The sequence below is a fragment of the Aedes aegypti genome, chromosome 2 (assembly GCF_002204515.2).
Source record: "Aedes aegypti strain LVP_AGWG chromosome 2, AaegL5.0 Primary Assembly, whole genome shotgun sequence".
NCBI lineage: Eukaryota > Metazoa > Arthropoda > Insecta > Diptera > Culicidae > Aedes > Aedes aegypti.
Genome location: NC_035108.1, coordinates 392846172 through 392990350, shown reverse-complemented (window position 1 = coordinate 392990350; position 144179 = coordinate 392846172).

Here is a 144179-nt window from a genome sequence, read left to right as displayed (position 1 = left end):
GAGTACAACTGTCCAGTAAATATATTTCGGACCTTTATAGTAGTACAATAAAAAATGGGCACCCCTATCATCCGAAACTAGTCAAAGCAGTTGCGACTCAGCGAAAAGCGAACCGAAGTGCTCGTTACAAGTCATTTTATTTATTTATGAAAGGGATTTTCTTCGCGTGGATGAGCATATTTTTGCTGTTCATAATTTCACTTCTTATGCTGGTGCTGCTGGGTCTCGCCGGATGGTAAAAGTAAGCAACGTCCGGCCGTTTTCGTACATGCACATGTATGTATGTTCAACATCTGGTACGTTACTAAGCTAAGGGAAACTGTGGCACTGTTCCACAATACAACCATTGAATTGTTGCTGTCCGGTTTGTTGCGCTGGTCCGGTTCCATCGGCAAGCACCCAGAACACACCGTTTAGTAGAGCCCTAATAAAAGTTGCACTTGTCGTACATCTACGTGGTCCCTCACACACCCACAGGGAGAAAAAAGGCGGACCTCAGAATGCACCAGAGTAGAATGGACACATTGTTCTAACAGTGAGCAAAACAGGCACCAGCTACCCCACTTCGGCACGGTGGACACTTTATCCTGTCCTTTCATAGGAAGAGAATGTCGCGCCGGCATATGAGCTACTAGGGGTCTTTTGAATTGTGCAAAATGGGACCAACATATTTTCTCTGGTTTCTGCTTCATTTGCTCGTTGAATCCTTGTGTCCACTCTCTATGTCTTTACACATGTAAGTTCCTTCATCATTCGGCGTTGGGGAGGAAAAAATGGAAATCTGACTAGAATTATTACTACCAACTCATCTACATTTTGTGGAACAATCCTTTTCGCCGCTATATGACCTCCTGAGCCACTCGTGCTGTTTGGTAACAAAATAAATCAAACTTCCGTAAAGTATTAAATTAAGCCGACATGATGTAGAAGTAAATATTTCTCTTTTTGCTGCTCCTTGAGTATGTTATGTGGAATTGCCACACATTTGGTTGGCTTCTTTTTTTTAACACACCGAGGACGAAGCCTCAAAATCAGTTGGAACGCTAAATTCAACCCACTAGGGAAAGTGTACCAGTTATGGCCATAGTGGTTCCCTATTTGGCCATATGTGGAATTTCGATGACTTTCACATTTATAATCTTTTTGAATGTTTTACCATTAAGATATATCCTATATCTTACTAATAAAACACACAAAACTTTTCAAAATGTGGAGACATTCAAGTTATCACGTATGGCGAAATAGAGAACCACTATGGCCATAACTGCTACACCTACCCTATATCTCAGCTGTCCTAAGTCCGATTTGTAAAATTTTGGCACCTACAGAAATGTATGGGCTTCTAGATTCATGTCAGATTTTTGAAATATTTGTGGGAACTACTGTTTAATTTGTAGTACTTAAAACACCGGAGCAAGTCCTAAAAAAATTTCTAACCGGCAGTAATTTGTAAATAACTTAGAATTTATCGCGATAACCTATAGATTTTTTTATTGTATGTTGATTGTAGTGTAACCGAACAATTGGCATTGGATTTTTTATTGTTAGCCGTTTTAAGAACCACAATATATTCACAAAACTGCGTAGAATACAGAAAAAATACATTTTCAACTATAACTTGAATTTTATCGCGATGACCCAAACATTTTATGACCTTAAAATATACTCATATTTAAGGCCATCAAATTTGCAGAACACTGATAATAAATTTCTGTTGGAAAAACTACAATATTTTCACAAAATACTGAAAAATAGTAGGTCCTGGTACACCTGGTCAATCCACCTAGCTCGTTGCGCCCCACGTCTTCTTTTTCCGACCGAATTCGTAGCGAACACCATCTTTACAGGGTTGCTGTCCGGCGTTCCTGCAACATGCCCTGCCCAGCGTATCCTTCCAGCTTTAGCTACCTTCACGATACTGGGTTCGCTGTAGAGTTGAGCGAGCTCGTGGTTCATCCTCCGCCGCCACACGCCGTTCTCCTGCACGCCGCCAAAGACCGTCCTTAGCACTCGGCGCTCGAAAACCCCAAGAGCTTGAAGGTCCTTCTCGAGCATTTTTGAACATATTTTTTCCTGAAGTTTTTATTGGGTTCCTGATAATATTTCCCGGGGAATCTTTATCCAATTGCTTAAAAAATCTCTTGAAAAATTCCGTCAGAGAACGCTACCGAAATTCTTTTAAACAGTTTTAAACATTTCTCCATGAATATCCATTTCGTACTTATTACCCATAAATTCAAATTGTTAGTAAGAATTTGTTCAGGATTTTCTTGAATTACTGAGGATTTCTCCAAAAAAAAGAGTGAGAAATGGTAGGAGTCTCACCAAAATTATCTTCATGTTCTAACCAAGCAGTGATTATTTTGACAATTTTTTGAACTTCGTCTTTCAGATTCTTTCTATGGTTTATCTTCAGATTACTTCACCAAATCTTTCAGAAAAGGACTGTTTCTAAAAGTTACAGCCAAAATGCTCCAGGGCTTGCTTTACAAACAAGTTAAATTATTTTTCCGGGGTACTCTATGGATTCCTCATATTATTCCGCAAGATTTTTATTAACGATTAAACAGGATTTAATTGGAAAAATGTCCTTAGCAATTTTTTAGAAACGTTATCCACAGATCTATCTGTATATTTTTTGGCAAAAAAATCTTTAAGTGTTTTTTTGAATGTATATAAAAATCTATTTGATATTGCTTCCCATATATCTTCAAAATTCTCTCTCGAAAATAATATGATATATAATTTCTTCAAAAATTGCCTTTTTAAGAAATTTTTAAAAGAAATCCGACATTTTTATGAAGTTTCTAGCGGAATTGGTTAGAAGGTTTACTGAAAGATTATACATTTTATTCTAGAACTTCTAATAAAAACTCCAGAAATTCCATCAGGTACCTATTTATTTTCTAAAATTACCTCCATACTTTTTCCGAATACTAATCTAGAAATTTTTTGACAACATCTAGAAATCTGTTCACTCTCCATGTTTTGTTTTAAAACTACTCCAGGAATACCTTAATATTTTGTTTGAGTTTTCTTTTTAAATAATTCTACGAATCACTCCATATCTATATCCAATTTGTATTGTCATGTACATAAAAAAGAACCGTAAAACTAAAAAAAGTGGATAATTTTAGCATAAATTTAATACGGAAAATATAATGAATTCTCATCAAAAACAAACATTTACCGTAGAATTTCTGAAACTTTTTAAAGAAACTCTCGATGACGTACCTCATAGAAAAGCTAAGGTGGTTTTTGTTGGATTTACTACGTAAATTCTTGTTAATTTTTCTTTGTCTTTTATTATGGAGAATGATTGATGCTAAAATAGGATAAAATTTCACTGAAGGTTTTTGAATCTAAAATCTAAGAAAACGTTTGAGAGTTGTGTTTGATCCTTCGACCTTGACGCTTGCTCCTGCGGGAGCCGGCGATGAGGGCAGGATCAAACATGTCGCGCATCGGTCGAGTAAAGTAAAAAAGTGCCGCTTCGATTAGTTCTTTTTGATCTTTCGACGTTGACGCTTGCTTCTGGGCAGTGCGTCAAGAAAGCCCGAGCAATCGCCAGTTATTTTCCCTCTCGGGTCGCGAGCCTATTTTCTTTGAGTGCTTTTATATAGCCGAGCAAACAAGTGAAGCTGAAAGTGGATTGTTGCTGCTCAAGGATGACGGATCAGTTGGTGAGCTCGTTTCATGCTCCTATTTCTAATCTATAAAATATGTATGACTGCACCTTTAATCGTTACAACGCACAGTGCTGCGTCCCTTGGACAAATATAAAAAAAATCAACTATTTTCTTTTAGCAAATCAAGTTGGCCATGCCTTTCATAAGTGTTTATAATGTGTTGCTTGGGTATAAGCAACATCATAATCTCAACTGTAAGACCAAACCAGCCATAGTTGTTAGATAGTTTGATGGTTGTGCCTGTTTTCTAAAATTCCAAGTAATAAATATTCATCTCTCCAAGTGATTAGTGTTTATCCGTGATAATTTTTGGAGTGAATTCAATATGGAAAGCAGTATCCTTAAAATAGTGAAGGTGATTCCAGCTGCTCCCGTCTGCTCTTTCACTTGCAGTTTCCATTTTTCCAGATGGTGGTCTTATGGTAAATAACAAGGAATTTTTTGAGCAATGGTATTCCGCAGATCCGTTAGAGCGAAACGATCATCTACATAGCTTTCTGTTCAGTCTGTACGATGATGATATATCGGAAGGATTTGAGACCAAATTGTGAAAATTTGGCAATTTATTTTGTTTGAAAATAGATCAAAAGTGGTTAAATGCTGTAGATTCTACACGAATTTTTGAAACAAAATGCTAGCTGGTTATCTAAACCAGTACAGCTTCCGTGCATTACAGAGCGAAAAAGTGAAGATATGTCTGAATCATCATCACAATCTACCAAAGGAAGACCACAAAAGCCATTTCTTAATGCTCGAAGAAAACTAAGAAACGCTGCGTAGCAGATCTGATTACCAACAAAAAACCCGAAGAGCTTGCATTTGCAGCTAATTTATCGAATTGTTCAACTTCAAATCAAGACAGAACCATGACGGCGGCGGAAGCACTTGCCCTTTACGTTGATCTTGACTTATCCGAAAGAAAAAATGATTTGCTTCGGTCTACTCTGAATGAATTCCATCAAAATTTACTTCCTAGTCTTTACGCATTGAGAAATGAAAAGGAGAAATTAATACCGAAGAAAGTTGAAGCTTCTGAAACGTCAGCTGAAGTTGATTTTCAAGAACTTATGAATTGTACATCAGCGAGCATTATAAAAGAACTGTCAATAGAGACATCGATTCCAGCTAAACTAGTGTGTAAATGGGGTTTTGATGGCAGTTCAGGACACAGCAATTACAAGCGAAAGTTTTCGACAGAACAGAGTTCAGATGACAGCTTACTAGTTGTGGCACTAGTTCCACTGCAGCTAATCGATACGAAGAACAACAATACTCTCTGGTCAAATCAACGAGCTAGTTCTACGTTTTTCTGTAGACCAATAAAGTTCGTATTCACCAAAGAAGATACCCAAACTATCTTGGATATTAAAACGGAAATAGAGGAAAAAATCACAAATCTGCAGACCTTCTCAGTCATCAATGGTACCGTACAAATCGATGTGAATTTTGAATTCCTTCTAACCATGATCGACGGAAAAGTATGCAACGTGCTTTCGGAGAATAAAGCTTCTGCCAAATGTTTCATTTGTGGAGCTTTACCGAAAGAAATGAACACGACCAAAGTTTTCGATAAAGTTCCGAATACGGAAAACTACAAATTCGAAGTCTCACCACTCCATTGTTGGATCCGATGCTTTGATTGTTTAATTCACATCTCTTACAGGTTGGTGTAAGTTAGGAGAATTCGGGGTAAAACCGACACCCTAAGCTTATTGATAAAATTAGTGCACTTCCGCTTGTTAAACGAACCTTAAATTGTTGTAGAATCACAAATTGGTTATAAATCTATCAATCCTTGCGATCGCTTGATGATATATTAAGGTTATATAGTGATTTAAATCAAATTGAAATTTCATCATTTTTAGGTGAGCCAATTGAGAGTGCGGGTAAGATCGACACCCTGTTGGGGTAAAACCGACACATCTACTTTGAGTAGAATTTATACGTTGTGAACATCACCATCACATTGCATATTTAAAAGAATGCTTTAAACATGACTTTCGACATTGATGAACCCTTCTTTAAAAGGATTATTAACATATTTCGAAAATTATTGAGGAGAGGCCAAAGTTCCACTAAATATATGTGCAAATGCCCCATGCTAAGATTATATAGTTGGAGTGAATACACATGGATATTTTTAATTTGTGTTCATGGAATGCTTATGAAGATGAAGTTGTAGCGAATGATTGTGAAAATAAACACTGTTTTATTTTAACAAAACAGAAAAGGGTAATTATTTTCAGATTATAAAAACTGTCTAACTCCATGGTTTGTAAATAAACAATAAGATTAATTTATGTGAAAATATTTCAAATTCTATATGAAAATAATTCAGATTCTTCATTTTTAAATGAGAAAAAATTCTTCAAGCTTCATCAAATAAGTTCAAACATGATAACATGGAAATATATTTTTTTAAATACTTAATGATAGCTTGTGGCAAGTTATATAGTGTCATATTTTACATGTTAACAAGTTCGCCATCCGTGAACTTCACTGGAATTCGAAAATTAAGACTCACATAAACTGCAGAGATAGTATTCCGATTAGAAAGATTCCCTGAATTTAGATTATAAAGCAAAGAAAGGTGTCGATTTTACCCCAAATGAAAGTGTCGATCTTACCCCGAGTAAACATTTATTTTTCAATAGCGTTTTCAGCTGTCGAAAAACCAAAAATTAATTTCTCCTCCATGTTGTATCAACGTAATAATAGTAAATGATGATTTAGACGCAGAACAAATAATGATATTTTAAAAATTTCACATGCGAAATTGTTAAAGAATAACAGCGAAATATTGCAACTGCTGTTGCTTCTATGTAATCCAATATATTTTTTTTTGTTTATATTGGCAGTTTGTTGGTAGCGTTAGGTGTAATATCATTTGAAACACAACATTTCACAAGTTAAAATATAGCGTAGTGGAAACTGCATGAAAATCTGCTCAAAACATGAAAAATCAAAGGGTGTCGAGCTTACCCACAGTGTCGGTTTTACTCTGATTTCCCCTACATTATTTTTGTAAAATGGAAATAATCATTTGATTTCAATTTATGCCAGGTTGATGTTCAAAAAGTGGATGGTGAAAACTGCTGAAAATAAACGTGAGTTCGAGGAAAGGAAACGAGATATTCAGCAGCAGTTTAAAAGTAAGATGGGACTGATCGTCGATAGGCCGAAACCAGGCTACGGTTCGAGTGAAGATGGTAACACAGCAAGAGCGTTTTTTGCGGATCCAACAACTAGTTCGGAAATTACGGGAGTAAATATCGAACTAATCAAGAAGTTCGCTACGATTCTTCGTGTAATATCAGCTGGAAGACAAATCAACATTAACATTTAAGTACCAACAACCAGTATCTCATACAAAATCGCTCTACCTTGAACTTTACCATTGGTATTACATGCCTGTAGTTGTGCATAAGATATTATTGTGTCAGTGAATCATCGATTTGTTTTCGGCGAGAAGAAACGTACAAATAAATTGCCAGATTGTCCGGACGTTTCGGTCGTTTTACTAGCCTACGACCATCTTCTGCGGCCAGTAAAACGACCGAAACGTCCGGACAATCTGGCAATTTATTTGTACGTTACTTATCGCCGAAAACAAATCGATGATTCACTGACACATCAAGTCGCGGCGATTGAACCATTGATATCATAAGATATTATTGCACAGTGCAGACATCCTGGACGCTTTTGATTTGCCTATTGGCCAACTATCCGAGGAAGCTTTGGAAGCCACTCACAAGTTGATGAGAGGAAATCGATTGAAGCATAGAAAGTCTTCGAGAATTAACAGTAGTTCGGACTTGATGAAATACATGCTATTCTCTTCCGACCCTGCAATTTCAGGGAGACGCAAAATTGTTGCGAACAATCATCGGATGCAAAGTCAAGATGATATTTCTTCGTTCTTTGCTGACGGAATAGAAGAGATGGAATCTTTTAATCTATTTACTAGTGATGAATGGTCAATAAAATGAAATAATATAAATTTACAAATTTTATGTTGTGTTTCATTTTATTATTGTTTCAAATTATAGTAATTTGGTATTCAAACTACGGTAGTTTGGCGTTTACGCCACTTATGGGATCAATTTGTTATCGGTAATTTTGTCGAGTGTTGGATATTGGTGTCTCCAACTGCATTCCTAAAGTGTATGATAGTGCATTATGAAATACCATGAAATATATAAATTGGTGCTTAGGTCATTTATGCGATTAGCTATATAACATAGCTCATTTATGCGAATTAAAGTCCTAATGATTTCTGACAACATTTTCATAGACACCATTGAACAAAAACCACTAAAACGACAAGCTATGACTTTTGTCCCGACATCCTATACATTCGAAGCACTGTGCAACGGTGAGACGTTAATATGTTTTTTCAACAAACTATGAAAGGTTCCCCACTGTGAGTGTCGACATAAACTCTGATTCATAAATTATTTATGTCTAATTATTTTTTTTTTCAAAACACCTTTTTCCTTTTACTTTTATTTTTGTAATTAAAAATACTTTGAATGGTTCGACACTACGAGTGTAGGCTTGCGAAAGGTTCACTTTATTCAACAAACTTTGAAAGGTTCGTCACATCAAGTGTCAGCATAATTTTTCACTACATAGATAGTGTTCATATCAAATGAAAATATTATATTTACATATAAGCATGTTTATATCTCACCAATAATTATTTACCATTGTCTAATCGCTTATCAAAGTGTATCCTGTGACCCAACGATCCTCCCCATTAACAAACATCCCACCCACTAACCTTTGTGGAGATGCAGAGGCAAACACGGCATAGTGGTTTAAAACCCAAAAATTCGATCATCAGCTTTTTCAGTATCAAATAGTGAAAATATTGCCATACTATATTCGGCAAAGTTACTGCATATGTTAAGTAGCAACTTTTGACATTCTCAAAATTTTGATTAATTTACTCATAAATGATATAATTTTTGTATTTTCTCTGTTCGTCGTTAAAAGCAATTGGTGTCTTCGATAAAGTTGTAGGAATTGTTAAATGAAGAAAAGTTGTCGAAGAAACTTTAACTCTATCTATTAAAATAAAGGATTTATAGCGATTTTCATATAAAAACCACTTCAAAAGTACAAATTCTCACTTAACTTTTTTCGCAGTGATTTTAATGGCTTACAATGTTCTAGGTCTATGTATATATCTTCAAAATACAAAACTTTGCTGAATATATCAAGACAATATCTTCATTTTTTCTATGAGTTATAAGCATTTTATTGTGGAAAATTCACCTTTTTTACACTAAAATATCTCGAAAAGTTGTAAAAAATTGCAAACAAAATTACATGCATTCGAAAGACCAACATCTCTACTATGTTTTCCAGATGGACTCATCCGTGTCTTCGTGTGTCTGTGCCACTTTTCTGCTAGTTGAAAAATTAAATATTTTTACTTATAAGTATTGATTATGCGCATCTGGGCACTATTTATAACTATTTATAACTACGCATAATTGAGATAACTATCATTGAAAGCTTTAAGTTTGAAGTTTTCTAACAAAAAGTTATTATTTTGTTCATCTTAGGGCCGATATCTTCACCTTCGCTTAAGCCATAAACAACGATTATCCATACGATTAAAATAAGTTTAGAGCCTAAGCGGTGGTGAAGAAACCGCTTATTAGTAGTTTATTTGTACACTGGACAAAATCTTTGGTAAATATTACAATTATAGCTTACTATGCCCATTGCTTAAACTACCATGGTATTTCAGAACAATTTACTACGTTAAAAGTGAACTGGTATATCTGAAAGAAATAAATTTCATCAATCTGATTTCGACTACAGACATGGTAAAATCAAGCGCATTTCTGGTCTGATGAAAATTGCTGGTGCGAGCGCTCAAGTGATCTCCCTAAAATAGTAGTTCTTACCGTACATTTTTTTTACGTGTACATATATGTGTACTATACAATGGGCGAAACAAATTCATTTTAATCAATTAATTATTCTTATATCAAGTATACTAAACAGAAACATCCAAATTTAATTCACTCAGTTCCATCCTCACTTGAATAATCAAGTTTCTGCATGTACGCTTTTTTCGATACTAATAGCTGATAAAGCTTAAATGTTACTTCTCATAAGCTCGTCACCACTAGATCCGACGACTCTAGCATGCGATTAAGAAGATAAACTCTTGCATTTCAGAGAAGTTTCAGACAGATAATTTTATGTGGAGGATTTTACTATTGAAATCTTTTAAATTTTGACCGTCTGATTGATGTCTTATATGAGCATTGAAGGACAGTTCAAGAGCCCTGACATACGTCATTTTGTAATATTAAAAACCTGATGTGTCGTTTTAAAGCTTGCTGCTATATAAATTGTAACCTTTTATAAGCGGACTTGTTAATTGAAAAAGCATGTTAGCGGAACTACTCCATAGAAACTAACCGTTTGAGATGGTTCCACATCGTAACAAAATACTAATAGATAGTAGATAACTTTTTTTTTTTAATTTTTGGTATTTCAGTATTGACTAAATTATATATAGTTGGAAATAGTTATGAATAGTGCCAAGATGCGCATAATCAATACTAATAAGTAAAAATATTCAATTTTTCAACTGGCAGAAAACTGGCAAAGACACGCGAAGACACGGATGAGTCCATCTGGAAAACATAGTAGAGATGTTGGTCTTTCTAATGCATGTAATTTTGTTTGCAACTTTTTGCAACTTTTCGAGATATTTTAGTGTAAAATAGGTGAATTTATCACAAAAAATGCCTATAACTCATAGAAAAAATGAAGATATTGCCTTGGTATGTTCAGCAAAGTTTTGTATTTTGAAAATATATACATTAGAGTGGTTCAAAAAATCGTTTTTGTTCCACACCGCCCATTCGATTCTAGATCAAATTCTGAGTGTCCTCTCAAAGTTTGAGCTCATTTGGATGAAAACTGAGACTGCACAAGCTCTTCAAAGTTTATATGGGAATTAGTATGAGAAAAGCAACAAATTCATTCAATCGGTCATAGTGTTTGCCCATGTGCTCTTGTGGATTAGAACTACGTTTGTACTGTGAGATACATTTATCAGCTACAACTTTGCCGAAGACCGTTTTCAAATCGGACGCCTCAGTAAATAGTTATACATAGTCCTAGAACGTTGTAAGCCATTAAAATCACTGCGAAAAAAGTTAAGTGAGAATTTGTACTTTTGAAGTGGTTTTTATATGAAAACCGCTATAAATCCTTTATTTTAATAGATAGAGTTAAAGTTTCTTCGACAACTTTTCTTCATTTAACAATTCCTACAACTTTGTCGAAGGCTTCAATTGCTTTTAACGGCAAACAGAGAAAATAAAATTTTTATATCATTTATGAGTAAATTAATCAAAAATGTGTGAATGTCAAAAGTTGATACTTAACATATGCAGTAACTTTGCCGAATATAGTATGGCAATATTTTCACTCTTTAATACTGAAAAAGCTGATGATCGTGTTTTTTGGGTTTTAAACCACTGTGCACGGTCTCCAAATAGCAAAGGTTACACACTAACATTCCTTCCCCCAATCCCACCTGACTGCAAGGACGTGGCCGGCGCTGATTTTGACCATGTATAAATAGAGGCACTGAATTAAGTACACTGAAGAAGATTATGGCCAATCCCAGCCGATCTTCTAGTTGATACTTTGTGCATTTTCACTGACTTCGGTCAATCGCGGAATAGCAATCATTGATATGTGTAGTCAGTCTAAGCTAAGCTATGCTAAGCTAAAATCTAAGAAAACGTTTGACATGACCTCTGAAGTTCATTTCTCACTTGCACAAATTAAGAACCAAACTTTTTTGGAGAGACTGTTTTAAACTTTTGTGGCAAAACCTTAGAAGTTTAACATGGCAAAATTGACAGTATTTTTAAGAACATTGTTGCTGCCAGCACTGCCCCGCAGTGTTGATGCGGCTGAACGATGATGATGAGCAGCAATATCATCCATGCAAAGATATGCGGTATAGCAAGTCGTGACAAAGAGGAAGACACGGTGTCTTTGTGGAGCAACTTTATTACAAAAAAATAGGTAAGTCTGAAATTTCAAACTGAAAACAATTAGACTTTGCTCTTTCATTTGCGACCAAAATCAAAAATATCGGTCGGGGGGTTCAGAACATTTTTTTTTTATTTTGTGTAAAGTTTCAATGGATAGGTGTTGTTATACCGACGCACATTGCGTTGAACGTGGATATACGGGACAAACTGCAAGATCAAACCATTGGAATACCTTGGCATGGAAATTAAAGTTGTTCTTGGTCAAAAGAGCTGTAATAAGCATAAATGACATGCAATATACGCATAATCGCAAAACTCTCTCAAGCGTCATTTTAATTATTTTACACGAAAATCCTTGAAAATCGCACTTAAATTGGTCATAATGATGTACGAAGTTAGTAGGAAATATTTCTCGCAAAACTTATGATCTCGTCCTAAGGTAAAGGTGCATCGATGTCAAACTTCGAATTTTCAAGAGCACAAATCTAGAGAACCTGACAACCTTTTGCGTTGAACATTTTATTGATTGGTCGCCACCAGCGAGTGTCCAGTGAGTTACCGGTTTTCTACTGTTCTAGACTTGTGCTTTTGAAAATTCGAGGTTTGGCTTGTAGCTCGTTGTTATTAAGCAGATAAACGGACCAAAATAAAAACTATCACCGCTGGGAGACAGAGGAGGATCTTCTCTTCATCGTAGCATTGTGAAATAAAATGTAAATCCATTCGTTTGCTCAGTAATAACAAGCTACATACTTAGTTACCTATCTACGGCTTTTATGACGAGATCATAAACTATGCGAGATTTTTCTTTTTGCTCGTAGATACAAAAGTGGCTAATCCGCTTTTCAAACAGCACAATTTCAATTATTTGAATTGACTTTTATCAGCTTTGCATGTGATAAACCTTGTTATAAGGCATATAACATACTTGCCCCATGGTGCTGAAAATTACGCTATTTTAAATGGTATTTGAGAAGCTTCAAATCTCATAATTTTTATGTTATTTTCCTTATGGCACAGTACTTATGAAATGATTAGAAACTAACATCATGAGACCAAAATGGGTTTGGGATTTTTGTACATGTTTGCAAGGCTATAATTCCATATTGAGCTACATAATAGCAAACCAACTCATGAATATCTCTTCTGCTATCCGTCGAATTGAATTTCTCTCTTCAGCAAATTTCTTTATTATGGTTTGAAGAATGAGTTTTTACAATGGGTTAACAAGTTTGTACTTGCATTACAGTACAAGCGTGTTTGGAACATATCTCAAAATTTCTCCATAGTAATTTCCATATAAACCTCTTTGGGCCACCTTTAAATCACCACCTAGAAAGCTAAAAACTTCACAGAACACTATTTTTATAGTAAGGATGGTAAGGAACATGTGGGAGATAGATAAACACATAGATACGCAAATACAAACATATGTGCAAGTCTCTCAAAATCAAACAATATAAAAAAATTTATCTATTTACTCTAGACCCCCCGACCGTTTTTTTTTTTGGTTTTTGCAGCAAATGAACGCGTCTCTCGCGTAGACTTTATTGTGGCGAAGTTTCAGACTTACCTATTTTTTTTTGTAACAAAGTTGTTCTACGAAACACACCGTGCCAGTTTAGTGCCTTTGAAAACGCGAGTAGGGTCGCAAGTCGGTCATTATGACGACCATCTATGGATTCCGAGATGTTTCACCTTAAGAGATATGTCTTAAGGTGAGCAAGATTCGTAGAGATGTAGCCAAAAATTGACTTGCTTTACAACTCACAACGCATTCCAACTGAATACATTCACAATATTAGTCAGTTACACTCCAAATAAGCGCCCATGTTTCGCAACGCTCAACAAAAGGTTTCCAGCGAGCTGCATTTCTTCCACCTATTCTAAAAGAATGTGTCAGGAAAAAAAAGCTTCTGAGCTGTAAAACTAAATTATGCTATTCGAAATTAATTTTTGCCTCTGACGAGAGTCTGGTACCACTCAGAAAACCAGAAATAACCAACTCTACAGGCAGCTCAGTGGAAACTGATGTTCTCCTTTTTATTTCAGTATAATTGAATCAATGTAGCAGAAAAATGGCACTTAAACTAAAGTGATGTGGTGCTACTGCCTTTGCCCCTCCCACCCCAAGGGCGGTGGCCCTAGGTTGAATTGAATAGAACCTTCCTGTCGCCACTTCCTCAAACTCTGCGACACACATATGCGCACTGCTCTGCTCTCTCTGTGGCTCCATTGTAAGTGAAAGCGTAATTTTCTATTTTCTGCATAATAATGCAGTTAGTTCTACGAATAAATGACTGACTATGTGTGGCAAACGAACGAATGTGAACATATGGAACAGCAGCATCCAGCGTCCGACCCGACTGACTAGGGGTATTCAGGATGTCATGCGCGTAATTTTAAAATATTCTGAAAAACTGCTTCTGGGCTGATTTCTTCTTCTTTTTTCAAAGTATAATATGATATATAAAGAAGATTCGGAATACGGACCATCTCTGTGTGTTGTGAAATTGTGGGGTGTGTATGTTTAATATCTTGATGTGGCCGTCAGTGTTCCAATCGCCTCAAGCCAGTCAGTGTTAGATCTCCGGTGAAGTAAGTCGCATTCCGGGTGATTCTTCCACAGTGTTATAAGATGGCTGTCAGTCTCCCAATTTGGGATTGTCGAGTATTTACAATATTCTTATCAGCATCTGAAGGCACATGATGTTAAAATCTCGATTATTATCGAATTTTCATATACCTCTCTTATTTTTACGAAAGCTTTCAGCATTTGGGGTAAGAATTCGTAATTGAAAGGGTAAAAAATATTTTATCGGCATAATTTTTCACATACATTTTGTATGGTACAGTTCTAGAAGCAAAATTAGCTTTACTTGAATTTTCCATTTTTTCTCATTTCAGAGAGCGAATAATAGCGCTTAAGCTTAGGCTATGATAAAAGCCAGAAACTGGGAGAAAATTCCAGTGTTCCATCCCTGGATCAATGGACAACTATGGAGCGAAAATAACCTTTCTCTGCTGAATCACTCCTAACGATTATAATCCGGTCGTATCACTCGCTTATAGTGAATCCTAGACCACTATCTTCCTACGCACCCCAATCCTTGATATCTATGGGGGCGTCGGTAAATCGCTGACCTAATGCTAAATAGATATCATATCATCATCACCCTTTCCTATTCCTGTTACGGAGAAGATGGGCGTAGCCGGCAATAAAAACTCTTATAGGCATCTGCACTGTTTCGATTTTGTATGGGATTTTGACGTTTACTGGTCTTGTTGTTTACTAATTTCAGGGGAGACCAAAAGAGAGAGGCTGACTTTTATGCTGAGGCCCATGTCTTTTCAAGTTTGAACTCCAATCGGATGGCTATTCATTCCCAAATAGTCCTCCATAAGCAATTGGAATAAGATTGAAAAAGCAAAAACATGACAGCTCTCAGTACTCTGTTGCCACGCAACGCAAAATTGCCTTTTCTTTAATTTAGTATGGAAAATAAGGATTACAGTTGAAGAAGTCCAAACAGAATATTTTCAAACTTCACGACAAAAGTTTCAAATGATTATGACAAATTGGTTTTCCTATCGAGTTAAATAAAACTTTAGCTCTGTTTTGTTCCATTTCATTATTATCAGTGTTAGAAATTCCTTGTATCCTTTCGTTTCGCATCGGCATGAAAAATAAAATGCATACCGCATACCCTCACCACCGACATCAGATGGTGCCCGATTTTGGTTCCACACAGTGGCCATCCTTTCCACTGTGCATTTTCGAGCGTATTCCTACTTCCAGGACGACGACGACGACGACGACGACCATCGACGACCACCACGCAGTGAGTCCATAAAGGCCAGTAGTGATCATTTTGTTCTGTTGAATGCACACATCATACTCCGATGGAACTAACCAACTGCAGTAGCCTGGAAAAGAACCTACCGTGAATGCGAAACAGGGATCAAGTTTGGGGATGAGCTTAGGAAATGTAATGTTTACAACAAAAAAATCACAATATAATTGAAAAATATTGTTTTACAATTTAAGGTGTCAACCAATTGAAAACATTTAAGACTCAAGAGTTCCCTTTCTAGAGGACTTTGCATCGATGTTGCTAAAATATTCAGGGTCTTAAAAACCTAAAGTTGATTGATACAAAAGTCAATTTGGACATGTTAAGATGCAAAATTATGAAAAGTATTAAATGTCACTTTTGTTGCATTTGTTTGATAGACTACTAACATAACTTATATTTGACTGAAAGTAAACATATTTAGTTTATACAGAACATGATTGAAAATAATATGTATTATAACGTCGTCCGATAGATTTTGCTCACGGTTTTGCGCGTGTTTTCGTCGCCGGAGAATTTTTTTCCCTGTTTTGGAGCGTCTTGCTGGGTAGGTATTTGGACCTTCCCAAGCAAGACGGTTTATTTTCGGGACGCCAAGAAGTTTTGCTGTCAGTGTCAGTTTAGTGTTCAGTCGAGAATAGATTACCAACTTATGATAACACATTTTTTCTTGAAATCGTAACTTTTATGTAATATTTAAACAAACTTTGTATGGTTCGTCACTATAAGTGTCGACATTATGCTTTTTTCCTATACAATTTCAATATACATATATTTTTCTCTTTTTGACATTATTAAAAATTATCTTTTGAATTGTTCGACATTGTGAATGTTGACGCATTTTCTAAAACTTCTACCATATCGAGACAAAATGCACAGTAAAACTCATATGTCATTTTCAAACAAACTATGTATGGTTCGTCACTACAAGTGTCGGCATTATTCCTGTTTCATATAATTTAAAATATATACATGTAATTTTGAGTTTTCGTCATTAATAAAAACGTCTTTTGAATTGTTCGACATTATAGATGTTGACGTATTTTTTGAAGCTTCTACCAAAAACTTCTCGAGACAAAAATACAAAACTAGCTTTAAATATAAGTCGTATATTTCCCCCTTGTCCATGGATCGCATCATCGACCAGAGGCGACTCCTAGATCTTTTCCCCCCTCTCTAATAAACACCCTTTCCGTGGTGATTGTGGAGATGCAGAGGTATTCTCGGTCTCTAGAAGCAACAATCATTACACCCTAACATTCCTTCCCCATCCCAACTGACTGTAAGGACTTGGCCGGCGCCGTTATTGATCAATAATATTAGATCTGCTAAAATTGCACTTCGAGAGTAAGCGGAAACTCCCATCCCTTATTCATTTGGATCGTAGTGCAATTCTTACCAGTTCCGATCATTCACGGAATAGCAACCATTGACATGTACAGTCAGGCTATGCTATGCTATGCTATGCTAACATGATTGAAAATAATATGTATTATAAAACACATGTGACAGGAATATCACAAATCGAGAATGTTTGTAGGGATTTGAATTCTAAACTTGTAACCAACTCAGTTATTGGGTCACCAAGTGGCTCGGTAGCTTAGTTGGTAAAGCGCTCGTCTAGCATACAAGAGTCCTGGGTTCAAATCCCAGCCGAGCACGTGGATTTTTTTCATAATTTCACCCATAATTTGTCCATCTTTACCACGCGTAATGAGTTAATTAATTTAATAACCATGCGGATTGGATTACCGAACAGCTCAATATAAGTGTCAGTTCAATTATTGTTAGTTTTGAAAACAACTTTACTTATTCAATTTGGGCCTCCTAAATCCAAATATGCTTGCCGAATTCTTAACAAAGCAAAATGTATGGAAATAATCAGGCGTTGCAGAATTCGCTCTCATTTGAGAATGAAGCACGATCAAAGCAAGCAAAGAAAAACATCCCATCTGTTGCGGTCCACGATCGTCATCGTATCGCAAGGTGTAACAAGTCTGATAAATGGAAGCAGCGAACGAGAGCCCCAACGAGAGAGCGATGATAAAATCCATTTTTCTCGCTTGTTTACCGTTGGGGATAGGTGTTTTTCTTTACTGGCACGATAAACAATCCACGAACTTCCAATAACAACAGTGTCCCCCAGGCTTGGAGCATGTTTAGAGGGGTTTTATCATGCACTACTATCCCACCAATCTGATCAAACTTGTAGCAGTATACGATAAACAGTCTCTCATAATGTGCAGCATGTTATGATAGTTACAGAGAGCGATACGTCAGAGATTCTCTCAATTTTCTCAGGATTCAATCCCTGGAAATAATAAACAATTAATTTTCAACAATACCGCAGAAAACGCCTAAATGTAGGCAATTTCCGAATGAATCTTCTGATATCTATAAAAAAAATCAATTATTACAACAAAATGAACGAATGGTACAAATGTTGATGATAAAATTCGTTTTGGGATATATTTCAAGCATCTTTACAAATTTTCAGGTTGACACCATGTCCAAATCCTTGTTTAAAACTATAAGTTTATTGATGTCTACCAATACCACACAGAACACGATTATGGAATTTTCTATTATTTTCATAGAAATAAACATTCCTTAACACAAGAAGTAAGCAAAATTCGAGCGCGATTATCAATCGTTTCGAGTTCTAGGAATCGACGAAAGCGTCAACCTTAGCGATCTGTGGGAGTCAGTCCACGGAGCGGTAAGCACAGTAGCGCGAGAAGTGGGAGGCACTGCTCAACGAAGACCAAGGAACGGTTGGTTCGACGAGGAATGCCAGAGAATGACGAACGAGAAGAACTTGGCTAGAAACCGGATGCTGGTGTCTGGTACCCGTCAGAGCAGAGAGCGGTACAAGGAAGCAAGGAAAGCCGAAAAACGGATCCATCGCAGAAAGAAAAAGGACCATGAGAAGGCAGTAATTGCTCAGGCGCTATGGAACAGAACGACATGCGACGGTTCTACGAATCCGTCAACGGTGTGCGGAGAAAAACAGCGCCGTCTCCCGCCATGTGCAACGACCGTAAAGGAAACTTGCTGGCGGATAAAACAATGGTGGCCGCCAGGTGGAAAGAGTACTTCGAGTCATTGTTAAACGGAGATTACGGAAGTGGATCTGGTAGAAAAATCCATAACGATGCCGATGGACAGGCTGTGGAACCTCCAACGCTAGATGAGGTAAAGAAAGCTATCAATGGGCTGAAGAACAACCAGCCTGCTGGGAAGGACGAGCTCCCGGCCGGGCTTCTCAAACACGGAAGTGAGCAGCTGCACGAACTCCTTCACCGTATTATTTCGAGGATATGGGAGGAAGAACATTAGCCCTTTGTACAGAAAAGGGCATCGACTGGAGTGCGCCAATTACCGAGGGATAACACTCCTTAATTCGGCGTACAAAATCATGTCTGGAATTCGATCAACAGATTGAGACCGAATGAGGAGTCCCTTGTCGGCGAATACCAAGCCGATTTTAGAGAGGGCTGATCAACGACGGATCAAATGTTTATCCTGCGTCAAATCCTTGATAAATTCCTGGAGTACAACTTGTAAACTCATTATTTGTTTGTAGATTTCAAAACAGCGTACGATTCAATGAAGAGAAACGAGTTGTGGCAAATTATGTCCGAACATGGCTTTCCGGCGAAGCTGATTAGATTGATTGATGGATCGAAATTATGCGAGCGGGTAGTTGACGAGATTTTGTCATTGTTCGTAACCTTAGATTGTATTAAAACAGGGTGACGCTCTTTCTAACCTGCTGTTTGTTGTATCAGGTGTTCCGGTGTGCAGAGAAGCAGTACCGTTATCACACGTTCTCAATTCTCATATGCTCCTTGGCTTAGCTGACGATATCGATATCATTGGGACTGACTTAATGCGTTTCAAAAGGGAGATAGCGAGGATTGGACTCACGATTAATACCTCAGAAACGAAGTACGTGATAGCTGATGGCTAACGTGGGTCTGGACGTGTTAGTGCTAGCGAAATGGATCTAGGTGGTGAAGAGTTTGAAATGGTGGAAGAATTCATGTATGTTGGAACACTAGTGATGTGCGATAATGATGTTACCTACGAGGTGAAAAGAAGTATTGCAGCTGCGAGTCGGGCTTTTTACGGATTCTGTAACTAGCTGAAGTCCCGTAGTCTACAAACGAAAACGAAACTCGCGTTATACGATAAGCGAAGATAATATTCAATACAGTCTCATGCATTTAAAAAAGCATAGCATAGCCTGACTGTACATGTCAATGGTTGCTACTCCGTGAATGATCGGAACTGGTAAGAATTGCACTACGATCCAAATGAATAAGGGATGGGAGTCTCTGCTTCCTATCGAAGTGCAATTTTAGCAGATCTAATATTATTGATCAATAACGGCGCCGGCGAAGTCCTTACAGTCAGTTGGGATGGGAAAGGAATGTTAGGGTGTAATGATTGTTGCTTCTAGAGACCGAGAATACCTCTGCATCTCTACAATCACCACGGGAAGGGTGTTTATTAGTGAGGGAGGAAAAGATCAGGAAGTCACCTCTGGTCGATGATGCGATGCATGAACAAGGGGGAAATATACGACTTATATTTAAAGTTAATTTTGTATTTTTGTCTCGAGAAGTTTTTGGTAGAAGCTTTAAAAAATACGTCAATATCTATAATGTCGAACAATTCAAAAGATGTTTTTATCAATGACGAAAACTGAAAATTACATGTATATATTTTAAATTATATGAAACAGGAATAATGCCGACACTTGTAGTGACGTACTATACATAGTTTGTTTGAAAATTACATATGAGTATTACTGTGCATTTTGTCTCGATATGGTAGAAGTTTAAAAAAAACGTCAACATTCACAATGTCGAACAATTCAAAAGATAATTTTTAATAATGTCAAAAAGAGAAAAATATATGTATATTGAAATGGTATAGGAAAAAAGCATAATGCCGACACTTATAGTGACGAATAGACTGGCCCTTAAACAAAAAAGTTGTAAAACTCAACAGGGCACCCCCTAGATATGTGCCTGAGGGTAAGAAAAAAGGTCTCTCAAAATTTCAACGCAATTGGTTGCGCCACCAGCTGGCGCATTCACTTCAAAGTTCGTATGGGATTTCCGTTTCGAATATATTGAAAATTGATCCTTGGTCACTGTTTCGTTCTGTGTACTAATTGATCGAGTTCAATTGGGCCCAGAATGACAAATACACTAGCTGATACCCTAATGAACATAATTGCAGAAAGTTGTATCTGGATTTAAGCTCGTTTTCATTAACATTTCAGTTGTTGAAAGTAAGGCTTAGATCAGAACTCCCGTACAGTCATATATATGCATGGGTCTTGCGCAGCAGCTCGTCCAGCGTCATAGGTGGCTATGATGCGCCTAGTGGTAACCATCATGCTATATTGAAGGAATGCAGAGCTTTATTGTAGATCTACTTCAGATAGTTAAAACACCAACTTTATCATTTTTAATCATGATACAACCTTCTACAATATTGTTCGCTATGGTATTAAGTAGTGTTTTGACGTAGGACTACGTCTTTGTTTTCTATATTGGGGTGCACTTTAAAAGTACGGAAAATGAGACATGTAACGAAATTAGGGGAGATTTTGAACGTTAATAACTCAGTTGTTTATGAACCAATTATTACGATATTAGTATCATTCGATCAGAAATGTATCTACGCATCGTTAGTAATATACCCGATAAGTGAATTTTGTTGTTAAACTATTGAAAATTTGATAAATGTTGACCCCTTTCTTATCCAACCAATCACGTTCGAGCACTTTTCGACGGTGTCGCTTCCCACTATAAAAGCAAACGGGTCCCTGCTTCTTCCCTCAGTCTTCTTTTTGCGGTCGGACTGTGAACACGGTCGGGCGAGTCATTCTCGCTTTGCTTTTGCACCCGCGTCACAGTCCAATTTGTGTCGTCGAAAGAGGAAGACGCAAGATTGATTTGCGGCGGCGATGACGATGGCTTGGGCGCTTCTCCGAGCGGCAAACTACTGCTGCTCGGAGAAGCGTCCAAGCCATCGTCGTCGCCGCCGCAAATTTTTTCGCGCTCCCAGATTTCGACCCGTGATAAATTCAGCATCGATGGTCAAGAAGCAAGCCCGATAGGAACTAGATACCAGAAGCCCCCAGAGTTGCTGATCCGAGGAGCTGCTGCTAATCTAGCGTCGGAATCGCTCGAGATTCCAAGAATGAGCATCGTTTCCAGATTTCGCCTTGTGCCCGGTAATCCACTACCCGTTGCTGTTGTGCGCCTTCCAAGGACCATGGCAATCAACTGATCAATCCCGGAGTGCTATTTATCTGTGACCGTATCGATGCTAAGAAAGCCACCGGCCCTTGTCAGGGCCATTAAATTTGTGGAAAAGAGTTGAAAGAATAATATTCCCGACCTTATTACATCTTATATTCCTCAATCAATCTCACAGTTTCGTACACAATTTAATTTGTCATGAATAATTGATGGCACGACAATTTGAGACTATTCTTGGACGCCTTGCTGTGCCGTCGAGGTGAGTGCTCAACATTTCACAACGAATGTAAACTAGAGTGGCATTTCCAACAGTATCTTTGATTTGCCAAATTTTATGGGAGCATTTCGATTATGAAAATTATCACATGCAACAAAATTGTGTCATATTTAGAATGGTTTTGAAGAGAAATTCTGATAGAACAATTTTCATCATTTTGGCACGCATTAATCAGAAATTCACCTTCATGCTAAGGAAAACTAATGATTATCAATAGCTATCTATAGAATATTTAGTAAATGTCAACCCTTCCAACTATTCATGTTCGATCAATTTCTCACACATTATCATTTTCCGCAATTTTCAAGTAATTCTTAGCCCAACACATTATTGGCACATGCCCATTTTCCAGATTGGTCGACTAGAAAAAGAAGAGCACGAATGGGAGGAGCATAATCTGCTAATCTAAGGGTATATAGCATGCTTCCTTCGTTGGATTTGGTTTCATTCCGTTTCGACTTCCGAGCTGGCAAGAGCTCCTCCGATCCTGTGCAGCGTCGTCCTTCAAGCTAGCGATCCAGCGTCTGGTGATCGGTGGTCAAGAATCAAGTCCGTTAGGAGCTAAATTCCAGAAGCTGATCCGAAGAGAAAAGAGCAGCGAATCAAGCGTCGGACTTATGAAAACGCTCAAGATTTCAAGAGTGAGAATCGTTTCCAGATTTCGCCTTGTGCCCGGTAATCCACTACCCGTTGCTGTTGTGCGCCTTCCAAGGACCATGGCAATCAACTGATCAATCCCGGAGTGCTATTTATCTGTGACCGTATCGATGCTAAGAAAGCCATCGGCCCTTGTCAGGGCCATTAAATTTGTGGAAAAGAATTGAAAGAATAATATTCCCGACCTTATTACATCTTATATTCCTCAATCAATCTCACAGTTTCGTACACAATTTAATTTGTCATGAATAATTGATGGCACGACAATTTGAGACTATTCTTGGACGCCTTGCTGTGCCGTCGAGGTGAGTGCTCAACATTTCACAACGAATGTAAACTAGAGTGGCATTTCCAACAGTATCTTTGATTTGCCAAATTTTATGGGAGCATTTCGATTATAAAAATTATCACATGTAACAAAATTGCGTCATATTTAGAATGGTTTTGAAGAGAAATTCTGATAGAACAATTTTCATCATTTTGGCACGCATTAATCAGAAATTCACCTTCATGCTAAGGAAAACTATTGATTATCAATAGCTATCTATAGAATATTTAGTAATTATCATTTTCCGCAATTTTCAAGTAATTCTTAGCCCAACACATTATTGGCACATGCCCATTTTCCAGATTGGTCGACTAGAAAGAGAAGAGCACGAATGGGAGGAGCATAATCTGCTAATCTAAGGGTATATAGCATGCTTCCTTCGTTGGATTTGGTTTCATTCCGTTTCGACTTCGAGCTGGTAAGAGCTCCTCAGCATCTAGTTTATGATATTTCGGCTCGTGATAAACTCATATGTGGTGCAGTCAAGAATCAAGCCCGTTAGGCAAGTCGCTCAAGATTTCAAACTTAAGCTACGTTTTCAGATTTCGACTTCAGCCGTGTGATCTAATACCTGTTGCTGATGTGTGCCATCCACACCACGAAACATTCAACTGGTTCGTCTTATAAGCAGAGAACTTATACAAATCTCTACACTTGCGTTGGGGATTCTTCGTTTAACCATGGCAATCAACTGATAACATCCTGTAGTGCGATTCATCTATGACAGCATCCGAGCCTTTGGCTCTTTTCAGTGCCACCAAATGTGTGTAAGAGAGTTAACAGACTTCCGACTTTATTTATCACATTGCCAAGCAATGAATAATATTTCTCTCAAACCATAAGATCAACAAAGCGATGACTGAAGCTTTCATTATAATCCTCGAATAACTTCTTTCCAATGCTATCATATATTTCATAGGAGGTTACCAATATAATTTCAAAATGATCATACAACCTGAAGTGAAATTTCACATTTTCATAGATAAATATGACGAATTTATCGGATAAAGATAATGTATATTTGGGACATGATTAAACGTACACTTGGCTGCAAATCGTTATATGCATAAATATTCACGAAAGTTTCGAGCACTGAAAACAATATGAAGTCAAAACGAGCAACAAGAACGACATCAAATTCAGTTAAATTAACCATCGTGGTCCTACGTCATCAGTTCGTACAACCCCATAGGGATGTACCCTTATAGTTTTTGGCATTGTGGGTTCAATTGAACGCGATCAACAGTTTTCCTGAATTAAACAGTAGATGATGTACTGTTTCCCATATGTTTGAGCTAGGAATCCTATATTAAATTCAATTCAAATGCGCCAGCTCATGGAACGACCAAATGAGCTGAAATTTTCAGGAAGTCTTCCTCTAACCCTAAGGAATAATTCTGGGGGGTGCCCCGTGGAATTATACAACTTTATTTTTCTTCCATACTGAGATGGGCCAGTCTAGTGACGAACCATACAAAGTTTGTTTTAATATTACTTAAAAGTTACGCTTTCAAGAAAAAATGTGTTATCACAAGCATGAAACGAACTCACCAGTTGGTAATCCATCCTCGACTGAACACAAAACTGACACTGACAGAAAAACTTCTTGGCGTCCCGAAAACAAACCGTCTTGCTTGTGCCTTCCCAAATACCTACCCAGCAAGACGCTCCGAAACAGGAAAAAAAATCTCCGGCGACGAAAACACGCGCGAAACCTTGAACAAAATCTATCGGACGACGCAAAATATGGGCTTCACGAAGCACTACCCAGCAAGACGCTCCAAAACTGGAAAGAAAAAAAAAACATCTCCGGTGACGAAAACACGCGCGAAACTGTGAGCATAATCTATCGGACGACGTAAAACCGAACTGTCCTGCTTGGGCTTCACGAAGCACTCGTCTCATGCATTTAAATCCAGCCAGGCTTAAGTATGAGTGCTTTCTATACGAAATTTCGATTGAAGTGGATTTAGATCAATTTTCTTAGGTTGTATTATTTTTTTGTTACCGTTGAAATTTATATCCATGCTACAGGATGTCTACTAGATTTTGCAAGACTTTTTGTTTTGAACTCACCAGACGTTTTTCAAAATGTACTGGTAACCCTGCTCTTGAGCCAACTGTGGCTTGTTGAGATCATCAGTACGCACTTTAAGGATCGCTGTTGCGATGATCACTGATCAATTTTTATACAATTAACAATTCAGTCGTCGCGCTGTTGTATTTTGTACAACACTGCTGAAAAAACCTCGCCTTTCGTTCACAACTGCAGCGCGACGACTGGAAGGTTAAGTTTGTTATGTACATTTGTAAGGTACCAATTTGTGCGTAGCTTCAAATTTACGTTTGGTGAACGCTGTTTTTCACCCAGGATAATAAAAAAATAGTATCAAAATGCTTCTCTATTTATATTTTTAAGTGTTTACCTGGAAAATATCGTAAAAAAAACTCGGAAAAACGTTTTTCGCTGTTTTCATTGCAATTTTGTATTATTTTCTAGGTCATTATTCAGGTCGATTTCACCGAGTTTCACCGAGAATCGCCTTGTGCAGTCCCATAGTTTGCGAAGAAATTGTTGAATTTATTCTTAAGAAGTCTAGAATGATTCGCGAATCAGGCGAAACTGACAAAATGTACACAATTGAAGAAAATATAATGTTGAAATTGTAGCTCGATTGTCTATTCACTGCACTTGAACTTTTCCGCTATTGATAATTTAACTATTCAAAAAACGCAAATTTGTAGAAGACGAAACTTCACTTCATGCCAAACCACACACTTTATTGATTACGCCTGTGTTTTTGTTTATCAAAGTGATGGGCGCATCTGAAATCTAAATCAAAACACGGCGAGAGTAAACGGCGACACTGCAAACAAAAAATAAACAAGGCGTACATGGCGGTTTTAATTGAACACGGCGCAAAAGTAATAGGCGACACTGAAAATAATATCGATTACAGGCTCATAACATTGGGCGATACTGGCATCCTTGAGTGCGTTTAAGGCGAAACTTTATAATATATTTTTTAGTACGAAATAGCTAGGGAAATTGTAGGAGATGTGTGTGGTATTGATGAGGATTTTAAAACTAGGTTTATGGAATGTGTATTAAAGTGGAAAGGTTAAAGTTTGACTATATTTTCTCCAATTGGGATTAAAAATTGCACATGAGAATTTCATTGGTTATTTTCTCATTGTTATTGATTTGTCAGATAGGCCCTTATCGCGAATCCCTCTCGAAGTGTATTGAAGGACCTAAACTTTGATCAACTCGTTCGCAAAACGGCTACAGTCCCCCCAAAGTTATGGATCAGCTAAGGGTAATTTTTTAGAATAAAATATGATTACAAATCATGGTGACCTTGTACTAAACAAAATTACCCGCCTGGCTATGCCGAATATAGTTGTTTTCGAGAAAACACATAAAAAATCTCAATTATTTACGAGAAAGTATCGATTTCGATAGAAATTTCAAACGTTGTCCATCCCACAGATGTGGATCAGTGAAACAGGATGGTCCTTATTATGGATCAAATCGACTCATATTATGGATCAGAACACTATAAAAGCAATTTATCTTTGAAGTAAACGAATGGTGTGTTAGTGAAAGTATACGTTCCGGCGTTTCTTTCGGAAACGTCTTATCTTTGATTCATAACTGTGGTACGGGTTTCAATGCCCCACAGTTATGAATCAACGATTCTATGAACACGGATAACATTTTATTTCATACGAACGAATAAAATATGCTAGAAGATGTTATGATTGATTGCAATGCTGTACAGATTTATGGTTCACGTAGATAAAATGTGCTCTGCGTAATTGCAGCTCTATTGGATGAGACATTCTCCGTTTAAGCCAATTTTGATCCATATCTATGTGCTATCCATAACTGTGGGGTGACTGTACTCCTATTTCATAACACCAAAACAGCCATTTGAATTCAAATCCCAGCAAGCGTAATGGTACGCTCTAGTAATGTGCCAATTTGAACCTTACAATTGCACATTTTTCGAACCAGCATGTATACTACAGTTACCACACAGTTATGGATCAACTAAGGGTCATTTTTCAGAACAAAATATGCTCATAAATCATGGTGACGCTGTACAAAACCAAATTACCTCCCTGGTACTGCAGAATTTAGTTGTCCTTGGGAATACATCTTAAAATGCACGATTATTTACAAAAAAAGTGTCGATTTCGATCGAAATTCCAAACGTTCTCCATCCCACAGATGTGGATCAGAGGAAGAGGAGGCTCCTTATTATGGATCAAATCGACTCATATTATGGATCAGAACATTATAACAGCAATTTATCTGCGAGATAAACGAATGGCGTGTTAGTGAAAGCATACTTTTTGGCGTTTCTTTCGGAATCGTCTTATCGTTGATTCATAACTGTGGTATGGTTTTCAATACCCCACAGTTATGAATCATTGCTTCTAGGAACATGGTTGACATTTTATATTTCTAAGAACGGAAAAAATATGTTAAAGCATATTATAATTGATTGCGATGCTATATAGATATATGTTTCACATATGTGAAATGTATTTTGCGTGATTGCAACTCTATTTGATGAGATATTCACCATTTAATCCAACTTTGATCCATATTTGTGTGCTATCCATAACTGTGGGGTGACTGTACAATTGAACAATAACATCTGGTCAAACACCCTCATGTATGCAACGTACAGTGACCCCACGCAGTTGAATCACCCACAATTTATGAATCAGCTGTTTTCAAAAGACAAAATTATTATCAAACTTGTCACAAAACATCACAGAATTATTTGTACACATATCTTATCAGTAAAAATAATTCTGTGATGTTTTGTGACAAGTTTGATAATAATTTTGTCTTTTGAAGTCAGCTGATTCATAAATTGTGGGTGATTCAACTGCGTGGGGTCACTGTATATGCAAGCATGACTGTGCATGCGTATACGCGTATAGCTAACGCCATGCTCAGGTGGCGCGTTTTGCATCGCAAAAAAAAAAATGCAGATAAGCAAGCGTTTGTCTATCATGCTTGAAAAAGAGCTTATACTCCACTGCACTGTGACGTCACGCATCAATTTTGACAGGTACTGGTCCTGTTGTTTACAGTTTGGACTTAGTACTTTTTTCGAATCATTCTTAATTTCGTGAAAGTTTGCTGCGAGGAGAGGTCAAATCCACTGCAGATACCCACGGATCGTATTATTCTATCTTCCTACCGTGGAAAATCGTCACCATCAGCATGCTGGTGATAGAAATGCGAAGATGAAAAAATGATGGAAGAAACGACTAAGTCCGAAACGCAAACAACAGGACTAGCAGCTGTCAAATAAGTGAGGTTAGGCTCGTCATATGCAGCGCTCTATTATAATGTACTTCATAGCTAAAAACGCTTCCTTCCTTAGACGGCGCGTTATGCCCCCAGTTACCTCACACCTTTTACAGAATGAATTGAAGCAGATAAGAAATCCTGGGTTTCATTTTTTGTCACAAATAGCGGGACAAGAAAAATTTCCGGTAACTGGACGAAAAATCTATTCCCCACATATCCTCAAATAAAAAATCTGAAATTTTGTTTTTCTTTTAAAAAGTTAAACAAAAACAATTTCTATAACAAAAAAATCAGCCTAGTCCGAGAAAATCGGTGCAGCATGCAGCTTTTGCAAACCAGTTCTTGATGTAACTCTCGATAAGACCCTGTCTTCCACACTGCCAGAGCATTTTTTTTTGCAACTGCATGAAGGAAAGCCTTCTTTGCTAAAAGTGGACATGCTGCTCATACGTTCGAGGAGTGAATATGGCTAGCCACTATCCTCCATACTACGAAAAAAATTCTTTCGGAAAATATCAACCAAGCTGTAAAATGCTTCCAAATGGCCTTCTCTCTTCACTGAAGCATCCGAAGCGTCCATCAGTTTGGACAGTATAGCAACCGACACTTCCACTGCAGGCCAAACCTTGAGTAGGTATGGTGTTTTTTGCCTCATTCAACGAGTTGTAAGGAAAAAAAGAAAGATCTAACGGCAGCAATGAAGTGGTAGTCCCATTTGGCGAATAATAATAACCGAGTTTACTGAGCTGTAAGATTTAAATTTGAAGCCATAAGAAAATGATTGCCACCATCAAACCCTCGCGCTGCTTAATGATGTCATCATCCAGTGCAGCATTTACACCGTTGACAGTTGTGCTGAATGCTCTGTGATGGTGACCTTCTCGTCCGGTGTGACATCATTGGTGTTGAATGGTCAATCGTTTGACTCGGAGGAGGGCGACACAAGTTGACAGACTCGGCCACGAGGTGACGGCTGCATCATGGATGAGTTCAGTGTTTGGCCATTGACGAAGGCTTGCAGGAGAAGAGAAATGTTTTTTTTTCTTTCTTTATTATTCAATTAAATTTTATTACTACTCGGAACTTTTTGCGAATTATTTTTGGCTCATCGTTACTGCCCCTGCATAAGTGAGTTAAGGTTCTGATAAGGTCGAAAATTATGACTGGATGGAAATGATCAGATTCTAAGACCTTTTTATATTCTGTGTCAGCAAACAAAGATTTCTGACAATCCTGAGGTTACTCAGGCAAGTCAGATGTGAAAACACCAAGGAACGCCAACTCTTACAGGAAGCCTTTCAGGCTTGGAGTTCTGATAATTATCCTAAAGTATACGATTTGACATATAACTTTAGATTATTCTAACGATGTATGTTGGATTTTTTTTATTTTACAAGTAAAACTTTATGCCAAACACTGTCGATTTTTTTTTCTATGTCAAGAAGAGCAAGACCGGTAGAATAGTCTTCAGATTTGTTGGAACGAATCAAATTTGTTACACGTAAAAGTTGATAAGTGGTCGTATGTCCATGTCGGAATCCGAACTGTTCATTGGTTCGAAAACATTCTATTGATTGAGAATGCTTTAGAAATCCTGAGTAACTTGATTTTTATTTGGATTAGTGAGTCCTAAATTCAAATTGTGCGCACTTCCAAACTGCATAGCAAGTTTTTGAGCTTTTGCGCAATAAGTTAGTACCTATTTTTTTTGCTCTTTCATTGCCGGAATGGGGCGATATTCAAAACTGAAAAGGCAATAAAGCACTGCATATGACGAGCCTAACCTCACTTATTTGACAGCTGCTGGTTCTGTTGTTTACGTTTCGGACTTAGTCGTTTCTTCCATCATTTTTTCATCTTCGCATTTCTATCACCAGCTGATGGTGACGATTTTCCACGGTAGGAAGATAGAATAATACGATCCGTGGGTATCTGCAGTGGATTTGACCTCTCCTCGCAGCAAACTTTCACGAAATTAACCCACCGTCGGTCGCCCTAGTGTACTGAGTACACGCACTTTTCGAAAAGTAGAATAACACGATGAAAATCCCCTCAAATTGATCCGGGTGTTGGTCCTATTCCAAGATCTACTCTTCTTCTTGCTTGTAGAGAAGAAATTTTTCGAAAAAATCAACGAAAAGTATTCGAAAACATCGTGTTTTTAACCTAAGTTTTTAGGCGTGTACTCAGTACACCAGTGCGACCGCTCGTGTAACTTTTTTTTACCGGGCCCGTCACACGAGCGGTCGCATCGTGTACTGAGTACACGCGGAGTAATTTTGATTGTACATCCAAAGCTAGGCAAGATAGAATATGGATGTATTCGACAAATTTCTTCAGTCCAACGGTACCAATTGGTCAGTGGACAGAAAACACTTTGGAAACATTCTTATATTCCTGTGGCCATCGGATTGTGCCCCGGGGGAACCGACGTAGTGGACATTTCGCAATGCAACATCTCGTACACAAATATCTCAGAATCTAGATTTTTTAGCAAGATGGTGTCTTCGGCAAAGTTGTTTAGTAGGTCAAGGGCTAACATGTGATAGACTGCTAGTTTCGAAATTCTGTCACCAGATGGTGCTAGTGAGCATTTAAATTTTCAAACACCGATATCTCAAGATCCTGATTACCTAGAAAGATGATGTCTTCGACAAAGTTGTTTAGTAGGTCAAGGACTAACATATGATAAGCTACCTAACAAGAAAAACTGCCACAAGATGGCGCTAGTGAGCATGCAATATTTTAATCACGGATATCTCAGGATCCCGATTTTTTAGAGAGATGGTGTTTTCGGCAAAGTTGTTCCGTAGTTCAAGGGCTACCATGTGATGATCTTCTTGATTCGGAATTCTTTCAATAGATGGCGCTAGTGAGCATGATATTTTGCGAACACAGATATCTCAGGATCCATGTTACCTATAAAGTTAACGTATTCGACAACAGTGTTGAATAGGTCAAGGTCTAGCATGTAATAAGCCACCCAACTTGAAATTTTACCAACAGATGGCGTATTTTGATCGCGAATATCTCAGGATAACGATATTTTAGCAAGATGGTGTTTTCGGCAAAGATGTTTAGTAGATTAAGGACTAAACATGTGATGTGCCGTTTGATTCGGATTTCTTCCTCAAAACGACGCTGAAGATGCAATTTTTCGAACGCAGATATATTTGGATCCTGATCGCTTAGAAAAATGATCCTGAGATATTTTCATTACTAAGAAATATTACCCCTTCGGCAAGGTTGTTCTAAGATGAAGGCCTAAATGCAAGGAACCTCAAGTTTTCAAATTCTTTCAACTGGTGGCGCTATTCAGCATGCATATTTTGATTGCTAATATCTGAGGATCCCGATTACATCCAAATATAAACTTCTCGGCTCAAAAGTTCAGTAAGTCAAGTACAAACTTGTGATGGGCCACACTTGTTTGGGCCACTAGATGGTGCCACTGAGTATGTTAAACTTTCAACCCAAATATCTAGGATCGTGATTGCTTAATCATGAAAATGACGTCTTCAACTAAGTTGTTTATTCTGTCCAAGACTGAAGCATGTTTAACATGTAATAAACCGTTTGATTTGAAAACGGTGCTCTTCAGCATGAAAATCCCATCAGAATATACTTCAGAATTTCAAGGACAGTCAAATTTCCAGTCGATACTCAGAAGATCATCGACTCATGGAACAGATATTCTTTAGAAAGCTGATACAAGGGAGCATTATAGTAATTATGATTTTTTTGTTTTAAGTATGGTTTCATGAGTCGATATTGAACTATGGAACATCGACTAATAAGGTTTGACTATAGTCAAAAATATGACGATCAATATCATAGCAGCCTGCAGTTGGTCTCATATATATGAATCGGTCGTTAAAAAAATGATCGATGGACACCTATGAGAGTGTGACTCCTTTTTGTCTGTGCTGAAATCAAAGAACTGTCAATGGTGGTTACACCCGTCTGCTATGACGTCATGTTCTTGAAGCCAAGATGTTAAACGGATGCAAATGCCGAACGTGTCGGTGGTTATAAAAGGTAAACAATAATATAAAATAACGATCAAATAATTATGAAGGCGTAATCGGTTTTTTTGAAAACATCTATTCTGTGAATTCAACTGAATTTTCTGATAAAATTGTCAATAGCATACTGCAGTAGCACGTAGTATTTTTCTGCTATCAAACAGTATATTTCAAGCACATTGATTGGTTTAAATAATGCGAATAATAGCCTTAAAATTGCTGCTAGACTTAGTACACGCGGCTATTCATTTTAACTTCCATTTGAAAAAAAATGATAAGGCCTATAAAATATCTAATAAGCCTATGCATGCTATAAAACGTTTTACTTTTTCTGTGCGCGCTGTTTTCGAGTTGCCCGTGAGAGAGAGCGAGACAGCTCCAACATACGGCGCACAGTAAAAGTTAAAAGAACAAAAGAATTTATGGCACGTACAGAGGCTCATGGGTGGCAGAAAGCTGTTACACAAAAACAAAGATGGATGTGGGTTAGTGCCAACCCCCCCGCGAAGTGACAGATAACGCAATTTTCACGTACCTACTTGCTACGTAAACAATGGGGCCATCCACCACTGCCGGCACGATTTTTCACTATGGCAGATCGGAATTTTGTTTCGTTGTTAACGGATGCAAAACAACGAATGGAATGAAATGAAATAAGGGCGAGTCTGATATTTTCGTTTTCCAATGAAAATAAATTTAATAAAATCACCAAGTTTAAGCACCAAATGAACTTCAGAGCGCTTTGTTTTGCGGGAAAGTAATCCATTAGAAATTACTCACAATACAGGCTAACTGATTTTGTGGATCGCTTTTATGCCCTCAAGAGAAATATTGTGGGCCTCGCGGCCGGGCGGTTAGTGTCGTCAGGCATTTAAGCGCATCATGTCATGGGGTGTGGGTTCGATTCCCGCTTCAGCCATTGAAACTTTTCGTCAGGAATGTTTCTCGGCTGTGCCACTGGAGCATGCTTGTCCGTTGTCTAGTGCTAAACTACAGTCTGTGCAGCTAAATGGCTGAAGACGGAGTCCTTGTCTTTTTATTTGAACGGGTTTCAGTGGGATCAAATCAAGTCAAAAAGTGATATTTTTTTCATTTTTTTTTCTATGTGGAAAAGTGTTCAATTTTTCTCATACTCACCACTAGAGGTCTAAGTTTCAATCAAATTAGCCTATGAACGAATATACGATGACGCCATGCTTTAACTTCCAGCGAGAAGAAAACTTTTACTGCATACAGAAAAATGTATAAAAATGTATGAATACAGAAAAATAAACGAAACGCACATTTATTCACGCATCGTTCATCCGGTGAACATTCGTGTTGGTGCGGATGTCATTTTATGTAATATTTAGATTGAGATTGGAAAAAAATCAGCAAGAAAAGAAGACTGTGGAAAAGTCCATTGGATGAACTACCCAGCTGTTCAAAAACGGTAATGGCCGCCAAAAGTTAGCTTACTTTCTGGTAGGGGTCCAACATATTGAAGTTTGGCTTGGGTCCGGTCAATTGACTTGTCCACCGGTGTGATAAATTCACTCGGTCCAAGAATTTTGACACTTTAGCGGGTCACGCTTTTCAATTGAAATTGAGTGCACCGGTGGATAAGCCCATAACAAGCGACCCATGTGAAACGTCAGATCACTAATTTCCTTTTTTGTAAAAGTGGGCTTATTTTTGGTGATATTAGCGCTCGTAAAGAGCTGGATAGGTTATCCAATAAACTTATCTGATTGAAACATAGACATCTGGGGGTGACTATTAGAAAACAAGTGTTCAAATCCTCAAAAAAAATGTACTGCGAGTCAAAAGCTGGATATGATCTCAGATTGAATTCAAGCTTATAACTAAAGGCGATTTCCCAAAAAATAATGATCATCGTAAATATTTAAGGGATGATTCAAATTTTACGTAACGAAGAAATTTGCCAATTTAAACCCCCTCCCTACCTGAAGTAACAGATTTTGTATGGAAAATTTCAATTTATTGTATGGACCGTAACGCTACAAAAGATCCTTTCCCTCCCCCTGTTGTGTCACGTAATATTTGTACGATCCCTAACAAATTTGTTTTGCTTTGAATTGCCAAGTGGTCAATAAATAACTTCGTAAACAAAGGATCGGTTACTATAAGCAACTTACAGCATGCGGACCACATCACACCACTATTCAAAACTCGCTCGTGAGCCATACAAAATCTTCCCGATGGCCGTACAAATCCTTTCAGAGAATCGCAATTTGGCAATCACTCATTTATAATTATATTACAAATGCCAAACAAAAAGTGTAAAACTTTTTTTATGTCCATCAAGCATAATTCTAGTTTACGCCCTATTTTGAGCGCACTCCGTGATTTCATTGAGTTTGACAGTACCACGGACCAAAATTTTTCGGTACACTGACGTTGTACTGCAGCTGTCATGATGCTCCCGGGTTGGCTCTATTTCAGTGGTAGTAAAAACGAAATCCTGAAGCAAAGAAAGCGCCAGGGAAGGAACACAAAAAGTTTTGTATTCACATATCGCTTGATTTCTAGACACTAGCAGTTTCTTTAATGCAAGTAATTTACGTTTTTCATTATTTTCCATACGTTTTGACAGTTCTCGACTACCATTCTTCCATGCACTTGAGTTGGAAGTTTGAGAAATTTGAGAATCCAGCGTAGCGCGATCAGTAAGCGGAATACAAACATCAGTGTCGCCGCCAGTGACATAAACTAAATGTTCTAAAGGTTGTTGCCTGTACTTTTTACCGCTGACGCCACCTGTTAGCGATAGGGAACGAAATAAACAGTCATTACCCTATTGGTTTCTGAGGTTGACTGTGCATCACTTCTATTACGCTTTTGACGTTTTCCCACTCTGTGCTCTCGCACTTTACGCAGTCTGCCAGTGGTTTGCTCTTGCATGTTGAGCAGGCTGCCTTTTAATCTTCCTCCGCTGTCTCCTTCCGTCGTTCATCCTCTTCTTCCCCCCCCCCCGGTAGCAGAACCAGCTTCTGGATCTTCCATGTATCTGGGAAGTGCCTTCGTATAGGCATTTCTGCATCACATTCCATGACATATCCGGGTACGCTAGGATCACCGCTTTATGTGCCACATGCAGTATTCTATCCGGTCACCTTCAATGCTTTCTCCGCTGCTACAAGCTCATCATTGGAGATGATTTTCGGCCTTTGCTTCTTCCTCGTCGACATACTGTGTGAGTACCCACGGTGTCAGATCATGCGTTGGGAACAGTCCCTCGAAAATAACCCTCAGCTTTTCAGCACACGTTTCAACCGGCATTGATGGGTCCTTGACTTTTGCCATGATCACTCGATAACCGTTCCCCCAGGGGTTGGCGTCAGCTGCTCGGCACAGCTCCTTGTGTCACTCAGACTTGCTCAGCGTAATCTCGCGTTTGAAAGCAGCTCTGGCTACTTGGGCTACGACCTTTTGCTCTCTTTGACTTCTATGTTCCTTGCTCTCTGGTAATGCCTCTTGGCTTTAAAGTATGCAGCGCGAAGGGCGTTGAGTGTCTCGTATGCGTACCAGTACGCGGGACGTGGAACCAAGTTCAGGGCACTTGATCAAAAGTGCACGTTTTTCTGAGTATAACACGATTTTATTGCACTTCAATATCTCAATTTTGATATTGTAAATGATTAAAACAGATTTCAATCCGTCGACTCAATGACATTTAAATTTACATAATGACAGTTCGTCCCGAAGTAAAACTTGTCGAGGGGTGATTCAGAAGTGATTTCCATACTAATTTCAAATATGCTTTAAAAATAGTTCCAGGCTACGAAAAATTGTTAAACTTTGGATTCTTGTTAAATTTTTAATGAAGATTCAGAATATGCAAGAAACTGGAAACCCCTGAACATGCCAATTGTGTTCCTCTGCACTGCCTGGTGATCACTATGGGTGTACTCTTAGCTTACGCTCATGAGTTCATGTTCATGTTGCCCGCCAGTGATGGGCTACAAAATGTTAGGTCGATGACCGACTCCCTTCCGTCTTTTCAAAATGCGCTAACGGTGCCTTCGTTGCCCACTCAGCTTTGCTAGAGCCTCCAGAATGTTGTTATCTCTGGAATTACCCTGCTATCCCACTCCACGGCCCATGCAATGAAGTCATCTCCAATCAGCAAAGGGTTTCCGTCCAACTAGCTCCTCGATCGACTCCTCCAACATACGATTAAATTCTCCGTAATAGCTGCATAAGTAGTCTTCGTTGATTTTGGCGATCACAAACCCCCATTAGCGTAATTTGAACTCAAATCTAGGGGGGGCTTGACCCTTCTGATCGAAAAAATCCCTTAACTAAGGTGCATACTTAGCATGAGAGTTATTTTTTTTCTAGGGGGGGCTTGAACTTTTCTAGGGGGGTCTAAGCCCCCCCTAGCCCCCCCGTATTTACGCCAATGCAAACCCCGAGTTTCAGCTGCCAATCCCTTCCTGGATAGGGAACCTTTCCATCACTGGTATCGCCGCTGCGCCTGTGCTATCCATCACCCAATTGGTGTTATTGAGTGGTACTCGATAGGGTTCAGCTATTATCGCAACGTCGCATTTAGGACTTCACCGGTGGTCCATTTTTTGGTCCAAATTGTTGCCAAGAATGGACTTTTCAAAAAAAAAATAGACCAAACCGCATGCACTGGTTGTTGATCAATAAAAACAAACAAATAGTGGAAGGAACCAGCAGAATTCTTAATTTTATTGCAAGAACCAGCTCCGAAGAAGTACCCGAATGAACTTCAAATGAATTCCTTAGAAATTCGTGGTCGAGCTCTGGAGGAATGCCCGGCGAAGCTCCGAAGGAATTCGTGGTGGAGCTCCAGAGACTTTTCAGAAAGAACTGTTGACAAATTCCCGATGAATCTCCGGAGGATTTTTGCGGAGGAATTCCTGGAGGAACTCCCAAATGAACTCTGGAGGATTTCCTGGAGGAACTCTGGAGTATTTTCCGGAAGAAATCTGAAGGAATTCTCAGATAAACTCCTGGAGGATCCACGGAAAAATTCCTTGAGAAACCCTAACAAAATTCTAAGAGGAACTCCCGAGGAATTGCTAGAAGAAAATCTGAAGGAATTATCTGATGGGTAAGCTCCGAAGGACATCCCGAAGGAGCTCTGAAGGAATTTCTGAAGGACCTCCAAAGGAATCCTGGAAGAACTCCGAAGGATTTGTTGATAGAACTATGGAACACTTAGGAACTCCGAAATTTTTTAAAAGAAGGATGTTCGGTGAAGGAACTCTGGACCGATTATTAGAGGAGCTCCAGAGGCGTTCCTTTAGGAACTACAAGATTGAGCAGCTCCGAAGAAACCATGGAGGAAATCCGAAGGAATTCTCGGTGGATAGGTCCATAGGCTTTTTAGGAAGAACTGCTGACAAATTCCCGGTGGACCTCCAGAGGATCTTCGCGGAGGAATTCCTGAAGGAGCTCTAGAGAAATTTCTGGAGGACCTCCAAAGGAATTCCTGGAAGCACTCCGAAGCATTTGTTGGTGGAACTGCGGACTTTGTTTTTAAAGAAACTCCGGAATTCCTAAAAAAAATCCTTGAGGAACTTCAGATGATTCGGTGAGGCAAATCCGAAGCGATTATTAGAGGAGCTCCGGAGGCGATCCTGGAGGCTTAAGCAACTCCGGAGAAACTATGAAGAAAATCCGAAGGAATTCTCGGTGGAGCTCCAGAGACTTTTTAGGAAGAACTGTAGACAAATTCCCGGTGGACCTTCAGAGGATCTTCGCGGAGGAATACCTGAAAGAACTCCCAGATGAACTCTGGAGGATTTCTCGGAAGATCGCTGGAGTATTTCCCGGAGGAAATCTGAAGGAATTCTCAGAGAAACTCCTGGAGGAACCCTGGAAAAATTCCTTGAGGAATCCCGAAAGAGTTTTAGGAGGAACTCCCGAGGATTTGCTGGAAGAAAATCTGAAGGCATTATCTGAAGGTGATGCTCTAAAGAGCTTCCCGGAGAACCTCCAAAGGAATTCCTTGAAGATATCCGAGGATTTGTAGGTGGAACTGAAAAAAAATTTTTTTAGAGAAACTCTGGAACTCTGGAATCCCTAAAGAGCTTCCCGGAGAACCTCCAAAGGAATTCCTTGAAGATATCCGAGGATTTGTAGGTGGAACTGAAAAAAAAAAATTTTTTAGAGAAACTCTGGAATTCCTAAAAAAAAAACATAGAGGAACTTCGGATGATTCAGTGAGGGATCTCCGAAGCGAGTATTGAAAGAACTCCGGAGGCTTCCTTAGGAACTCCAAGGTAATTTCTTGAGCAACTCCGGGGAAATTATGGAGGATATCCGAAGGAGCTCTAAAGGAACTACCAAGGAATTGCTGAATCAAATCCAGAGGAATTGCTTCAGAAGATTGCTCCAGAAGAGTTTATGGAAGAACTTCAGAGCAATTCCCGGTGGACCTTCAAAGGTGCTTACGAGGACCTGCTGGAGGAACTCCAAAATAATTTAAGGAAGAAAAAAATTCCTGGACGAACTCCGGAGGAATTCCAGGAGGAAATCCCCAGAGAAATTATCGGAGGAGTTCCTGGGGTACATCTCCGGAGAAATATTAAAAAAAAAACTCTGGAGCTAGTTGCCAGAGGAGATCTGGGAGGTATTCCTTGACGGAATCCTGGGATGAATTTCTGGAGGAAATCACCGCAGCAATTTCTCGAGGAAATCCCTGGAGTAATTTCTGGAGGAAATCTCGAGAGGAATTCTTGAAGAAAATCCCCGGAGGAGTTTTTAAGGGATATCTCGGGGGAATCCTTGAAATTTCCGGAGAAATTATTGGAGTAAATATCCGGATAAATTCCTGTTGCAACTCCCCAGAAAAATTTCTGGTGGAAATATCTAGATGAGAGGAAATCCTCGACAGAATTTCTGGACAAAATCCCTAGAAGAACTCCTGGACGAAAACCCCACTTCAACTCTTGGGGGAAATTCTCAAAGGGATTCTTGGGAAAAAAATCTCCGGAATAACTTCTGGAGCAAATTCCCGGAAGAATTTTAGGAGGTAATCTATGGATTAATTTTTGGAGGAATTCCTGAAAAAAAGCCCCGGAATATTTTTTGGAGAAAATCTCCAGATGAGTTCTTGGGGAATATTTCCGGAAGAATTCCGGCAGGAAATTCTCGGAACAATTTCTTGAGGAAATCTCATAAGGAATACCTAGAGGAAATTCCTGGAGAAATTCCAGGTGCGATTTTAAGATAAATTCCTGGAGCAAATCTCTGGAGAAATTTTCTGAAAAAATCCCCGGGAGAGTTCCTGGACGAAAACCCCGCAGGAATTCCTTTTGGAAATCCTCTGAGATATTTCTGGAGAAAATCCCTGGAGGAAATCCTTAAAATCTTCGGAGGAAATCTGCAGAGAAACTTCTTGTGCAAATCCGCAAAGATATGAGATATTGGTGATGGACATACTTGTAGGGTTTCCTGGAGGAAATATCCTCGGAGCAATTGTATGATGAATTCCTGAAAGCTATCCCCAGAGGAATTTCTGGAAGAAATCCAAGGAGAAATTCCTAGTGGAAATCCTGTAAGACATACCTAGAAAACGTTTGCATCCTCACTTCCTAAACTAACAAGCTCAGGATGAAAAATCCGAACACATTATTGGCATAGGAACTTCCTTTAAAGATTCAAATGTTCACCCGACGGAAGAAAATTAGTTTGTGAATGAGCATGATTATAATTTACCTGATGGGTATGATTACTAAGCAAGCCATCGTTAACTGGAATAAATGAAAATTGTTGGAGATTCTGTTTGGAGAATTCCGGCCACGGAAAACGTTGCCATTCATCTACCGCCTGGTATGAGCCTCAACTATTCGTTTGCGCGAAGGGCAATCCCAAAAGTTAGACTTATTGTTAGCGCTGCCATTTGCGCATAAAAACTTTTTGTATCTTTTTCACACCACGGTCATCGTAAGCATGACAAGAACCTCCGCAAATCATGCATTCCCCAGGTTTCTGTAAATGTTCCCATGTTGCACAGACATCAAACATGAGTCTTCCTTTTTCTAAAGCTTCAATATTATTTAGATCACTTTTAATAAAGTGAACTAAATTATATTCTCGACAAAACCCTTTCCGGCGAATACCAGATTGGGTTCTGTTTTTCACAAGGATTACTTGGTTTGGAGAAAACCCAAGTAAAACATTTATTCCATTTTTGATCTATTCATGTGACTTATCGACCTTGAATACTTAGTTTTATATTTTTTCTGAAAAGTTGAAATCTTAAGCTTTCATTCCATTTAAAAAGATTGGAAATCGGTTTAGCTGTTCAAAAGTTATGTTTTTTTTAATAAAAAATCTAATGCGCTGAGACCTCTAGTGTGTGCCGATAAAAAATAACTGATTTTTTATATTCAAAAAAATATATCTCAAAAACTAAAAAACCCACATCGCTGAAAATTTGACAGTGAACGTTAAATTTTCTGAACTTTCAAGAAAAAATTAGAACAACAATAGCCCCTTTTGTCCCAAGGCCTTCAAAACACAAAAAAAAAACGGAAATTTTTGCATTGGTTCATGTAAAAAAAAAACATTTTTTGTGGAATTTTATATTTTTATTGAATATTCAAAATCTTTAACTTTCATTTCGTCCAAGAAAATTAAAAATTGGCCAAGCGGTTCAAAAGTTATGATTTAAAAAAAAAAAAATTACAAAGTCATGGTTTTTTTGTCACCCTATTTTGGAAATGGTCTCCCTAATCAAACAATCCCAAAAACATGTGTATCTTTATTTTGGAAAAGGAACAAAATAGAAAATTTTCACGGAATTCGGTTAACCACTAGATCGGTTTTTCATGGAATGGTTGCATAAGTAAAAAAATTGCATCTTTTCTACAAGATGTTTGAGAAGAAGTTCGCGATCTTTAAGAGTTCCCGGAAAAACGTGACAGTCAATTGAGTTCAAGATCTCATACCTAAATCCTCTTAATTTGGATCAACTGACCACGATAGGCGGCACTCTTTGTCTTTTGTCTCGCTTGAATCATAATTCAACCTTGGAAGAATGTGCGTATTCCAGAGAAATGTCTTTTCTTCCATTCTTGCCACGTTCAGTGACAGTTTTTTAAACCACTTTTTGGAAGAAAATTGAGATTTGCCCTTGCTTATTTTCGTGATTGCAAGCATGTTCAGTGTTCAGAGAATAACCGAAACCTGAAATTACCTTCTAGGAGGTTTTTTTTCCTAATACGGTGTCCAAGAAGGATTATAAGCGCTAGCTTTCGCTAACAGGTCCAACGATAAATTCAAGGCATAGGTCTTAACATGGATCGAAGAGGGATAGAGAAAAGAAGCACTGAGAAGTATTGTTCTATTGCTTTAGTTAGTTTTAAAAACTTCTTAGAGCAGAAAGATTTTGTGTACGCATAGCACAAAAGTACGATGCACACTGCCTCCTTTGGATATTTAATTTAGGATTCATGTAAGAATAATTCTGAGCATTTTGGCAGAAACACTATCAGGAATCATTCTTGAGTTTTATTTATGCTATTTAATCAGGAATTTCGCAAAATACTCTGCAAGAATTTTCTAGAGATTCCTTAAGCAAATCCTGTATGTTTCACTCTTAATACCACATCTACCAGAAATAGGTAAAGGAAAACGTCTTCAAAAATTACTTAAAATATTTCTCCAAGGTTTTCATATTACCCACTTATTCTACACAATATTCAAAGCACACAAACCCTGACATTCCCATTCACCGCAGCTCTCAATTGCTGCACTAGTTGAACGCATTCAGCCTCAGCCACACGAGCTCGCAAGTGTGCATGTGACTTTTCTTCAACGAGAATAGAAAAACATACATTTTTCAAGAGCTTCTTTTGAAAGCGTGCGTTTTTACACCTGCACATGATGGAAACGTGTGCAACCGGGAAATCTTGGCGAGCCTCATCTGTCGACAGACAGTGAATTGCTTTACGACTAAGAAGCTCAAGTCCTTGGCCACACAACCCCGCGCGTGTTCTTGGGAAACGCATTCAACGGCCCGGTCCGGACGAGCATCCTTCTTCAGTCTTTCGTCAGCCTTCAGGCGAGATACGAAAACACGGAGAAGAAAGCACGAAGATAGCATCCAGGTTGATAAAAATCTTAATAATTTAAGCATTTTAATTTTCAAAAAAGAAAATCAAAATAAGCGACACAAAAAAGGAGCTGCAAAGGGATGCAAGTCGGGGTTTTGACGCTGGCTGGTAGGATTCGTTTCATCTTTTCATTTTTATGAACTAGGCCATGAGTTACCTTCCCCCGTGTTGGATGGATGCTTTTGGCAGAGTAAACAAAACGATATATACCTAGTAACAGATGTGTATCAGCTTTGGGCATTCTGAATGTTTTTTTACGGAGAAGGATGAAGCTTTCAGGTGCAGTGGACGAAGATATTTGTTCGTTTTTGGCATTACCCGGGCTGACTGACGAGAAAACCTGTCGGCGGAAACGGATGATTACTGTACACCGTGGGATAAGGTTCGATTTTAATTCGGCATAATGCGAATCGAACCTTCGTGAAAATTGTACAAATACAAAACCTTACGATACGAATGAATACGATGAAATTGAGAAGCTTCTTAGAACAATTACAGAAAACACGATCAAGAACCCCTTGTTTTGAGGCTTTTAAAAAGTGGAAGAAAACGCTTTCAGAATTAGGCTACACTGAATTCCCACGAAGACCCCACTATGCAACTTTAGGAAGTATGTACGTTAAATTTCATTCCCATTGCTCCGATGTCTTTTATTTTCCCTCCATACAGTTTGGCGCTCGAGCCTCGAGTTTTCTGGTGGGGCAAGGTAAACAAGATGCTTTCATATCTTGATTCAGGAGATAACTTTTCGGTGGATCCGGTTGCTGTCGTCAATCGCCAGTTCCATATAACCGTGGCGGGCGGGTGCTTACAAAACAAGGTAGATCGCGACGGTATCTCTATGCGGAGAATTGCGGCTAACGGAATGAATAAATTAAGTGGTCCCAGGTCCGGAGATGGTAGGAATGCTGAATGTGTGGTGTGGAAAACGGTTTTTTGTTTGCTCACCAGAAGCGAGCATGCAGCTCGCGATATTTCAAAACAGTTTCAATAGGGCAAATGAAATGAATTCTTGGAAGAGTATGCGATATGAGTAAAATTCTTTTTGATCATTTTCCAGAATTGACGAAATGGGCATATCACAAAAGCTCATCTGCACCATTGGACTGTACAAAATTATTTGAGGGGCTTCCACACAATTTTTTTAACAAGTAAAAGTACATACTTTTGCATCCTTGAACTCGTGAATGTCATGATTGTTTTGTATGAGAATAACACTACCTAGAAAAAAGGGAAAAACTATCAATTTAATTGAAAAGATTAGAAGAAAAGGGGTGCAAGAGACAAAATCCATGTTTAAAGAAGATCAATTTTTCAGTTTTATGAAAAAAAAAATATTTCCATGCAAAGCTTGAAAAATCTTCAACAAATTATGTTATTTTTTTGAGTTGGATAGGAAAATCACCAAAAAAATACCGTTGGATTGCTAGAAAACATTATATTTTTCTAGTATATTGTACTCAAAACTAACCAACATGTGAATAACACGCCTTTACGTTTTTATTCAATAACAATTTCCTCTTTTCTTGCAGTGGTAGCCAAAATGTGCAGGGGTAAGGCTGGGATCATCTCGACGGACGATCGTGGGCTGATTGAAAGATGGAAACAGTATTTTGACGACCACCTGAATGTCTTTGAGAGCGAGGCTGTAAGGGTCTAAGTCAGATCAGCAACCCATGGAAGCTAGGCAACCGCTACTGCGAATAAAGTTGAAAATACAAATTCAACAGCTCAAGAACAATAAAACAGCTGTTCATGGCATTGGAATTAAAATCATCGGAATGGACAACTACTTGAGGAGTGGAAAAGAAAAGAATGTACGTTTGGCAGAAAGACGTTTGAACCATTTGTAAAATTTTTCCTTCTCTAGATAATAGGCTACTCTTTTCAGTTTTACTTTTACATGGTAAATCTACTTTTAGTGAAGTTATTCCACTCCTGCTGCCAACGTATTAGCATTTCCTCATTCGTGTTGCAAACACATCTGAGAACTCTTTGGTTGAAGCATTCGACATCTTCTTTGATGATGACTCAACTCAGCTATGATCCACACTGCCTCTTAGGAAATCATTCGGTAGGCGCGTACTTCTCAAAGGGACTCCTCCAGGATTCCACCAGGGATCCTGTTGTTTCTTAAAAGAATGCCCCATATTTTTCAGAAACTCCTTTGAAGATTTCTTTACTGCTTCTCAAAAAATTTGTGTTGGAAAATTCCACCACGAAATAACACAGAGATTTTCTTTTTTTAACTCTTCCAAGGATTCCGATGATTAGTAGTTCCTTCAAAGATTTCACCTAAACATAGTTCAGACATTTTCCAGATATTTCTCTATTCCTGGAATTCCTCCAGAGTTCCATCAAAAATTCTTCTAGGAATTCCATGAGCATGAGCATAGATGACCGTACAATTCGTAGTTGCTACTCCGTGATTGACCAGAGCCGAAGTTGCACAGAGATTTAATGAATGGGGCTTGGGATTAGTCAAAAATTCTCCCAGAAATTCCTTCTAAAAAGTACTCCACTATGGATTCCTTATGAGAATCCTGCTGATTTTGTTTTAAGGAGTTTGTCCATTGATGCTCTCAGGAATTTGTCAACGATTTTCACAACCCATTGCCAGGAAATAATTCAGAGATAATTTAAAAAAAATAAGGTACTCCAGTGTTTCCTTAAAAAAAATCTAAGATGTCACCAAGAAGCCTTCCTGAGCCGAGTGGTTAGAGTCCACGGCTACAAAGCAAAGCCATGATGAAGGTGTCTGGGTTCGATTCCCGGTTGATCCAGGATCCTTCGTTATGGAAATTTCCTTGACTTCCCTGGGCATAAAGCATAATCGTACCTGCCACACGATACACGAATGCGAAAATGGCAAGTTTGACAAAAAAGCTCTCAGTTGATAACTGTGGAAGTGCTCATAAGAACACTGAGCAAAGAAGCAGGTATTGTCCCATTGAGGACGTAATACCAAGAAGAAGAAGAAGAGAAGAAGATGTCACCAAGAAACGATTCAGGTGTTTTCCACAAATTTCTCCTAGAATACGCGCAGAGACTTCTCCAGAAATTTCTTTACAGATTCAACCAGAAATTCTTCCGAAGATTTCCACAGAGATTCCTCCAGGATTCTTTCAGGATTCCTGCAGCATTCTTCCAGGATTCCTCCAAAGATTCCTTCAGGGTTCTATCGTAGATTTTTCCTGGAATTCCTCTAGAAAATCTTGGAAACTCAGGATTTTCTCTAGGGAAATTTCGCCGGCAAATAATTTAGAGGTTCGGTTGAAAACTCCTCCAAGAATTTTAGTAATTGTTTCAAAGATTTTACCTTGACATAATTCAGATAGTTTCCAGAAGTTTCTCCAATGATTCCTCCAGAGACTACTTTCCGAATTCTTCCAAAGATTTTCGAAGAGATTTTCGCAAGAAATCCCAAAGAACTCCTCCAGGGTTTTATCCGGGAGTCTCACAATTTCTCGAGGGATTTCTCCACAGAATTCCTTCAGGAGCTCCGAAGGAGAAACTACTTTAGCGATTTAGCAAGCCATTGCTATAGACAATTTTCGCTGCTTAATAATCAATAGATTTGTTTTTGAAAAGTCCTCCCCCGGGAATTTGTTTAGGGATTACCTCATGAATTCCCCCGAGAGTTTCATTGTTCAGCGATACTTTCAAAAACTTCTGCATGGCTAACAGTACTTTCTCCAAAGATTTCCTTAAATTATTTCTGCAAGATTTTTTTCAGATGTTTCCCAGAAATTTCTCTAAAGAAACCTACAGTAATTCTGCCAAAGATTTCTTCAAATATTTTTTAAAACAATTCCTTGACAGACTTCCTTTAGAAATTTATACGGGGATTTCTCGGTGTAATTCAGGCTTTCCAGTACTACCTTCGAAGATTCCATTTGGATAGATACCTGAATTCACCTTATGGAAATTTCTTCAAGGATTCCTTCGGGAATTTTCCATGGGATTCCTTCAGAGTTCCCAGGAGTTCTTTCTGCAATTTTTCTTTGGATTCCCCCAGGATTTCTTTGAGGGATTTCTCCTAGAATATGCCCAGGAATTTAGGAGATTTTTTCCTCTCTTGCTGGGATTTCTGTAAATCCTCCAAAGATTTCACCTTGGCATTTTCCCAGTGATTCACTCAGGAATTTCTCCATAAGCTACTGAATGTATTTCTAATGGAATTTCTCTAAGATCATTTCGACAAGGAATAAGAAATATTATCGAGAACATGCATTCCAGTATTTTTTTGAAGTATTTCTTCCATCAAGAAAGAAATTCAGATATTTTCCATAAATTTCTCCAGTGAACTCTCCAGAAAATTCTTTCAAAAATTCCTCCAGAGAACGGTCTTCTTCAGAGTTTCTCAATGGATTTTTTCAGGAATTCTTCGAGAGCTTCCTTCAAAAACTACTCCAAAGATGTTATCAGATTTTTTTTTTCGGGGATCCCACTTAAATCAAGAATTCCTCAAAGAATTAATTCAAGAGAATCTGTAAAGAGTTTTTGATTTCTTAAGTACAATCTAAAAAAATACTGGGAGATTATAGTTGGAAATTGCTGGAGATTTTTTGTAGAAATTCTGGAGGTATATTTTGAAGAACTACTGTAGAATTTCTTCAAAAAAAATCGGAATGATTTTTGGTAATTGTACTGAAAGAACCCTTTAAAAAAAACTCTAAAGGAACTTGTTAAGATATTTATAGAAGAAGCCCCCAAGAAATTTCTGGAGAAATCTCTTGTGAAATTCCTTGATAAATCTGTAAGAGCACCTGGAGAAATCATTTAAGGAATTCCCGAGCCAATTGCTGTTGAAATATCTAAAGGAGTTCCTGGAGATACATGCAAGAAAATCTGGAAAAATTGTAAGAGGCATAACTTTTTGAAGGAATTTCTTAACCCGTATAGGCCTGAGTGAAAGAAAAATTACTAAAAATCTCACCATTTAGCGAGTACTCAACGGATTTAAATTATTTTTTGTCAGTATACTGGCACACATATCTAGTTTCTAAAAGTGGCCAAAAGATTTCGGAAATGTTCATGTGGCCGGAGTTATTGCGGTGGATCACTGGGTCAGGTCGGGTGACAAGGGTTCTGTTCTTCTGTACCCCTGGAGGTAGGCAATTTTCAAGTCACTGATAATTTCCAGAACCGGCTATTATGTGGCCACCATATCAAGGAGTTTTGAGAAAAACGCATCAGCGTGAACCTTCTGATAATCGATTAAATTGAATAATTATGTCAACTGCATTTGATTGATCCTATAAATGACCATTTTCGGGTCCCCAACATGCCTCAAATTCATGATAAAGTGCACAATTTGTATCTTTACATATGTGTCAAGCTTATGGGAACGCATTTTAGTGAACTATTATGTTCGATCTACACTTATAGAGATTTGAAACGGTTTAATACCTAACAAATCTAGAGCCGGTTTTTCAGGGAATTAAATCCGAGTGGCCGTATCTGGTACACTCTAGACGGTGCAAAACTATTTATTTATAATGTAGAATATCCGATCTTACTGATTTCTGCAAATTAAAATGATTGTCATTGGAAATAAACAAAGATAACTTTGCATGTCCCAAAAAATCGCCTTTTTCTACCCGACTTGACCCAGTAACCCACCGCAATAACTCCGGCTACAGGAGTATTCCCGAGTTCCTCTGGCCACTTTTAGAAACTAGATATGTGGGCCAGTATACCGACAAAAAATTATTTGAATCCGTTAAGTATTCGCTGAGTGGTAAGGGTTTCAGTATTTTTGCTTTCACTCAGGCCTATACGGGTTAAGAAGATCTTGAAAGAATCTCTGCAGGTATTCCTGATGAAAGTTCTGGATGAACCCCTAAAGAGGCCTCTAGAGGGATCTGATTTTTGACGTATGAATATGTGATTTTTACCGCACATTCTTATACAGTACATGATTCACTGGGCTGGAAGTCAGTACATGATTTGATAATATGATAGGGGATGTCCAGAAACAAAGTGGTCTCTTTTTTGTGGTCTTTTGGTCCATAAAAAAAAGTATGAATCGTGGTCTTTTGCACAACCTACCAGCGATAGCTGCAGTAATTTCACCAAAATCCTCAGGAATTCCATCAGAAATTTTCCCAGCAATTTCATTATGGATTCTTCCAGGAATTACACCTGGGGTTCTTTCAGAAATTTCAACTGCAATACTTCTGTCAATAATACCTTCAGGAATCCCACCAGTAATTTCTCCAGGAATTTAACCAAAGATTTCTCCAGAAGTTCCGCCAGTATTACTCGGAAAATTCCGCCAGCAATTCCTGCAAAATTTCTTCCAAGAAAACTGTCAGAGATATCTCCAGGAATTCCACAGGGTCCATTCGTCTATGAATTCGCTCTTGGATTCCTACAGCACTTACATGAATTCACTATCAATTGTACCAGGGATTCCTCCAGAAGTTCCACCAAATATTCCTGTAAAAATTCTACCAGGTATTACTCTTAAAATTCGACCAAGAATTCATAAGATATTTTCCGGAAAATTCGCCAAGGTTTCTTTCAGTAATTTTGCCAAGGATTGGTCCGTGTAACTTAACCTGGGATTGCTTCAAGAATTCCATAAGTGATTTTTTTGAAATTCTTTCCTCGTTTTATGGTTGGAATTCCACCAGGGGTTCCAACAAGAATTTCCAATGCATGTTCCAGGAATAGCAGCAGGGAGTCCTCCATGAATGCAGGCAGTAATTCCTTCAGAAATTCTACCAGAAATGCTTCCAAGGGTTTTTTACATAAAATGTCTGTTGAGATTTCTCCAATAATGTACCCCCTGCATATACCGCTGCTGGATATCTTCTATGGTGTATTTTCAGAAATACGTCTTTGGATCCCCCAGGATTTTTCGCAGGAACTTCTACACGAATTCCTTCAATAATACATCTAAGAATACCTTCAGAATGTCTGCCTAAAATCCCTTCAGGTATACCTACATTCATTTTTCAAGAGACTTCTCCAGGCAATATTCAAGGGATTTTTTCAGGGTTTACTCCAATACTTCAAACATTGTTCCATAAATTCCACCAGAAACTGTAGATTCCTTCAGAAGAACTTCTGAAGTTAATGCTCTAGGTATTCCTTATGGGATTTTTCCAGAAATGCGTCCAATTTGCTCCAGTCAATCCATCAGAATTTATTTCAAAGGTTCTTAAACTACAGACTTCACACCCGAGCATATGCTCGTTTTATTTTGTATTGTTTTACCATATCACAGTCTCGGCTGTGATACCGTTGAGAACCCGATTCCCTACCAGATGTTACACTTAAAATATTCTGACAGGAAATCTTCAAGCTGTTACTTCTAGAATCCTTCAGTAGTTTCTGAGATTCCTTAAAAAATACCTTCAAGAATTTGTGCAAGAACTATTTTTGAAATTCCCACATGAATTCCTCTAGGCAGTTTTTGGATCGTTTAGATAAAAGAATAATGAACGGTTGGGAAATTATTTTTTGAAAGCGTTTTAAAGTTATTGCAACTCTATGTGTAACTTTTTTTTGTAACGCCGCTCCTAAAGGTCGCTGAAAAATTCTTTTAGGACAGCCATATTTGTTTTCGGAAGTTAGAAAATTTCAGAGCTCTATCTCGTTTAGTTGCTTCTAACATGAAGATCAGACGATCCAGGTTAAATACCCTATCTTTTGGAGCATGCGATGTGCGATTCTTCAAAATCGTCCAGCAGCTTCCATAAAATTCTTCTAGAAAGACATATCCGTCCAAAACTAACCATTCCAGCATTAATTTAAACAAGCTCTTTTTATTAAGACATACATGAACAATCACAGCAAAGGGCATGAAATTAATTAAAAGTATCTATTTTCCGAATGCTCACTTCAACCTACCTCAATCTACATTCTTGAGATGCGAGTGAGATCGATTGGACTTATTTATTTACTGTGAAATAAATTCGTCTGTCAGCCACTCTCAGGGTATCGCCACCATACCGTAGCTAGAGCAATTCCAGTTTTTGTTGCTACTTCCAGCAGAAAAAGCAATTCGAGTAAGTTGTCGTTGCTCCCCTTGCAGCTAAATGGCCCAGTTAGGCCAGAGCCGTAGCTAGAGAGCTGTTGGTCGATGATTGGTAGGTTAATCTTCATCAATTTATTCTGATGATGAAGAAGTTTTGAATCGGTTCAAGGTCATCATTTCTGAAGTGTTATTGGCATTACAGATTTTCACGGCTTCATCCACCTAAGTCTGACCCTGACTATAGAACGATTGCGAAATAGCAGACAACTGACGGCTAGCTACCAACACTCTCCCCGTCATCGGTGCATTCATTGTATCAACTTTCGTCGTCGGGTTGGAAGAGTCAAGCAGAAAAGCAAAGATTCAAATCAGTAATTGATGGCAGTGAATATATTAACTCTGGCTCTTGCGCTTTTAGTAGGGTGCCTAGGCGAACCGCCGAAATAGATGCCATCTGCGTCCCTCGGGTGTTATTTCCGACGATACTGATACACGGGACATGTGGCTTTGAATAAAATAAACCCCAACTTCGCCGCCCTCCCGAAGGGGTGGACGTGAGGTTGCTATTTTCGCACTGGGTTCAATATTAATGTCAACAGTTTTACATGTTATTCTTATTCTTGGCATTACGTCTTCCCTGGTACTGAGCCTGCTTCTCAGCTAAGTGTACTAAAAGCACTTACACAGTTGTTACCTAAGAGCTTTATTTGTCAAAGTTGCCATTTTTGCATTCGCAAGATTATTTCCTGATGCATTTGAAAAAGGTTACAAAAGTCATAGATTTGCTATGGGAGTTGTGATACATCCTGTCAAACGATACAAATGGAAAGTTTGTTTTGGTCCACTGTCCACTGGTCCACACACAATGATTGTTTCTAATACACTGGCGAACATTGTCCACGAGTTTAGCTAAATTTATTCCGTATGACAAAATAAGAGATTAATTTCATAATTCAACTGAACAATCGATAATAATCAATTAAAACATAGTATTTAATAATCAATTAATCCCTTTTCAACATTGTGCTTGCAGTCGTTCCGGAATGCTTTTCACCAGGTTTCTGAGGCATCAGAGATCCAGTTCGTTGCAGACCTTCTCCAGCGCCGCAAAATACGTTTGTTGTTGGTCACGTCAGTTTTTTTTTCATCATGTTATCAAGAATCATCCACAGATCCTCAATGGGGTTCAACTCTAGACTCTGGGGTAGCCATTCCAAGGGTTTTTTTGCGACAGAAGTTTTCTTGGCCGTGTGCTTGGGGTCGTTGTCTTGCTGAATGGTGTAGTTGTCCTTAAACCCATGTTTTGGCAGAGCAGCAGCAATTGCGCTATCAATGAGCACGCTTCCATGAGGAATGGCACGCGAGTGCGCCGTTTCCTGTTCACTGAAAGTAGAAAAAACTGGATCCACAATGTTACTACGTTTGCACTTTCTCTTACGGAAGTAAGGCTCTAGAACTAGCGTAACTAGAGTGATACCATTTGGTATGAGTCTGCAAAGATTGATCGTTGTTGTTATTTTCTGCTGAAGATTGATCTGAGCTATCTTAACCGTAGCCACTACCCAAACTAGGCAGGATTAAGCTTTTTGAAATCTCAGTACGTGAAAAAGCACAGAATACACTGTGTAAAACACATAATGTGAAACCATTTTAGTAGCACTAAAGAAGGGCAGCTGATTATTTCAATAAAACAGAAAGATCACCTGCACCATGGAATGTATCAACCAGTATAAACATCAAATAGTGAACTATGCAATATGCTTCCGGGACACTCGATTTATCAACATCATCCCCAAAGAACGATAAAACCGGATATATACCGGACTAAAAAAAACTATCTACCCGATCCCATCAGATGCCAGAATACAAATTAACGCCAAAATTAACACATAATTTATGCTGAATTTACCACACACTCATGGTCGGTCCTTGTGTATCCGGGCTCATTTTCAGCTCCCATTCCAGATGAGTGGAAAAACCCCCTATCCTCGCCTTGTTCCGGATGCAGACTAGCAAAGCCATCGAAACCGCACGGATCGCCATAAAAACTAACAGAGAAAGACAATTTCGAATCAATTCCATCTCTTAAGAAGACTCATTCGCAACGAGGACCGACTCGAGGAGGGCGAAGAAGCTGACTAGAGGGTGTACCGTTCGAAATCCGTGCACATTAGAATTGCTCTTGCAATTGATCCGTTGAGCAATTTTTTAAATTTTGCGTGCGTGTAATGCATTTCTTTACACTCGGTGAGTGGCGAAAAAAGAACAGTGCCTAAGCGTAAAAGTTTTGAGCGAGAACTTTGAGAATAAGGATCGGTCGTATCGTGCATCGAAAAAAAGGGAATCGCGAATTCCATGGTGCCTACTATCATGAAACGGTTAGAACAACGTCTTACTGTCGAAGTGAAGACCCGAAAACATCCGTTAGATTAACATGAACGATCACAAACGCGTGGTTGGGGCCTTCCAACGGAAACCGAATGCCTCAGTTCGAGATGTGACTTAATAGTTGCATTTGAGTTGTTTTTTTCCTTTTGTTCGAGGTTGCAAGGATAATAAAAAAAGAAGAAGTAACCTCCTTAGAGTTTTTTTTTCCAAGACAGTATTCAAGAAGGATCAAGCTTTCGCTAACGGTAATAGAAAAAAAAATGTTACTTGTGGAAAATTTTATTTTTTATTCTGACGAAGGATCATTTTATTTGAAAAAATACAATTGGATTTAAATACAAAAGTAAAGAAAACAATCTAATGCAACGTAAAACAATTATTGTAACAGAGCGCTTTAGTGCAAAATGTGGCAAAACGGGGCCTTTCATTTCTTGGAAGTGGATATAACGCACTTCAATTTATTTCCTTTTCAGATAAAAATATTTGGTTAGCCGCAATCAGGGCAAAATGGGTTATTTAAGTTACCGGTAACAGTGTGGTGCATTGAATGTCTCAGATGATTCTATGTTGCGAAAGTATAATTTGAACAGCCTTAATTAGTTGTTGTTGAAATAAGAGCTGCGGTGGTTGCAAAAATAACCGAGTTCATTAACACTTTATTGTAATTAGAGTTTAAATACGTCTCGTGTCAGCTCGAATGCTTGATACAGTGATGCCACAATGTGGCATTGCCACATACACAGATTTATCTGTAATTACACAGTTTTTATCCCGTTCACAGATCACAGATTTTTGAGATAAAAAAAGATTTTTAAGATTCAAGGACATTACACGAGTTTAGGACACAGTTTTGGAAGATATAAAGCAGATATAAAGCCATTACTCTGTTTGGTTTTTTTCTCAACGGCTTAAATATTTTAAACTTTTAGAAACAATTATGCATCCTTCACTTACTTTTAGTAGAATTAGTTCAAATTAATATTTGCTGACATGCAAAATACAACCATATTACGTTTGCAAAGGTTCTTTTTTATCCTAAAAAATAAAGTTTGTATTTATGCACAACAAAGATTTTGACCAAGATTTTTGGAGGTGAGCCTAAGATAAAAAAGATTTTGTCGGTCGAAAACACAGATGAGATTCGGAGAAAAATCTGGCAACACTGTCTTGATTTTCCTGCACCACGCTCAGAAGCATATCGTCAACGTACACAGTTAAAAATAATGAAGATTACACGTCATGTAAACTTCATTTATGCGATGTAAACATGACGTCATGTAAATTTAAGTCTGGAATCATGTAAATTTGTGTTATATGTCATGTAATCAACCAGAATCCTGCTGGATTACATGACATATAATTGAAGTTTACATGACATGTCATGTAAAAATCCATTATATACCACGCTCCAATTATGTGCATTATATGTCTCAGAAATTTACACGTTTCGTTCGAACTGTGTAGTGTTAAATAACAATTACTGCCGCGGCGGCTGGATTAACTGACTTAAACTTACATGTTTTTAATTATGAATCGTGGTTTACGGCCAACCAGCCGAGTGGAAGTTTAACAACTACCGAAAAGCTAAACATTACATATAATTTGCAATTGGATTAGATGGACAAATTGATGTGAAGATTTGCGAAAAAGTTACACGTCTTCTCAGTGAGAATCGAACTCACGACTCCCCGATCTCTAGTTGGGGCGCGTTACCACTACGCCATGAGAGGACTCATGAACGCAGAAGTTAACCTGAATTCGATTTCAGCTCAATAATCACGTGGTCCTCTTTCGCAAAGTGCACCTCTTTCGGAAGAATTAGATGCACATCCAAACACAACGCTTTCTATATACACTACCCGCCATAAGTATGGAATCGCATCATCTAGTATTGCAACACCTCAATTGGCTTGTTGAGGGGTATCCTGTTTTTTGCATATTCTGATTCTACGTTAAAAACTGAGCCAGAATCCAAAGTTTCATAATTTTCCGTGCCCTGGAACTATTTTTAAAACACGTTTGAATTTAGTATGGAAATCGCGTTTGAATCACCCCTCGGTAAATTTTACTTCGGGACGAGCTGTCATTATGTAAATTGAAACGTCATTCAGTCGACGGAATGAAATCTATTTTAATCATTTACTATATCAAAATTAAGATATTAAAACGCAGTAAAATCGTGTTACAATTAGAAAAATGTGTTCTTTCCATCAAGCCATAAAAAACCGTGAATTTTTCTTCACTAAACAACCCAATTGAATATTGCAGCACCCCCCAAAAAGTTTAGCATCACCCGTAAGCTATTACACTAATGACGCAATATCTTGGAAACCTTACTTTCTAGAAAGCTGCGGTCTTCAGCAAAGTTGTTCAGAAGCCTTACGGCGTACATCAGCTGAAATTTTTAATGCGCCATTTTGCCGCTACGTGGCGCTAGTGTGCATGTAAATTGGTCATATTTTAGACGGCTCTAGCTCATGAACCTGACCACTTAGAATGTTCGTGTCTTCAGCAAAGTTGTTCAGAAGCTTAAAAGCAATCTGAGACAGCACTGATTGGTTAGCAATTAAGCCGCTACGTGGCGCTAGTGTGCATGTCATTTGATCATATTCTAGCAGGCTCTAGCTCATGAACCTGACAACTTAGAATGTTCGTGCCTTCAGCAGAGTTGTTCAGAAGCTTAAAAGCAATCTGAGGCAGCACTGATTGGTTAGCAATTTTGCCGCTACGTGGCACTAGTGTGCATGTAAATTGGTCATATTTAAGACGGCTCTAGCTCATGAACCTGACCACTTAGAATGTTCGTGTCTTCAGCAAAGTTGTTCAGAAGCATAAAATCAATCTGAGGCAGCACTGATTGGTTAGCAATTTTGCCGCTACGTGGCGCTAGTGTTTTCGCCATGTTCTACCATATTTTCATTAAAAATGATGATGATGTTTAATGTCATGCACGCATGATTCTCCAGCACTCATATTTATAAAGTTGTTGCATGATGATAGATTGGAAAACTTATGGAGTATTCCAAACAATCAGCTTTTTGAAAAACTTCTTGCCATAAATTTTTCGAAGGGTTTATCAAATCTGTTGGGAAACTCAAAAAGGTTCTAAAAAATGTATTGTCAGCAGAATATTATCATTAGAGTAATCGGACTCCTCGTATTTCCCACAGGAATTCCACTCAAGATATCATTCATAATCCTCCAGATATTTCTCAAACGTGTTTCTCCAATTATTCCTGAAATTATTCTATAAATCGTTCCTGGCTGTACCTCGAATTTCTCCAGAGATTCCTCAACAAAATTTAAAGGTGTTTTCCTAAGGTGATTCTAAAAATTCTTCCATAAAACTCAATTTAATATGCCAAATATTAAACGAGTTATGTGCAGCGATCTCAAGTATCATAAAACTGTGTTTCGTTACTTAGCAACTTGGCAACTCGCTAGTTAAATCATTCTTAAAATTAAAAAAAAAAAAACGGGAATCATACAGCCGAGTTTATGACAAAAAAAGCATGTGTGTAGGTTCATTCATGAATTCCTCCGAGAATTTCTCTCAATACTATTTCAAAAATTAATCTATGGATTCCTGTTGAAACTTTTCTTTCAAAAATTTCCAAACAATAATTTCATAAATTGTTCCAGAAACATACTGGGTACACCGAAAGGGTTTTGCGTCTAAATTAAAATTGATTTTTGCTTGAACTTGAACTTCACTCAAAATTCTAATAGAATATTTTTATTTTTCAAGTAATTACTTCAATAATTATCTTCTTTTAGTCCTTGTTGAATTCATTCAGTATGTCTCCAGATAAACTTCAAAATTTGCTCACGAGATTTCCAGGAACTTGACTAGGAATTTCACCAAAATCATTTTGAAGCATTAAATCATCCCTTAGGTATAGGAATAATTTATGAGATTTATTCACAACTTCATGTGATGTAATTTATGAATACTTCTGCGCTAAAAACACAGCAAAAAATTCATGAAAACTAAAGAAAATTTCTTGGTTTTCATACAGTAAGAAATATTTTTACACACATTCCATTTCCAAACATTGAGTTTTAAAACAATGTTTAGGAAAAATAATGTGAAAACTCCGTATGAAACATTCTTTGAATTATACTAAAATGAATTCTAAGAAGAGCTTCGAGGCAATTATTTATGCTATTTCAAAGGAGTTTCTAAATCAAAAGGAATTTTAATATGAACCTCTTTAGGAATTTCTGTGTTCAGTGAGAAATTTTAAGATATTTCATCGATCATGTATAACTAGGAACTCAGGTTGATTCCATTTGTTTTACTGGACAAAGCAAAATTGCCGATCAAAGGGACCACAACGAATCGAATCTTTGAAATTTTTCCAATAGGTAAATCTGCAAGACTTTAAATAGACCCGTCACTCAACATTGAAATAAGACGCGTTTAGGACTTTACTTAGCTTACTATGAAAAAAAATACGGTGGGTATCTTGTATAGTGTAGTGTATGATGATCGTTTTGTCGTGAATGAAATGTTAAGAATCGACCCCTTAGGGACCGTTCAAATATTACGTAACGCAACAGGGCAGGGAGGGGGTCTTACATAGTGTTACAGTTCAAAGAAAAATTTAAAATTTTCTATACAAAAGTTGTTACGTGGAGGTGAAAGGGGGTCTAAAATTGACAAATTTTGCGTTACGTAATTTTTTATGGACTCGTAAAAGTCCATGCAAGTTCTTGACGCGGTTCACAAGCAATCATTAACACGTCGAAATTTGCAAAGCAGGAACATAATAAAATGACCCGATTTTGTCAGGTTCCCCATTTTGTCAGCCTGTCCATGCAAGTTCTTGACGCGGTTCACAAGCAATCATTAACACGTCGAAATTTGCAAAGCAGGAACATAATAAAATGACCCGATTTTGTCAGGTTCCCCATTTTGTCAGCCTAAAATGTCATCGAGGGGCTGACAAAATCGGGTCCTCACTGTATTATATTCCACAATGTTTTGAATTTTGTCTAAGTAAACAGGTTTGTAGAAAATGCCTTCTTCTAAATATTTGCTGAAGATACGAACATTCTAGGTGGTCAAGATCATGTGCTAGAGCTCGCGAAAATATTACCAAATCTACCTGCACATCTGAAAGAGAGGAGACAGATGGCTTAGATTGCGAGCTCCCTAAAGACAAGGGAACCTGTCATAAACTTACACTGGAAAACCACACATTTGAAGAGCAAAGCGTATAATACCGTCAGAATTTAGGTTAAGGTAATTAAACTTTCTAGGTGTTTTTCGATGACTGCACATTTTAAAAAGTTGAATACTTAAATATAGTCGTGTGTTAGAAAACTGCCAATGATTTTTTTATTCATACCTTTTTCACAGTGAACAACAATGAGTGAATGATTTTGACCAAAATAAGATCATTAGACCGTTGTGCACAACCCAAGAACTAAAGAAAGAAGTCTAAGAAGGCAAGAAAACATGCCAACTGTCAGTGGTCTCCTCTCTCAGCTGTACGCTAGCACCACATAGCGGCAAAATTGCTAACCAATCAGTGCTGCCTCACATTTCTTTTAAGCTTCTGAACAACTTTGCTGAAGACACGAACATTCTAAGTGGTCAGGTTCATGAGCTAGAGCCGTCTAAAATATGACCAATTTACATGCACACTAGCGCCACGTAGCGGCAAAATTGCTAACCAATCAGTGCTGCCTCAGATTGCTTTTAAGCTTCTGAACAACTTTGCTGAAGACACGAACAATCTAAGTAATCAGGTTCATGAGCTAGAGCCTGCTAGAATATGATCAAATGACATACACACTAGCGCCACGTAGCGGCAAAATTGCTAACCAATCAGTGCTGTCTCAGATTGCTTTTAAGCTTCTGAACAACTTTGCTGAAGACACGGACATTCTAAGTGGTCAGGTTCATGAGCTAGAGCCGTCTAAAATATGACCAATTTACATGCACACTAGCGCCACGTAGCGGCAAAATGGCGCATTAAAAATTTCAGCTGATGAACGCCGTAAGGCTTCTGAACAACTTTGCTGAAGACCGCAGCTTTCTAGAAAGTAAAGTTTCCAAGATATTGCGTTATTAGTGTTATAGTCTACGGGTTATGCTAAACTTTTCGGGGTGTTGCAATATTCAACTGGGGTGTTGCAATACTGAATTATGCGATTCCATACTTATGGTGGGTTGTGTACATGCACACTAGCGCCACGTAGCGGCAAAATTGCTAACCAATCAGTGCTGCCTCAGATTGCTTTTAAGCTTCTGAACAACTTTGCTGAAGACACGAACAATCTAAGTAATCAGGTTCATGAGCTAGAGCCTGCTAGAATATGATCAAATGACATACACACTAGCGCCACGTAGCGGCAAAATTGCTAACCAATCAGTGCTGCCTCAGATTGCTTTTAAGCTTCTGAACAACTTTGCTGAAGACACGGACATTCTAAGTGGTCAGGTTCATGAGCTAGAGCCGTCTAAAATATGACCAATTTACATGCACACTAGCGCCACGTAGCGGCAAAATGGCGCATTAAAAATTTCAGCTGATGTACGCCGGAAGGCTTCTGAACAACTTTGCTGAAGACCGCAGCTTTCTAGAAAGTAAGGTTTCCAAGATATTGCGTCATTAGTGTAATAGCTTACGGGTGATGCTAAACTTTTTGGGGTGCTGCAATATTCAATTGAGGTGTTGCAATACTAGATGATGCGATTCCATACTTATGGCGGGTAGTGTATATCCAATGCCTAGCCCGAGAGCGCATTGTTTTTAGGTAAAGGAATAGCACACTACACTAGCCAGCAACTGTGCTGGCTGAGGTTTCTATTGTGTGGGCTTCCAATGGGTCGCGACGTTCTCAAACGACCGGTTACGGAACATGAGTCCGTGTGGGTGGTTGGCGCTGCGTCCCAAACGAGCCTGGTCTTACAAGGTTTGTTTGGGTTCACTACCAGATACATCGGCAGATACAATATACGTGGATATTCTGCCTGGAAGTCTGCTGGATGACTGAGTGGTCATTGCCGTAGTTCTCGCATCGTCCCTGGATCCAGCCTTGGTATGCTCCGACGACATCTCTCTAATCGATCAAAACAATTCATCAACACTACTTTATAATTAGAGAGGTACAAATTCTTTTAGTAATTTTACTACTCTTCAATGAACTCGTCCTTAGCATTCAACTTGCTCTGGTAGCAGATTTAGCGTTTATATGAAAATAAATGTAAAGATAACAACTTCGAATAATGTACTGCAGCTGTAATGGCTGAGAGCTGAGATATGCTTAGTTTAAGATAAACTTTATAATCCAAAGTGGGTACATTCAACTAGACCTAACGAAATTCACGTATTGAATGATGATTGTTCAAATTAAACAACAGATTTAGGATATTTTAGAAAAGCACTAAGTAGATAGTCTGCACGTTTTCTGCAAATCATTTACGATTGACATACATGGTTTGTATTAGGGTTTTGGTACCGAAATACCGAAGGCATTGAGTACCGGTATTTTCGGTACTGAAAAATAATCTAAAATTCGTTTGAATCAACATTTTTTCACAATAAATGATTAAAGAAGAACTCGTCAGGTCCATCAAGGAACGCATTCCATGAAGACTTATTCTAATTATCATCTTTTCTGACTAAGGATGATTTTTCTCTCTACATAGAATGAACGCTCATTGTTTGCATCTTGTTTCCGTTAAAAACTTTTAAAAACATTGAAAAAAAAACTAAGGGTGTAACTATTGAACGGAAAATGATTCAGCAGATCCTATGGTTACCAACAGGATTATCGAATTTTTACTAATTATCGAATACAAATAAAGCTGCTGATGATGAATATCAAGTCTTCTGACAACAAGCCTTATATATATAAAACAATATTTCAGGGTACCGAAATATTTGAAAGTGCTTCAATTATGACACAAGGATTGTTCGAAATAATTCATATCAAAGGATCAAAGCGAAATATATGTTGACACTTCACGATACATGGGCCAACAATCGGATGGATTTGGAAAGAGCTTTTTCGGTGCCTGAAAGTGTTGTTACCAGCCTCCTGACACCGCCCATACAACCCCATTGAAAAATAACGAGCAAACATCTCTGGTTCCCACTGGGAAGTGGTTCCCACTGACAGCTCAATGTTTGTAAATAAATTACCGTTTGAAGAATAACAATCGATGATGGCGAAATCTTTTTCTCCGAAAAATTTCTTTACCCGCGTAACAACAGTTATTCGAACGAACAAACGGTTGCAAACTATTGGATTGCAGTACAGCAAGTCAATTTGGGTTGATGTGATCAGCTAAAATCACATTTTAGTATTGAAGGAAAAATTCCCTAATATGATTAGGCCAATGTACGTTGCTGCCCTTGAGTATGATGCTGACCACGAAAACATGGCTGCCTAGCACCGGGTTGGTTTTTACCAATATACGCACATGTATGGCAGTTAAACATCGAGTTTTGAACATGTTTTGCATTTAAAGTCCTACTCTATGAATGAAAAGCAAGGTGATAACATGAAGATAGTCAGTAAATTATTCATTTTGAACGATTTTGGACATATTTGGTTAGAATTATAATTCATAAAAATGAAGAGTAAGCTTTAGCAAACTTGTATTGATTGACGAATCAGAAAAAGTTGCAATTTGTTTTATCCAATACTGTGTGCTTTAGATTTATTGAAAAAAATCTTTCAGTACCGGTATTTTACCGGTACTACCGGTACAGTTACAGTACCGTAGAACCGGTACTCATCAAAAGGGGTCGGTACTAGGAATCCTAGTTTGTATCGAGATCAACGGGTGTTGTCATGTGGATGGTAGTTCTCCTAGGTAGCACGTTAGAAGACGAAGCACAATCGGCTGGCTCGTTTACAGTTGTATGTACTTTTAAATATTAAATATCAAAAAATGTATTTATATTTGTTTAGTGTTGACAATAACGTTTTTCCAGGTACCCCCGTTGGTTTGACCACACTTAATCTGAACACTTTTCCATTTCTACTCCGCTAATTTGTGCATCGTTCAAAGTGAAAATGGTTCAAGCGTCATTCAGCTTTTGGAACGGAGTGATGTGAAGTGGAACTTTGCGATGTGTAACTCAGAAACAAAACAAAATAGCCAAAGAGCTGATCAGAAATACGACTTTTGGTAGTGCTCAAATTGGCGGGGGTGCACCGTAGTTCTAAATTTTTTACCTGTTCAAGTTCAGATTTTATGGCCAAATGGGGCAAGACTTTCTCTTTCAGTCATCGGCACTAAATAAAGTGTGTTCCTATATGTTTCCCAGATTATTCTACGCAATCAAAATACATTCAGTTAGCCGCAATCAGTAAAAACTGAATGTTACGGACAAAATGGGGTTTCATTGACAATTTATCCATGGAATATGATTTTGAGAACCGTAACCAGCCACATGAGTTTGGTGCCAATTTAGGTGGAATGCAAAGAATTAAAATGCAACTTTGTGAAACGGGAAGCAGACAGCAAGGAGCAACACAGCTAATGAGGTAACCAGAAATACGTTTTGTTTCGTTGAGCGATGCGGTATTAAGGTTCAGGTAAGCAGGGGTGAACTGTATTAAAATTATATGAAAAATAAGGGCTTATGTCGCACATGTAATGACGAACCGTCCACAGATTGTGTGAAAGTTACATAAACGTAAGGTTGTCACGATAGAAATATGTTATCATAAGCATGAAACGAGCTCACCAGTTGGTAATCCATCCTCGACTGGGCAGGACTATCTTTTCGCAATCGCATAACGCGAACCAAACACGATTGATTTTTATTCCGTTGCTCGTTCCACAGGAGCATTCAATAGAATCGAAGGAACGCATACTACACACGATATTCCGGAACTGTGAGAAATCATAGGATAGTATGCAAATTGCTGGGATTAAGTCCAAGTTTCACTTAGTCGGATATAGAGGCAAAATAATTAAAATAAATAATGCCAAGACTAACTTTAAATGTTTCGTTTTACTCTCTGAAAGTTGTGTGCCAAGAAGACAAATATCAGAATTTCGATGATTAATTTTGTGTGTACCGATTTCAAACACTACACTCTCTATCATCGTCTAGCATCCGACTTTCATTGCCTCCGTTCGATGGAACTCCTCCGGAATCTGATCCCAAAGTCTTAATGTTGTTCATTCCGTTCTTTCTGCACGTTTCCCCCCTCCCCCATCATCGAATGCTAAAAGTGAAAAATAGATGCTGATGGAGCAATGTATCCTGCTTCTGGAATGTGAGTTGGCATGCCTTGTCATCAGTGGGAAACTAACTCGGCGGCATGGGACAGCGCGCTGCGAGTAAACAATCATCCGCTCTTGCTGGAATTGGAATCGGTTCCTCCAGCAGCTAGACTTTTGTTGCTGCTGATGCGTGGATGCAGTTGTTGAGCTGTGCTCCAGTACCAAGGGAAGGGAACTTCACGGGAAGGTAAAATAAATATCGCCGTATTTGTTATTGGTGTGGAGTGTTTTTCCAGACGGTAAGGAGCTGGCCGAAGGAGTTTATTTTGATCGGAATCGAAAACGACGGATAACATCGCGCCAGCTGACTTGATACAATTTCATTCCTCGGAAAACAATCATGAGATTAGAGATAGATGCTTCGGAATGCGGGAATTGTGCAGTGATGGGTACAAATACGAATTGCTTGGCGGTCGATGGGAACTGATTGTATTTTCGCGATACGTTATTGATTCATCAATGTTTATTTCTTCTTACGATCGATTATCTGAAGATGAACCTGCATAAACCTGTTGACGTTACATGTGTAAGTTTTTTAAGTCACTCTATTATAACTACACTTAATGCTAAATATTTTTTTAAAAAGATTCTAAAAAATTCAACCAAATGGAGTTCACTTATTTATGTAACGAACCTACTATGAGCTCTTCCAATAAATATACCTTGCGACACAACCCAAACCCTCTACAAAAGCACGATTCGCCATTAGCGGAGAAGCCATCATATTTATTCCCAACGTATGAACTCCTCGGTCAACATTTCATATTCCGTTTCACGTCGAATGCAAATCTCGGCTCTTTCGGAGTACCACCTTGGCGTTTCACGATACTTTTTGCATCAGCACCCCCCAGACCAAAGCCAGCGCCAGCGGTGGGAAATTCTACCGAATCCGGTCAGGGAAATATTATGCAGCATTTTCTTTTAGATGCCAGAGAACGGTTTTTGCTTTGTGTATCGTTTTTTTAGGAACATCGACTCTGGCGGCGCGGTAACGTGGAAAAATCAACGTTGTACATTGATTGCTAAAACTGTGAGAAGCAAGCGAGCGAGAGTCTTCCCGTTTCTTCGATGTTTAAGTCAACCTCGTCGAAAGGGTTTCCGTGGTTGTTTTTTGTCTCCCTGGCTGGGTCACCGCTTAGGGTTACCATATTTGCTTGGACTAGAATTAATATTTACTTTACTATACATTTGATGGCGCTACGTCCTATACGACATGACCTGCGCCACAATGTTGCGCCAACAAACCTGAGCCATGGTTGCTAGACTCCAATTTCACGATCGCCCCTACTATTCCAAGATCCTGATCCACTTGGTCGAAACAGCCTAGCTCGTTGCGCTCCTCTTCGCCTTGTACCGGCAGGATTCGAGGTGAACACCATCTTGCGGGATTGTTATCCGGCATTTTCACAACACCTACTAGCGCAATATTGAATAGGAGGCAGGAAAGATCATCGCCTCGTCGTAGTCCTTTGCATGATTCAAACGGGTCCTATAACGCACCCGATATCTTCACACAACACTGTACTCTATCCATTGTTGCCTTAATCAGTCTAGTCAGTTTCCTTGGAAAACCATTCTCATTCGTAGTTTTCCACAGCTCTTCGTGGTCAATTTGGTCGCTTTGAAATCGTTAAGAATGATGATTGCTCGATAATTCTCATATTCTGAGAATAAGTAAGAAGTTATTGTTCTGTTTCTTAGGTTATGATAGATTCATTGTGCTCAATGTTACGATCAATATAATCATTTTTTTTATTTCTCGCAGCTTCATTTTCTGGAAATGGATGCCTTTCAGCAAAAATGAATAGTACACCATTTTTTAGGGCAAAAAAGAGTACATGTACTCCTAAAAGAGTTCGTCTGGCAACCCTATCGCTTTCAATCGAATAGAAGCAAGCTTTTCAAAAGCTTGGGGAGAAAAAAAAAAACCGGTGGAATGATTCTTTTAGCGCTGCGAGCCACTTGCGCTAGGATTCTATTTTTGATGCAAATTTATTTATTGGCAGGAGTACGAATTAATTTTAAAAATTTATTCGATTCGTTGCTTATTATTTCATCCGTTAGAAAAGTTCGTTGTGGCAAAACGGAAACGCTTGTTTGTTTGTTGACTTGCTCAAGTCATAATTTTGCTGTTTTGAATCATACAGTCAAGTTATTTGAATAGGTACTTAGTAGACATTTGATAAACGGTTTCAAATCTCGTTTGGACTTGTTCTTCATGTCTTTGATTTGATCTATATCAACATTATACGAAATAAAATATAAAACACGTTAAGACATGGACGACGAAATATTTTGCATCGACGACTGCGGTATAAATTGCCTTGGATGAGATCGAATAAATATATATATTTTTTAATTTAAGTAACTATTACAACCATTTAGGCACAAGGCAAATATGTTGATTTTATCAGATTAAATAAATAAAATAATTAAAATAATGAAAAATAAGCGCCTATTATGACAGTCGGTGTCCGACCATTTGTTTGAGTGCCGTTTGGTCGAATGCCGTATGGCCGAATGACATCTGGTACGAACAAAAACAAATCAAATTACTACAACGCTGATAAGTAGGATTCACAAGTGTGGCACAGTAATTGTTCAGCTAATTAATTTGTTGGTTTTTATGATGTAACATGAGGCTTGGCGCTAAATAAGTGCTCCAAGAGAATGATGAAATCGAACCGTTATTTCAGAACGAACAAACACATCACGTCAAGACTCTAAGTCGATGGTCGATTCGTTTCTGGATTACCAACGGTGAGCTGGGATTATTAGTGAGTTTAAAATTTCATCATTTACCTTCTTTAGATCATGTGCATTGTAGTGATTTTGATATAACGATTATTTGCATTGCACGCTCCTTAATTTTTATGAGATTTTCCTTCTTTTGATCATAGGTTATGGTTTCGAGAGAAAAGTATTTTTCATAGATATTGGAATTAACCTTTCGGTCGTCGCGCGAATTTTTGTAACGCGAGTAGTCGCGCGCTGTACTTTGTACAACACCCTTGGTTTTGCGAATATCCCAGGAGTCTGAATACTTAGAAAGATGACGTCTTCGGCAAAGTTGTTCAGTAGCTCAAGGGCTATCATTATTTCAGCCAAGAAATTCGGAATTTTGCCACTAAGCGGCGCTAGTGAGCATGAAACTTTTGTATCGCAAATCTCAGTATCCTGACCATTTAGAAATATGGCGTCTTCGGCAAAGTTGCTCGGAAACTTATGAACTATCATTGTTAGAGCTAGTTGATTCAAAATTTTGCCACCAGGTGACGCTAGTGAGCACAAAACATTTGTTTCGCAAATATCTCAGGAGCCTGATCGCTTAGAAAGATGGCGTCTTCAGCAGAGTTGTTCAGTGGCTCAAATTATTTCTTTGTTTAATCCTTAAAGCTCGAGCTTTTGTAAAATCATGATAGTTCCTGAGCTTCTGAACAACTTTGCTGAAGATGCCTGTCTAAAAAGTCAAGATCCTGCAGTATCCGCAAAACTAAAATTTTATGCTCACTAGCGCCGCCTGGTGACAAAATATCCTATTTCCTACCTCAAATAATGATAGTCCTTGAGCTACTGAACTACTTTACCGAAGACACTATCTTTCTAAGTGGTCAGGCCATCCTTATAAATGATCAGGATCCTGAAATATTTGCAAAACAAAAGTAAAACTTCCATGCCTAATTGTGCCACCTAGCGGTCAAATTCCGAATTAAATGCGTTACCATCAGATAGCGCTTCACCTCCAGAACAACTTTACTAAAGACCCCAAGTTTCTATATTATCTGGATTTTAAGATATACCGATTCAAAACTGTGGTTTACTCGGTTTACTGGTTTAGTGCGTTCATTATTATGCGACTTTCATGTACATTTGTTGATTTTACCGCATTATAAAGGGTCATACTGTAAATAAAAACCGTCGGGTATTGTTCTTAAGAATATTCTTGAGGAATACATTTTGGTTTGGTGTCGATAGATATCTTTGTTGCAAAATGATAGCATATAAATCACAACTGTTGTACAAAGTACAACAGCACGACAGCCCGAAGGTTAAGGCATATAGTACGTTCATAAATAGGCTTCTTCAAACATATATTTTTTAACTTCCTGATTAACTTGAGTGAGATGTCATTCTCCACCATGATTAAGATTGCAACTTGTGAAACTCTGCACCGTTGCTTGCGTATAACAGTAAACCCAACGACTCGATGAACACTTCCATCAAAGAAGCTCACTGTTTCTCCGTCGTGTAAAGAAGAAGCCAAAACTTGCGGTTGCTAGAACTATGAAATATTTTACTTAACATGATTCGAGGATTCGAATTACAAGTGGTGGCCCATTTCACATAAAGACGTTTCGCATACGGACGTTTCGCATTAATCAGTTCCATACAAGAACAGGCAGCATTTTAAAGAAGGCATATAATTTTCATTATGCTAAATGTTTATTATGCCAAACGTTCGTACGCGAATCGTCTTTATGCGAAACGTCTTTATGCAAAATGTCTCACCCCCAAATTAATACGATCCACTAGAAGAACGAATGAGTCATAAACCGTTTTAGTTACTATCAAAAGCTGTCTAGAACGCGATTCGGAAACCTCTGCTGACAGTTTTTTGAACCAAAGAGCTAATTATTTGTATACCATTGATGATTTATCCTTCTTTAAGGTAAAGATAAATCGAAGCCAAAGTTCAAATTTTCAAGAGCACGGATCTGGAGAACCAAGCATCCGTTTATTATGAAAACTTAATCGATTGGTCACTAGCTGGTGGTGATCAATCGATTAGATTTTCAGTTCAAACGGGTGTTTGGTTCTCCAGATCCGTGCTCTTGAAAATTTGAACTTTGGCTTCGATTCATCTTCACCTTAAGAATATGCTGAATAAATTATTTGAAATTTGTTACAAATGCATACTAACTGTAGTTTACTATTGTTTTCAAATTCGGCCAAATGGCATTCGCCCAAATTATTCTTTCGGCCAAACAGCATTCAACCAAATGACCCAGAATCATTACAGTCTTACATTTGTTTACATGCCCTTTTGCTTATAATCGCTCAAGAAACTCTTGGTGATGTTCTTGTAAGAATTGCTCAAACATGATTTCTCATATACCTGAAAGAATATCTACAGGAATTTCTGCTACAAACCTTAAACAATTTTTGGGAAAAAAATGTATTACCTGCAGGAATTTGTCTATTAGTTCTCAGTCATATCAGTGTTCTAAAACAAGAGGAAAAACACTGGGAACGATCCTTAGGGAATTTCCTGAACATAAGCTTTTCAGGAACTTCCGAAGAAGGTAATGAAGAATTCTTGCAGAAATTACTGGATTTTTTTTTAATAGTCCATTAATAGTCCATTTTGGAAGAATTCCTTTTGGGATGTTCGAAGGAACCCCTAAAAAAATGGAAAATTTCCAACGGAAATGTACGGAAAGATCTACTTAAGATGCCCTGAAAAAAAAAACATTTGAAAAATCAGCATATTGCTGATGGAGCCTTTGAGTGGACCCTAACAACATACATTTGAGATTAATTGTTCTAGACCAGTGGTCACCAAAGTGCGGCCCGCGGGCTGCATGCGGCCCGCCGAAGCATTTTGTGCGGCCCACGGACGATTTTGAGAATGTTGAAAAATGCGGCCCGCGGAAGATTTTGGGAACATTATAACATTATAAACATTAATAAATAAATAACATAATTATTATATCTGTATATATTGAAGAACTGCGTTGATGGAATAATAAGCCAGTTATATATGTATGTAACGATAAACCTTCCGGTCCTAGCGCATTTGACCACCACTAGAAGCACCGCACTGATGCTGTGAATGATTTGAAGTTGCGTTATTGTAGTAGTGAAGCAAGTGTATGATTGCTTCCACATTCTATCAACTTTCATCATACACACCAATATACTCAAGTATTCATTCTTGTCTCGCGTTATTCACAAGCCATCGTCATTTCATTTAACTTCGTGGTTTCGCTTGGACGCGTATTTTCTGTGTTCCGTAGACTCGTGAATCGATCGAAAAATGGCTGCTAGCAGTGCCAGTGGTACGAAAAGAAAAAATTCTGATGAAAAGCGAGTGTTCCAAGATAAGTGGACGGAAATGTATTTTTTTACTTTGGTGAAAGATAAACCGATTTGTTTAGTTTGCAATGAGAGCATAGCAGTGATCAAGGAATTTAATATAAAGCGGCATTTTGATACAAAGCATGCATCCAAGTTCGAAAATCTTTCGGGTAACCTGCGTGCCGATAAGTTAAGAGAGCTGCAGAGGCATATGATTCATCAGCACAGTGTGTTTAAAAAGCAAAACTCTGAAAGTGAATCTTTGGTGAAGGCAAGCTACGTTATATCTGAAAAAATAGCGCGGTCATCGAAATCATTTATGGAAGGAGAATTTATAAAGGAGTGTTTGGTATCGGTGGCTGAGATGTTGTGTCCTAACCAAAAGAAAGTGTTTGAAAAAATCAGCCTCTCCGCTCCAACCGTAACGAGGCGAATCGAATAAATTGGCGAAGAATTTGAAAACCGTTTGAAAGAAAAGGCTGGGCAATTCGTTTTCTACTCGGTAGCACTTGATGAGAGCACTGATATTAGTGACACTGCTCAGCTGGCAATATTTGTCCGTGGAATCGACGAGAAATTCAACATTACTGAGGAGTTGGTGGCGCTTTTCCCTATGAAAGGCACCATGAAAGAAGTTGATATTTTTAATGCTTTGGATTCAACTCTTGATAGGTATGGGTTGAAGCTGATTAATCTTGCAGGTAAAGCTTATTTAAAAATAGTTTATTACAATAATCATTCGGGTCGTTCTTAAAAATGCAGGAGCTGTAACGGATGGCGCTCCAGCCATGATGGGAAAAAATGAAGGTGCGGTGGCTTATTTACGAAAAAAGGCCAAACTGGTTAGGAAACGGGGATTTCCTCCAATATCATTGCATCATACATCAAGAAAACTTATGTACTAAAAATATCAGCTTGAAAAATGTTATGAGTGATGTTGTGAAAAGCGTAAATTTCATTCGGGATCATGGACTTAATCACCGTGAGTTTCAAGAGTTTTTGGATGAAGTTGGTGCCGAGTATCGTGATGTGCCGTATTTACAGAAGTTCGCTGGCTGAGTAGAGGTAAAGTGCTCAAACGGGTTTTCGACTTGAAAGATGAAATCAAACGTTTTATGGAGATGAAAGGAAAACAGGTTGAGTTCTTCGATAACACAATCTGGATGTCGGATTTCGCGTTTTTGACAGACATATCGATACATTTGAACGAATTGAATGTTAAACTTCAGGGTAAACAAATTTTCGTCCATGAATTGTTGCAGCACGTGAGAGCTTTCGAAACAAAATTGCGTTTATGGGAGATTCAATTGGGAAAACTTGATTTTTTGCACTTCAACTGTATGTCCAACTGCTCAATTACAGATACCAAAAAATACGTTGATATGATAGTGACACTCAGAGAAGAGTTTAAAAATCGCTTCAATGATATCAAGGCAAATGAGATAAGTTTGAAAATCATGTCTATGCCATGGGGAGTTGACGTAGAAACGGTTCCAAGAAGTTTACAGCTCGAATTAACCCGTAAAGTGGCAGGACGGACCTTAGTGCACAAAAATGCTTCAATCTCAGTTAGTAATCATCCGAATCCAATTCTTTAAAAAGTTATGGAAAGGGGATTAATGTACCTACATTTTGGGGGGTGACCCATCCCTCCATACCCCTCCCCGCTTTTGTTTGACTCGAAAAACCTTGGCTCTTTGGTGTTTTTCTATAGCAATTTTACTAAGCATCATGAAAATAAAAATGCCATGCAGATTTTCGTTCTCAAAACTAGTCAAAATGATGAATTTAGACCAACGTTGGCATTTTGGACCATTATGGTCCTCTCGGAAGAGGACACCGGTGAATCCGGATTTATATAGCAGTGTTGATGTGAAAATGGCTGTATCTCAGTCATATACGAATCAAATCGCATTCTGTAGCCAGCTTTCGGCAGCAAACCCTTAGGCTTATGTTTTTGGTGGCGCTGGAAGTTGACGCATCCCCCCTAGCCCATCCCCTTGATGTTTAGTTTGAAATTTTTATGATTTTTTATGCAAAACTATAGAAATTTTGCTTACTACCGCAAAGAGGCTGTTTTCAAAGCAGTTTATATCTTCCTCATATATCACAATGATGGCAGAATTCCTTCCTGGCTTACAATGACCTTTCTGGCCCCTCTGAAACTGATCTGGACAGCAGTGAGTACGAGTTTTTTGGAAGGACTCTTATAGATGGCAAAATATTGGCCATACGTCAGTCCAAAAAGCATTCGATAGGTGCATCGTAAGTCTACTTTTTGAAGATCGCGATTCAATAGGAAGTATCACATCCGTTGGCGAATCTATTATTTCAAATTAGTTGAGTCCTGATATGTTGAAGAGATTACCAAGAATCCGGTAGAAGCTTTTAGAGTTACTATACGAATTAGTTAGTTAGTTTTAGTGGGAGTTAGGGAATCTAGTGGTTTATGGTGCATGTTCTATATTTTTTATTTTTGATCCCAATTGGTGTTCAGAAATCTTGGAGGATGCTTCAAGACACCGGTATGAATTTTGAGATTGCAATGGAAGTTCTAAGTTATCAAAACTTCTTTGTTCTGAGATTTCAGTTGAAATTGTTGGTATTCTAAGATTTGGGCTATAATTCCGAAGATTTATAGAGTTTTCTAGGATTCTAATAAGAATTCTAAAATACCTATGGGAACTCTGAAATTCCAATGAACCCTAAGATATATTGAAGATAATCTACGATTCCGGAAGAAATTATGAGGGGCAGCGTTGAGTTCCGGTTGAAACCCATGATTTCAATGACAATTCCCCTGAGATTTCATGTAAGGTTTTCTGGGACTCCAATTGGAAGTCTGTGCTTCTGGTGGGAGTTCTTAGGCACTGAAAGCAATTCTGATATTTCTATGGTTGGGAATTTTTAAATTTTGCAAGGATTTCTGTAAATCTTGTAGGAACTCTCAGAATTCTTATATAAAATCTGGGTTTTCGATGAAAGTTATGGGTTTTTAGTAAAAAAAATCCGGGATTTATAGGAACCTACAGAAACCGTGCAGGATTTATGGGAGGTTGTACAAATTTTTGGTGCGAATGCTGGATTTCAATGGGCGATCAGAAATTTCGGCGCGAATTCTGGGCACCCAGTTGAAATCTTTGGATTCTTGTAAGAATTCTGCGATTTTGATGGGAATTCTGGGATTTCAGTAGAAATTGAGAGTTCTGATGTATTAAGATTTAGGAGGTTACTAGAGTTTTAGAAAATTCGTAGATTTCGGTAAGAATTCGGGTGTTTTTGTGGTAATTCTAGAATTCCGAAGATCATCCTGGAACATTGGAGAGAATCTTGTGATTCCGGAGAGAATCCTGTCTGGAAATTTTGGAAGGAATGATGGAATTTGAAAACAAATCTTTCGATTTCTGAAGTATTAATATTTCGATGGAAATTTTTGGATTTCGGTAGGAAATTCTACGATTTCAGTATCATTTCTTGCATTTCGGTATAATTTCTTGCAATTTATGGTGGAGCTCTTGGGAGTCTTTATTCACTACCAATGAAAGCTCTTGGAATCTGAAAGAAATTTTGAGATGTCAATACAGATTCTGGGATTCCCGTATGACCTTCAGTGGGATTCAGTTGAACTACACTAAAAATTTAGAGTTTTAGTGTAGGTTTTCAAGAATTTCGGTGAGAATACTATAATGTCTATAGAATGTTTAAGAATTTGAGAAGAATCCTAAGTTTTCAATACGATTTCTCAGATTCCGAAAGCGAAAATGTTATTTTTATGGTATAGTTTCTGTAAAAATGGCAATCTGGATTTTTTAGGGTATTTTATTATCCTGATCAGCATCTAGGGATTATGGGGGAATTACTAACATTACAAGGAGAATTCAGCCATTTCAATAGGAATCCTGGTATTATGGGAGAAATCCTGGGTTTTCAATGTGTGATTTCAATCTTCAATTTCGGTGAAAATAAATGGAAGTTTTATAATGGGTATTGTGACATAAGCTGGAATACTGGAACTCCGATTTTTACTGGAATTTGGAAATAATATATATGATGGAATTCAGATAAATAGTGAATATAATATAATATCTGGTGTTTTTCTGAAGAAATTAAAAAAAAAAAGATAATTGTTGTAGGATTTCAATACAGAAATTAAGAGATACAGGGATTCAAGACAAATCTCGTGGATTGGATTTTTGTAATCCAAACAATAATGATTATTGGAGATTTATTTTGGTGGAAATTCTTGGATTCCTGAAGATCTTTTCTAAATTCCAAAATTCCAATCGGAATTCCAGAATTTCAATAGTCATAATCCAAATTTCATATGCCATTCGACATCTAAAATATACCTGCCAATGCATTCAAAATTCCCACCAAAGTTTCAAGTGAGTTTCAAGTGTTTCTTTCGGAATACTAGAACTTTTGAGGTATTTAATTTTTTATTTCTTGACATTTTTTATATATCCAAGACTTCTCCATATTCCTATTTTATTAATTCGAGTTTTCCATCGGATACCTGCACCATATATTGGAATTCCTGAAATAACACCGAAAAAATCCCTGACAGAATCCAAGAATGTTATCGATATTCAAATATTACAACCGGAAATTTGGGAGTTCAGAATCCTCCCTTGAAAATCTCATTAAATCTATAGAGAACTCAGAGAATGTCTATCCAAATGAAAGGATTTCATCCTCAATCACATAATGCTTATAGGGTTTCCTCAATCTCAGAATACCCACTATCTCATCAAAATCTCAGCATTATTTCGAATTCCAAGAATTCTTCAGAACACTCATCATGTATCAAGAACTTCTATCAGGATTTCCATAAAAGTATCACAACTACTTTCGAAATCAAAGATTCACTGCCAAAATCCCAGTAGTTCAAATATGGTAACCAAGCATGCAATCGCTTTCTCCGAAATTCAAAAATTCCCATTGAAATGCATGGACGTAATGAACAAAATCCAGAATGTCTATACCATTAGCAGCACTTTCTCGGAATTCCAGAACAATGCTCATAAAACCTAACTCCCACTGCAGTTCAACCCAACTCCAAAAATTTCTATCGAAAATCCAGATCCTCAAGATATTAGATTCCTTTTTTTTTATTTCCCGAATATTTGGCAAAAAAAAAAACATTTGCCAAGGGTGCCTGTTTTTGATGTCTATTTTCTGATAAGTGAAATTCTGATGACATTCCGATTCTTAGATTTTGTTAGAGGTTATAAGTTTTCGATTGGTGGCAATCTCAAGGTTCAGGAATGTTTTCTGAGAATCGGCTAGAAGCTCTTAGCAGTCTCGTATGATTTCTGAGATTACGTGGATTCCGAAACGAGTTCTGGAATTGCGATGTATGTTCTGGGATTGCAATAGGAATTCATATAGTTCTTCTGGTTTTATTGTGGGTATTCTGAGATTTAGGTGAGAATGTTGGGATTTTGAAGTAAATTCTTGGAGATTCACTCTTGGTAATTGGAGCAATTCTTGAGTTTCTGGAGAAAATTCTGAAATTTCACAATTCTGGGTCTGTGGAAATAATTCTGGAATATTGATGGGAATTCTTGTCGGTATTGCTTCTGAGATTCAATGAAAGTCCCGAGATGTCAGTGCAAATTCCAATGGTGTTCTGAGATTGCGATAATATTTCAGATTCAAATATGCATTCTGAGATTATGGAAAAGGTTCTTTTATTTCAGTAACAGTTGTGAGATTTCAATAGGATTCCGATAGCACTCTGGAATTTAAGATGTAGGTTCCAGTGAATTCTGCCATCTCAATCTGAATCCTAGAATTTTGTAAAGCTGTAAAAAACCAATGAATTCGATGGAAAATCTAGAATTTGAGTGTAGTTTTTAGCTTGGGAAGAGTTTTGGATATCGGTTCAAATTCTGAGATTCTCATAGAAGTTTTGAGTTATGAATTAGATTGATCTATTCGGAATAAATTGCAGTCGAATCAGCTGAGTTGATTTCATTTGAAGTCAACTCGTCCAACTTTCAGTAAATTCATGTGAGTCCAACGAGATGGTTCACATGTTCATATCGCATTCTATACAAATAAGCTCAAGTGACTTACTCATTCTTACCCAAAATCCCAAATCCCACATTATGTAAGGATGAAGATTTAGGAGGGAATCATAAGATTCCGGTGAGAATCCTAAAAATTCAAGACAAGTCCGAAGTTTCTAGGATTTTGAATTCCTGGGTTTTATTTTGTTCTTTCTTTTTTTTAGAAATTTTGGGTTTTGATGGGAAATTTCAGGTTTTTTTTTTTTGCATATTCTAAGAAGAATACTGATTTTGCACTGAGTATCATGCGATGTTGATGTGAATACTTGAATCTGAATAAATATCTTAGGATATTATAGGAATACCTAACATGTATGTGGAAATCCTTCGTTTTCAAAATAATACTTAGAATTTTACAGATAATTCCAGAAATTATATTGAAACTACTGGGACTACGGTAAATGGGAATCATGATAGGAGGCCTTAGATTTTGGAGGAACTTCTGACAATCCGGTGGGAATTGTTGGAATTTAAAATATTTTTTTTTTTTTGAAAGTTCTTTGAGTCCAGAAAGATTTAGATGAGAGTTCAAAGATGTCAATAGAAAATTCTGGAAATTCAGTTAGAAATAGTGGGATTTAAGTTCGAGTAACCGGTAGAAAATTTAGGATTCTGATGTGCTAGAAACTAGAAGAATTCAATAGGAATAATCCTGGATTACAGTAGAAATTCTAAAATATCGTTTAAAGTTTTGGTAATAAAATCAAACTTTCGACATTTTGCTGAAAATTTCAATAGAAATTTCGTTTTTATGAAGGCTGTTTTTGATAACTTCGAAAATGCTGGAAATCTGATATTTTGTGAAGTTACTCATATGAAATATAATATTTGAATATCGATAAAATGCTTGGATTCTGTCAGGGATTTTTTCGGTGTTATTTCAGGAATTCCAATATATGGTGCAGGTATCCGATGGAAAACTCGAATTTATAAAAAAGGAATATGGAGAAGTCTTGGATATATAGTGAATCCTCCATGAGTCGATATTGAAGGCACCATCGACTCATGGAAATATCGAGTCATGGAACAGCAATTCTTTGGAAAGCTGCTTCTAGGGACCATCATAGCAACCATGAAATTTTGTTTTTAGTATGGTTCCATGAGTCGATATCGAGTCATGGAACATCGACTCATGGAGGTATCACTGTATAAAAAATGTCAAGAAAAAAAATATGAAATACCTCAAAAGTTCTAGCATTCTGAAAGAAACACTTGAAACTCACTTGAAACTTTGGTGGGAATTTTGAATGCATTGGCAGGTATATTTTAGATGTCGAATGGCATATGAAATTTGGCTAATGACTATTGAAATTCTGGAATCCGATTGGAATTTTTGAATTTAGAAAAGATCTTCAGGAATCCAAAAATTTCCACCAAAAAAAATCTCCAATAATCGTTATTGTTTGGAATACAGAAATCCAATCCACGAGATTTGTCTTGAATCCCTGTATCTCTTAATTTCTGTATTGAAATCCTACAACAATTATCTTTTTTTTTTAATTTCTTCAGAAAAACACCAGATATTATATTATATTCACTATTTATCTGAATTCCATCATATATATTATTTCCAAATTCCAGTAAAAATCGGAGTTCCAGTATTCCAGCTTATGTCACAATACCCATTATAAAACTTCCATTTATTTCCACCGAAATTGAAGATTGAAATCACACATTGAAAACCCAGGATTTCTCCCATAATACCAGGATTCCTATTGAAATGGCTGAATTCTCCTTGTAATGTTAGTAATTCCCCCATAATCCCTAGATGCTGATCAGGATAATAAAATACCCTAAAAAATCCAGATTGCCATTTTTACAGAAACTATACCATAAAAATAACATTTTCGCTTTCGGAATCTGAGAAATCGTATTGAAAACTTAGGATTCTTCTCAAATTCTTAAACATTCTATAGACATTATAGTATTCTCACCGAAATTCTTGAAAACCTACACTAAAACTCTAAATTTTTAGTGTAGTTCAACTGAATCCCACTGAACGTCATACGGGAATCCCAGAATCTGTATTGACATCTCAAAATTTCTTTCAGATTCCAAGAGCTTTCATTGGTAGTGAATAAAGACTCCCAAGAGCTCCACCATAAATTGCAAGAAATTATACCGAAATGCAAGAAATGATACTGAAATCGTAGAATTTCCTACCGAAATCCAAAAATTTCCATCGAAATATTAATACTTCAGAAATCGAAAGATTTGTTTTCAAATTCCATCATTCCTTCCAAAATTTCCAGACAGGATTCTCTCCGGAATCACAAGATTCTCTCCAATGTTCCAGGATGATCTTCGGAATTCTAGAATTACCACAAAAACACCCGAATTCTTACCGAAATCTACGAATTTTCTAAAACTCTAGTAACCTCCTAAATCTTAATACATCAGAACTCTCAATTTCTACTGAAATCCCAGAACTCCCATCAAAATCGCAGAATTCTTACAAGAATCCAAAGATTTCAACTGGGTGCCCAGAATTCGCGCCGAAATTTCTGATCGCCCATTGAAATCCAGCATTCGCACCAAAAATTTGTACAACCTCCCATAAATCCTGCACGGTTTCTGTAGGTTCCTATAAATCCCGGATTTTTTTTACTAAAAACCCATAACTTTCATCGAAAACCCAGATTTTATATAAGAATTCTGAGAGTTCCTACAAGATTTACAGAAATCCTTGCAAAATTTAAAAATTCCCACCCATAGAAATATCAGAATTGCTTTCAGTGCCTAAGAACTCCCACCAGAAGCACAGACTTCCAATTGGAGTCCCAGAAAACCTTACATGAAATCTCAGGGGAATTGTCATTGAAATCATGGGTTTCAACCGGAACTCAACGCTGCCCCTCATAATTTCTTCCGGAATCGTAGATTATCTTCAATATATCTTAGGGTTCATTGGAATTTCAGAGTTCCCATAGGTATTTTAGAATTCTTATTAGAATCCTAGAAAACTCTATAAATCTTCGGAATTATAGCCCAAATCTTAGAATACCAACAATTTCAACTGAAATCTCAGAACAAAGAAGTTTTGATAACTTAGAACTTCCATTGCAATCTCAAAATTCATACCGGTGTCTTGAAGCATCCTCCAAGATTTCTGAACACCAATTGGGATCAAAAATAAAAAATATAGAACATGCACCATAAACCACTAGATTCCCTAACTCCCACTAAAACTAACTAACTAATTCGTATAGTAACTCTAAAAGCTTCTACCGGATTCTTGGTAATCTCTTCAACATATCAGGACTCAACTAATTTGAAATAATAGATTCGCCAACGGATGTGATACTTCCTATTGAATCGCGATCTTCAAAAAGTAGACTTACGATGCACCTATCGAATGCTTTTTGGACTGACGTATGGCCAATATTTTGCCATCTATAAGAGTCCTTCCAAAAAACTCGTACTCACTGCTGTCCAGATCAGTTTCAGAGGGGCCAGAAAGGTCATTGTAAGCCAGGAAGGAATTCTGCCATCATTGTGATATATGAGGAAGATATAAACTGCTTTGAAAACAGCCTCTTTGCGGTAGTAAGCAAAATTTCTATAGTTTTGCATAAAAAATCATAAAAATTTCAAACTAAACATCAAGGGGATGGGCTAGGGGGGATGCGTCAACTTCCAGCGCCACCAAAAACATAAGCCTAAGGGTTTGCTGCCGAAAGCTGGCTACAGAATGCGATTTGATTCGTATATGACTGAGATACAGCCATTTTCACATCAACACTGCTATATAAATCCGGATTCACCGGTGTCCTCTTCCGAGAGGACCATAATGGTCCAAAATGCCAACGTTGGTCTAAATTCATCATTTTGACTAGTTTTGAGAACGAAAATCTGCATGGCATTTTTATTTTCATGATGCTTAGTAAAATTGCTATAGAAAAACACCAAAGAGCCAAGGTTTTTCGAGTCAAACAAAAGCGGGGAGGGGTATGGAGGGATGGGTCACCCCCCAAAATGTAGGTACATTAATCCCCTTTCCATAACTTTTTAAAGAATTGGATTCGGATGATTACTAACTGAGATTGAAGCATTTTTGTGCACTAAGGTCCGTCCTGCCACTTTACGGGTTAATAGAACTTCAAACAAACACTATCCTGGAAGATGCTTTTAAGAAAACGAATTTGCTCGAGTTTAATTCGAAATACATTACCGTTGATGAGTTTCCTGAACTACGGAAACATGCGTTGAAAATGTTGTCCTTTTTTGCTACTACATATTGTTGCGAACAGCTGTTTTCAAACATGAAAAATGTTAAGTCAAAAGCAAGAAACCGTTTGACAGACCAACATTTGGACAATTTGCTAAGAATATCTTCCTCGAATCTAACTACAGTGGGATTCCGTTTTTGGCAACAAAGTCAAAATTTTCAGTTGCCAAAAACGGAACCGTGCCAAAATCGGAACCTATTTTTCAATTTCAAAAATATCATTTTTACGTTGTTCCATCATAATTATGGAACCAAATGATGACCAGACTTCCGAACGGTCCATTTCGAAGTAGATTTCCGTAGGATAAGACTATGTTATAAATCTGAAGATTCGTCATATTTATTTTGACAGGCGTTCTACAAATTTTTATAGCTGCAATATCTTCAATGATGTTTTATAAACTTTATGTATACTATTTGTATACCAAGGTAAAAAAAAAGTTCTAGGTGTTTCAAAACTGAATGATTCTACTTAAGTAAACTTAAAGAAAAAACGATTTCTATTTTAATCCCAAGCGTCAAATTTTAAAATATTCAATAATTTGAAAATGATTATTTTAAATTAAATTTCTTGCATAGTAAGATATGTGATATCAAATGATTATCAAATTATTACAAAATAGTATAGAACCCGTTTGTGTTCTATGTGCTTAAACTTTCAAGATTCCGCTGCGATATTGCTGAAAATTCTCAAGTTTCCGATCGAAATTCTCAAAAGTTCATAAGGACTTTCCAGAGTGCCACTAGCAATCCCCACATTCCGCTGGAAACCTATTCAGAATCCTCAAGATCTTACCAAAAATATTCAAAATACAATTAAGAATCCGCAGTATTCCTCTAAAAATTCACAGGCTGCCTTAGAAAGCATCTTTTGCTGTGGTATGTTCTACATAAGCAATGCATGTAATTCTACAATAAAAAGAACAGTGAACTGAAATGGCGAAACGAATTTGTAGATGAAAACTCTGTGTGATTTTTAGACTTTTTGTTCCAAATCTGAAGAAAACTGAGTTTTACTAATTACAATTATCTACCGGCATACTTAAGTGAGCTGGTCATAAAGCGTGAATGCCTGAGAGAAGATGTTGGAACTCTAGTTGATACTCATAGAGATTAATGACTCCATGAAACGTTGCGACTATACGGCCATCTAGAATTAAATAAGCGCATACGGTGCTCCTAGAAGTTGGTGACATTTTGAAAAATATCGGCGAAAATTGAACTCTGGTATGCGGTCAGCGTGAAGCTGGATTGCTTTTCAAATGACTAAAACAAACGCCACAATAATATTTACAGAAAAATACAAATTTTAATGATATTGAAAAATGTTGCCAAAAACGGATCCATTTTGTTGCCAAAATCGGGGGGTGCCAAAAACGGAGCATGCCAAAAACGGAGCGTGCCAAAAACGGAATCCCACTGTATTGACATTGACAAGCTTGCTAAGGAAAAACATGTACAAGAAAAGTAATGATACAAATGCAAAAATGTGTAGTTACCTTTGTATATATAATTGTAACGATTCAAAGTGGACAATTTTGTAGCATTGAAAACTCTATGATAAAAACCTGTAATAAAATAATGAAATCTAAAAAAACTGTATTTATTCAAAATCACCAAGGGGACGGACCTGGTGTAGTGGTTAGAACACACGCTTCTCACGCCGAGGACCTGGGATCGAATCCCATCCCCGAGATAGTCACTACAAATTTTTCAGTGACGTCTTCCTTCGGAAGGGAAGTAAAGCCGTTGGTCCCGAGATGAACTAGCCCAGGGCTAAAAATCTCGTTAATAAAGATAGAAGAAAAAAAAAATCACCAAAAATGTGTTTGAAAAAAAAATGAACGTCTCGAAAAAATATTATGCGGCCCGCTAAGTCATTCTGAAAATATACTTTGGCCCCCAGGGGTCAAAGTGCTGAGGACCATTGGTCTACTTCCTAAAATTTCTCCATGTAAAGCTAGAAATGAGATGTTCTAACAAAGATTCTATCACCCGTCCCTCCAGAGGTTCCACCGAGAATTCTTGTAGAAATTCGACACGGGATTTTTCCAAAGATTACTTATTTGAATCTGCAAGGAATTTCTTGTGGAATTCCTTGAAAACATTCCTGATATTTGTTTCTTTCCCAGATGTCCCGTTAAAGATTCGTACATAGATGCCTTCAAAAGATCATCCATCTAAAATCTAAAATCCAAAATCCAAAATCCAAAATCCAAAATCCAAAATCCAAAATCCAAAATCCAAAATCCAAAATCCAAAATCCAAAATCCAAAATCCAAAATCCAAAATCCAAAATCCAAAATCCAAAATCCAAAATCCAAAATCCAAAATCCAAAATCCAAAATCCAAAATCCAAAATCCAAAATCCAAAATCCAAAATCCAAAATCCAAAATCCAAAATCCAAAATCCAAAATCCAAAATCCAAAATCCAAAATCCAAAATCCAAAATCCAAAATCCAAAATCCAAAATCCAAAATCCAAAATCCAAAATCCAAAATCCAAAATCCAAAATCCAAAATCCAAAATCCAAAATCCAAAATCCAAAATCCAAAATCCAAAATCCAAAATCCAAAATCCAAAATCCAAAATCCAAAATCCAAAATCCAAAATCCAAAATCCAAAATCCAAAATCCAAAATCCAAAATCCAAAATCCAAAATCCAAAATCCAAAATCCAAAATCCAAAATCCAAAATCCAAAATCCAAAATCCAAAATCCAAAATCCAAAATCCAAAATCCAAAATCCAAAATCCAAAATCCAAAATCCAAAATCCAAAATCCAAAATCCAAAATCCAAAATCCAAAATCCAAAATCCAAAATCCAAAATCCAAAATCCAAAATCCAAAATCCAAAATCCCAAATCCAAAATCCAAAATCCAAAATCCAAAAAAAAAAGAAAGAAAATTTCTCACCAATTCCTAAAGACATTTTTCCCAGTATTTTAGTCGGAGATTTTCCATGGCTTCGTCCAGAAATCCAACATGAGATTCCTACAGTTGTTCTCCCTGGGATTCTTCACAGAACTCCTCTCTCCAGTTATCCTTCCTTGGATTCCTTCTTTAGAGATTAATTTGAAAAAAAAAAATCCTCCATGGAATCCCAGCAGAAGTTTTTAGATGAACCAATGGAATGGATTTCCGGATAGAAAACAGATATTCCTGTATGATCTCTTGAAGGAATTCAAAGAAAAAATATTAGTTGGCTGCTTAGAATAATGTTTGCATCAATCCTTAGAAACTCCGAGGAAGAATTCTTATAGCTCCATTGGTGAAGTTCCTGGAGGAATCGCTAAAAGAGCTTGTTGAAGTATGCATGAAAGAGTTTCTGGAAAAATCACTGCAGGAAAACATAAAAAAATATCATGTTGAAACTTCTTGATGAATCCATAGTTGTTCACAAGCATTCTACACCTGTAATCTTCGTAGTCATTTCTGAAATGCAGAAGGGTGAAAAACACGTCCGTATTTAAAAAAAAATCAGGTTTTCTCGTGAAATTAAAATTTCATATGAAATTTTGTACCGAGATTTTTGATCTACGCTGAGCACATTTGTAAACAAGAAATTGAAATAAATCTTCCCCTCCAACCAAGGGTCGAAATCCAACGTCATGACTTACTTCTTCTTCTTCATATTCTTATTCCTGGTTTCAGTGGGGACGTACACTGCGACAGAGCCTGGCTAGCTCAGCTTAGTGTTCTTATGAGCACTTCCACAGTTATTAACCCTCTAATACCCAACCCCTCCTCTAGACGGGATTCACTTTGAAATTTTGTGTATTTTTTCGTGGCTCGGAAATCAAAATAATTTCATTTTTGGCTTAAGCCGTAACTCATATCACGCATATAAGAAAAGTGTTTTATGGCTTTTTTTTTGTATTTCTGAAAATTGTTTGAAAAATTGTATTTATATGTAACCTACAAATACCTGAGGTTCATTTAATGTGTGATATAAAAAATCGTACCTTTTATAATTTTCTACGATCAACCTATCACAGAAAAAGAGCTTGGTGGTATTAAAATAATTTCAAACCTGTGTTTTCGTAAATTACACGAAAAATTAAGAAATCCAGGAAAAAAAAAATAAAAATTTAATATTTTTCCAAGTACTGTAAAAACTAGAATGCTTATTATTATTTAAAAAAAAAAGTAACTAGAAGAGGCTTCAAGAAAAACTGAAAAAAGATAGGGATGTTCAAAAATAAAAATTATAAAAATCAGAAACCATAATTCATAGATTTGCGAATAAAAATAAATCATTGCCCAAAACGTGTATAGAACGATTTTAGATACCGTAATCCGGGGTAACATTGATCATTTTTTTTAGTTTTTCTTAAATTTTTCATTTCACAATACAAATGTTACAAGTTTCATATTTTTAAAACAAGTACTGGCACCCACCGCTCCTAACTATGTACTTTATTTTGTTTTTCTAAAGATTTAAACATGTTTAAATAAATGTTTAAAGTGATTTTTTGATTCAGCTGATATGGGGTAACATTGATCACCCAAGTAAACAACGTTCGCTAATATTGGAAATGTCGTTACTTACTAAAATCAGGGCCCCTGAAGCCGAATATGAAGACCAAACTCTTACAAGTCATTTACTTTTTGAGTTATTTCAAAATTAAAAACACCTTGAACCGCGGAATACGCCTAAAAGTAGGCAATTTCCTCAGGAAATTCTACATTCGTAATAGTAATTAGTTAATGTTGCCTAATTGAATAAACTTATGAAAGATTTGACAACGGAATCGTTTTCGGCGATGCCATTTTTAGTAAGAACCGCATTTTCCTTGATCACATCGTCTGCAGAACTCATGTGAGACATGAATTTTCGGTAGTGTCAGTGAAAATGATAGAAATCATTGTTTCAAAAAGTTGACAAATTTGCGCATGAACTAAACGCAATTTTGGCAAAAACCTTAATCATCATTAGCTAATGAATATACGAAAGAGAGGCACCATTCATGGTTCGAAAATATTTCATCATTAAATCTTTATTTGAACGTTTAACAAGATGAGTCATCCCGATCAATGTTACCCCGCTGATCAATGTTACCCCGGATTACGGTACTGAAAATGGTGTTTAGATCGAAAATAAAAATTTGGGTTTAAGAGGGTTAACTGAGAGCTTTTTTTGCCCATAGTTACAATTTTCTCGTTCGTATACCGTTTCGTATATTCTATGCCGTGGGAAATCAAGGAAGTTTTCATAACGAAAAGATCCTACCGGGAATCGTACCCAGACACCTTCAGCATGGCTTTGCTTTGTAGGCGCGGACTCTAACCACTAGGCAAAGGATTCACTTCTACAGGTCGTGAATGCACCACTTTCAGCTGCTCAAACTTGCAATTAAATAATCCTTCTCTTGTCTCGAAATCGGATTCTCTCCTCCAGTAAAAAGATAATGTTAAGCTCTTGACGGTCACCGCCCTTTTCCTTTGTATAACGTCCTGCTATGACATGGATTGGATATCGAACATCCAATCAAAGTCTCCTATGTGGATTTCCTCACATATCGTTGCTGCGGAGGAAGCCACAAATTTGCAAAAAAAAAATCCCCTTAGCTGACAACTATCGTTCATTGGATGGTACCACAATTTGGCTTACTGGGAATTTGTCCATTGAATGCGAGGTGGATCATCATCATCAAGATAATCTCCTCTTCACCTCTTTTTCACAGCTTATTTACCTGAAAAATGCACAGTTGCCGTTTGCACTCACCCACCAAACAAAACTCCTGTGCAGTTGCTGTTTGCTGTTTCGTTGCCACATGGTGGTTCAGATTGGAAAAATCTTTGCAAAAATTAAGAGTGACGGAAGCGATTTGTGAAGTTTGCAATTTAACAGAATTACCGCCAAACGAAAATAAATTTTCATCAAAAATAGATGAATTTAGGTAAAAATGAATTACCTACTAAGAAAACTTGTAGTTGAAAGTAATTTGGTACGAATTTTGATGAACATATAAAATTCAATTTTAAATCCATATATTTTTGACCTTTTATAAGAAAAACAAAAGAAAAAAAAATCTTTTCAAACTTCCGTATGTGTACTTATCAAATGACATATGATCAAAAAACATTTGGTTTTACGACGTTTGGTCGAATGACATTTAGTCGAAAGTACATTTGGCCGAATAAATATTTAATCAAATATTCGAAATGTCGAGTCAAACATATGTCGTATACTTTCGATTTATAATAATGTCTATTCGACGAAAGGTTCGTTCGACAAAACGTACTTTCGATTTAATGCTGTTTGACCAAATGTCATTCGACGATGTGTTCCTAGCTCATTCTCAACAATGTGTTATAGTAGATGAATGATTGACTTTATTTCCCAATAAAAAATATGTTTAAAAATTGGGGTTTTGCCAGCTTTTTAAAAAACAAGACCCCTGTGAGCCCACGACCGTTTAGCAACGATTTCCGAATCCGGGGGCCAGCGGAAGTCCTATACTTTGTCAACCGCAAAACCATTTTCCGATTTCTCGGAATTTGTAACTGTGCACTCGAATGCACCGGGATCTAATCCAATTGAGCGGATCGTTCGATTACTGAGCGTGTGCATTTGTGGTGTGCATTCGCCGGGACTTGGGGCGCTATGCCTCCCGCCTGTTTGGGTGTGCGACGGTAATCAGAGTTAAACCCGAATTATATCAAGTGAAAGGAACAATCGGAATCGATCGAACCCAGGACATGCAACGACGCAAGCCAAGCCTCAGTTAGTGAAATACGCCTATGTAGACAATCACTCTTGCTCTCACTAATTGCTGTGTAATGGATTATATTTGTGGTGATTGCACATTGAGCGGAAAAGACCGTTTGCGTGGAAACGTGTATACGGATTTTGCACTAAGGGCAACGTTCAACGAACTTTGTATGGACAGCATTACGTCGATTTCGGTTGTTGATGCTACAGTGACTGAACATTTACTGAACTTTAAAATGTCGTGTACTAGACTCGAATTACATGGATGAATGAAATACACGTTACCGTCAAAGGATTTGTGTGGGTTTAATTGTTTCAAATGAATTTAATGTTCTCTGATATCAATCGGTTATGCATAACATGCAAGCGAGCTTCCGGTCCAATCACTCGCTCCCACAAAAGAAAAAGCCACAATCATTGGACCAATCACTACTCCCGAAATACAAAACAAAAACTGAGATTTACAAAAATTATGAAACGTAGCATCTAACCGAATTTATACAAATCTACAAACGAGGATAGTAAGTAACGCCATGATAATTCGCCAAAAGACTAACTATTCAGTTAGAAATACCTCAGACTGCTCTCTATTCCAACAGAACTCTCTAAATTACAGACTGAAACTGAAAAATGGAATGCCATAAGAGAGCATTCCGTTGTCCAGCTTCTACACAAATCACATGCCCTCCTTCCATCGCAGACCGAAAGGCATCCCAACGAGAGCGTGATTTAAAATCGGTCACCATCTTTATTGGGAATGTTTTCATTTGAGCTAAATTTACCGCAATAAAGAATCCTTTTCCTATTTCCCGCCAGCTCACTTCCGGGTGCTTGTGAAAATGACAGGAATGTGCGCTATGTACCAGCATCAGCAAGAGCAAAGGCAGCGCGCCCACACCGCACCGGGTCAGCGGGACAAGAAAAATCATACTTTTGTAGCTCATTGGCTAAGGGATGTTGCTAGTGCAGTGTCCTAGCGATCCACAGTGTATTGTTTTGGGAGGTAAGACGGGCGAAATTTTGCCATGGTTAAGCAATAAAAAAGTGCCAAAAAATAACGGAAGCTCGTTTTTCATATCTGAATACGTTATTCAAAAGCTTTTTTATTCTATTTCACGCAAAAAATAATCGTAGAAAGATAAAATCATTGAAGCTTTTAAAAATTCACTTTCTCTAGTGGTGTACATTAATTTCCCGTTGAAAGTTACTATTATAGGAACGCCCCATTATTACTGGTGCAAAGGAAAAAAAAAGTTAAGGTTTTTGATTGTTTTCTACTATTTTCCTACTTATTTCCAAGATTTATTTTTACACATTCTTATAATTTTGACAAAGGCCAGGTTAGAAAAATACAAACAAAAATAAAAATTGTCTATAACACGTTTGGAATCGCACTACCACTTGCGTCGGGGATTAGCTGAGTAGATCGCGAAACAGAAGAACCGGAATCGCTGGATCGACCTCGGCATTTCACGGGTCAGCAGCAGTGAAGCGGGAACAAACGCGTAACGTTAACGGTGACGGGAGATATTCCTACGTCGGGAACTCTCCGTCGTCGGAGTAGGCTAGCTCCACCGTCGGGGACTATGCCGAGTAGCGATCGTGACAACCACCAGTTTTGGGTCGTCGGGGTGCCAGTGAACCGGAAGCTACCCTCCAACCGGAATCGCTGGACCGACCTCGGCATCCAACTGGTTTTTTTTTTCTTTTTTTTTTTTTTTCAATTTATTTATTAAACATACTTGAAGTAAACCACATATTACATATTACATACTAAACAGTTAGTTAACAAATATTTAAATATTCACCAAATATTTTTTTTTTACTTTTTCTTTCTGATTCCATCTGAATTCTCTTATGCTTTTTTTAAATACAAACAGGCTTATTTTTGGATGTTTCTGTACACAGAATGCAATATAATGTACTGCTAATCAAGACACAGTTTTCTGACGAGGACACTCTAAATCAAAATCCCAACTTAAGATGTCTTCAAAATCATTGAATTGTACTTTCAATGTGTTATGTATAATTCTATACACCCAGTCCCTCACTTCCTTCGAAGAGCTGCACATTTTAATACGATGCTCATTACTATCAATTTCGTTGCATCCACATCGTTCACAGAAGGCATTTTCAACCCCACCGATACCGTATTGGACCTTTTTCAGTTTATTAACAACCAGGTCGTTGAATAATTGAAACAATGCTGATTTATCTTCAGCAAGAAGATAAGAATAACTTAAGATTTTCCATCTAGAAGCCCAAATTATTTGCGGATATAATGATTCCACAAGAGGTGTGAAACCTTGTGAACTGAGAAACGATCGATAAAGCAGTTTCACAGAATCAAGACCATTGTCCAATTGGGGTATTAGTGTTATCCATTCCTTTCCATTCCGTGTTAATTTAGACATGTGCTTAAAATTTAGAAGATATTTTTCTCCAACTTCACAGTTCTCGTCATTGTTTTTAATGATATTCCAAACAAAAAGGGCTTTACATTTTTCCGTTGGGTCTATCAAGCCAAGACCACCACTATCAGTATCGCGATAAAGCTGTCGCCTATCAACTCTAAAAATACAATTTTTCCATATGAAGTTTCCCACTATTGTTTTAATTTTAGCCAAATGGAGATTTTTCGCAGGAAAAATCTGGGCCAAATACCACAACTTCGATAAAACAAAAACGTTGACATACCAAACTTTTTCCAATAAGCACATGTTGCGGAATGACACTTGCCAAATACGATGCCTCATTTCACCTAATAATTTTTCATAATTCGATTCAACAGTATCGTTCCAGGAGGATTTGAAAGTAACTCCTAGTAACCTCAAATTTTCAGTTTCTGGGACCTGAAATGGGCCACCACGACAGTTATTGATCCTTAAAAATTTTGATTTTTTCAGATTTAAGCTGATCTTCGAAAACTTTGAAAAAACAGCTATGATATTCAGCACGTTATCAAGCTCTTCCGAGTTTCGAAGAAAGATATTCACGTCATCCGCAAATGCGATCACTCTCAGGAATTTGTCATACACAAGTACCCCGAGCACGCTTTGATCAATCATTCGAATAAGAGGTTCCACATATAAAACAAATAACAACATGCTCAGAGGGCAACCTTGTCTGACAGACGACCTAATTTGAATTTCCTGCGTCAGGAATCCGTTGAACAAAATCTTGGATGTTGCCTTTCCGTATAAACGCTGAATACATTGAATCAATTGGTCTGGAAAATCAAACTTTCCTAGCACTTTCCATAAAAAAGCGTGGTCAACCTTATCGAAGGCTTTTTCCAAGTCGAGACTAAGGAGTAGACCTTTGAACCGTTTGCTTTCTGTAGCTTTAGTCATTATCCTACGCACATCTTTCAAGTTTTCAATACAGGATCGCCCTGGTATGCATGCACTTTGTCCGGGTCCTACGAGTTTCTCAACACTTATCTGCATTCTATTAGAAATCATTTTGGTGAAGAGCTTGTAATCAGTATTTAATAAGCTGATGGGGCGATGGTTGTCCAAATTTGTCAGATCTCCTTTTTTTGGAATCAAAGTAATAATTCCATCAGAAAAATCTTTTGGAGGTACAATCTGTTCACTCAAGTACGCGTTGTACAATCGCAAAAGTTCGGTTTTCAAAATTTCAAAGTTAGAAAGGTAAAACTCGTAGGTCAAACCATCAGGACCCGGCGATTTTTTCTTATTGCAAGCTTTTAGAGTCCTCAACAATTCATCCTCAGAAATTTCTTGCACCAAATCATCAACCTCTTCCGCAGGAAGAGTGTTAACGATTGAATTCAACGGATTTTCATATCTATTTAAGTCTGAGTCATCTATTGTACCTTTATACAACTTTGAAAAGTGGTCATGTACCAAAGAACCTATCTTTGAGTAGTCTGTTTCAAGAGTATTTCCATTTTTTAGCCTCAACCCAAACACATTTGATCTGTGGATTCCTTTAGAAAGATGATAAATTGTTACTTTTTCGTCCTCCGTTATTGCACTTGTAGAAATTTTGGCACTTAAATTCTGTAGTCTGCTCTGCTCAAGATCCATTAGTTTGGATTTGGTAATAGCAATTTCGATGGAACATCTTCTCCTGCGGTTTGTCTGTTGAAATACTCAAAAAGCTTGCTGGAAAGAACTGCTTTCGATGATCGGTTAGATTGGTTCAAATGCCAACTCTCCGATTTATAAAAACTTCTAGCTTTTGGTTTAAAGCAATAATGCCACCAAGCGCTAATATCTGACGTATAGGATGACCTTTGCTTTAGTTTTTCATACTCAGCACGGAACCGGTTTCTGGTTTCAACACAATGTAAAAAACTAGGATTAACTTTCCAATAGCCACGGCCACGTGATGATATCTGTTCTTTTGTAACTTTTAACGTTAAAATCACGCAATGGTAATCAGAAAACACAAGTGGCAAAGTTTTGCAGTTGCTAACATTGCAAACAAACTCCTTCGGTATATAAAAACGATCTAAACGTGAAGCTGATTGATTTCTATGAAAGGTGAAACGGTCTGATTTGAGCGATTTGGCTACATCTTTAAAAGAAAAAAGTTCAACTAAATTCTTCAACCCATTAGAAAAGTTCTTTGTCGACCCCAAAGAATCTTTATCTTTATATCCAAAATACAATTGAAATCCCCTCCAAGCATCGTGAAGACAGTTCCTGGTTTGTTAAGGTGAACGCTTAAACCTTCTGTGAACAGTTCATCCCTCTCTCGCTTCTTATCACTTCCTGACTGCGCGTAAATATTTATATAGTTCACTCCATTTACAACTACTGATAAAATCCTACCTGATGCATCGAATATAAAATCCGAGTAGCTGAAGCTTTTTCTAATTAGAATTGCCGTCCCTTTCCTATCTACGCTTACGTTCACCAATGCATTGTGTGATGACACAAAAGCAAAATCATTGTAGCTTACTTCCTGTAAGAACACAATATCAATATTGTGCTCGTAGATGAAATCTTTTAAAAGGCTCCAATTGACTGCTGTGTTAGTACTGTTAAGGTTTATCGTTGCTACTGAACAAATAAAATTCATTGTTAGTATAGGTTAGCCTACTCTCTGTTGTTGGTTTTCTTTTTGGTCGTGACTGACCTTGACCTACGGTTCTGTGCTACTAGCAGTTTGCTATCGTCGGATGGTACGATGATTTGCTTCCTCGACACCGCATCAGACTCTGACGATTCAGAGTCCACGCGTTTCAGATCACGTGTACGTTTTTTTTATCCATTTCCTTCCTCTATCGACTCTACCACAGCAGGCTTGCTGGGAGATTCACCGGCCGATGGTTCGGCTGGCACCACGACGCTGTTCACATTAGAGGCACCCAATAGTTCCTCCGGTTTACTGCCATTTTTGGTTAGCACCACCATACCCGGCATGGGATCTGGTTGTGCCAAGAGACCTTTGACGACAACGTTTGCAAAGGATCCAGGTTCCTTACTTCCACAGGCTGCTGCGGCTCTCTGGCCAGAAACTTCCTCCGTAGAAAGCTTCATCCGCGCGTTCACACTCTGACGTTTTGGACAAGCCGCTTTCAGGTGATCCAAAGCTCCGCAAACGAAGCACTTATGCTGCAATCCTTCATAGAAGACCCTTGCTCTGATGCTCTGGATATGGAGTTGCGCCGGAATCTCGGACACCATCTCCATATGTACTCCTCGAATACCATTCCAGATAGGGAAACCCGTCTCCACAGAGTATCGTTCACGGACCATCTGATGGATGGTACCGTACTTTGCCAATACAGTAGCGATCTGTTCGTCCTTCACCTCTGGCGGCAAACCGAAAATGCGGACATAACGGAACGTTCCGTTCGCCAAACTCACCGATACTTGTACCTTATCTCCGTTAGCATACTTGAAATCCACGTGCTTGCCCAGCTTAATAAGGGCATCCTTCACACGTGCCTCCGTCTGGAAGCGCACAAACAAGCTAAAATCCTCTCGGTACATAGCGCTCAGGACATCACAGCTCCATCCTTGTTCCTTGAAAAACGTGAACACTTCTTCGTTGGACGGATTCCGCGTATGCGATCCAAAGCGAAGCTTGATGGTATTTTCTCGTTTCGGTTCCATTGTTCGTTCCTCTAACTAAACACTACTATGATACAAAAAAAAGGGAAACAATATCCACAATAGCACTCTTTCACTGTCTCGAAACACGTCTGATTCGGACGAAGACTGAAAGCGAACTCGCTGGTTCAACCTGGAGAACTCGAGAATCGGCGGATTAGCAGCAGGCGCAAAAGTTGCGCAGGGCTCTGGTGAGATGCAAGCCCCAAACACGTCGTAGCAGAGCAACGAAGCGTAGCAATCACAGAAGCGGCAGTAGAAACATGGCCCTGGCGCGATGCCAGCAGTACGAAGAGAGCAAGGGAAGTACAGGAGCGTAAGATGCACGTGAGTCACACGCAGAAAGCGAAGCAAGGAGCAGTGCAGCGGTTAGCACAATATCCTCCCCCTTGAAGTAATGCTAAGAGGCAGTTCCGAAGGGAATAGCTCGTGGGCGAAGGTGGATTTAGTCGGTGATCGGTATGGATTCGAGTCCGACACTCTGGCGCACGATGGATGAATTCGATATGACAAGCCTTCATATCGAACGTGAAACGCTGGGTTAGTTCGTAAATGTAATATACCGTTTTGATTCATATTACGGACACTTAAGGCTTCAGTGAAGTACAACTAATCACTATACATATAAATTGAATCGTTCTGTACAAAACTTTAGCGTAATCAGGCCTTGCAAATACTTAAATTTCGAATGGTGGGCGAAGATTCGGATTCCACATCTTTAATTCACTTTAATCAATGAAAATGTTCGGCCTCTTCATGATTTTTATTCCGGACACAATCACACTTTCGCTTCATATTCCGGACACTTTGTTTCGAATTCCGGACAGCTTTTGAAAACACAATCAGAATAATCGAATCATTAATTAAACGCACTAAGCCGTAAGAAAAACGTCAAAACTAGTTGAACATTGTAAATTTTCATGGATTGCTATGTAATATGTTTATGAAAATCATCATTAAAATTGGGAACATTTTGACGGCGCATTTTGAAACATTTCGAGTGAAATCTTTCCCATACAAAGTAGAGTGTCCGGAATTTGAAGCTGTCCGGGTTTCAAATCAAAACGGTACTATATCACCTTCTAAAACTAAAAAAAAAACACTTGTGATAACTGGTGAGACTGCGGAGGAAGTGGAGATGCTGACAACGGAATCACTAGACATCAATCGTGGATGACTGGAGTCAAGCTGCAGTTGGCTTATCACAAAATTGAGGTGGTGCTGGTCAGCAACTGCAAGACGGTTCGAGATCAACGTCGGAGGACATGCAATCTCATCGAAACGCTCTATAATGCACCTTGGAGTAATGGTCGACGACGACTTCAATAGCCTCGTAGACTATGCATGAGAAAAGGTAGCGAAAGCAGCTCACACTGTTGCTAGGATCATGCCCAACATTGGAGGACCAAGAAGCAGTACAAGGCGTCTTCTGGCGTACTGAGGTACGGAGTCCCGGCCAGTCATGGGAAACACTAACTCGATTGTTGCGTTCTTTTCGCTCACTTCCACACACAGTCAAAAGCAAAGCTGCTTCACGTCCGTCACTCTGGCTACAGAGTACAATGCACACACCTTGGTCAAGAGCGAGGTTGATGTTTCTCCTACCAATCAACTATCGACATAGGGAAAGATATCGAGGTGTAGAACATTAAGATGTGGAGAGTCGACTGTATTCAGGAATGTTTGCAATCTAGAGTGAAACTAAAACATGTAATGATCTTGCTTCCAATATTCGTCAATATTACGTGCTCTCTTGCATGATCTTGAATGTGAAATTTTAAAAGAGAATGCTCGGTTTACACGATAAAATTCTGTTAAAAGTAATGCACATGAATGGATCGACGGCTCGGTAATTTCATGTGCATTATTTATGATTAAATTTCCAGTGTAAAATCATGTAGACCGAGTCGTTTTGCTTACAACGTTCTTTGAAAGAAGACGTTTTGAGTTCAATATTGAGGACTTTGCAATGTTGGATATAACCCAAGTAAAACACTTACACTCTAATTCACCCTGCGTGTTTACAGGTATACCTCGATTTAGTGGACATTTTGATTTCAAAATTGTCCATACAATCGAATTGTACATAAAATCGAAGCAACATTTTTATTTCACTTTTTGCTTTCTATTCAGTTAAAATTTCATTTGAATGTATCATTATCGCTGAAAAACTTATTTTCGATACCAGGGTCAATGTTCCAAGGTTAATTGAGTTAACAAATTATTGATGAAAACAGTCCGTCAATGAAGTATTGCATTCTATTCAAAATATAAATATTATTCATAATAATACAATTAAAAAGAACGACATAAACTATTTTCGCATGTTTTACTTTTTTTCTATTCAAAAGCTCAAGCGCTATCAGGCATTACGGAGCCAAACCCATTTGAAATTTTATTTACAATTCCATCCACAGCATAAAAAAAATAACATTTCTGCGTATCTAAAGGATCAAATTATCTGTCTCCAGTGAATTTGGGATTGCTAAATCTGATATCACTCTTAGAAGTTTTCCAGCATGTAGCAATTTTGAGCTACAGGTCGCCAAAGTTTTACAAAATACCGGTTTTATCTTTGTTTGCATGAAATAAAATTATAACACATAGAAATTTTGCAAGGTTTAATAAAAAAAAACTGTTTATTCAGTTCAAATCCACAACTTTTTTTTATAACATGTCACTTCAATAATCAAGGTTTGTCAAATTAACAATGTTATTTTAATATATCAATGCATTTTCTACACGCTTAGAATAACTGCACTGTGTACACACCAATCAAAACATCGTTATTTTCATTATTCAAAAATGATACAATTGGTTTTATTGAAGGCAAAGTTATTTATAACATTTGATGTTTGTTAAATTATGTAATCAAATTGTCCCATGTTATATGTAAACCTTAAGGAGCGCGAGACGCGTAGAACGGCAACTCGGTAAAATTTTAATCAAGGTCCAAAAATTCCAGCAAATTTATTGCCAATGCTATGGTTCCATATACGGCATCCTATCGATAGGACATGACAGCCAACAAAATAAGCGTAATGGGACATGGGACAGTATCTACTCCAAACTCACAAAGGTAAAATCAATTTTACAATTTTTAATCCAGGAAAAATATAAATGAAGCTTTTATTGAGGTTTGCGTAATTTTTTCATTTAAAAATTAAAATGGTATATTGTGGCTTAATTTTTTAAGAATATGAGACAGGAAAATAAGATTTGACTTCTATTTAATCCAAAACATAATGAGTTTTCCATATTATCGATTGTTTAATACATTTGTGAAGAATTATTTTCGAAAACTTTTTTTCTACATATACATTCGCTTGTTTTATTATTTTCAAATAAAATAAAACATCGAAATGGAATCAAAACAATACTTAACCTAACATTATCGGTTTAAGAAACAAACTTTTCAACATGGCAAAAATGATTGCGGGATTAACAAACATGTCAAACTGAGTGACAACAATCATGATTGTAGAACCAACGGACATTTCGGGTTGAATTCAACAAAAATGTTTGTTAGCCCTGAGAGTTTCACCCAATTTTTCGTTGACCGTACAATCTATTTCTCCGCGTGTATAATTTATCAAATTTTTGGTGACCTAATCCACCTAGCATGAAGAATAAGAGTTTACTTTCCTAGTAAAAATTGCATGATTAATTTCATCAACATGCGTACCGTCTTCATATATTTCAAAAAATACACTGAAAGTGTTTTTCTAACTAAATCAAATATTTTAAAATAGTTAACTCATAACTCTTTTATTTCTGGTAAAGGTTTTCCATAACAATATCTTATGTAAGCAAAACTTTTTCTTGTAGCAAAATATCATATTTTAATCTCGAGATGTTCCAGTATGACCAGTTTCATCAGTGTATGTCAAGTAACAAACGTATAAAATAATAAATAGAATTTAAGTTTTTCAAATAACTTCATGATAAATCATTATAAAGTTTTCTTCCACAATTTTCGAACGACTTCATTGAGGATTTTTTGTGTTAAAAAAAACTCCAGGAACTGAGGAAAACTCTTGATGGAACCCTCTGAAAAACCCAACGTATGTATCGTTTGGAGTGATTGAATCATTGTGCACGAATCATTCATAAAAAATCTTTCCTCATTATAGTGCTTCAAAACGAGCTTAAAGAAATAAGAAACTACTGCAATAATTTCAGTAGTTCGTCTAAATAATCCTGAAGAAAGATGCATAATCGTTTGAGTAATTTGTTGATAAATCCTTGCTTGATTTAACAGCTCTTCCTTCTTCTAGAAAACTCTGAAGGAGCACTTGGATCAATCTCTGAAAAGTATAAAACCCCCTAATGAGAAATGCGAATTTGTGGGATTTTCGGATCAATCCAAAGAACAAAAGGTAACTATTTTATTAATAATTAAAATTCCCACAAATCACTATAAACTTAGTTGAAGCAAGTCGTGAATGGCAACATGTTAAAAGTTATCGTTTATCACTACACAGAGGGTGTTCGCTGGCTGGGACAAAATCCAAATAAAAAGCACTCGAAAGCCACTAAAACGGGTTGAGTAAGTCGAACTAAAGGCTCCCTGTTTTTGAACCTTTCCCATCTTGTAAAAGCTTTGTTGTATATATATTAATATTTTTTTTACATTTTTCAACAAAACATGACCCAATCGCTCTATAAGCATAGCTTAAATTCCTCATATTGTTTAAGTTTACATAACGCATGTTTAGAATGGGATAAACATAAAAAAAATTAAACATGATATTTTAATGTCCATAAAATCGAGGTAAAATGTACATAAAATCGGGGGTCCATATAATCGATGGTCCACTAAATCGAGGTATACCTGTATAATATATATACAGTGTATATAGTGCTCTTGAACAGCAGATGGGCAAATTAGTAGGCTAGTGGTTACTAGGTAATTGATGTGTTTGTATGTTTTATCACTGAATAATGCATTACAAATTGTTTTATATGATTCAACCTATAATTTCGCTACGTGTGAATCTAAGATTTTTCGGTGTTTAGCTTTCAAAACATCGTTGTACATAACTCCATTCTTTATAATACTTTTTATTGTGAATGCTTGCAGAAAGTCAAATAAACAACGAAAAACCTAAAAAAGATATCATACTTATCATAACCCGTACGATCGTCCGCTGAATTGCGCCCGGTTCTTTCCCTAAATAGTACACTGTAGGACCCATCTGGCGGACCCAGGAATATGAACGAACTTTCACCGTGGGCAGAGAATTGTTGGCTAAATGCATCTCACTAGCTCTGGCGCTGCCGCCACCGCCGCCGGGAGGAAGAAGATCGGAATGTTTAATTTCAGGATCATTATTTTTACGCTTTTGCCTCATTACCAGCTTGATCATCGTCATTAAGTTTAAACTGGTAGCAGCTGGTTGGTGGCCGCCATTGGACCCTTTAGCCGGCAAATACACGATTCCTTGGGTTGGAACTTCGGAAAATGGCAGCACCGATGGCCTCTCATTATCATAAATATTTCCTTCTTTTGCACTGGTTCCGAGCGGCAATGATTCGTTTTCCCTTCCCACCCTACTACTGGCGCAAACTGATGGGGGTCCTGCAGAACGGAAAGTTGGCCAAAAGAACTAGGTAAGTATTCGTCGGCTACAGCAGCGTTGTGGAGAGAAAATTGAACCAAGTGGGAGGAGACGCCAGAGTTAAGGAACTATTAAAAAGAGAATTTTTCCTTCTTCGGTAGAGATACAGCGTAAAGTTTCCTCATCATGTCTACTCCGTTCCTCTTTTTTTCTCCAGATTCATTCCGTGCTTGACAGAACCATGCAGAAGTTTGTAATGACTCTGTGATTTTTTCTACTACATTACATTTAAGGTAGATTTGCTGCCGTTGTTTTCACATTAGCGTAACTTGATAGGCACTGCACGGTATGCTGAATAAGACCCATGGTGTTCACATTGTTTCGTTGAATTTAAATTGTGAATAATTTGAAATATAGATGTCTCTCTGATGAGATCGATGTCCATATCGAATAAAATGATAAGTGAAAGTATAGGAAATATCTGTAGATAATGTACACAGTGATAGTTATCGTATGGAGCTTAAATAGTGCTCTATAGTATGATGAACATGATCACATAGTCAATTCTAGTTTTCTTACTATAATGTTAACCTGTATAGGCCTGAGTAAAAGCAAAAATGTTAAAACCCTCACCGCTAATATTTAACGGATTCAAATATTTTTTCGACAGCATACTGGTAGGGGGACTGGGGATAATATGCCCTTGTTAAGGAAAGCAGCGATTTAAGATGTGAAAAACAATATTTTATCCTCCTTTTTATGTATGGTCGCCAGTGGCGGCTCGTCCATAGGTGCACTGTACAGTCTGAAAAAATGGAAATGACAATCGATCCATGTAATAGATATTGCAAGCTATTCATTCCATTTTTACAATGTTCACAGTCTCAAGTGAACATACCAAATGAGAAAATCAGTAAATATTTAATGAGAATCTAGTTTGTTTCAACTTCATCCCAACACGGTGCAAAGCAACCCAAATAGAGTAGATTGATGAAAACGGGAGAACGGCACCTAAATATCTCTCAACTCGGTTCACTTTCAGCAGTGCACTGGAACACTGTATATAGATACACCAACTTTGTTCACTTGTATTGTGCTGCTGTATGGTCGATTGTCAATGTATGGACTAATGCACGAGTTCACGAATTTGACGTTTGAGCGGTGCTGAATTCACTCGTTGCCATGGTCACGTAAATAACACGGCACCGCTCAAAAGCCAAATAGTGAACTCGTGCATCGGTCCATTAGTAAAATTTTGGTTCACTTTTCTCTATGGACCAATGCACGAGTTCACTAATTTGACGCTTGAGCGGTGCTGAATTCACTTGTTTCCATGGTCACGTAAATAACACGGCACTGTTCAAACGTCAACGAGTGAACGCGTGCATTGGTCCATGAACGACCGAATGTGGGGATGTTGAGTAGTCACATTGCCAACGCTGCAGGTTGCTTCAGTGAGAGAACGAGAGAGTGCCTCTCCCGTAGGAAGCAAATACCGTAAAACGGGGTAACTTTGATAGTTTTTTCGAAGAAAACTTGAATATTTATGCATGCTGTTTCAAAGAATAATAATTTATATTTTTAAAACAAGTACTGGCATCCTAGCTATCGATTGCAGTCGATAGATTTCCAACAGATTTATTATGAATGGATATATAATTTTTCATGTAATCGAAAGTTGGTTTTCTGTTTTGGGGTAACTTTGATAATGGAGTATGAATCGAACAAAATTGAATGAATAACGAACATTTGTAGGGCATTGCATACCTCTAGGCGTTTAACGTTATATGGAAAATTCTGACTTAGATTACAAAAATGGTCCCAGTTTGTGAAAATGCTATTCGTTAAAAAATTTGAGACCGTATTCAAGTTCTATGATAACTAGGCTGTCAAAGATAAGTGGCCAACTATTCAAAACCACATCAAATAGTGATCGTAGAACAGATTGTTTGTAAGCGTTTCGAAAATGCTAAAATTGTGTCAATTTTTAATATTCGTATAAAAAGCCTCAAATGCACTTGATTCCAATGAAAATAGCTTTGACATGAAGTGCCATACTAATACTCTTTACATTTGCATTCGTTTTGCTTAACTGATTGACAGAAACTTCGTTATTTCGTTTAATATGTTGTGGGTCTCGCACTATCAAAGTTACCCGCATTATCAAAGTTACCCCGTTTTACGGTACCATAGCTTATGCGCTAATGCCTTCAGATGGGGTTGAATGAAAAGTCATTCAGTACATTTGGTTCGTCGCATATGGTTCGATTTTTTGTTGAGTTAGAACGTTCGAAGAAAAAAAATGGAACACGATATTGTGGATGACCTTGTCGCAACCCGTTTGTCAGGCGATCTTTTGAAGAAAAGCTGTTGATTTCCAGGAAAAGTGTCCCACAACCTAAACTGGAAACATTAAAATCTACATTCTCGAGAGAAGGAAAAACTGTGACGCTAAATTTCAACGTTACGTCTTACGAGAATAAGTGGTTGTGTGGTTCGACAGTGCGTAATAGGCTGTTCTGTTGACCTTGCTTGCTATTTCAAAACCAGGGAGAAAAGTGTGTTTGGACAAGTGAAGATTTCGACGTTACTCGTGCTGTAAACGTACGCATACAATCATGCTTACTTATTTTATTTTTATTTATTTTATTATTTGTTCAAGTGTTAGCATTTATACAAAACACCAGAGTTGTCTGTCTGTCAGTAACGCTTTGAAATGTTTCATCGAAATGTTTTGTAGAGCACTACAATAGTAATTTAGGAGCACTCCAATGGTCCTTTTTCAATATTAGAACATTACAATTGCAAATTGTGGAGCACTACAATGGCTCTTTGACAGAATATTCTGGAGTTTTCTGGAACATTGTTCATTCCAATTCGTAGAATTTTCTCGAACCCTTCACCATTGTCGTCTGTTTAAGAATCATCTTCAAGCAAATTGTAATTGGGTCGAACTTGAATCGGGTTAGAGTTGAAAATGTGAAACGGGTTTCTCCAGTTCCAACTCAGGTTCAAAAACGAGTTCGACATATGTAAAAGCAAGATAAACTTGAATGAGATGAATGTGCGCCAAATATTGCAGTTTTATTATTTTATAGTGAAACCTCCATGCGTCGATGTTCAATGACTCGATATCGACTCATGGATGCATACTTAGAGCACAATTTTATGCTTACTATGATTATCCATTTCCTTGTTGACGGCTGACAACAATGTTAGTCGGGAAATACGAAGGCGCATCATCAGCGGAAGTCGTGCCTACTATGGGCTCCAGAAGAAACTGCGGTCAAGAAAGATTCACCCCCGCACCAAATGCACGATGTACAAAACGCTCATAAGACCGGTAGTCCTCTATGGGCATGAGGCGTGGACTATGCTCGAGGAGGACTTGCAAGCTCTTGGGGTTTTCGAACGCCGAGTGCTAAGGACGATCTTCGGCGGCGTGCAGGAGAACGGCGTGTGGCGGCGAAGGATGAACCACGAGCTCGCTCAACTCTACGGCGAACCCAGTATCGTGAAGGTAGCTAAAGCTGGAAGGATACGCTGGGCAGGGCATGTTGCAAGAATGCCGGACAACAACCCTGTAAAGATGGTGTTCGCCACGAATCCGGTCGGAACAAGAAGGCGTGGGGCGCAGCGAGCTAGGTGGATTGATCAGGTACACCAGGACCTGGAGAGCGTGGGTCACAGTCGAGGATGGAGAGAAGCGGCCATGAACCGAGGGAATTGGCGAAATATTGTTGGCGAGGCTTTATCAAGATAATTGATGTAAAGCCAAATAAGTAAGTAAGTATGATTATCCATTAAAAAACAGCTTTCCAAAACATTCCTGTTCCATGACTCAATATTTCCTTGAGTCGATGGTCTTTTCACCACAACTGGGATTTGGAAAATGACAATGACATCAGCTATACGGGAGCATATGCGGAAATATTTTTATCAGATCAGAACACTGAAACAGTATTGAGGCCACGTGCATACATTTAGGCGATTTTGCGGTCATCATATTCAAGCGATTTGAAAATTTATACATAGCTTTCCGCTTTAAAATTTTGTTGGAGCGTGGCTAGCCACGTCGGGTAAGCTAGTTGTTCAATAATATTATACATGCTGAAGTGAAAAATGTACATTTGTAAGGTTCCAATGTACGTGTAAGGGGCGATCCATTAATTACGTAAGACAATTTTCGAGGTTTTTCAACCCCCCCTCCCCCCATGGTCAGATTTTTTGTATGAATATTAAAAATAAATTGCATTGGGCGTAAGAAATCTCAAACCCCCCCCTCCCCCCAAAAACCCTTACATAATTAATGGACCGCCCCTAACTTCAACGTGGCATTACGTTTGGTAGAATATGAATTCAAACGGCTGTTCTGGTGTTAGGAAATAGGGGTGGGTGTTTTGCCCCACGAGTGGATCAAAGTTTAGGTCCTTTAATATGCTTTTTAAGGTAAAATTTCACATATTTTTGGCATGTAACACAAACTACGTCAGTGCACAAGTTGGCCCTCGTCGATAGTATTAGAAATTTTATTATTGAGCAATTCTCGCTGAAACCAGGCTGCCATCGGCACCCATCGTTAGAATTCCAATTTTATGTCACTGATCGCTAGTTTTCGATAAAACTTTCTGTTTTCTCAAATTGGTGGACCCCTCGTACGCCAGCTAGCTGAACAGTTTGCGAAAAAGCCCATTTTTAGATAAATCTTGGGTATTTCTTCACGGGATATGTCTCACAATTCGCTAGGAATACATAGCAAACTTAGTGGCATCGTATAGAGAAAGGATATAGCTTTCATTTAAACTTAAAAAAAATTTGGCGGCCATTTTGAATTTGGCTGCTATCTTGAATTTTGTTAGAAAAATGGATTTTTCACCATTAGCGCACCGCTAGTTTTGAATTCTGAGATCACCATCAGAAAGCTGAGGAAAAATTGCGTAAGATAGGCTACAGAAACTAGGTGAGCAAAGGTATTTACCCTATGATATGAACGATTTTCTAAATCATGTTCTACTATTTTGACGTATATGGCGAGTGCAATCAATGCAAACATAATTTTTTGTACAACAAAGAAACAAGTTTTCAATCGTTGGTGTATTATTTGAGACAGATGAAGAATAGGAGTATTAATTTGAGTGAAAAAAAACTGGCGGCCATCTTGGATTTTGACGCCATCTTGGTTTTAAGTAGTAGAATGAGTTTTCACCTTGTTAGCACTCAGCATGTCGAATTTAGAGGCTACCAATAAAAAGCAGTCGCACAGTCTTGCAATGCACTTCGGGACTTCCACACAGGCAGGTATTTAACCGGCAATGGTAAGTATTTGCACTTTTATTCTTCTAAAATTTAATTTACAGTTGACACTTTAATCTTGAACTTTTATTTTAGATCTTTTCTCCTTCACAGACTGATGACAACTGAACTGATTGTTAATTACAATAATTGATTGCACTGTATGCTGATCATACCTAGTTGCCAGAAAGGCCAAAAATCTCGTCTAATTATGCACCCGGTAGCACCAGCTATCGAGTGAGAAATAATCTTTCACGTGACGTTTACATAGTGGGTTTCAACATACCCGCCACCTTGAACATACATGTTCAAGAAGAAGTAAAGAAAACCGTAAACAAAAACAAATTGGATGAGACTACCATAATTCATGGAACAAAATATTGATTCTGTGCTTAATAACTAATTAAATTTTCGTGTTTGCTTAAATCTATTGCTGAATCCGACGCCAGTTGATTCCGCGGAGGTGCTCTGGTCACTGTAGGATGTTCATCGTTGTCTGGGAGATCATTGGCGAATGGAAGCAGACATATTTTCGTGATGGGACGTGTGATGATACCACGAGCAGTACGTAATGACACTACCCGTGTTAGTTGGTCCTTTCCCGGCATGATCGCCTCGATGCGAGCAAGAGGCCACCTGATGGTCGGTTGATTCTCGTCGACTAGGATAACCATTTTACCAGGAAGGATGGAATCATTGCGTTTCCAGCCGCGGGTGTCGTTTTGCAATTCCTGAAGATACTCATGTTTCCAATGGATCCAAAAGCGCTGCACATGTTGCTGCAACTGCTGGTAGTGCTCCAGCCTGGACTTTGGTATGCTGTACAGGTCAGGGCCGGGCAGGGCTTGTAACGACGATCCAATTAGGAAGTGTGCTGGCGTCAAAGCTGTCAAGTCATCTGGGTCTTCAGTAGTTGGCAATAACGGACGGGAATTCATGATGGCTTCGATCTGAGTGAGGATCGTACACATGTCTTCGAATGACAATCGCACTGACCCTAGTTGACGAAATAGGTGTCGTTTTGCTACTTTAACTGCTGCTTCCCACAAACCGCCGAAGTGTGGAGCTTTGGGCGGCGTTAGATGCCAAACGATTCCTTCATCGGCGCAAGCGGAAACGATGTGGTCTTGCTGGGTTCGGTCTTGAAATCTGTGGAAGAGCTCAGACAATTCGTTTTTTGCCCCCTCGAAATTTTTACCATTGTCTGAATGGATGTGGGTTGGTCGGCCACGGCGTGCAATAAAACGACGAAGTGAATTGAGGAAACCGTTAGTGGACAAATCACCGACCAATTGTAGGTGCACTGCTTTGGTTGAAAAGCAAATAAACAGGCACAAATAAGCCTTGGCAGGTGCAGCACGCTTGTGGATAGGACAGAGATATAGTGGACCAGCGTAGTCTATTCCAGTGACACTGAATGGGCGGCTTGGTATGACTCGTTGAGCTGGTAGCTGGCCGATTTGCTGTTGAGCTGGCGTGAGATTCAGCCGAGTACAGCGGAAACAATTCCTCACAACATTCTGTGCCAGCCTTCGACCTCGTGGGGGCCAAAATTCGTCGCGAATTGCTGTTATTAGCTGACGCCCGCCACCGTGGAGTAGTTTGCGATGAAAGTGCTCAAAAATCAATCGTGTGAAGGGATGGTTGGCAGGCAACAAAGCAGGGTGCTTGGCCTGATACGGCAGAAGAGCATGGTTAAGCCTACCTCCGACTCTCAACACTCCCTCGGGATCAAAGAACGGATCCATGCGTCTTATGTGTGACTGTTTTTGCACGGCTTTCTGTTGCCTCAGTTGTTTGATTTCTTCTGCGTATCCATCTGCTTGGGCTAACCGAACAAGGAGCGCCTTGGCTTTGGCGATTTCAGCAACTGTTAGCGACAAACCGACATTGTTCGACGACGGTTGGGTGCGGACTTTAGAGCGGGTATTAGAAATGAAACGCAGAATGTATCCAATCACGTGAAGCAGACGCATATAGGAGGACCAGCGCATGAATAACGGGTTAACGGTTGTAGTTGCTTGAACGACAGCAACGGTTGATTTGATTTCTAATTCTTCTTCCGGTACTCGTAAGGGAACTGATACTGGCCATTCTTTAGATGAACTTGTCAGCCAAGCGGGACCCTGATTCCACAAGTCACTTTTAAGAAATTCTTCCACAGATATGCCTCGTGACACTAAATCCACTGGATTCTCCATTCCTCGAACGTGTTTCCACTGACAGCCGTGCGTATATTGTTGAATTTCCGAGACTCGGTTGGCAACAAAGGTTGGCCATGTGTTCGGCGGTGATCGAAGCCATTGTAGGGTCACAGCAGAGTCTGACCAAAAATATGATGAGGAAACGTTCACGTCGATGGCCTTTTTTATGCGATCGTGCAAATGCGCTGCTACAACGGCGGCACATAGTTCCAGTCGAGCAATGGTGAGTCTCTTTAGCGGGGCTACTCGGGATTTTGATGCCAGCAGTTGGATACGCACCCTTCCTTCTTCGTCTTCGCAACGGGCGTACGTGCAGGCACCGTACGCAGCTTGAGATGCATCTGCAAAAGTGTGGAGCTGGATGATTGAATTTGGGAGAAAGGCATAGCGGTTCACCCGATGCTCGGAGATCTTCAAAAGGTCTTGATGGTAGGATTCCCATTTTGATTTGACGGGCTCTGGTACAGGATCGTCCCAGTCACAGGACAACAACCACAATTCTTGCATGATAATCTTTGCTCGAACTACAACTGGTGCAATGAGCCCTAAGGGATCAAAGAGCTTGGCAATATCGGAAAGAATCGACCGCTTAGTAGGAGGCTCATCGCTACTTTGAATCTGGGAATCAAATCGCAGAAAATCTGCTTGAGGCTCCCAGCTGATTCCAAGCGCCTTGCTAGTTTCATGAGGAGCGAAATGGAGAGAGGATTGTGTGCCAACCTGCTCGTTGTCAAGACCTTGTAAGACTTCCAGCCGATTGGATGTCCATTTTCGTAGCTCAAATCCTCCCATTCGCAACAGCTCACTGAGTTCAGTTCGTAGATGGATTGCTTCCTCTACAGATTGAGCTCCGCCAATAAAATCATCAACGTAGAAGCTCTTCTTCAATGCCGGTGTACCTTTGGGGAACGCTTTTCCTTCATCTTCGGCCAATTGTTGGAGAGTGCGAGTTGCCAAAAATGATAATGGAGCTAGGCCGTATGTAATAGTGAGAAGTTCGAAGGTTTGCACAGGGGTTTGCTTTGAGAAACGCCATAAAATACGCTGCAGTTGTGAGTCGTCGGGATGAACTAGTACTTGCCTGTACATTTTAGCGATGTCGCCGACGAGAGCGACCGGGAATGTTCGAAAACGTAAAATGATGTTGAGAAGATCCTCCTGCACCACTGGACCAACACAGAGAGCTTTGTTGAGAGAGAAGCCGGTGGAGGTTTTTGCAGAACCGTCAAACACGACACGGACCTTCGTCGTCGTGCTGGCCTCCTTAATAACGGGGTGCTGGGGCAGGTAATATATCGGAGAGTTTTGTTCGTCGTCCGCTTCGACCAAGCGCATGTGACCGACGGAGAGATACTCTCTCATTAACTGATGATACTCTTGCTTCAATTTTTCGTTTCGTTCCAGCCGTCTCTCTAGATATTCTAGTCTTCGAAGAGCGTTTTCCTTGGACTCACCGATCTTCTCGTTGAAGTCAGGTTTTCGAGGGTATCGCACGATGTAGCGGCCTTCGGAATTCCTGGATACTGAAGACGCAAATAGGGTTTCACATTGCCGCTCTTCAACTGTATAGTTGTCCGATACTGTTAGCTCTTCTGTCTGCCAAAACCTCTCCAAGCGTTCCTCCAACGAGATCATGGAAACTGCGACTGTTTCATTTGGTGTGGATGCACATTCAGCGGGGAAAGCGGTACCTGAGGATCCAACGACAATCCAGCCAAAAACACTGTTGACCAAAAGCGGCAGATTTTCATCGAGCTTAATGCGTGCAGCGCTGGGGAAAAATGAATAAAAATGCTTTGCCCCAAGCAACATGTCTATCGGCTGACTTTCATTGAATGACGGGTCTGCGAGGAACAGATCATTTGGAATTTTCCACCCTGCTGTAGCAACATTTTGGGAAGGAAGGTTGGCCGTTAACTTTTCCATCACCAGAAAATTAACCCCACATGAAAAACCGCCTTTTCGGGATTGAACCTGAGCAAAAACGGATTCTCGAATTGTGTTCGAGAGTTTTCCAGCTCCTTGTACTGTTACGTTCACCTTTTGCCGACGTAAATTAAGAATTCTTGCCATACGATCGGTGATAAGATTTGGCTGTGAAGCGCTGTCCAAAAGCGCACGAACCAGATGTTCTACCCCATAGTTGTCGATGACTTTTACTACTACAGTGAGCAGAAAAACATTTTCACGTGGATGTTGAAGAGCTGTACTGACTTCTACAGGCAAAGTAGCTTCAGAAGCAGCAACCATAGACTGTGTCGCTGATTCGCTTAATGATGAAGTGCTCGAATTGGTTGAAGTAGATGGTAATGGACAAGATGAACCTTGATTGGTGGGCTTGCGTGAAACTTCGGGCTGCTCAGGGTGAAGAAGCGTTGAAACTAGACGGACAATTACGAGCAAAATGGTTTCCCTTGATGCAGTTGTGGCACAAGCGTTTCGAGCTTACTAGCTGTTGACGTTCACTCGTAGATAGATTGATGAATCTCTGGCATCGAATCACCGCATGCGATTGGCCGCAAGCGATGCATTTCTCCCCTAAATTCGTAGTAGCTGCACACGACGAAAGTCTGAATTGAGAATGGTGCTGATGCTTTCTTGGCTGTTGAGCAGGGCTTCCTGTAGATGGGACGAAATTCGGTCCATGATTGTTCACTGAGATAGACTCCAACACTTTGGTGCGCCTCTGGAGGAAATCGATGAGACACGCGTAGTTAGGGCCCTCCACAGTAGACGCATGGTCCTCCCAAGCCTTCACCGTGTCATTGTGCAGGCGTGTACACAGCAAATGCTCCAAAATAGTGCTCCACGAATCGGTCGGTTCTCCTAATTGGTTTAGAATTTTCGTGTGCCGCTCAAACTCGTCCACCAATGCGTGTAGCGATGCAGCGGACTCCTTTTTCATGCAGGAAATGTCAAAAAGCGCCTGCAGATGTCGCTTTTTAAGGAGATAGTCGTTTGAATATCGATTCCTCAGTGTCTCCCAAGCCAAAGCGTAGTTAGCGGAACTAATTCCAATGGATTCAATCAATTGAGCAGCTTCACCCTTGACGGCTGCCCGCAAATAATGGAATTTCTGTATATCCGGGACATCTGGATTTGAATGGATTAGTGCAAGAAAGGTGTCGTGGAATGCAAGCCATTGCATGTAATCTCCGTCAAACTCAGGCAGAGAAATTGTCGGCAATTTTATCCCAGAGAGAGTGGAGGAACCTTGAGGGGGTTGAGGGACTTGCGCGGCAATAACAGAAGGCGGGGCCAATTTAGATATCAGACTGGCTTTAATTTCGAAAAGGCGAGGCTCGAATTCGGCTCGAATGCAAGCATGCTCTGTCCTACCTTCTTGGGTTGTCTCACCGTCCTCCAACTGTGACTGCACTGCCTCTAGGCTGTTCCAAAGGCCGTTTAGGTATTCCAGCCTCAAAGGTAGTTGCGCCAGGTCGCGCTGCGCATCGTAACTCGTCGCGAATGCCTCTGCCCGGCCCAATGCAGCCAGAAGTGTCGCTCGTCGTGCCACTAGTTGGACCTTCGACTGAAGTAATGGTAGTTGGCCCTGCTGTTGACCGTCCATCATCCTTTCCAGGAGCGCGATTTCCAATCAAGCGAGCGATCTGTCAATCAAACGACCAAAAGTAGACCCACAGAGAGAACTATAACGCACTTGGAAAGGTACTCATATTGTCCAAGGCAAATAAATGCCTTGTATTCAACTCAAGCCGGAAACAGTACCGTTCGTACTAAGTGTACAAATCTGAAGATCGTCCCTTTGTCGATGGTAGGCGTTGTGAGCTTGACGTATGTACGTGAGAAGAAGGCAATGGTAACTCGAAGGTAGCTCCAACTGGGGACACTACAGCAGCTGAACGACGCAGGCCAGTCTCGTCGTAGCAGAACACGTGTTGTTAAGAAACCACCGCGGCTAGGGACGCCACGATGAACAATGGTAATTGTACTAGCAGGTGGCCGGGAAGATGGCGCCTGAGGCCGTAGACAAAGCCGCACTCCGGAGTAGCTGGCAGCAATTGTCTTGAGCGATCGATCCGTAGTAATCAGCACATGCAGAAGAAAAGAAAACAATCTAGAGGGCACCTGTGATACCCGCAAAATCCGATCGGACAGGTCGTTACCTTGCGCCCGATGAATCGAGCCTTGTATTCAATGACAAGCAGGATCACGAGGCTCCTTCGACTCTGATGTCCAAGATGGCAGCGCCCAGTAGACAGCCCAGCACGTGGTGGATAGGATGGAATCCTGGTAACGGCACCAAATTTTATGATGTCGCTTACCCTACGTTGTGTCCTTTTTTCTATCGGAATCCGAACAAATCGGCGAAGGGGCAACTATTGGGGCGGTACCTTACGGTGAACAGCAACAAATCGAAGGATGTGGTTGGATATATAGTTGAATGGGAACACTCCAACGCAGCACGCAGTCGCACAATCTTGCAATGCACTTCGGGACTTCCACACAGGCAGGTATTTAAACGGCAATGGTAAGTATTTGCACTTTTATTCTTCTAAAATTTAATTTACAGTTGGCACTTTAATCTTGAACTTATATTTTAGATCTTTTCTCCTTCACAGACTGATGACAACTGAACTGATTGTTAATTACAATAATTGATTGCACTGTATGCTGATCATACCTAGTTGCCAGAAAGGCCAAAAATCTCGTCTAATTATGCACCCGGTAACACCAGCTATCGAGTGAGAAATAATCTTTCACGTGACGTTTACATAGTGGGTTTCAACAGGGCTTTTTCGCAAACTGTTCAGTTAGCTGGCGTACGAGGGGTCCACCAATTTGAGAAAACAGAAAGGACCACCCTTAAGTTTTATCGAAAACTAGCGATCAGTGACATAAAATTGTAATTCTAACGATGGGTGCCAATGGCGGCCTGGTTTCAGCGAGAATTGCTCATTCATCGACCTAAAACATGACCTATAAAATCGCACAAAATTGCATCGAAAACATCAAAGAACGTTTTTGTACGATTTTTACGATTTTCTAGAGAAAAACACATAAAAATATATTAAGAGAAGAATTTCTATTCATTTACTACAATCTAGGATAAAAATTGCATTCTAAAACACATCGTTCATCCAAAACGAGGGGTGCGTTTTGCCCCCTATGGGCAAATTATCCCTAGTTTACCTACACATATCTAAATAGCTTGTAAAAGTAGCCAGAGGAACTCGGGAATATTCCTTTGTCCGGAGATATTTCGGTGGATCGCTGGATCAGGTAGGGTAAAAAATGGCTAGTTTTTGGGATATGTCAAGTTAGAAAACCAAATTTAGTACTATACCATTAATTCCACTAGAGTATCCTTTGACAGATACGCGTATTTCGATCTCAACTGTAAGGCCGTCTTCAGTGTCGTGTACTAGACTATGGGCCAAAATCGAAGTTGGAGAGAAGCCAAAACCTGTACGACAATAAAAAAAAAATGCCCTGGTATCAGCTCATGCTATATAATCAATAAAAATTAAAACAAATCAAAAAAGTATTAAATTTACACGTTACGTATTTTAAGCTTCAATCATGTAGAGCCTTTTAAGGTGTATTATTCAACGACAAATTCTACAAACACGTCTATTGTACCTAACATTGCTAACGAAATCCTAATTATTGAACAAAAAACGTCTTCTCTCAAAAACTGTTGCAAGCGAAGCCACTCGGCTTTCATTAAAAATAAATCATAATAAAAAGACCAGGCAGTCGATCCCCCATGTGCACTATATTGGCGGAAAATTCATCGTTTTATCGTGTAAACAGAGCATTCTCATTTGCAATTTCACTTCCAAGGTGCAATATTAGCATCAAAAACATGATATATTTCAGTTTCACTCAAAATTGCAAGCATTTTGAATGCAGAGTGAGAGCTAACATTATATGTCGTTGTATATTCAGTTATAACTCGTTTAACACGACAATCATAAAAGTTTACATGGCCTGTTTATTTAGGTTTTTTTTTTTGCTGCCATATAGCACACCATGTCATCATAAAAGCTTTACAGAAGATGTGTAAGATGTGATTTTCAATATTTTTCGTATGTTAATCTGACGTTGAGTGTTTTACATCGGCGTAATCCCTGAGACATAGCTCATAATATTTTCGATTCTCAAAAGTTGTTTTTCAAAACCTCTTAATAGTATTGTATATTGCCATATAAAAGAAACGAAGAATTTTGTTTAGCGTCTGCAAGCAGGTTGGAAAAGTCGATTCAAGCTGAATTTAATCGTGTAAACTAAACCAAATTTCATCTTATATGAAAGTTGAAGTCCTCTTGCATGTTGGATTTGATCACTAACAACACTAAGTTTAACAGATCATACTGCAAATTTCATGTTAACATCAATGAAAACAGTGTTTTACATAGTTTTCGCAAACTGTAGCTAAAAATTGTTATGTGCTGGAACATTTATAGAAACGGCATCAGATTTAGCATTATCTGAAAACCACTGTTCTAAAATAGCTTCGACAACATCATTCCAATCAAATGAGTATTAGAATTCAAACAAAAAAAATCATTTCATCTTAAAACTATATGTATAAAATACCAAGAAACAATAAAGTAAATATTAAATAACAGCTACTACACCAAGTACTTAGTTTTATGTACGTTCCGTTCGTCGGTTGGTATTGAAATATAATTTTTAACTGCGAGTCGAGCTACAAACGCTACAACGAGATAACAACTTTAAGATTATTTGTTTGACGTTTAGAAAAATTGAAACGATACATTGAAATCATATCCATTCTCAACACAGAATAGGATTTCAAATGCTAACATATATATATTTTTTATTCTGATAATTTAATCTGCATGTTTTGCATAAACAACAATTAACATCTGAAGAGGAAATTGAATATGAAAACGCACGCTCCATAGTTTGAAATTTATTTTTCTCTAAAAATCTGGTCCCATTTACATTTTATATTGATATATTTTCATTTTTCACCTAGGTCCGTCAGTTCAGCACTCATAGTATGACCTTTTACGTGAATAAATAGCCTCCGGGTAAAGCTGAAATATTGACGGATGATGAAACCATGGTAATCAATCAATCAAAAATTAGGAAATGCACGACAGGAAATTTCTGCTGGAAAGGGGGCTTGAGTAGGTGGAAAGTGAACCATTCATGTCTGACTTAATTACTCATACGGGAATGGCAATGCTTTCTCGAATCAATGAAAATAGGTGAAACATGTAATACAGTTAAATAGTGTGATGTCATTAACTACCAACGAAAACTGTCTGTTCGAGATTTTGTATGAATAAGATCAAACTTATCACCGTTACCACATTAAATAATTGCTAATATTCCATCACTAGTTCAAATGTCATCCATCCTCACACATTACGAAAATTACCAACCAGCGTCCATCACATTAACATTTATGTTCCGCTCGGCAGACTGATTTTGACCAGATATGACGAGGCTGCACGCACATCAACCTAATTTAGCTTCCCGTTGTAAGCGCACCAACTATGTAGGTAATGTTCATTCGCATTTGGAAAACAATAATTACACATTTCACTGGGGTGGAAAATCACTTGTCATATCTTTCACAACAACTTAATTGCTTTGAATATTCATTAATCCATTTTATCTCGCTTGACCCCACTCAACCCGCCGCTCGGTCAATGAAGTTGTGCGGAGGTTGTAAAATGCGCTTCAAACGTTGGACGGGCTGGACATGGACCTAAGCCTAAGCCGCCCGTACGATACGTGCGTTATGCAGCGTTTATTCATGGCTCTTACTCGAACCTTTTCTTCCTACTTGTAGGAGATTTGAAATGCTTTCTGCCCTCCTAGATGGCCAGTCGACAGAGTCACTCAGATGCAAACTGCTGCTGCAGTTTTGCTTTATGATCTTGCCTCTTCCGGTTCTCGCTCCGTTCCCGCCCTAGAATGCGATGCACACTGGGCCAGGAACAGAATTTAGTCTGACAAAACTTGTAGATTTTTGAAGTGCATTTTTAAGGTTGATCTTTGGAAGCCTACCATAGGTTTTTTTTACACCCAATCAGAAAGGTGGCGCTGTGATGTAAACTTTTTTATTTTGCGTCTCAGGAATAGGGTGATGTGCTAGTATCCATCGTATTAAGCATTGATCGGTGAGATCTGCAATTTTCCCAGTATTGCAGTGAATGATGCTGGTACACACCGATGCCAAACAATTCTTTCTCAAAACGGCTTTAGCATTATACAATAAGTTTTTGATAAATCTTGATCTCTTTTTGAAAATAATGCAAAGAAAATGCATCTTGCCGTATTCTCAATCCGTCGTATCGTTTTCAATTCTGTCGCTATCAGTTTCCAGATTCGTCTCACGACTTACGGCTCTCTGTGATATATTGAGTGGTGAAAACACAACATATCAACGCTATAATAAAATCTCGCGTTGAGTATCATACAGGCGTATCTGCAGTTATCGATTTCTCTTCCTCGATTTTCTCTTTGCATTATTACATGATATTCAATCGGTTTTCGAAACATTTTGCGGTGCAGTACGATGAAGGATGCCGAGTACTTTGTACTGAGTCAAAAATAGCAGTCGAAAACAGTCACCCGGCCAAGCAATAAACTAAAGAGAAAGTCTATGGAGAGAAATCGATCACTGCAGTTACGCCCTTACGATACTGAACGCGAGAAATGTTTTACTAGAATATAAAGATCTACAGGCATCTCCCTCCATTTCTTCAGCATGATGGAATATACTATTTTCCTTTGAAATTCATTGTTCGACATCAAAATTCAGCCCAAACGTATGAACACAATTCCTTTTGACCATACAATTACAATTACGGCATTTGTTTACAGTACAGCGAAAACAACACAATCAAAGGAACCGTATTTTTACGTCCAGCAGCGCGCACACAAGCTTTTTTTTTTCTCAGTACGACGGATTGAATTTTGTTTACATTCTCAATTTTCCGTGGTCAGTGAGGAAAATTCATGAAATTTCGTGAATTATAGAACTTTTACGGCGTGTGATTGGAATGAAATCCTTCAGTGAAGAAGTAAGAGGGTTTTCCACAGTGAAAATAAGTGCCTGGCGAAGTAAGTCACACAGGGGGGTGGGAAGAAACTTGTATCATAAAGCGGTTTGACTAGTGTCGATCGTTAAGCATTTCTCTCAAATCGTGTTCGTCCATGTGATTTCGGTGAAAAAGTGCAAAGTGGATAATTGAACTGAAGTTATTTAACGAAATACAGTAGTTTTATTGCATTTCTGGTGTACAAGTGCAGCTTTCCCAAAAATACACTTGGAAAATGAATCTATGTTGCAGGTAAGTTGGAATATCCGCCGTAGTGGAACATTTAAAGTCTATCCTATCGTATCGTCGGCAACATTTGAGAACGTGAAAAACTCTCCAGTTATGGTAAAATGTAAACATTTCTAGAATTGTACGCTTTTTGTACTAATTCGTCTGAACGGCATCACTAAAATTCGATAAAAGGTATCGAAAGCTTTCATCGTTCCAGTAGCAAAAAGCACAGACTAACAACCTTTCAAACATTCAGTTTCTAACAATAAAGACTGAATGGTGACACTGTTGTGAGAATTCCATGTAAAGAATTATAGTCGATCCACAGACAAATAGACGTAGCTCATAGCACCAAATTCCAATAAAATACATCGCCTATTTCACACCATCATTATATGGTGATCATGTTGCACGAAATCCTTTTTTTTTAATTTCTTTATTAGTATCATTTCAAACATTACATTCATTTCTTATATCAGGTGTTCTGTGTTATTAGACAACACTATCATCCTAATTTGGTAAAACAAATTTAAGATTTTATTAACATTTTGTTAACAACATATTACATTTCATTTGCCGTAGCAGTTCAGATTTTTTGCACGAAATCCTGATTTGTACAACAAGGCCTGCAGATGGCGCTAGGTGAAATGTCAAACACGAAGAATAACAATGCACGCACCTCTGGTTGTGTGGTCGATTGATGTTTCGTCACTGTTACGTTTGCTTGTCTGGGGTCGACCTGTCAAAACATATGAAAAATATAAGAAAACGTGAATTATTTTGAATTTAGTAACTGTATCGAAAAAGTAATGATTAAAAATCAAGTGTAATGTGGATAGATAACTCTGTGTGTTTAGTTCTTATTCTGTGATGATTTTTTGTGATTCAGTAAAGTCTGTTCCACTTAGAATTTGCCACATCTCCTTAATGGATTACCTGCTTTGCTCTTGTCCACAGTTATTCAGCAGAAGTTTTCTCATTCAATTTTGTATGGGGAAAGGCATCTAACTTGAAATATCTTGTGAATGGAAGTTTTAATCGAAAAAATATTTGGTAGGCGTGATAGCCATCATCATTACACACAACCGGTACCAAATATTTTTTGAAAATATTTCCCAATTTAGAGAAATAATTCGTTAGATGTATTTCGCCATACAAATATTTTTCGGGTTACCTTTTAGCGATTTTTCGTGCATATATTGTAAATTTTGCACCCTATCGGACGCGACGATTTGTAATCGTCGCCGGTGAAACCGTCGCCAAAATCGTCGCCAGCCAAGCAACCGCTGTAAATTTGACGTTACACCAGTCTTACCAACACAATGGCAAATCACCTCCTGTGATTTATTTTCTGGCATTTGACGTTTTCCCAGTCTTGCCAACACAAAAGCAAAGCACCTCCTTTGATTGGTTTGCTGGCGATGATTTTTTTCAGTCTGTTCGAAAGTTGGCGGCGCGTTTTGTTGTGAATGAAACAGACAATACACTAGCGCATGTGCGTTACTATTTATTGAGTAGCGAATCAGGCCTTGCATGTAACCCTGTACGTCTAGTACAGTCACCCCACAGTTATGGATCAGTTAAGGGTCATTTTTCAGAACAAAACATGATTAAAAATCATAGTGACGTTGTACAAAATAAAATAACCTCCCAGGCAGTGGGGAATATAGTTGCTTTCGACAATACACTTGAAAATTTGCGGTTATTTACAAAAAAGTGTCATTTTCTGTTCAAATTTTAAAAATGTTTGAAAATCAAATTTCCCATATGCTTCTTACCATCCTAACCGTAAAAATAATGTTCTGTGAAATTTTCAGCTTACTATGTGGTGATTTAAAGGAGGCCCAAAGACAATGTAGGTTTATATGGAAATTACTGCAATTTTGAAAAATGTTAGTACAAACTCATTATCCCATAATGAAAAATTCATTCTTCAAACCATAATAAAGAAATTTGCTGTAGAAAGATATTCATTGATTGACACAGCACGCAATCGACACAGCATATTCAACCCAATGTGATATAGAACAAGCTAAGATTAGACCAAAAAACACCTGCGGCAAACAGCTAGACGCCAAAGTCGTGCAAGTAGATTCTAGGAGTAATGTTTGTTGGCAATAAATTTGCGGATGAAAATACTTTTTGCAACTTTTTTCACTTCAAATTGAATAAGCACTACACTCACGCATGCATCATCTAGCGCCAAGTTTTAGAGAAATTCCTGCACATCCTTTAGCAACAAGAATTTGACGACTCAGTCTTGGTCTCAATGCTTTACGAAGCCTTCCATTGTCAATCTTATGCATTGTAGAATTCTATCCTTAAATAAAACAAAAGTTAAAACTAAATTATATGAATTACCTCCAGTGCCATTTTACCGTGCTGCGTTTTTTTTCGTGTTATTGTTTGAGTAACAACACACAAAACAACCTTGGTAACGAAGCGGTGACTAGCAACGCAGCCCCAGAAACTTTCGATAACAAACTGTATGACGTCACACATAGTCATAATGCAATGGGTTGCTGTGTGAAAACACAATCGGTGCACTAATACATACAAACAGTTGTGTATTATACAGAATCATCTCCTCACCTGTATTACATCACATTGTATTCAACCATCTTACCGTATGCGCATACGACTTCGGCACATGGTGGTCCGAATTACGCCTTCGCATCAGTAAGTGCACTTACCAGCGTCCGTTGGACTCCGAGGGACACCGCTATAGCTTGCGGAAAAAGAACCTGCAAGCAAGCACCCAATTGTAAACTACTAACCCGCTTCCCGCACGTGCAGATGGCTTGCCAAACCAGGAATTTCTTCGCAAATTTGGACATCTTCTGAGTGCGGACATGCTCCGGAGCACTGAACTTATCCTTGGCCGTTAAAAACAGGTTGCCGGGGGTCTGTTTGAAGTCGGCCTTCACATATGTTATGTCGTCCATGATGCAGTATTCAACTTTCGGCAGCATTGGAATTCGCGATTCCCAACGTTATAGCGATGGAGCGATGCGAGAGATCCTTGTTCTCGTGATGAATGCGCAAGATTTTCTCACGCACGAGCTGTTCTTTCGACTCCATTCCCGCGAGTTTTGATCACAAACTTGCAGGATGTAAATAATGCACTATGAACTAAATCCACACAAATTTTCATTAAATTCTAACCAACGGTTAAAAAGTTAGAGCAATTTCATAGTGTGGCAATTTCATCGCGGACACCCTTTATAATAAAAGAACAAACTTCACTGGAGAAAATGTGTAGGTATGTGTGGATATGTTAGAACTAGATTCTGCCAGTAATCGTATACAGGGGGTCGTTTTTTAATTGTGTACCTAATCAAATGAAAGGATTGTCAAAATTACAAATTCCTGCTTGTTTGGCAGGTGGTCAATTGATGTGTTTGTGTGTGTAAAGGTTAGGTATAAGTTTAAACAGCCTAGGGTACCCTTTTTCTTGATCTTTGTTTTAGTAATTTATTGTTGTTTTATTTGAGAATTTCTTTGCTTTCCGCTACGTCAAGCTTCCAAAGATTTGAAATATGTCGTAACAGTTAAATATTTTTCGTGTTTAAAAAATGTTGTTCATTGTAAATATGTTCTGCAACTTTCAATTTGAAATGGTGTACAAGTCCTTTTTCCGTGTTTTTGTGTGCTTGAGTAACTTCTGCTACGTGTTCTTTAAAACGTGTATTAAGAGTGTGTTTTGTTTGTCCTATGTAAATTTTGTTGCAGTGGTAGCATGTAAATTGGTTAACACCTGATTTATATGAGTAGTCAATTGGGTCTTTTGTTGAACCTAGAAGAGTTTGGAGATGGTTGTTTCTACTGGTAAAAACTAACTCAAACCAAACCTTCGTAGGATTGCGCGTAGCTTTTTTGTTTCATTGTTGACGGCTATACGTTTGAGTGTGGGTTGTTCTTTTGTCAGGATAATAAGTGAACGTCTATAATGTTCTCGTGTTCTTTTATCAATGAGTTGTAGTATTGTTTGTCTTATGTAACCGTTGATTTGTCTTGTTTCAATTTTCTTTTTAAGAGCAGATAAAGGTAATTCTACAGTATATTTTGATAAATCAAAATACGAAGAAATGCAAAATAAAATTCAACATGGACCTTACCGTATACAACGAACAGATCTACTTCCAGGAATGATACACATTTTTTTAGTATAAATAATAGATCCATGCGATGTTGTCTCCAACTTGAGTGCACCCGATTCGGGTTTTGCACGGGGGATGCGTACCGTGCAAAAAAGTTTTCAGTTCAAAATGTCAAAAACCGTGCAAAAAAAGTAACACAATTTCTCAACTTTTTATGCAAAAATAAGGTTTTGGCAAAAAAAAAATGGAAACTTTTTTTGTACGCGCTGTGTAAATAAAATCCGTGCAAAAACAGAATTGGGTGTATTTGCTCGCCTTACTAGTGGTTTTAGATTTTTTTTTGAAAAAGTGAAGTGTTAAAGTTCTATTAGTAGTTTTTTCTCTTAAATGAGACCATCCAATCAGCTATCAGGCAGTTCTTCTGCCTTCCATATTCTTCTCAGCCTATTTTCAGTAGTGCATGATATGTTTTTTTCATTACCGTGCTTGAGATATTCGGCCGGGAACTTTTCATGCCCAGCAGCCTTGTTGTTCATCCGTTCTTTAATCTTCTTACAATCCTCATCTATGGTTGGAGGCTTCACAGCTTGACCATCTTTGCCGTCCCACCATTCAGCAAAGTGCTTTCTCCGCATTTCAGCCACCATCGTTTTATCTGTCAGCAAGTGTCGTTGCATATGACGGGAGACGGCTCTGTCTTTCTGCGTACGTCATTGACAGTTTCATAAAATCGTTGCATATAGCTGTGTTCCATACTGTTTTGTGCCACAGGTACCACATTTTCGTCGTATCCCATTTTTTTACTACCATGGATTTGTTTTTCGGTTGATCTTGCTTTCCGTGGTTTGGCAACGTTCTTCGCATCTATCACCCTCTGACACTCCTCATCAAACCATCCGCTTCGGAGGCGTCTTCGCGCAGTTTTTATGAAGTTCCGAAGACACCAACCCGAAAAAAACGCACTCCCAAATTGTTAGAGGTTTGGCCTGGCCAAATTCTGTCAATAGCCCAGTGTGCAATGCGTATGATTTCAATTTTCGACTGCCATGCCGACCGACGACGACGACGGACGGACAGATCCGACCGACAAACCTACGCTCCACTGGAGAAAGATACTCTTGCATTTTCCGGCTGTAGGATATCCTCTTGATGGGTTACGACGGAGCTTATGTCTCTGCCTAGGGTGGCACACGCTTGGAATTAAACAATTTCAGCTAGTAATCGCCAGAATCATCCCATGCCGTTTCTACGACTACCGTACATCAAGTCTGCACAATGAACAGGAAGAGGCTCTCTTGGCAAACGAATCGGATTTAGTTCTCCCCACATTTGCCCGGACATTCCCCTCCCTCTCTGCTTGCTAGTGCTAGTTCTCGATTCACCCGCGTTTTGATTACGTCTCGGATATGCAAAGCTCCAGTGTGTAATCTTGACACATGTGAAATTTACAGTCTACGCCGGGTGTAATTCGCATAATCTTAAATCATATGCACTTTCGGAATCGGCTGCAGTGTTCTCCTTGATGGCAGCCAGAGTGCTGGGCGGGTATGGGGGCCACGGTGTTTCTGAAATCGTTATTGACGAAAAAAGACTGTCAATTCTGCACCCATCGTTCGAAAGATGTTTTTTTTTTGCTTTATTTTTTATAGAGGCTTTAAATTTTCAATTCATTCGCCTCTTATTAATCTAAAGTTCTGTTCAAAGTAAACTATAAAGTCCTGTATCCTTTAAATATTTTAACATTTTCTCTTCTTCATTTTTGTTATTTCCTAAAGCTATGGCGATATTTGAATTGATTCCTATTCTGTTTCTAATGTCATCGAATTTTCTGCATTCTAATAAAATATGCTTTACATTTAATGGAGTATTACAACTATCACAAATTTCAGGGTCTTTGTTTTGGAATAAATGGCATTTAGTCAATCGCGTATGGCCTATCCTGCACCTTGTAAGAATTCTTTGATCACTTTTTTTCTTTTGATCACACCATTTACCAATTTTTTGTTTTACTAATGCCAAATTATCAACCGTATTTTCATTCCAACTTATTTGCAACTGATTGTTAGTTTTATTTTTTGTCCACCTGATTGCATCTATAGCTGGTACTTCATATTCAACAGGTAAACTTGTTCTTCCCTTCTTTGCAGCGTGATCAGCTTCTACGTTTCCGGATATTGCGCAATGACCCGGTATCCATAAGAAAGTCACTTGCTTGCCATCGGAGTATGTCTCAATAGCCTGAATAAAAGGATGCATGATGTTTCCTTTATCATGCGCAGAGAGAGAGCTAGCTGAGTCCGTTAAAATAACCGTTGGTGCATTACCAGCATGATATACAGCGATTGCAAGTGCAGCCGCTTCTGCAGAAAAAATTGAACAGCATTTTGGAAGTTGGCCTTCTATCTTAAAATTCGGTCCGATTATTCCACATCCAACCGCTGTCGCGTCTTTTGATCCATCAGTGTAGATTTTTGTATGCTGCATATATTTACTGTTGAGAAGTTCATTTACGATGGCCTGCGCTTTGTGAGCACCTTGTCCAACTTGAAATCTCGCTTTCACTGTCCAATCCACTTTGGGCCGAGGATAGTACCACGGCCGATACCCGAAACGATGGAGCTTACTAATTGCTGGAAAACTTTCTCCAAAAAGAGTCACAGCCAGTTGCTCTATGTTTTCTTCTAATGCTGGTCGGATTTGAGGGCTTTTCTCTACAAGTTTGCAATAACTTCGGATATATGCCAATGAGACTCTTTCTTTAAAAGGAAGTAGGCCACTTTCAATGGCCAGTGATAAAGAAGGCGATGTCCTAAATGCTCCTGAGGCTAATCGAATCAACCTATTGAATACAGGTTTATATGGTTCTATGCAACTTAGTCCAAAAAGCTCTATTCCATAGAGCAGCTTCGAAATACAAGTTGCGTTAGCTATTCTCCAAATTACACTTCTATGAGCACGGCCAGCTATTGCTCTGATGAAGTTTAAACAATTCTGTAATGCGTTGATAGTGTTTTTGAAATGTTTCTTGAAGGTTGCCCTACTATCAAGCCAAATACCAAGAATCCTTGCAACTTTAACATTTGGTATACTTTCCCCATTTACTATAATGTCTTTTCTATGTTTCTTCCAATTCCTGTGCTTTGCTCTACATACGTGAAGAAGCGAAGATTTTTGAGCTGAAATTTCAAAGTGGATATTGTTCGCCCATTCACACACAGCTTGAACTGCCGAATCAAGACGTTTTCTGGTGACTTTTTTCCCAACAGTGATTAACAAGATGTCATCCGCATAAATCAGCGCTGTAACGTTTGGTGGGATCACGTTGAACACAGTATCCATTACAATAGTAAACAACGTAACTGATAATACCGACCCCTGAGGTACACCATTTTCTTGGATCTTTGATGAGGACAGTGCCCCACCGAAACTTACACGAAAGCATCTGTTGTTCAAAAAACTCTCAATGCTTTTTGTCATGTTGATACCAAGATCCAACTCTCGAATTCGTTGAACTATATGAGGTCGCCATGTAGTGTCATAGGCTTTCTTCAGATCTAGAAGAGCGCATTCGCAGTGTAGGTTTCTTTGGAGAGCGTCAGTCAATATTTCATTTAAATCTGCAAAATATGTTGCGGTTCCCTTTCCAGATCGAAATGCATGCTGATTTTGGTTCAATAGCTGATGAGCCTCCAGATGAACTATAAGACGGTGATTGATGAGTCGTTCGTAGATCTTCCCAATACAACTTAAAAGAGTTATTGGGCGATAACTGTCCGCATGTTGAAGTGATTTACCGGGTTTTGGGACAGGGATTACTATTCCTTCTTTCCATTTTTCTGGAAAAATGCCTTCATTCCATAGTTTATTGTATGCTTTTAACATACTAATTTTTGCATGAAGTGGTAAATGCTTAATCATTGGATAGCCAACATCATCAATTCCCGCTGAATAACCTTTAGCAGAGTCAATAGCTCGCAACAATTCTTCCAGTGTGAAATTCGCATCTAGCACAGAGGGTTCTATATCCGCATCATCCCGTGTTCGATCGTATTCTTGGCTGCAATGTTTATCATTTGTCTGAGATATACTCTCGAAATTCTCCGCGAAATGCTCTGCAATTTGAGTTGGGTTGGTTACGTGGGTTTTATCTATGATCATGGTTCGAACTCCTGCTTTTCTTTTACCATTTAGCCGGTTAAAGTTACCCCAAATTTGTTCAGAACTAGTTGTTGGCGAGAACGTTTGACAAAAGAGATCCCATGAAACTTTTTTAGCCTCGGCGATTACTTTCCGCGCCTCGGCTCTAGCTGTTTGAAAACTTTTCCGCATTTCTTCTTTACGGGGGTCGTCAGGATTTAGACGTTTCATTGCACGGAGAATTTTACGTCGGCTTTTTACTGCATTTGCTACTTCCTCAGTCCACCATATTTCGGATTTTCTTCCAATTTTACCAGAAGATTTGGGTATTGAGCTTTCAGCAGCCTTGGTTATTGTGGAACCAAAGTGCATGATGTCAGTTTCGATGTCAACTGGTAAGATTTTGTCGATACATTGTTCAAATTTCCTCCAGTCTGCATCCTTATAGAGCCACCGTTTACGGCAACCTTGTTTTGATATTGTTTCATTTGAAAAAGTGATAATGGGAAAATGATCACTTCCCATAGTATCGTCTATGACTTCCCAGTTGTATTTAGAAGCTATACCCTTAGAAGCAATGGTTATATCGATAGCTGAATAAGTACAATGGACATCGCTGAGAAAAGTAGGAGTTCCGTTATTAAGCACAACCATATCATTGTCTACAATCCATGACAGTAATGCCCGTCCTCTCTGAGACGCCTTAGAGCTACCCCAAGCCTAGTGAGCAGCATTGGCATCACCTCCGATAACATATGGAGGTTCGGTTGTCGCCAGTAAAAGATTCATTGCGTCAATTATGTCCTTGTCAAGAGCGTTATTTGGAAAATAAAACGCAACCACTGTAACGTTATACGGATTGTGCAACCGAGCAGCACACATGGGAATATTGGAATTGAAAGCATAGAAGTGGTGGGGAACTTCTTTCAGAATCCCAGTCTAGCCATTCCTTTGCCATTTCGTATGTTGTGATCAGCTAATTTCCATTCATATTCTTCTCTCAAAACAAGCTCTACGCTTGCGGTTTTCATTTCTTGAAGATTTATAGAAATTGGCTTCTTCTGGCTAACAAATTGCGATAACTCCGAATGATTAGCCCATAGACCTCTGACATTCCACTGAAGCATGAGTATTCTTCGCGATCCAGTCGATTCGATCGGTGATGCTGTCAGAGATTCGTTAGTGTTGGTATTGCTCTGGTCGTTGTGCTCCTGACGATGAGGATTGCTATTTGGAACCGCTGGGTTATCGTTGCTGTTTGGAACCGCTGGATATAGCAGTAGTCGTACGTGGTAGCTGGTTGATGGAACAGCGGTGATGCGATGGATTTGATCGTACATCTCAGAATTGACCAACGCTTCGACAGGCAAGGCGATTGCCATGTCTGGTCGCTGAATGGAGGATCTCTCAATTGTAGGACCTGCAAATATTTGAGGGCGGCACAAACTTGGGTCTGTAGAGCGATATGATATTTTACTTGCCTGTGGATTTAGGCAAGCCACGTCGGCTGCCGCCAGGGGCTCGTCGGTAATAACCGGTACATCCCTGGTCAGGGCCGACGTGGAATGCCTCGCGCTTGGCGAATCGAATGCCGCAGTTGACGACTGCGAATGACCATGGTGGTTGGAGTCTGAAGATATTGGGGAACAGGAGAACGGACTATGTACTGGTGTATATGCACAGTTCTCATTGTTAGGGTGATCTACAAGAAGTTGTACACGCGGAAAGTTGTTGTCCGAATTTGAAAATAATACTGTACTTGCCTGTGAAGATAGGCAAACCACGTCAGCTGCCGCCAGAGGCTCATCGACCTCGGCCGGAACATCTCTGGTCAGGGCTGACGTGGGATGCGTCGCGCTTGGCGAATCAGAATTGTAGCTTTTTACAGAGTCGTATTTGCGAAATAGCTTAGGTTGTATCGTGGCAGAGTGTTTCGACAGACTTGATTGATTTTGCTGGTTGTCCATTGTGCAGTTTTGTTTAAAGATGTATCTCAGTTGTCCAAAATTCGAGTCCGGGTCAATAGCGTGGTCGTTGTCTTCAGAAAAGGTTTCGTGGGCCATTATTTCTTCTTAGAGCTTGAAGCGATACCGTAAAATCGGGTGTAATTGATCAGAAGGGTGAAATTGATCATCGTATCACACGATTTTATTTATTCGTAATGGAGCAAAAATATCAATGTAAGTTGCAGTAAATGAACGTCGCTTGTCGTAACTATTGTCGAATTGTGTGTTGCGAAGTTTTTTTTGCGTTAAAGAATGTTTATTACTATGAAAATAACGTATAATTTCAAAATCATGCACGGTGCAGTATTGACAAACACCTATGAACTTCTATTTATAAGCAAGGATTTGAACATGGTATAAACCTGAAAGTTTGTGAGGATGCATGATATATATTCCCAAACCAGATTTCATCACCAAAAATCATACCAATTTCCTCATATGGTTGAAATAATTGAATTTCTGTTACATATCATTGAATTCCTTAGGAAATTGCATACATTTAGGCGTTTTCCGCGTAATTCTTGAAATTTAACTATTCGTTATTTATATAAATATTGCATTGTTAAGCATTTTACAAGCATATTAGGATTCAGGGAGTTCAAATTTATCATATAGAGTTGTTTTGAAAGTAACAATAATGGCATTGACAAGTGATCAATTTCACCCCGAAATGAGATCCTCTGATTTTTTATTTTAGAGGTATTTGTTAACACCTATATGACATTTGTTAGAAAATTTCGGTACATGAGTCGATGAGGCTCACCTTCGTACTTGTTTTCCTGCATTTAGTTGTTTGGCATTGTGAACATTATAGAAAAGAGACTAGAAGAACCGTGAAAAATGATCAATTTCACCCGAAATTACGGTACCTTTCTTTCTTTCAGGAGATTCCGGTTCAGTTTTGTTTTTATTACCTTTCCGTTTGTTATTTCTATTCGATTCGAAGTCCATACTGTCCGTCGGCTCCAATTCCAAATTCGGGTTTGAATTAGAACTTCGTACTTGGTTTTCGGTGTACGTTTTAAGGCATTGTTCAATGGAATTCAAGCGTGACAATGCCACCGAAGGAGTCTTACCAGGGATACCAGGTAAACTCTTGATGGGTTGTACTAATTTACTAGTAGAGGGAGCACTAGATTGAGTTGGTACATTGTTGTCGCGGATGCTAGGGTTCGCTCGTTTTTGCTTAAGTTCAAGAATTACCTGCCGTAATGACTCCACTTCTTGTTGCAACATTTTGATGACCTTGTCTTTTTCAGATTCATCATTACGCAGACGATTTTGAAGCACGTTGGCATAGGTGGTTGCCTTGTTAGCTTCACGGAAATTGGCACGGGCTTCTCCATAGGATAGCCCACGGTCGACCTTTGTTTTGATGATAGCTTGCTCTTCTTGATAAACGCGCAGATTTTTGAGATCGGAGTATGACCTTCCTGACAATGTTTGCAAAAAGGAGTGTTTTGGCAGTTTTCTCCGACAGGGTGATCATGTTGAGTGGAGCAGTTGAGGCTAACTTCAGTGAACTTGGTGCTATCACATTTTTTCTTAGTGTGTCCATAGTTGGCACATCTGAAGCAAAGCATTGGGGAGGGGTAGTACATTCGCACTGGAATGCGCAGAAGTCCAAAGTACACATGTTGTGGTAGAACAGATCCTTGAAACGACAAAACAGAAAGCGGTGTATTCTGATATGCTTCTCCTTTACGTTTTTTGATGCGCCGAACTGAACAAATACCCTGTGCCCTCAAATTGCTCAACATGTATTCTTCGGTGTGGTTGATCGTATCCAAGTCATAAACTATCCTTTGAACGACGTTGAGCGTTGGATGTGGAACAATTTCAACTGGAGTTTTGTCTGGCAGCTCAGTAATCTTTTGAAGCTGTTCGCTGATCATTTTGGAGTTGGTCCTTAAAATGTAACGAGTTCCACGCGCCTCTTTTGATGCCGTCACTTTCCGAGCATTTGCTGGACCAACAGCTAGCATTACCGCATTTCCAATCACGAAAGGGTCCGTGGGGAGATGAAATTCATTTTCCTCAGTACTTGCTGCACTTGTTCTCACTCTCATTTGCAGTGCTATTGTGTGTTGTAGCTCGTCATCACCAATCATCCATCCCGGGCACCGACTGCTGTCCGGTGGATCACTAGGGGGTGGTCTGGAATGACCATCCATCCGGCTAGGACGTGTTGTAACTAACCAATACTATTGGATGTTTTTAATGCTCTCAACGAGATGCAGCCGAAAAGGAAACCACAAACACGACGGGTTCCGTGCTAGTGATGTACTGCGGCTTCTATGTCAACAAAACACGTTCACAATTTGCAACAGAACTTCACTTTAGCTTCTATGATTTAGTGGAAAACACTATTGACTATTAGGAAAACCTCTAGTACCTTTCACGATGTGAAAATCACAATTAATTTCGACCGTTTTCAAGAGAAATAACTCGATTTGAGTACGATAGGCAAACAGTTTCAACACTAAATAAATCGCACTCGCTCGCTCCGCGTGTGTAGGAACAAGAGATGGATGGATATTGGTTATGAAAGGGGTCCGCGTGGTCTGTAGGGATTTGAATTCTAAACTTGTAACCAACTCAGTTATTGGGTCACCAAGTGGCTCGGTAGCTTAGTTGGTAAAGCGCTCGTCTAGCATACAAGAGTCCTGGGTTCAAATCCCAGCCGAGCACGTGGATTTTTTTCATAATTTCACCCATAATTTGTCCATCTTTACCACGCGTAATGAGTTAATTAATTTAATAACCATGCGGATTGGATTACCGAACAGCTTAATATAAGTGTCAGTTTATATTAGAGTGTACTGCCTCTCTGTAGTAGTCATGTCGTCACTTGAGTGAGAACGACACGTTGATAGCCTTCCCACATCTTTACTCTTCCACAATACAGTTGTTGTGGAAGCGATGTAGGTACGATAGGCAAACAGTTTCAACACTAAATAAATCGCACTCGCTCGCTCCGCGTGTGTAGGAACAAGAGATGGATGGATATTGGTTATGAAAGGGGTCCGCGTGGTCTGTAGGGATTTGAATTCTAAACTTGTAACCAACTCAGTTATTGGGTCACCAAGTGGCTCGGTAGCTTAGTTGGTAAAGCGCTCGTCTAGCATACAAGAGTCCTGGGTTCAAATCCCAGCCGAGCACGTGGATTTTTTTCATAATTTCACCCATAATTTGTCCATCTTTACCACGCGTAATGAGTTAATTAATTTAATAACCATGCGGATTGGATTACCGAACAGCTTAATATAAGTGTCAGTTTATATTAGAGTGTACTGCCTCTCTGTAGTAGTCATGTCGTCACTTGAGTGAGAACGACACGTTGATAGCCTTCCCACATCTTTACTCTTCCACAATACAGTTGTTGTGGAAGCGATGTAGGTACGATAGGCAAACAGTTTCAACACTAAATAAATCGCACTCGCTCGCTCCGCGTGTGTAGGAACAAGAGATGGATGGATATTGGTTATGAAAGGGGTCCGCGTGGTCTGTAGGGATTTGAATTCTAAACTTGTAACCAACTCAGTTATTGGGTCACCAAGTGGCTCGGTAGCTTAGTTGGTAAAGCGCTCGTCTAGCATACAAGAGTCCTGGGTTCAAATCCCAGCCGAGCACGTGGATTTTTTTCATAATTTCACCCATAATTTGTCCATCTTTACCACGCGTAATGAGTTAATTAATTTAATAACCATGCGGATTGGATTACCGAACAGCTTAATATAAGTGTCAGTTTATATTAGAGTGTACTGCCTCTCTGTAGTAGTCATGTCGTCACTTGAGTGAGAACGACACGTTGATAGCCTTCCCACATCTTTACTCTTCCACAATACAGTTGTTGTGGAAGCGATGTAGGTACGATAGGCAAACAGTTTCAACACTAAATAAATCGCACTCGCTCGCTCCGCGTGTGTAGGAACAAGAGATGGATGGATATTGGTTATGAAAGGGGTCCGCGTGGTCTGTAGGGATTTGAATTCTAAACTTGTAACCAACTCAGTTATTGGGTCACCAAGTGGCTCGGTAGCTTAGTTGGTAAAGCGCTCGTCTAGCATACAAGAGTCCTGGGTTCAAATCCCAGCCGAGCACGTGGATTTTTTTCATAATTTCACCCATAATTTGTCCATCTTTACCACGCGTAATGAGTTAATTAATTCGATTTGAGTTTTAAGTAAACAAACTCACGCGACCGTACTGATCAAGTTGTGATAATTTACTGTCGAAAGATGTTGTATCCTACCATCTTCTCGGCGACTTCGAAAAAGTTTCATCGAGAGAAAGGAAATTCAAAGTAACTTGAAGATTCAGGGCCTTGAAGAAGATGAATTATTTGACAGTGTGCATCGTACCCTTGTCCTGTCCTTACAAAAATTATTTCTGCACTCGGAAGTTTTAAAAACTATTTTAAGTAATAAAACTGTACTTCTCAGTGGTTAAAAACATTACTTTTCAGTGTTCTTCTTCTTCTTCTTCTTCTTCTTCTTCGTGACATTACGTCCTCACTGGGGCAAAGCCTGCTTCTCAGTGTAGTGTTCTTATGAGCACTTCCATAGTTATTAACTGAGAGCTTTCTTTGCCATAGTTGCCATTTTCGCATTCATATCTCGTGTGGCAGGTACGAAGATGCTCTATTGCCCAGGGAAGTCAAGGAAATTTCCGTTACGAAAGGATTCTGGATCGACCGGGAATCGTACCCAGACACCTTCAGCATGGCTTTGCTTTATAGCCGCGGACTCCAACCACTCGCCTAAGGAAGGCCCACTTTTCAGTGTACTTTATTATTGTTTTATTTGATTTTATTTGGAAAATAATATTGATTTTCGAATGATTATGATTGTCATTTAGAAACATTTTAAAATTCATATTTTTCATTCATAATAGTTTCAGGCACACCGCGAGTGGCTATAGACAATTTAATTGGACTCATGAGTTAGTGGAATGCAGACGAGGTGGAGGCATGTCGGAATGCATGCAATTTCAGTTACAGATGATAAACCAATGCTGGGAACGTGTATAAGTTGTCACGTGCAATCGCAATGCTGTTCTGCTGCCGTTGAGAGCTGAGTTGAGTATTGCAGCAGCATTTTATCCTAGCGACGACGACGACGAGGACCGAGGACAAAGTGTGGGGTTCATAACTTTTGCGTTTGTCACCGAGACAAGCAGAAGAACTAATGTTCATTTAATAGCTCGATCTTTGTGTGAATGAGTAAAATGGGAAAATTCCGACTGCAGTAGTAACACAGTTGTTTGCGGCATAAACGTGCGGAAACCCGAAAGGGATGCGTATCAACTGGAAATGATGGATGTGGTTGCGTCAACGCATCGGAACGAGGATAGATAAAATTATTCGTGATTGCAATAGTTTATTTCACGTCAAGGGACTGAGAAGAATAAATCCGTAGGATTACCCTCAAATTTAGCCAATTTGGGGAATACTTTCCTTTGATCCCTCCTTCATGATCTCCATTCTGGTAACTTTATACACTCCCGTGCAAAAGTTTGGGTTCACCCCCTCAAAACATACATTAGTGTTTTGTCCATATCTCTGTGATTACACGTCTAATTGAAACTCTTTAAGCTGCATTCAAAAGGCAAAGAGTTATTCTTACTTCGTATGTATTTTTCCAAAAAACATTTTTTTTAATTTTGAATACTAAATTTATACTTGAAATTGTGACCTTTTTCAAAAAACACACTGAAAAATAATATCTAATTTTCTCAGCATTGGGTCGACCAAAATTTTAAATCAAAGTGTCATTAGAATCGTAATCTTATATTCTTTGAGGAGACCCCACGAAATTTTTGCGAAAAAATCTGGAAAGTATTCAAAATCAATGAAACAGTCAGTCAAGTCATCGTGCAAAAGTTTGAGTTCACCCCTCAGTATGATGCAAATCGTGCAAAAGTTTAGGTTCACCTGAGCCACACGCACATAATTTTTGTCAATATTTCTGCCATTTTTCAACCGGTTTTAATAGTTTAAAGCTTTTTTGAGCGCAAATAATGGCGTGTACATGATTGGTTTAAGATTTCACAGATTTAAGTAAGTTCAGGTGAACCCAAACTTTTGCACGATACACCATACTGAGGGGTGAACCCAAACCAAATTATTTTCAATACTGTTCAGATTTTTCAGCAAAAATTTCGTGGGGTCTCTTCAAAGAATATAAGATTACGATTATAATGACACTTAAATTTAAAATTTTAGTCGACCCAATACTGAGGAAATTAGATATGATTTTCCAGTGTTTTTTTTTGATAAATGTCACAACTTTAAGTACAAGTTTAGTATACCAAGTTCAAAGAATGTTTTTGGAAAAATACATACGAAGTAAGAATAACTCTTTGCCTTTCGAATGCGGCTTTAAGAGTTTGAATTGGACGTGTAATCACAGAGATATGGACTGAACACTTTTGCATGTTTTTTAGGGGGTGAACCCAAACTTATGCACGGGAGTGTAAGTGCAATTGGTGTTCTACTTGGGGGCCGTCCTTAGCCGATTGGTTAGAGTCCGCGGCTACAAAGCAAAGCCATGCTCAAGGTGTGTGGGTTCTACTCCCGGTCGGTCCGGGATCTTTCGTAATGGAAATTTCCTTGACTTCCCTGGCCATAGAAAATAATCGTACGATATACGAATGCGAAAATGGTAACTTTGGCAAAGAAAGCTCTCAGTTAATAACTGTGGAAGTGCTCATAAGAACACTAAGGCTCTGTCGTAGTGATGACGTTAATGCCAAGAAGAAGAAGAAGAAGAAGAAGAAGAAGAAGAAGAAGAAGAAGAAGAAGAAGATCTTAAGATTTAAAGATCTACAAGCATTATTCAGCATCCATTAATTACATAACGCTTAAATTGGAGATTTTTGTCCCCCTCCCCTCCCTCCGTAACGTTTTTTGTATGGAAATTTTCAAAATTTTGTAAGAGTCGTAACGCACGAGCCTATCCCTCCCTCTGAGCGTTACGTAATTTGTGGATGCCAATGATCGATTAGGCGGCGTCCATTTATTACGTAACGCTAAAATTGGAAATTTTTGACCCCCTCCCCCCCCTCCGTAACGCTTTTTGTATGAAAAATTTAAAATTTTTGTATGGGCCGTAACGTTTGAGCCTACTCCCCCCCTCCCCCTAGAGCGTTACGTAATTTGTGGATGTCGCCTTAATAGCTATGATACAGACCCTCAACCATTCACACGAGTACACGAAAGATTGTTTTGATTAATACTATGTTCTTGAACCTACAAGAACAAGAACAAGTTGGGCATAGTTCGTTTTTATTTATAGTCAGAGTTGCTTGCTGTCACTATCAACACTTGAAATTTGCTGATTTGTACAGGCTGACTGCGATACAATTCGAATCATTCCGTATCACATCAACATCATGCTGTCTACTCCATCACCAGTGCATTGATGGTGATAGACTATGGATATCACTGATGGGTCAAGTTTAGCCTTAAATTAAGCAATTAAAATGGCAATTAATCGGTACGATATTCTTAAAAGTGCTGCAGACGAATTAAAACTGTGTGTTGGTCACTGAAAAACATTAATAACGTGGGTAATCACCACGTGATCACTCATTCTGCAGTGATTGTGATCTAGAGTGCGATGTCGCATCACCGCTCTTGGTTGTCAGATCAAAGTGATATTGATAGTTCGCAACTGATATAGATAGTTTTAGTCCATCAGCCATCAGCTGATATGACTGACATTGTGCACCTCTGTTTATAGTACAGATTTTTCTTAAGTCTTAATTGCCAAATACGACGATATATTCGAAGATCACAGGTATCATGAAACCGAAAAGGTTCCAAAAATGACACATTAATTCTGCAAAGGAGAGGAATAGAGAAATATAGCATAATCAAAATTAATTTATTAAATTCAACCCAATTAATAGTAAATTCGTCAGTACTACCAAAAATCTGTCAATAATGTCTTTTGGTGCTCAAGATTGAGAGATGATATCATTTCAGAACGCTCTTGGATTACGGATAATATCTTTTTGCAATGTTCCATCGTAATAGGCTGTTTTTCATCACGCCAATCTGTCATAAAACTGCAGTAGTATGCAGAGTGGTAATAGTCATTACCTGGGAGGGAGAAACCGATACAAAATTGATGTACGTCATAGTGAGCCTAGATTCTGCTGTCACGAACTGTCACTGTGAACCCAGATCTTAAAGAATGGACAAACATGAGAAAAACGCGTAATTGATCAAAACATATTTTTTGCATTTCAACAAAGTTGACAACAATCGGTTGAAAATCAATTCCTGCACACCCAAAAGCAATGCCACGATAGCACCTTTAAATTTGATCGGATATAAAGTATTGAAACACGCATCTTTTTACGCTTTTCCAATCAAAATTAAAATTGGATGCACATAAAACAATGGCCCTTTTCCCAAGTTTGTCCAGAAAGATCGAAGGTACACAAAAAAAGAAAACTAGCGATTCTTCGTAAGCCTGCCTTGATTGTCGTTGTGGAGCGGGAATTATCTTGCAATTTGGAAAAATGTTGTGTCATATTTCGTGTGTAGTATCTGTGCCTCCCTCCCAGGTCATTACCTAACTGGTAGTTTGGTACCTCGGCAGGTCGTCGTTTTTCAGGAGTATCAGCTTGCCGACCGAAACGTTTGGCTGCTGGAAGAAGTATTTTGCAGTTGGTGGAGATAGCCTGTCGATCGGACCTTCCAAAATGTCTTGGCTCTTCGTTACATCTCTTGCCAAAGCGAAAGCCGTTTGCTCGGAACTTCGGAAAGGTCAGGCTCCGGAATCGATTGCAGAGCAGACCTATCCAAGGAGTGGCCCGGAATAAGGGAGTCCAGGTCGCTTGGATCGTCGGAGATGGCGGTCAACGGCCGCGAATTGAGGCAGCATTCGATTTTGCACAGGACGATGATCATGGCTTCGCTTGAAAGAGCTTCCAGGCCAACGGCTCTTCGGAATTGCTGCTGCATGGATTTGACAGTGCCTCCCAGAGGCCACCGAACGTTGTTGCGTTAGCGGGAATGAACTTGAACTGAATGATGGACTCAGCACAGAACGCTAACTTCTGTTGATGCTGTTGGTTGTTGAGTTGCTTGCAGAAATTGCGTAGCTGCCTGTCCGCGCCGTTGAATTAAGTGGCGTTGTCGCAGTACAGGAGCGCTGGCTTGCCACGACGAGCCACGATTCGTTTCAACGCGGCGATGAATGCATAGGTGCTGAGATCGCTGACCAGCTCGAGATGCACGGCTTTCGTGACCAAACAGATGAAGACGGCGACAAATTCTGTGATCGGTAGAAATAGTTTTTTTTCGGCGTACCGGGACTTTCAACCAGACAGGTCCGCAGTAATCGACGCCGGTGTTGAGGAACGCACGTGTCGGAGTGACTCTAACCTTCGGAAGTTGGCCCATCCCATTATCTGGTGTTCCAACTGAAGCCGAACGCGATAGCAGCGTAAGCAGGAGTTGACATGCCGCCGTGCCAGATTACGGAGATGCAGAGGCCAAAATTGCTCACGGATATGTGCGATCATCGCACGAGGGCCAGCATGGAGGAGTTGCTTGTGCACCGATTCGATGAGCAGAGACGTCGAGGGGTGCTTTTCTGGCATAAGAATTGAACGATGTCATTCCGTGTGCATTATTTATGATTGAATTTTCAGTGGGATAATCATGTAAACCGAGCCGTTTTGCATGCAACATTCTTCGAGAGAAGACGTTTCGCGTTTAATATTAAGGATTTTGGTAACAATGTTGTATATAATAGATGTGTTTATAGGTTTTAACATTGAATAATACATGAGAAATGGCTTTGCATGATTGAGGCTAATATTACGTTACGTGTAAATCTAAGATTTTTTGGTGTGCATCTTTTGTTACAGCATCACATTTAATTTTCAACTAAAGATGCTAGAATGTTACATGATCGTGTAAATTTAAAGTGCATTTAATTGATAAATAAGGGATTGGTCGTTGACATTTCAGTTTATTTTGATGCTCTAAATATGTGCATGAAAATAAACTGAAATTCGCAACATCTTTTTAGCTGTGTACTGACTGACCAAAAGATCCCACGCAATATTGTAGTTTGCTTCCGTTATGCTTGTGGTATCCAGCAGTAGCTTAACCCGTATAGGCCTGAGTGAAAGCAAAAATACTAAAACCCTTACCACTCAGCGAATACTTAACGGATTCAAATAAGTTTTTGTCAGTATACTGGCCCATATTTCTAGTTTCTAGAAGTGGCCAGAGGAACTCGGAAATACTCCTATAGCCGGAGTTATTGCGGTGGGTTACTGGGTCAAGTCGGGTAAAAAAGGCGATTTTTTGGTACATGCCAAGTTATTTTTATTTATTTCCAATGGCAATCATTTTAATGTGCCTAAATCATTAAGATCTGATATTCAACATTAAAAATTAATAGTTTTGCACTGTTTAGAGTGTACCAGAAGCGGCCACTCGGACTTGATGTCCTGAAGAACCGGCTCTATATTTGTTAGGTACTAAACCGTTTCAAATCTCTAAAAGTATAGATCGAAAATAAAAGTTCACTAAAATGCATTGCCATAAGCTTGACACAGGTGTTAAGATGCAAATTCTGAACTTTATCATTAATTTCAGGCATCCCGGAGACCCGAAAATGGTCATTTGTAGGATCAATCAAATGCAGTTATAATTATTATTCAATTTAATTGATTATAAGAAGGTTTACGCTAATGCGTTTTTGTTAAAACTCTTTGATATAGTGGCCACATTATAGCCGATTCTGGAAATTATTTATGACTTGAAATTTGCCTACCTCCAGGGGCACAGAAGCATCAGAACTCTTGTCACCCGACCTGACCCAGTGATCCACCGCAATTACTTCGGCCATTTAAATATTTCCGATATCCTTTTACCACTTTTAGAAACTAGATATGTGTACCAGTATACTGACAAAAAATCATTGAAATCCGTTAAGGATTCACTGAGCAGTGAGAGTTTTAGTAATTTTTCTTTCACTCAGGCCTATACGGGTTAACTGGATCCTTGAGAGCTGCCATCAACTTGTCCACAGCAGCTAAATCCTGATTGATGTGGATCAAGCTGCGATAAGCATCGTAAAACGGGATCCAATTATCGATCGCACCATCAAAGGTAGACAGGTCGATCTTCGGTAGTCGGACAACGGACGCTACACACCAAAAAAATCTTAGATTTACACGTAACGTTATTTTAGTTTCAATCATGCAAAGCCATCTCTCATGTATTCTTCAATGATAAAACCTATAAACACATCTATTATATCCAAATTCCTTAACCCGTATAGGCCTGAGTGAAAGCAAAAATACTAAAACCCTCACCGCTCAGCGAAAACTTTCCGGATTCAAATAATATTTTCTCAGTATACTGGCCCACATATCTAGTTTGTAAAAGTTGCGGAAGGATCTCGGGAATGTTCCTGTGGCCAGAGATATTCCGGTGGGTCACTGGGACAGGTCAGGTAAAAAAAGGCTATTTTTTGGGACGCGCCAAGTTATATTAATTTATTTGCAATGGCAATAAGTTCAATTTGCATAAATCATTAAGATCTGCTATTCAACATTATAAATGAAGAGGTTTGCACCGATTAGAGTGCATCGGATGTGGCCACATGTACTCAATGCCCTGAAGGACCAGCTATAGTTTTGTTATATACTAAACCGTTTTAATTCTTTAACAGTATAGATCAAACATAATAGTTTACAAAAATGCGTTTCCATAAGCTTGACATAGATGTATAGATATGAATTGGCCACTTTATAGTAAATTTGAGGCGTCACGGGGACAGGAAAATGGTCATTTCAAGGATCAAACATATGCAGGACACATGATTATCTAATTCATTCGTTTCTCAAAAGGTTTACGCTGGTGCGTTTTTCTTCAAACTCCTTGATATAGTGGTCACATCATAGCCGATTTCGGAAATTATCAGTGACTTAAAATTTGTCTACCTCTAGGGGCACAGAAGTACAGAACCCTTTCCAGCCGACCTGACCCAGTAACCCAGCAGAATAACTCCGAACACAGGAACATTCTCGAGATCTTTTGACCACTCTAAGAAACTAGATATGTGTGCCAGTATACTTACAAAAAATAATTTAAATCCATTAAGTATTCGCTGTGTGGTGAGATTTTTAGTTATTTTTATTTCACTCAGGCCTATACGGGTTAATATTAAAAGCAAAACTTCTTCTGTCAAAGAATGTTACTTGCAAAACGGCTCGGTTTACATGATTTTTTCGCTGAAAATTCAATCATAAATAATGCACATGGAATGACAAGCCGTCGATCCATCCATGTGCATTATTTTTGGCAGAATATTCAGCGTGGAATCATGTCAACTGAGCATTCTTGTTTGCAATTTCACTTTCAAGATGCAAGAAAGCATGCAATATTGGCGAATGTTGGATGTAAGATCGTGAAATGTTTCAGTTTCACTCAAGATTGCAAGCATTTTCGAATGCCATGAGACAGTTTACATTAATTAACGTTGAATGTTCAGTTACAACTCATTGATAATCATCATAAAAAATGCGTGCCATGTAAATTTGAGATTTTTTTTTTCTGAAGGATTTCATTCCAATCACAAGCCGTAAAAGTTCTATAATTCACGAAATTTTATGAAAATTGCTCACCGACCGCGTAAAATTGAGAATGTAAACAAAGATCAATCCGTCGTAGGGGGACTGGGGGTAGTTTGCCCATGTTAAGGAAAACAGAGATTTTATATGTAAAAACATTATTTTATGCTCTTTTTCTAATGATGGTCGGATGAACAAACATTTTTTCTATCAAATAGTAGAAACAGCTATCCATTTTAGCTTTTCTGAGTTTTATAAATCCTTTTTTTAAAAATGCTTGCTTAACTGCATATGTATTGTTTTGCGGGGTAAAACGCCCCGCTTCAGTTCGGCGTAAGCCATGCTGTAAACGTACGCACACAATCATGCTTGTTTATAGGTTGCATACATCCGGGCGTTTGTTCAGATGTTATTGTTCAATAATAGTATACATGCTGATGCGAAAAATGTACATTTGTAAGGTTCCAAATTACGCGTAACTTCAACGCGGCATTACGTTTGGTAGAATTTGAATTCAAACGGCTGTTTTGCTGTTATGAAAAAGGGGTGGGCGTTTTGCCCCCAGAGTTGATTAAAGTTTAGGTCCTTCAATAAGCTTTTTAAGGACAAATTCAACATATTTTTTGCATGTTATACAAACTATGACAGTGCACAAGTTGGCTCCCGGCGATAGTTTCAGAAATTTGGTTATTTATCGACCTAAAATTTGACCTTGAAGATCGCACAAAATTTCAAAGAAAATAGCAAAAAACGTTTTTATACGTTTTTTACGATTTTCTTGAGAAAAACACATAGAAATATATTCGGAGAAGCTTTTTTATCCATTTTCTATAACCTAGGGTGAAAAAAAGTATTCTAAACCACACCAACCAAATCGAGGGTGGCGCGTATTGTCCCCTATGGGCATATTACCCCCAGTTCCCCTACTGAAAAAAAAGCTTGTGCGCATCAAACCGGCTAATTCGTTCCCATATTTGGAATGCTTCCCTCTCCTGTGGATGTCATATTAGGCAATGAATAAACACGGAGTTATTCCAATTAAATCATCTTGAAAAAAATATTTCTTGTGTCTGGTTTAAGGTGAAGCAGCTTAGAATCAACTTCAAAGATTGCACTAAAACTTCAAAGGCACAAATCTATTAGAATGTTGATTCAATGAGTGGAATGCCGCAAGTATGCTTGAGGAAAAAACTTCCTCCACAGCATACGTCAGCCAACCAAAGTGGACGAGGAAAGAGTCAGACTGTGCCTGACTTCCTCCAACCAAGCTAGAAACACAAAAGACTTTTCTCATAAAGTTCGATGGTAATCCTACCACTCCGAACATCCATAAATAGTATTCAGAAGTTCTTAGAAAAAGTATAAAACTATGTATTCACAAGAATTCTGCACATATACAAAGAATACATTGATTAGTCATGAGGTCCCTACTACCTATTGGACTACAAGGTACATTAGTGATTGGTATCGTTATTTTACTTGTGTACACTACAGACGGGAGAGAGCAAAAACTAAATGAGAGAGATATTGCTCCGCCTTTGGCGGTGAGAGAAAATCTGATTGGAAATGATCCCTACTAAATCTAAATGATAAATTGAAATTTAACACTTCCCCTCAATTTTCATATTCAATTCTTTTGTAAATTTGTCAAACTTTGCTCTAGCTAGAGGTTTAGTAAAATAATCAGCAATTTGGTCAACGGTCGGCACATATTTCACAATAAGCTTCTTCTCCTTTATCTGTTCCCTAACGTACATGAATTTTACGTCCACGTGCTTCGTCCTCTGATGTTCTCGTGGTTCCTCTGCAATTCTAATACAGGGTATATTGTCTTCAAATATAGTGAATGGAATTGAATGAATTCCAATCTCACTCAATAATTTGGACAACCATACACCTTCTTTAGACGCATTGCAAAGAGAAACGAGTTCGGCTTCAGTTGATGAAAGAGTCACAACTTGTTGACGCTTGCTGCTCCAAGATACGACGTTTCCATACACCATAAATAGGCATCCCGAATTCGATTTTCGTCCTTCTTCGTCGTTTGCAAAATCGGCCTCTGCAAAACCGGTCAAGGGGGCCGATTCGTTCGACCTTTCGTATATCATCCGTAGCTGCTTCGTTCCTTTGAGGTAACGGAGAATACGCTTGTGTCCTGTCCAATGTTCTTCTCCCGGTTCACTCTGAAATTGACTAAGAATACTGACTGAAACGGTTATGTCCGGCCTTGAGATGAGGGCCAAATATTGCAGACATCCAAGCAATTCTTTAAACGGTTCTTTGGTTCGATTACCTGATTTCTTCCATTTAATATTCGGATCCATAGGAATAGAAACCGGGTTGCAATCAGACATACTAAATCTTCGCAAAACCTTATCGATGTATGATTCTTGGGATAATGTCATTCTTCCAACAGCTGCATCAAAATGAATATCCAAACCAAGGAAATTACTCACCTCATTCAGATCCTTCATTTTGAAATGCTTGGAAAGTTCATTTTTGACCCAACGAACCTCTTCCAACTCTTCCCCAAAAATCAAAATATCATCAACATATAAAATGATAATGATTTTTCCGTTTTTACTTACATAAACGCAAGAATCACTATTTAGTCTCCGAAAATTCATTTCTTTCATTGTTTCGTCGAATCTAATATTCCAACTCCTGCCAGCTTGTTTCAAACCGTAAATACTTCTGTTTAATTTGCAAATTTTACTGCCTTCATCATCCAAGTTAGGCAGTCTCATATAAATTGTTTCATCAAGAAACCCGTTCAAAAAAGCGGTTTTCACATCCATCTGATGGATGATCCACTTCTTTTGAACAGCGATTGCCAAAAGTGTACGCACACTGGTCATTTTGGCAACAGGCGAAAAGGTTTTACAAAAATCCATACCAGAACGCTGCGAACAACCTTTTGCCACTAGCCGTGCTTTGTACCGGTAGGAGTTATCATTCATTTTTATCATGAACACCCACATCGAATTAATGGCTTTTCTCCCTTCCGGAACACTGCCAACTAATGTCCATGTGTTGTTCTCAGATAAAGATTGCAACTCCTCCTTGATTGCATCCCTCCATTTTGGCCAATCATCACGTTTCTTGAGCTCCTTGATGTCCTGCGGAACGTTATTGATAGAATCAGTTGCCGTAAAAGAAGTTTCGTATTCATCAAGCCAACGTGGCGCTCTTGTATTTCTTTGGCTTCGACGCAACACATTTTCATCTCTATCGTTCTCAGAATCAATATCAGATGTAGCTTGTTCGAAATTTTCCGATGATATTACACTAGCTTCGTCATTATCTTCATTCAAATTGACTTCAGTTTGGTCACGTGTTTCGATGATTTCTACAATCGGCAAATCTGCCACATTGTCTTCGAAATGATTAGCTTCCGTTTGACCACAACTGTTAAAAAATGATTTAGACTCATCAAGTACGACATCCCTTGAAACGATAACTGTTCTTTTTGCGCTGTTCCAAAGCCGATACCCATTAGGAGCATAGCCCACAAAACCCAGTAACTCACTCTTTTTGTCCAACTTTGTCCGGCGTTCTTTCACGATGTGTGCATAGGAGACACATCCAAAAACTCTGAGATTTCTTACCCGTGGAACCGACCCGAACCACATTTCGTACGGCGTTTTTGCTTCCGTCAATGAGCTGGTCGGACTTCTGTTTGTCACATAAGTAGCTACATAAAGAGCTTCCCCCCACATTTGAGCTGGAGCACCGCTGTCATTTAACATACTTCTTACTTTTTCCATTAGTGTGCGGTTCATACGCTCACTCACACCATTTTGTTGAGGTGTGTAAGGGACCGTTGGAACCATCAAAATTCCTCTTTCACGGCAAAACGACTGAAATTCGTTACCGAAATATTCCCCACCATTATCGGTTCTCAGTTTGGATATGCGAACTGAGAAATGAGACGTAGCAAAAGCTTCAAATTCTTTGAACTTTAGCAGAACTTCATCTTTACTTTTTATCAGATACACCATCACAAAGTGCGTGTAATCATCGATAAAACTCACAAAATATTTGTACCCGTCGTGTTTCTTTTCTGGCATCTGTCCACAAACGTCTGAGTGCACAAGTTCCAAAGGTCGGCTGGACCTTGGTCTGCTACCTCCGTTGAAAGGATCTCTTGTCTGTTTCGCTTCTATACAGGGTTTGCAAATGTCGGAATCACATGCCAATGAAGACGGTTGGAAATCCAACCCTTCAACCATTTTGTCCTTGGCAAGCTTCAACAGATTTGCATCACCCAAATGGCCAAAACGTTTGTGCCAAACAGTCAAACTGGTGTTTGTTTTCCCCAGAAAAGCTTTGTCGTGAAAATCAACAAGATCCACATCGAGTTGGTAGAGTCCACCGACCCTCACCCCTCTTGCGACTACCTTTCCGACTTCGTCACGAATCAAAACTGAACCTTTCTCAAAGTGGACTGACTTCCCGGCGGACTCAATGCGAGAGACAGATAACAAATTACAGTGAAGGCCGGGAATAAAAAGCACATTGTACAAGTCCAATACTACTTTATTCTGTCCAACTTGGCTTCGGAGCATGACATTTCCACGTTGTTTGGCAACAAGATTTGCGCCCTCCTGTGCCGTAGCAATGCTTACCTCGTCGCAGTCCCACAAATCGTTAAAGGCGCGCATTTCTCGGAGCATGTGCTCCGAGGCACCACTGTCTAGGAAGCAGGGGAAACTCGTTGGTACCTTCACTGGCATCTCGTGCATCGCCATATTCCGGAGTCGCTGATCTTGTCTTCTTTCGTCTTCCATTCCAAGCGTGTCTCGGATCTCTTTTTGCCTTCAGTGGCCACAGAGTAGGTCACCGGTACACGTACCATGAACGACCCCCCTCCGCGAGCTACTAAAGCCACACGCTGGGTCGAAATGTCCCGCGTCCTTGCTGATTGGTTTGGGTCTGGTCGTTGCTCCCGTGCCTTCTTCCGCCGCAAGACGAAGCATGACTTCTTCTTATGACCAACTTTTCCGCATTCGAAGCAAGTTACTTGTCTTTTCGGCTTCTCTCGGGGATCCATTCGCTGACGGTTACCTACCAGTGCAACAGGCACTCTCCCGTGGTTCGGGCCAGCTGCATTGTCGCGCTCCACTTCCGCATCCAGGAACATTCTCTTCACTGCCTCCAAAGCCATCGCGTTCAAGTCGTCCTTCCGTAAAACCGAGAGTGCTGTCACTACGTGCCGATATCCACTGGGGATGGCCACCAATAGCGTATTAAGCTTATCCGTATCCGAAACTATTTCACCCATACCCTCGAGCTGCCGGATCAATTCATCATGTGCCTAGAATAGTTCCATTAGTGATGCATATGAACCATCTTTCAAAGTATACAACCGGGAACGAAGCCCGAGCATGGCTACAGTTCCTTTCGGTTGGTAGATGCATTTTAGCCGATCAATTATTTCTTTGGCAAATTTGCATTCAAATACATGGGCCATGGCTTCATCACCAATAGCCATAAAAAGTTCATTAATGGCGGCGCCATCATCTTTTAATCGCTTTTGCATTTTTATTTTCCTTTGAGCCTCAGCCGCAGCATCCGCTTCCGGCGTGGCATAGACTTCGTCGCTAGGAAGTTTTTCGAGAGTGTAAAACAGTTCCTCTTGTAAAAGGTGGTGTTCCATTCGTTTGAGCCAGAACGGAAATGATTTCTCATCTCCTCTGAATACCGGAACCATCACACGCCTTACTTTGTCCATCTTTATCAGAAGCTCGAATCCAATAGATCACAAGTAATAATCTTATTAGATTTAACTTCGTAGAAATCTTATTGGATTCTTATTCTGGGCCCATAACCTATTAGAATGTTGATTCAATGAGTGGAATGCCGCAAGTATGCTTGAGGAAAAAACTTGGGTTTATTCTACGAGTGGCGTGAGGTGACAATTGTCGGTGTCGTATAGCGAGGTGACAATTCTCGACTCGAGTGAAGTGACTCTCCATTTGATTTGCACGGCGAGTCACTTCACTCGAGTCGAGAATTGTCACCTCGCTATACGACACCGACAATTGTCACCTCACGCCACTCGTAGAATTAACCCAACTTCCTCCACAGCATACGTCAGCCAACCAAAGTGGACGAGGAAAGAGTCAGACTGTGCCTGACTTCCTCCAACCAAGCTAGAAACTCAAAAGACTTTTCTCATAAAGTTCGATGGTAATCCTACCACTCGAACATCCATAAATAGTAGACTGGCCCTTAAACAAAAAAGTTGTAAAATTCAACGGGGCACCCCCTAGATATGTGCCTTAGGGTAGGAAAAAAGCTCTCTCAAAATTTCAACTCATTTGGTTGCTCCCCCAGCTGGCGCATTCTATTCAAAGTTTGTATGGAATATTCGTCTCAAATATATTGAAAATTGACCCTATGTCACTGTTTCGTCTCGTACACTAATTAAACGCGTTCAATTGAGCCCAGAATGACAAATTCACTAGTTGATACGCTAATGAACATAGTTGCCGAAGGTTGTATCTGGATTTAAGCTCATTTTCATTAAGCTTTCAGTTGTTGAAAGTTGGGCTTAGATCAGC